The 140,868-nt window shown below is 46.6% G+C and overlaps 9 protein-coding genes across 9 annotated transcripts in view; 5 read left to right on the forward strand and 4 right to left on the reverse strand.

Moving 5' to 3' along the window:
• Positions 1-4,701: 4,701 nt before the first annotated feature.
• Positions 4,702-6,418, reverse strand: ITPRIPL1 (ITPRIP like 1). Its single transcript, XM_084235045.1, has one exon. The coding sequence runs from the start codon at positions 6,402-6,404 to the stop codon at positions 4,764-4,766; it is 1,641 nt and encodes a 546-aa protein (XP_084091171.1). The 5' UTR covers positions 6,405-6,418; the 3' UTR covers positions 4,702-4,763.
• A 17,967-nt stretch (positions 6,419-24,385) lies between these two features.
• Positions 24,386-28,744, reverse strand: LOC311171509 (large ribosomal subunit protein eL39). Its single transcript, XM_084234434.1, has 2 exons — positions 28,690-28,744; positions 24,386-24,593 (listed from the first exon to the last, which is right to left on the reverse strand). The coding sequence occupies exon 2, from the start codon at positions 24,565-24,567 to the stop codon at positions 24,412-24,414; it is 156 nt and encodes a 51-aa protein (XP_084090560.1). The 5' UTR covers positions 24,568-24,593; positions 28,690-28,744; the 3' UTR covers positions 24,386-24,411.
• Positions 28,745-29,096: 352 nt separating this feature from the next.
• Positions 29,097-55,967, forward strand: SNRNP200 (small nuclear ribonucleoprotein U5 subunit 200; the record flags this gene model as incomplete). Its single annotated transcript, XM_084235448.1, has 45 exons — positions 29,097-29,141; positions 29,882-30,045; positions 31,106-31,277; positions 32,289-32,481; positions 32,883-32,938; positions 33,943-34,041; positions 34,653-34,805; positions 34,913-35,012; positions 35,512-35,648; positions 36,242-36,325; positions 36,414-36,587; positions 36,873-37,010; positions 37,248-37,403; positions 37,969-38,139; positions 38,918-39,111; positions 39,306-39,429; positions 42,093-42,242; positions 42,466-42,576; positions 43,363-43,494; positions 43,638-43,826; positions 44,144-44,341; positions 44,743-44,895; positions 44,997-45,077; positions 45,359-45,442; positions 46,066-46,172; positions 46,507-46,625; positions 46,901-47,055; positions 47,160-47,349; positions 47,548-47,721; positions 48,631-48,791; positions 49,108-49,335; positions 49,684-49,875; positions 49,968-50,146; positions 50,329-50,480; positions 51,324-51,432; positions 52,212-52,320; positions 53,031-53,220; positions 53,308-53,472; positions 53,673-53,794; positions 54,056-54,199; positions 54,295-54,471; positions 54,766-54,926; positions 55,041-55,122; positions 55,635-55,727; positions 55,824-55,967. The coding sequence occupies 45 exons, from the start codon at positions 29,097-29,099 to the stop codon at positions 55,965-55,967; spliced, it is 6,411 nt and encodes a 2,136-aa protein (XP_084091574.1).
• On the reverse strand, positions 40,157-41,680 carry LOC311172015 (26S proteasome regulatory subunit 10B-like). Its single transcript, XM_084235118.1, has 2 exons — positions 40,727-41,680; positions 40,157-40,389 (listed from the first exon to the last, which is right to left on the reverse strand). Exons 1-2 carry the CDS (start codon positions 41,666-41,668, stop codon positions 40,162-40,164), a joined length of 1,170 nt encoding a protein of 389 aa, XP_084091244.1. The 5' UTR covers positions 41,669-41,680; the 3' UTR covers positions 40,157-40,161.
• Positions 55,968-59,158: 3,191 nt separating the features above from the next.
• On the reverse strand, positions 59,159-63,277 carry CIAO1 (cytosolic iron-sulfur assembly component 1; the record flags this gene model as incomplete). The annotated part of the gene is made up of 7 exons (XM_084235762.1): positions 59,159-59,399; positions 60,507-60,594; positions 61,547-61,748; positions 61,975-62,063; positions 62,171-62,282; positions 62,415-62,563; positions 63,139-63,277. 7 exons carry the CDS (start codon positions 63,275-63,277, stop codon positions 59,159-59,161), a joined length of 1,020 nt encoding a protein of 339 aa, XP_084091888.1.
• A 975-nt stretch (positions 63,278-64,252) lies between these two features.
• TMEM127 (transmembrane protein 127) lies at positions 64,253-74,391 on the forward strand (the record flags this gene model as incomplete). The annotated part of the gene is made up of 3 exons (XM_084234541.1): positions 64,253-64,496; positions 73,189-73,353; positions 74,084-74,391. The coding sequence occupies 3 exons, from the start codon at positions 64,253-64,255 to the stop codon at positions 74,389-74,391; spliced, it is 717 nt and encodes a 238-aa protein (XP_084090667.1).
• Positions 74,392-86,084: 11,693 nt separating this feature from the next.
• On the forward strand, positions 86,085-103,643 carry STARD7 (StAR related lipid transfer domain containing 7; the record flags this gene model as incomplete). The annotated part of the gene is made up of 8 exons (XM_084235046.1): positions 86,085-86,407; positions 95,544-95,752; positions 96,016-96,065; positions 99,873-99,983; positions 100,065-100,147; positions 100,600-100,699; positions 102,534-102,618; positions 103,459-103,643. The coding sequence occupies 8 exons, from the start codon at positions 86,085-86,087 to the stop codon at positions 103,641-103,643; spliced, it is 1,146 nt and encodes a 381-aa protein (XP_084091172.1).
• Positions 103,644-133,538: 29,895 nt separating this feature from the next.
• On the forward strand, positions 133,539-135,155 carry DUSP2 (dual specificity phosphatase 2; the record flags this gene model as incomplete). The annotated part of the gene is made up of 4 exons (XM_084235525.1): positions 133,539-133,926; positions 134,061-134,185; positions 134,609-134,828; positions 134,941-135,155. 4 exons carry the CDS (start codon positions 133,539-133,541, stop codon positions 135,153-135,155), a joined length of 948 nt encoding a protein of 315 aa, XP_084091651.1.
• Positions 135,156-139,929: 4,774 nt separating this feature from the next.
• ASTL (astacin like metalloendopeptidase) overlaps positions 139,930-140,868 on the forward strand; it is a gene marked incomplete at both ends in the record, with an annotated part of 9,376 nt that continues 8,437 nt past the window's right edge. The window contains 4 exon segments of the mRNA XM_084234805.1: positions 139,930-139,979; position 139,981; positions 140,668-140,775; positions 140,778-140,793. Coding sequence (XP_084090931.1) covers positions 139,930-139,979; position 139,981; positions 140,668-140,775; positions 140,778-140,793 — 175 coding nt within the window.

Genomic DNA, 140,868 nt, shown 5'->3' on the forward strand with positions numbered 1-140,868 from the left:
GCACTCTTTAAAGGGACTTATGAATACTACACACACACAAAAGGTTAATAAAAGGTTTATTTACAAGAGAAAAGGAAATAAGGAAAATGTACAACTCAGGGAAAAAATAGGGAAATAAAGTCTTTAATGCGTCCTACCCGATCCGACGACCTGGAAACCCAAAGTCACTCTCGCGAGCTGGCCGGGCGCTGTGAGCGGGCGGAGAGCCAAAATGGGGGATCCCCAAAGCCCACGTGTCTGCCTTTTGTATCCACCTGGCTGCTTAACCCCACCCTCAGGTCCCAGCCACCTTCCCTTTGGAGGTGATGGGATTTGGAGTTCCCAGTGTCTTTGGCTTTGTCCTGGGGTGGGGGTGGAGTCCACAAAGCCTATATGGAATTAGCTTTGGGACATCCTTTTTCCCCTAACAATACCACCCTTTCTTTTTGCTTTTTAAAAGTACTTTACCTCCTACCTCTTGGTTTATTCCCAATATCACCCTGGAAGGTTGCTAAGACAAGTTCTTTCTTCCAGACTTTCTCCTGAGGGTGCCATTGGCATTGAGGGTGAAAACAATGCCTAACCTATGTGATTCTTGGCCTTTTCGCAGGACTGTTCAGCAACCCTGACACCATTTGCCCACTAAATGCCATGAGTGTCCCTTGATCATTTTGACAGACGAACAGTACAATCCTTTGTTGAAAAGCACTTTCAAAGCGTATTTGGGGGGCCTCCCCGGTGGCGCCGCGGTTGAGCGCTGGGTTGCGAAGCTGCCCGCGGCCTCTGCGGCGCCGGTTTGATCCCCGGCTGCTCCCCGGCCACCGGAGGAGGGTCCCACATGGCGCACAGACCTCTCCTGCCGCCCGGCTGCTCCCCCCAGCAGTGCACTTGGGTCCCTCTGCCTGCTCTGCTCCCCGCCCTGGCTCTGGTGAATTCTCTCACCCTCCCGCGCTTCTGACTGTACCCAGTGCATGTATAAACAAACAAACAAATAAATAAATAAACATGCCTCTATTTAAAAAAAAAAGAAAAAAAGCGTGTTTGGTTTTTGCACAAACTTGTTCTCCCAGTGACTACCTTCAAATCTTTAGTGTAAAGCAGCACATGATAGAGAAAACAAATTTAGAGTATTTTTCATCTCAGTGGAATGAATGACAGCTCTGGCCACGGTGGAAATCATTTCAGGGCCCAGGAACCATCCTGGATGCCTCACTCTCCACACACAATTTATTGTTGAGCTCTTTTTACTTCCTGGAACTCTTCAATCCTTCACCTCTCCTTTTTTTTTCACGTTACCTTTCTGCTGGTCTGAAGGATCCCACACCTGCTCTGACCCGGTTTCTCTTGGCCCCAGGACAGTGTTTGCTAAGTACAAATCTCACCTGCCATTTCCTCCTCAAAGGCTAAAACCATTCAAACGTTCCCATTTGTAAGAGAGTGATGTTAATACCCCCTCTGTATGGGACTTTATGGGGAATAAATAGGTAATAGATTACCTCTTGGGAACATATAGGTTCAGTATATGCTAGGGTCCCTGTTGTCTCACTTACTTGCTCTCTTGTGCTGAATTCACTTGAGGAGAGTGGGAACAGGTGATCCTCTGGATATCATGTGTGCACCAACTTAAGAAAGTGGTGGTTGAAAGATTGGTCAGTGATACCGAATCAGGAGTACACAAGCAATCCTTTGGCTTGAAATTCCTGGTAGAAAAGGGCTACTAGGTGATCCTTAGGTGAGATATGTGGCTGTTTTTTTATAAAGGAGCTTCTTGAGCTGATTGCTTGGCACACTTTGTGCAGGAAGGCAGAGCCAGCTCTACTTGCTAAGTCTCCATGGGCCGGGCCTGCCAGGTGCAGGCAAGTCTTTCACCTACCACTCTGAATGCCGTCTTTGTTTTAGGTTAGGACTAGAGAGGGTGCCAAAAGATTGAAAGATTTATCAGTAGTATCAGTGGTAAGTAAAGCTTAATCCTCCTCTGCACAAAAGTAAAAGTGGAGCCCCTACCCCATTCTTCATTGGCGAGAAAAGCATACTGGAGTCAGTCCTCTTCCCCATTTTCATCCTTCCTGAGATTCCACTTCCCCAAAATGATGAGCAAACAGCCTCAGTTTAGGTGAGAAACTAGTGATCAGATGGCTATCCGATCAATCGTTTGGCTTCAAATTTGCTCTAACTGTACAGCCTGCAGCTTATATCATAATGTAATTCGTGGTAGAAACCATCAAGTCACTGGGGCACACTGGTCAGGCAATTGAAATGGCTTTGCATTCATTTTGGCCTCTGATCAAATGCCTTTAATTTTTGTATGAAATTCCTGACCTCCTGAAGACTGGGCTAAGAACCAACAATTTCCATCTTTTAGAATTTCCAAATATATCTGCTTTTTAAAAGTACTTTACCTCCTACCTCTTGTTTTATTCCCAAGATCACCCTGGAAGGTTGCTAAGACAAGTTCTTTCTTCCAGACTCTACCACTTACTACCTGTGTGACCTTGGTTGTGTACCCTTTTTGTGCTTCAGCTTCCTCACAGGTAAAATAGGAATAAGTGCCCATTTCATGGGTTTATGGTGTGAAGATTAAATGAGTTAACAGACATGAAGCAAAACAGTGCCTGGACCACTGGCAATGCTCAATGAGAGCTAAGAATTATCATTGCTAGAACTGCTGTCATATCCTGGGTGCCAGCCAGGTATTGTTTTAGAATAAAACTCAGCTTCCTAAATATCTGGAGAAGTTTCCCCTTTCATTGTAAAAGTATTTACAGAGCACTACAGCTCTGCTCTTTCCATTACTACTTGTTTTTCTCTATACACTTTCTTACACCCTCTGCCCCACCCAAGCTTTGTGACTATTCCCTTCGTAATCTGTCCGCTCATTTTCTTTCTTGTCTCTTACTAGACTAAACCTTACATGGTCCTAGAACATCACACCATTCTTATTCTACCTGAGAGAGGTAAGCCTACTAGAGAGTATGCATGTTCTTTGTAGCCACGCAAATTTTTTAATTTGGCTGATATTTTGGTTGGGCACTATGGAAATGAATAACCTTGATGTTCCTTAACATTCTGAATTACTCTTTCCTGGCCACTGGCCAGGCCAGTGGGAAACCACAGGGCAGACTGGTTCAGGGTGCATTGAGAAATACCAGGGTGTACTGGATGAAGCTACTAGGGGGAATGTGAACTTCTTGGTAACAGGCATGTCAGAATATTGATCTAATGTGTGTTTTATTGCACAGATTGCAATTTATACAGAAAATAGCCTCCTTTATTGATTTGAAACTAAAAATCAGCAAATTATTTTCTAAACAAAAAGCATATGGATGTTTTCAAAACACCAAAATCCCACCAACACAAAACCAACCATCATTGCATCTTAACTTGAAAGGACTACCTGGCAGATACCAGCAGGGAATCTGAGCACCTGGCATCTGTTGTAAAACAGGAACCCCAAATATCGACTGGCATCAGCTTCTGGGACACTTGCAATTTATTTTTTCCCAGGGGAAGGGTGTGGATACTACAACCAAAGCCCATAAAGACCAGTATCTGATCTTCACTGAGGTGAAGTTAAATATGGGGCCAGGTTCTCCTCCCCAGCAGATCTTCCTGCAGTGCTGGGTAGCAGCATCTTATTTCCAAAACAACCACACCCACAATTATATTCACATTTCTTAATATTACTCTTCAGGATGCCCAGGGTTTTGAAAGAAGGGAGAAATTTACCAATCATATCACTCTGTTAGAGTTGGTCTGCTTCACAGTCCCTCCCTGTCCAGTTCTAGCACTGGGCCTGGATTGTGATGACCCTGCTTGCAAAACCACCAACATAGTTAAAGTAATACCTTTGTTATCTTCAAAAAAATAATACAAAGGCATTAACAGATTGAGAAAAAGCACAGCTACATATGGAAGCTAAACTGTCTTTCCAATTAACAAAACAGATGGGTCCCCTCAGAAAGAGTAATTGTTCACATTAGAGGGCCCCAAAAGGATGTCTTCATTAAGGATTTTATAACGCTGCTTCCAAACACTGAACACTTCATCAGATGTTGGCTATTGCCTTATAGTAAATGCATTATCTCCATTATGATACAGGTCACTATTGACATGTCTGAGAACAAATGCTAACAAATTATCCCGGTGATATTGGAGTTGTTTTGTTGTTTTTTTTTTTCAGATGTATCAAAAGCAGCTAGATTGTCATGAAAATAGAGTACATTAAGAAAATGGCAAATGAACATCTTGATTATATCTTCAAATAGTGTAGGCCCTAAAAACCATATCCTAAATACAATAAGTTGTCATCACAGTACATTGGATAAAATGGAGAGCCATTAGCTTAGATGTGAATTAAGCTAACAGCTCAACAAGGAAGCCAGTTTCCAGAAATGTGCTGGGAGTCATTCATAAAAAGGAATAAGCTAGAATGGAGGTATTCTTTGGATCTCTATCGCTTCCAGGTTTGATACAAACCATAACTTCATAGTCCCCATCTCAACTCTTCAGCAGCAAAATCTTCTGTAACATCTATTTCCCTGGGCTGTTTGGGTCCCAGTGAAAGTTAAGCCAAGAGAAGAAAACCTGAGATGATCCACTCTAGATTAGGCCCTGCAGGCAAGACCCCTTCCTCATGACCACTTCATGCACCCCTTAAAGTGTCTTAATCTATCATAGCAAGGAAGGTGAAGGTCACCTATATACCATTACTGTATCCCAAGAATAAACTCTTTTGCAGCCTGAGGAACCAGAAATACCTTCTCCCTTTTTTAATGATCTTTACATTAGTGTGCCCCAGCCAATGGGGCACAGGGCAGAGTTTTCACCTGGGTTAGAAGGTTGTGGAACTCTTCCACTGCCTGTGAATGTGCCATGGGGTTTAGCACCAGGTGTTGGAAGAGATTGACAGGTTCGGCATTCCGAAATGTCTTAGGGATCGGGATGGTCAGGGGCAGGAAGCTGTTACCAATGAGGAAATGATGGAGGGACCTTTGCTGGAGGCCACGGCCCAAGAACCAGAGGATGTCCTGGAGCCGCTGGGAGAGCATGTCCTGGTGCCAGTCTGTTAGGGGCAGCCTTAACAACAGGTGCATGAGGGCTGTTTTGAAGTGGTAAGAGGTAAGGATGGGACGGGACGCTCCTTGGGGTAAGTTTTGCACATCCCGGAGACTTAATATGATCTGGAGGCACTTAAGGTGACACGTGTTCTCTGGAGCAAACCGCCCCACCAGTTTCAGGAACAAGTGCTCACAGGCTGCAAAGGACTCAGGCCAGTCTACACTGGTGAGCTGTTCCTGATCAGGAGCCTGACTCACCAAGTAAACCAAAGTGTCTTCCCGTTGCACCCCCAGGACCAAGTGGATTGAGAGAAAGCGGCCTGAGCGGTAGTCCAGCCTGAGCTTGCAGGAGGTGGAGGATGGAGGGAGGCTGAGCTTAAAGTCATATTTGTGGGCCACAAGCGCCCAGGCATTGCCCACCATGTTCCGGAACCATTGTATGGTCTTGTACACATCCAGGTGGGAGCCAGTGCAGAGCGCTGCCTTGATAGAGCTGCTACACTTGCCCAAGGGGACCGAATGGTCCCTGTGGTGGTGCACCAGGCATAGCACATCCCCCAGAAGTTTTTCACGCTTGCATACACATTCCGATTCCACCAGCACAGAGCCATGGCGGTGGCTGAGGGCTGGCTCTCTCATCTCCAACACAAACATTGTTCCCTGGGGAGGGGCAATGGGCACCAGGATATCAAACTTCTGGGTCTCATGGAGGGTTCCCCACTTCTCAAAAGCAGCCCCGATGCCCAGGCAGTCCTCCAACTGTGGGTGAGCCTCCCGGCGGCTAAGCACGCGACAGGCCTCAATGAGGTCGTCCACAAAGCTCTCTACAAACTCACAGGTGCAGGGCAGGTCACGAATGACATTGTGGACATGGTGTTTATAAAAGGACTCCAAGACTTCCCGGGAGGGGAAGTCTGTGAGCCAGTTATTAGTGGTGACGGGCACAACCCGGACTTCCTCCTCCTCATCATCACTGCTGGAATCAAAGGCCTCGTGCTGCATGTTCTGTCGGAGAAGCTCAAAGATGAGAAAAAGGCAGAAGAGGCCAGTATTCCACAGGTTTCCCAGGATCCAACCCAGAGGCCCCTGCTGGCCATCAGTCTGGAATGGCCACCCCATGTCTTTCTTCCCCAGCACTAACTGGTCTTCCGATGTGTCTCCTCTCCAGAATTTCTCTGCCTTCTGCTTCTGTTCAGCTGCTCGCTTCCTCTCTTCAAACTCTATCTCTAACTGGCGCATCTCCTCACTCATCCGCTTCTCCAGCTGCCGACTTCTGGCTAATGTGTCCAGGTCCATCCGGTCACTGACCATCAAGGGGTGGTGAACAACATACATCACTGCCAAGAACAGAAGGCTTATCACAGCCATGGAGGCCTCTGCATCTGGAGAATTAGGAAGGTGGAAGTCAGTGGTGATCTTCTGGACTCATCTGCTCTCCAGTGCATATTCCCCAGAGCCCTGGAACCCCAATTCCTGGAAGTCAACCACTCAGGAGGAAGAGAAAACTCATATAGCTGGGGTTGGAGAGAGCAAGAGGATCTGTCTGGTAGGAGGTTTGGGAGAAAGGGATCAGCAGGATGTGCCACTCAGTCTCTCTACTGCTTTCCTTCCACATGGCATGGGTGGTATTAGGCTTCCAGAGTGTGGACATGGGGCTGTTTTCATTCCTGTGTAGTATGGGGATGGGGGGCCCTTGTGGTAGGGTGGCCTCACCCAACTCATCAGTCCACCATGGGCATGAGGTGCACCCTGCTGATCCTAGAAGCTCCCTTCCATGGGCAGAAAACACTGGTATGCCTGAACATCTTTCCTCTTGCCAGGCAGCCAGCCCCAACCCCCAGCTATAGCATCCCACTTCCTCTGTGACTTCATAATCCTCATTCTGCTCACCTTGTGTCATCAAACCACTCAGCCTTTCCTCCTCCCAGTGGGCCTGCTCCAGTGGGTACCAGGAAGGCAGTGCCACCTGCCACCTCTCCCCTGTGGTGGGTTGCTGGATGCCCCATTAGTGGGCTGGGCCCATCACAGCTGAACCTCTCTACCCGGGAAACTTCATGCCCAAGGCCAACTGACACTGGCAGGAGTGGGTTCCTCTGCCTCCCCACCACCACAGAGGCCTGAAGTTTCTTGCATTCACCCCACCGGTTCACAAGCTTCTGGGCTTACCTATATCCAAGAAGGTCTAAGCTGCGTGTGCGCTGAAGGCAGGTGGGAGACTCTCCTCCCTTGGTACGTTGGCCTTGCTTATTTCCACCGCCCTCTCCAGGATCCCTGTTAAAATTTACACGGTACTCGGGGACTTTGGCTCAATGCACGGTGCCCCCATTCAGAACTTCCCCAAATTCCACGCCGAGAGATCCGAACTCTCAGCCGCCTAACCAGACCGCGCCTCCCATGGGTTTCCCCCGGGACGTGGGGCCAGGTTACTCAGTGGTCTCGGCAGGAACACCGTCTTAAAGAGACAGCGCGGCCTGACTGTGCCCGTCTTCTTGCCGGCGGGGTGGCAGCTCCCGATACCTCTCTGGGTCCAATCGCGGGAGGGGCTCCGCACCCCTCTCCCAGGGAAAATACCATGTTTATCCGAAAGTCCGTTTGTCTGTGCGTGGCGGGTCCCCGCGACCCCACCGTCCCGCGCGCTGCTCCGAGGGCGCCAGTCCAGCACCGCGGCTCCCGCCGTCCAGGCTCCGCCTAACCCGCCCAGCCCTGCCCAGTCTCCTCCCCCCGGCTCCCGCCCCCTCTAGTGCAGTGGGAGCCCCACCCCCGGGCCCGGTGACCCTCAATGTGCGCTCACTGCCCCTGTGCGCCGCCCTGCTCCCTCGCGGGCAGAGCGGAGGAGCTGCGGCCGCGACTCGGGGTGCCCAGGCCCCGCAGCTCGGCCTCCGTGGGGTGGCGCAGCGGGGCACAGCCGCGCTGGCTGTCAGCTTCGCTGAGCTCAGTTCAGTGGAAAATATTCCTACTGGGTATTTAAATAGGTGTGAGGATGATGGTGACATAGCTAAGAATTGATGGGGGTGGCGAAGGGTGAGCTGCTGGCCCTGCGGGAAAATGGTACAGGAGGTGAGGGGCGTCGTCAGCATCCTAATGCCCGTCTCTCCCGGCCCACGCCCAGACTCAGGCGTCTCTCCCCAACCCCTTTCTCCTCTCAAAGTGGCTCTCAGGAAAGAAGCAGCACCCAAAGACTAGCTTGAAGCCTACTCACCATTCACCAGCCACGTGGAAGTAAGAATCCTAATGCTACAGGGCAGCTCTGCTGATGAGATGGGAGTATAAAAGGGAACTTCATAAAGTGTGGAGGCTAGATAAATCACAGGAAACACAAATCTTCAGAGTACCAGAAACGGCCCTTCTTATCATCCTGTGTCTGCTATCCGACAAGAAAAGGAAGTGATGGTCTCTTGATATTTACTAGCGAAAGTTCTGCTAAAAGACAAGCAAGTTTCAGGTCTCCTTACTCAGTGACAATGCAGGGAAGGCCCTAAACAACTTGGACAGTATTTCTAAAAATACTGACTTTTCAATTGTGGAGGAGGAAAGACTGTGTCTGACTACAATGACTGAAGTTCCAAGGTTACTTTTTATAAACTTGTATGATGAAGAATAGACCAAAGGGTACTACAATATAAGCATTAGTGCATTCAAACAGTAATAATGAAATTCTCTACTATTTTTAAATTTATGACCTGACAATGTCAGCATGAAAAAAAAAAATTTCAAAGTCTGCAAATCGATGGTGTTTACTACCATGTGTTTAAAGATGTGTATTTGTGGTGAAATTTTTGGGTTAGAATACATTTGCTAATTCGTGGTTGCTTTACCAAATTAGAGACTCCGAGCTAGAGAACTGTTTATCCACTTCAAGATCACACTTAATCAACAAAAAGCCTTCAAGAGTAGACATTTTTGGCTGTTTTCTGGTGATTTTTCTTCTTCTGTGAAGTGACTGTTGGCTTAGTCAGTGGGTTTAATAGAAAATCAAGCCATTTCAACACTTTGTCTTTAATGAAAATTGGGATTGTACAGAAATGACATGTGAGGACACTGTGTCAGAGCTCACTCTAACAACCGACCTCCACGGTGGTGGAATTTACCCTTATCAGGTAGGGAATCATGGTGTTTCCCCCCAAAATAAACTTATTTTTATCACTAAGAATATAAGTACAGGGCCTCCCTGGTGGCGCAAGGGGTTAAGCACCATGCTGTGAAGCAGTCCACAGCTTCTGTAGCACAAGTTCAATCCCTGGCCAGCCAGGGAGTAACCCACATGGCACAGCAGACCTCTCCTGACTCACCCGCTGCTCCCCTCAGCAGCATATTTCAGTACATCTGCCTGTTCTGTTCCCCACTGTCTCTGGTGAATCCTCTTAACCCCTGCATCTCTGGCCTGTACCCCAGCTCTTGTATGCATAAATAAATAAATCTTTAAAAAAAAAAAAAGTACAGTTGCATATTTCAATGTTCATTTAACTTTGCAACTAAGGATCTTCAATGTAATCTTCAACAAGAAGTGATTAGTGAGCAAGTGAAATGATACACTAAAAGATAAATATCAAAGACTCTAATTATATAAATAACTTTCAAGCAATTAACATGCTTAATTAAAATCATATGCTTGTGGAATAGTATATCTGTATTTGGCAGTAACTATATGAAAAGAAGCAATATGTATATCTCATTATAGATCAGCATTAACAGATAAACATGTGCAATCAATTTGGATGATAGGAAACACTAATTCTGAACTCTGAATGAGTGACATGTATTTTGAAAATATTTATCTTGTGGAAGAACTGGTGTGTAGTCCAAAAGTGCAAGGGGATGGGAGGATTCACCAGAGACAGAGTGGGAAGCAGAACAGGTGGATTTGCTGAAATACACTGCTAAGGGGAGCAAGACAAGATAGCTTGCTGGCTAGGAATGGAACTCAGGCCACAACACTGACAGCACTGAGATTTAACCTCTAGATCACCAGAGAGGCCCCAGGACATGTATTTAAAAAAAAATCCATTCTTCTCATTAGTAGACTCATATTATGAAAAAATTGCACTCAATTTTTTTTCAAGATTTATTTATTTACAGCAGCACTGGGTACAGTCAGAAGCGCGGGAGGGTGAGAGAATTCACCAGAGCAAGAGTGGGGAACAGAACAGGCAGACTGATGAAACACACTGCTGAGGGGAGCAGTGGGAGAGACAGGAGAGGTCTGCGCGCCATGTGGGACCTTCGCTGGTGGCCGGAGATCGAACTGGCACTGCAGACAGAGGCTGAGGGCAGCCTCACAGCCCAACGCTCAACCGCTGCACCACCAGGAGAGGCCCTGCACTCGATTATTAATGTTATATTTTGAATTTTGTCAATAAAATTTTGTAGACATTTATTTGCTTCTTTCTTGTTAATATCCTTGATTCTGCCTCTTGGCTGGCAAACGCTAAAATATTTACTACCTGGCCTTTACAGAAAAGGAAAATGAGCTTTGCTTTTAAATATCAAAATATGCACATTTCTCCAGAAATTTATTTTGCAAGTTATCTTTTTATAAAAATGATACATTCCCATAGTAAAAATACATACCATATGAAAAGAATAGAAGAGAAACTCTCACACCACACCACCTGAAGATAAAATGTTACGGTTGCATATTTCAAAATTCATTTAACTTTGCAACTGAGGATCTTCCACTTAATCTTCAATTAGACATGATTTGTGTCTGTCAGTATTTTCCCAAAAGGGCCCCTTGAAACTCTAGTTGCTCAAGATGAACCTTAATAAAAAGACATGCATAATCTTTCTTGATAACATTTAAAAACTCAAATACAGGCCTCCCTGGTGGCGCAGCTGTTGAGCGCTGGGCTGCGAATCTGCCCGCAGCCTCTGCAGTGCCTGTTCCATCCCTGGCCACCAGGCGAGGGTCCCACATGGCCTGCGCAGACCTATCCTGCCGTGCTCGCTGCTCCCCTCAACAGTGCACTTCATCGGTCTGCCTGTTCTGCTCCCTGCTCTGGCTCTGGTGAATTCTCTCACCCTCCCACACTTCTGACTGTACCCAGTGCTTGTATAAATAAATAAATAAATCTTTAAAAAAATAAAAACTCAAATACAAAACACAATCAGGGTGAAAATTAGGAAAAAATTTTAATCTTTTTTTTAAACAGTAGCTTTATTTTTTTTAAAAGATTTATCTATCTATGCATATAAGAACTGGGGTACAGACCAGAGGTATGGGGGGTGAGAGGATTCACCAGAGACAAAGTGGGGAACAGAACAGGCAGTCTGACGAAATACACTGCTGAGGGGAGCAGCGGGCAAGTCAGGAGAGGTCTGCTGTGCCATGTGGAGTGCTCCCTGGTCGGGGATAGAACTCGTGCTGCAGTGGCTGTGGATAGCTCCATAGGTTGGGTCTCAACACCCTGCGCCAGAGAGGCCCTGTTCCTTTTTTTTTTTTTTTTTAACACCCTTAATCAGGTGGTATTGTTAGGGGGAAGTGATGTCCTGAGTTAATCCCATACAGGCTTTGTGGACTCCACCCCACTCCAGACTAAAGCCATCAAGACTCTGGGAAAGACAAATCCCATCACCACCAAGGGAGGGTGGCTGGGACCTGAGGGTGGAGTTGGGCAGCCAGGTTGGATATAAAAAACCAAACACGTGGGCCTTGGGCTCGGTGGCTCGCGATCGCTCGCCTCCTGGCTTCACCGCTCCTGGCTGGCGGCCAGCTCTCAGAGCGCCATTTTGGGATTCCTAATCGGCGGATCGGGTAGGACTCATTTAAAACTTTGTCTCCCACTTTTCTCCCAGAGCTGTATATTTCCTCATTTCCCCTTCCCTTTGTAAATAAACCTTTTATTAACCTTTCACGTGTGCCTGCAGTAGAGCATTGATAAATCCTTTCAAGCGCGCGGGTGAGGACCCACAGTCAGGCACCCCGTTTTGTATCGGGGTTGCTCTACAACAGTATCAGCTAGGATCCCTACAAATTTAATGGCATACTCATGCTGGGTAATTGAGAGTCTGATAAAGAGACAAAGTTTGGGGTTTTGCAAGTTTGGTGGAAACTGCAAGGGATGATTATTGTTCCTGGTACTAGTCCAACAGGGAACCCACTGCTGAGAAAGGGTGAGGAAGAAGAGTGGTTTGTTACCAGAACTTGGAGAGGGTAGCTGTGAAGAGAGCATCTGGTAAGAAAAGGTAGTGGTCAGTTGAGAGGACAAAGTCAACCTTCTGAGGCCCCATGATTTGAGAGCTGGATTCTCTCATGCCTTCCATCTCCTTCTGATGCCTCCCATTGTCCAAGATCAATGGGCAGTCAGAGGACAAGGGAATCCCTTGATGCAAACCTCAGGTCAGCGCCTGAGGGCAGAGAGCAGGGAGGAGGAAGGGGAAAGACCTGCAGGGGCAAAAGAAGATGCACAATTCACTGCCAAAGTTACCCATGCTGGTCTCAAGTGCCAGTCGGAATTCACCTTTGGAGACAAGACTGTGCTGCCTCAGTTATATAGAAACACACTGGGACCGCTACTCTTTTTTTTTTTTTTAAGATTTATTTGTTTATACAAGCACTGGGCACAGTCAGAAGCGCGGGAGGGTGAGAGGATTCACCAGAGCCAGAGCGGGGAGCAGAACAGGCAGAAGGACCGAAGTACACTGCTGAGGGGAGCAGCGGGCGGCAGGAGAGGTCTGCGCGCCATGTGGGACCCTCCTCTGGTGGCCGGGGAGCAGCCGGGGATCGAACCGGCGCTGCAGACTCTGCGGGCAGCTTCGCAACCCAGCGCTCAAGCGCTGCGCCACCGGGGAGGCCCGGGACCGCTACTCTTAAGGCCAGATTTGGGCCCACTGTGCTGTTCTCTTCTAAAAAGACTCAACCCCTTAGAGGATGACAGCACAACTTGTCAGGATAGCTAGAGAGCCAGGTGAGCCTAGAACATCTGGATGATGTTAGAGAGTGAGGGAGCCATCATTACACCTGTCTCAGGTAATGCTGGAAAAGAATGCAGAGAGACCACATTGAGAGGACTCCCCCTGCCAGAGGAATAGCAGGTTATGCCTGAAAAAAATAATTATAATCATTGGGATAAGTTGAGCCCATGGATATGTGGAGCTATTTTTTTAAACGATACACTGCTGCACCTCCCCCTGCAGTGACCTTTAGGGCTAATGGCTTTCTCCACAGTCCCTAGGTCCGGCTGGGCAAGGAACCAGCGTGCAGGGGGAGAACAGCAAAACTCCCTGAAGCAGGGGAAGTACAGCAAAGTTCCCTGAAAAGACAGAAGCTTATCAAAAGATAATGACCACCAGGAACCACTACAAGAATGCTAAAAAACCTTATCCCGTCTTTCTAGAACTACAAACTTTAATCACTTATTGTCTTTCTAAACTTCCTTCTTTCTTCTATAAAGGTCATTGCTTGTTAATTAAAAAAATCATATGAAATCCTTAAAACAAGGCTGACTCAAATGAAACATTACTAAACCCTGTAATAATTAAAATATAGTTTAGGTAAAAAAGTAGTTAGTAAAAAATGCGATTATATAGTTTAAAAACAAAACTAATGGTCTATCGGGCCTCCCCAGTGGCGCAGCGGTTGAGCGCTGGGTTGCGAAGCTGCCCACGGCCTCTGCGGCACCGGTTCGATTCCCGGCTGCTCCCCGGCCACCGGAGGAGGGTCCCACATGGCGCGCAGACCTCTCCTGCCGCCCGCTGCTCCCCTCAGCAGTGTACTTCGGTCCTTCTGCCTACTCTGCTCTCTGCTCTGGTGAATTCTCTCACCCTCCCGCGCTTCTGACTGTACCCAGTGCATGTATAAACAAAACAAATAAACAAATAAATAAATCATAAATAAATAAAAATACATGCCTCTTTAAAAAAAATAAAAAACAAAACAAAACAAACAAAAAAAAAAACCTAATGGTCTATCTACTTAGGAATGAGGCTGGGTCCAGATGTAGATCACCGCCCTGTCTGTGATAGGCTGAGCCCATGAGCAAGCTGATTTCGTTGATATTCATTGTTCCTGTGCTTTTGGAAAACATATATATACTGGTCACAAACTCAAAGAAAATTACACTCAGATTTACACTCTCTCTTGAAGTGTGTCTGTTTGTCATTTCTTTCACCGACGCCCTGACCACCCTGCATGTTTCTCTCAACCCTGAGACGGCCTCATTGTCTACTGCTGTGCTGGTCCGCGGCAATACACAAACCATAAAAGATTTTGTAAAAACATTCTTGTGGTGCACCCAAGTTTCCAATATTTTTACCAAAATTAAATCTACGTAAATCTTACATTCACTTTTTTTTTAAAGAAAAGATTTTTTTTTTTAAATTTTTTATACAAGCACTGGGTACAGTCAGAAGCGTGGGAGGGTAAGAGAATTCACCAGAGCCAGAGCGGGGAGCAGAGCAGGCAGAAGGACTGAAGTACACTGCTGAGGGGAGCAGCAGGCGGCAGTAGAGGTCTGCGCGCCATGTGGGACCCTCGCCCAGTGGCCAGGGATCCAACCGGTTTCCGAGGAGGCTGTGGACAGCTGCAGAGGCCGCAGGCAGCTTCGCAGCCCTGTGCTCAACTGCTGCACCACCAGGGGAGGCCCCACGCTCACGTTTTGATCATTACATAATATGCCTAAAAAATACATACTGCATGTATACAAACAGAATCTGCAAAATTACATTAACATAGAAAATAGGCCATAACATATTAAGTGAAAAAAAAAAGTCAGCTTCCAAATCAGCGTGCTATCATTTCATCCCATTATGTGTATCATACACCTAGGGGAAAAGTTTTAAAGGGCGGATTCCAAAATATTTACAACGATAGCTCCTGAGGGTGAAGGGATCGGTGATAAATGACTTTTGTCTTTTTCAACCCCTCTCCCCCAACTATTTAACAATGAGTACATACTATTTTTACGTAAAAATAACATTCGGACAGTACCCAGTTTATGAACGAACGGGCTGTGGACCCAAAGTTCTAGTGCGTCTTAACCGGTGCACAAAATACATTTCCTAAAGAAACAGGCGCACCCATGCTGCTGTTTAACTTAGGACTCGCTTTATTTTTTATTATTTTATTATTATTTAAACATTCTATTTTATATAATTCTTACATCATTTTTCATTTTTGCACAATGTATGCATTTTCATTTTGGTTATATTCCCCATACAATTGCACCCCCCTTTATTTTGACCCTAATCGTTCCTCTCCCCACCGCAACCCCCCTTAGTGTCTCTGGTTTATAGTTGCTTGTTGATTTTGATTTTTACTTTGTATTAATTAGTCTTTTTCCTGGTCCCTTATTTAAGTTTTCTAAATTCCTGCTCTGAGTGAGACCATCCGGTATTTTTCTTTTTCTTTCTGGCTTATTTCGCTGAGCATGATCGCCTCACGGATGGAGCTAGAAGGACTCGCTTTATGTCAGAGTGGCATCCTCCACAAGAAAGGGGCTTCCTCCTGGGAAGCCGGGCTAGCGCCCACTCTTCGCTGCTCTTCCCCCAAGAGTCTCCGCTTTCTTCTCCCACGGATTTCGGGGTCACACCCTCGGTGGCCCCACCGCCCCATCCACCACGCTACATTCATCGTAGCAAGTTTGGTGTTTCAAAGACTGGGGTGCTACCTTCCCGAAAATGGAGAGCATATGAAGATCCCAGCCAACGCTTGATGTCAGCTGCAAGCCGAGTGCATTTTTGTGGTGTGATAGTTCGAGGACTTCCCCGGGAACGCAAGCCTCCCGGGCGCTGCGCACCCCTTCTCCTTGGGATGGTGGGGCCTGCGCCATGACAGGTCAAAACTCTTGTTACCGTGTTAAAAGTTACTTTTGTTATTCATTCTGTTACAGCGCATGTTGATACTGTCTGTGAGGGTCATTTTAACCAATTACCAACTTCATTTTGGGATTGAAAAGGAGGCGTGGGTCCAGGGCAGTGCCTCAGCAGCCTGGCCGCGTCTTTCCTCGCAGGTACCAGTCGCGCAAAACCGAGACCCTCTTTAGGCTAGGTCTCAGGCAAATGCAGGCTCTGGAGGCAAACGCGAACCCAAGGGAGAACAGCAGGCAGAATGCGGGAATGTGGAGTGGGGAACTTTGGGCGCCCCTCTCAGACCGGGGACCGTACTCTGGCTGCCCTTTTGTCTGAAGCGCATCGCGTCCCCTTGCTCTTTCTTGAGAGTGTAGAAAGCTCTGCATGATTCATACCCCACGATCAAAGCGATTCTTCCTTCCCCTTGCAAGCATTTTGGTTTGGGGTGGGGGGGGGGAGAGCGGGAGGAGGGGCGGGGTGAGGGCCTGAGAAAGAATTTCGCAACTTCTCTGAGCTTCAGCTTCCTCATTTGATAAATAGCACAATAAAGGGTCTTCCTTTTAAGGTTGGTGTGCAGATTATTTAGACCTCTATATATTTAGAGCGTCTGGCTCAAGGATTAGTCACCCACCTTTCTTGGGCTCCATGTCTTTCATCTTTGTTGACATTACAAAACTTACCACATAAAACAGCATCCCTGTCAGTTGGTTATCTGTTGGTTTCTCTAATGAAATTCTGAGAACCGTAAGGGCAAGATCAAAATTAGAACTAGCTCAATTCCTGTTGTGCAACAGCTAAATGATTTTGAATGAGAGAATAAATGAATGAATGACAGGGTGGTCCAGCCATTAAACAAAAAATGTGTTTGGGTGGGATAGGACTGTACCTTCCTTGTTTGTATAAACTGTTTGGAAGTTTGGGATGATTTATAGGAAGCAAGTCCAGGCTCCACACAGAATTCCTACCAAGAGGATGCAGAGATTGTGTCTATGGCCAGGAATCAGATAAGCAAATAAATATTTAGATCTTAAATAAAATATTTGGATTTGTGGCTAGAGGCAAAAGATCAGGTTAACCAAACAAAAGAACTGTGATACAATAAATACATGAGAAATCTTTTCTCTGAACCACAAATTTTAAAACATATTTTTTTTTCACCACTGCAAGATTTTCACGGAGCACATTTCTTATTATCTCAAAAACTTATCTTGCTTTGATGACAAACATTTTGTGAGACTTGGCGTGCAAAGAAGGCCTATGTGGACAGACTTACATGTTGCTGGTGTTCTGAATGCAAAGGAAAGTAGAAGTTGCTGCCTTGTTTTTAGTCAGTCCAGGAATGCAATGTAAAGGGTAATTTTTGATAGGAAACTTGCTGTTACTCATGCATAGGATAGAGTACTCTTGCTTAATAAATCTGAATAGCATGTCAATGCATATTATTTACTTCTGGTACAATTCTTCAGAAAGACAATCAATATTCTCTTTTTTCTCAGACATAGCATGTGTCCTGTTGGGAGCACAACATATTGATGCTCATGATTAAGTAGGGATTTAACAGATCAAGCAGATTTTGTCCAATGTCTGTCATGATGAGTTCATTTAGTCCATAATTATTTGAGCATGTTTTAAAAAATAACTATAGAAGGTATATTTGGATGTGATACGATGAGAGATGTAAGAGCAGAATGAAAATTCTTGGCAGGGTTCTCAGCTGTATACACCAGATTAGTTTTGCTCATTGTCCTTTCATTATAACTTTGATGAGAGAAAAAAAATCCTTTCCCAGGAGAGCCAATGTCATTCTCCCCAGGTACTCTGATTTCCTTCCACATCCCAAAGATGTGCACATGAGGTTCATTGGCTTGTTTCAATTGTTCTAGTCTGAATCTGCGTGTGTGTGTGTGTGTGTGTGTGTGTGTGATGTGCCCTGCGATGGAAAGGTGTCCAGGCCAGAGTTAGTTCTTTCCTGTATCCTGAGCTCCTGGGATAGGGTCTGGTCACCTTCAACCCTGAACATGTTGGGTGGGGAAATGAATGAATAGAAATGATTGCTGACTATTAGAAGTGTTTTGGGTCTTTATTTGGAAGTTTGACGTTTTTGTGACCAGAAATATGCCATTTGAACTTATATTAGTTACCCAATGGCAAAATTGGTTTTTATTATGAGTCATTTCTCTTATAGTCAGTTTCTAAGACCCTATTGACATTAAGTGAGCATTTACTGTACATATATTTCCCATTTGTTCTCTCCTGTTCTCTCTCTCCCTAATGTTCTAGTCTTCATCATTAAGGAGTTTTCTTCCCACAATCTGGTCTATTTGCTTTGTCTTCTTTTCCATTAGCATTTATTAAAGCTTTTAGCATTTTTATAGATTTTCAACTGTTTATACATTTCTTAAATGTTTAAGCTTTTAGGGCCTCCCCTGGTAGCGCAGCGGTTAAGAACTGGACTGCGAAGCTGATGCAGCCACTGCAGTGCCGGTTTGATCCCTGGCCACCGGCAAGGGTCCCACATGGCACGCAGACCTCTCCTGCCATGCCTGCTGCTCTCCTCAGCTGTGTGTTCTGTCAGTCTGCCTGTTCTGTTCCCCGCTCTGGCTCTGGTGGATTCTCTCACCCTCCCATGCTTCTGACTGTGCCAGTGTTTGTATAAATAAATAAATAAATCTTTAAAAAAATGTATAAGGGCCTCCCCTGGTGTCGCAGCGGTTGAGAGCTGGGCTGCGAGGCTGCCCGCAGCCTCTGCAGCGCCGGTTCATTCCCCGGCCACTGGCGAGGGTACCACGAAAAAAAAAAAAAGTTTAAGTTTTTAAATAAAATAAACATTGAAAAATGCAGAGAATGCACCGCCATGTCCAAGGAGAGAGGGTGAGGTGGATGAGCTCTGGCCTGAGGTGCCTGGGCACCCCAAAGGTGAGGATGTCAGCTTCTTTCTTCCATGCCACTGTCCAGGTGGTGAGCAAGAAGAAGCTGCCGCCCACCCCGGGTGCCCCTCATTCTGACACCTTCAGCAGTAAGATAAAGGTGTCCAGTGAGATATGACAGGATAAAGCAACAGATAAGCCTGATCACATAGGTGTGAAAATTGGTCTCCCACCAGGAGTTGTAATGAGCTTTCTATACTCTGGAATATACGAAGACAAAAGGAGATTCTGGTGATGTTAAAGATGGAGTCAGAGTGCTCATTGAAAAGAAAGCAGAACTAATACTTTTAGGAACAGAAATAGACTATGTTGAAGACAAATTATCCAGTAAATTTGTGTTCAGTAACCCAAACATCAAAGGAACGTGCAGCTGTGGACAAAGCTTTCATGTTTGATTCCCTGACTACTCTACCTATAGGGCCCAGGTGGAAGCCATGGGACTTACTGAAGAAATCTTGTGACTGTCACATGCTTAAGGTTTATAAAATATGGCTGCTTTATGAGGAAAATAAAGTGGTGCATTTTGAAAAAAATACATAAGCATTTACCAAGCAAGTACATGTTCAGAAATGCATTTGCTATCTCCACAAATTATTAATTACAAAAGGAAGAATAGTCATTTCACAGTGGAGAGATCTCACAGTCACCATCTTAACCAGGAGATCAAAATAACATAACTATCAGATGCTTCTGGGTATGAGGCATTGAGGAGGACACCACATTGCTCATATAATATTCTTGCCAAAAACATGTAGTCTGTATAGCCCATATTGTAGGGAAATGTAAAATAAAATAAAAATATATTTTACAAAATAACCATTGTTATTTTGCAATGTGATAGTGTCAAGAAAGACCTAAAAAGCGGAGAGGAGGAAGAGTAACTTCAGATCTAAATAAATAAGACAATGCAGTGCATAATTTTGCATTGGATTGTGGAAATTGAAACAATGCTATAAAAGACATTATTAAGATAACTGTAAAAACTGGAATATGAAGTAGTGTGGTATTACTGTTAGATAAAAAAAAAGTCCTTATTCTTAAAAAATCACTGTAAAATACTAAGGAGTAAAGGAACATGATATGCACCTTGGAAACATTTCAGAAAAAAACCTTAAAGAGAGAAATACAGAGAATGTATAACAAATGTATTAACAAATTTTTGTTAATACAATAATTTTTTAAAGATTTATTTATGCATACAAGAGCTGGGGTACAGGCAACAGATGCAGGGGGTGAGAGGATTCACCAGAGACAGAATGGGAAACAGAACAGGCACATTGACCGAAGTACACTGATGAGGGGAGCAGCGGGCGAGTCAGGAGAGGTCTGCTGTGTCATGTGGGTTGCTCCCTGGCGGGCTGGGGATCGAACTTGTGCTGGCAGAGACTGCAGATTGCTTGATAGTGCAGTACTTAACCTCTTGCGCCACCAGGGAGGCCCAATACAATAATTGTTAATGTAGATAAAGTATATATATGTTTGGAATTACTTCAAAATAAAATTTTGAAAAAGAAAAATGAATTTTGTCTTTCTGAACACCTTAAAGTACGCTATTACCAATAATTTCAAACTACAGAGTACATCTTAAGAAAGGTAGAGAAATTCTATGCTTAATTTTAAGAAATTGAACATTCTGAAATGAGTCACTTCCTGCCTCACCCATCCGTGTCCACATCCTCCAACTACCAAATGAGGTTCTCTCGTATCACTGGATGCTGCATGTTCATTGGCTAAAGTGACTATTTGCATGGAGGTGAGCCTTAGGAGCACACTGTGACACACTGTGGCAACAGCCAAGGATTTGGCTGAGAATGTGGGCACAGATCAGACACCAGAGTGGTGATGTAACTTAGGAAACAGTAGTGTTGGCATGACAACAATATTGTTAAATAACTGTTGAAGTTTTAGGTATATAAACTAGAGATGTAATATGTGTTTATTGATGAAGTCTTAGCAACTATATGTAAAAAAATGGAAGAAAACAGAAATTATCCACAATTCTCCAACCAAAATAACTGGTGTCAGCATTCTGGAGATGACATAGATCTGGAAGATGCCACACAGAGGTCATTGAGTTGCTGACACTGTAGGTTGTGGGGCCCCAGCTCCACAATCTTCAGTTGTGAGGACTTGGGCAGGCTTTTTAGCCACTTCATATTTTGGTTTCTCCATCTATGAAATGGAGAAATCACTGCTTTCCTCAAAGGGTTGATATGAAGAGTGAGTTAATATTTATAAAGCACCTAGAACAGTGCTGGCATATGGTGAAACACTATGTATGTTACATGAACATTTTTTCTTGTTTTTTTTAAGATTTATTTATTTATGTATACAAGCACTGGGTACAGTCAGAAGCGCGGGAGGGTGAGAGAATTCACCAGAGCCAGAGCGGGGAACAGAAACAGGTAGACTGACGAAATACACTGAGGGGAGCAGCAGGTGGCAGGAGAGGTCTGCGGGCCATGTGGGACCCTCACCCAGCAGCCCGGGATAGAACCCGCACTGCAGAGGCTGCGGGCAGCTTCGCAGCCCAGAGCTGAACCGCTGCGCCACCGGGGAGGCCCACATTTTTTCTTGTTTTTAAACTGAAGTGTTAAATAAACTAATCTATAGGGAAAAAATTAGATCGATGATTGTTCCAGAGGATAGACTGATTAAGAAGGGCATGAGGAAACTTCTTGGGGGACTGATGACATTCCTGAGTAGAGGTTTGAGTTTACACAGATATATAGCCTTTATCAAAACTTGGAAATTTTACACTTAAGTTTCGTATATTCCATTATATGTAAATTTTATTCCAAGAGTAATTGAAATATTGTTAATTATGTTCATGCTCTAGTATTTAGGGGGAAGTAGTGTCTGCAATTTATTTTTTTTAAAAAGATTTATTTTTTATTTATTTATGCATATAAGAACCGAGGTGTGGGCCAGAGGATGGAGGGGTAAGAGGATTCACCAGAGACAGAGTGGGGAGCAGAACAGATGAATTGACTGAAATACACTGCTGAGGGGAGCAGGAAGAGAGACAGGAGAGGTTTGCTGTGCCATGTGGGTTAGCTTACTGGCCGGAGATCATGCACTCACGCCACAGTGGTGGGAGGTAACTTGATGGTGCTGAGTCTTTATCCCATGTGCCACCAGGGAGGCCCTGTGACTTACTTTGAAATGCATCAAAAAATAAGATGGATTAATGAAATGTTAGAGGAATGGACAGATGGATGGATATGTGATAAAGCAAAGTTAGTAAAATGTTAGTTAGAATTGAGATAATGTTCACTATAAAATCCTTCCAATTTTCTTGTGATTAAATTTTTTCTTGATAAAATATAAAATGTGGAAAAAATAATATATAATACCGTAATACCATTTATTTATTTTTTTTTTAAATTATTTTATTTTATTTTAATAGAGGCATGTTTTTTATTTATTTGTTTGTTTGTTTTGTTTATACAAGCATTGGGTACAGTCAGAAGCGCGGGAGGGTGAGAGAATTCACCAGAGCCAGAGCGGGGAGCAGAGCAGGCAGAAGGACCGAAGTACACTGCTGAGGGGAGCAGCGGGCGGCAGGGGAGGTCTTCGCGCCATGTGGGACCCTCCTCCGGTGGCCGGGGAGCAGTCGGGGATCGAACCGGCGCCGCAGAGGCCGCGGGCAGCTTCGCAACCCAGCGCTCAACCGCTGCGCCACCGGAGAGGCCCCGTAATACCATTTAACTTGCTATTTTTACTCTAAAATATTTTATGGTCATCTTATTAGTTTTTCTCTATGCGTGTACTAATTATAAGCATTATAAACAAAAGTAAGCAAACCATTATTACATATTACAATGGATTCTGAATTTGTTACAAAGCAACTATGGTCGGGGCCTCCCTGGTGGTGCAAGGGGTTCGAAGCCTCTGCAGCACAAGTTCTATCCCCAACTAGCCAGGGAGCAACCCAAATGTCGCAGCAGACCTCTCCTGTCTCACCTGCAGCTCCCCTCAGCAGTGTATTTCAGTCAGTCTGCCTGTTCTGTTCCCAACTCTGTCTCTGGTGAATCCTCTCACCCCCTACATCTCTGGCCTGTACCCCAACTCTTTTTTTTTTTTTTAAAGTTTTTTTTTTTTTATAGAGGCATGTTTTTATTTATTTATTTATTATATTTGTTTGTTTGTTTTGTTTATACATGCACTGGGTATAGTCAGAAGCGCGGGAGGGTGAGAGAATTCACCAGAGCCAGAGCGGGGAGCAGAGCAGGCAGAAGGACCGAAGTACACTGCTGAGGGGAGCAGCGGGTGGCAGGAGAGGTCTGCGCACCATGTGGGATCCTCCTCCGCTGGCCGGGGAGCAGCCTGGGATCGAACCAGCACCGCAGAGGCCGCGGGCAGCTTCGCAACCCAGCGCTCAACCGCTGCGCCACCGGGAAGGCCCAGAAGCATAGATTTTTTATGAGAGGTGCACGTGCTAGGTCTGGGAAAGGAATGTTAATTATTCAGGGAAATGAGCAAATCGGTAAGAGGCTTCAGGAATTCTCTTGGCATGGGGAGGGCATTTATCTCAGCTACTGCGGAATCATTCTGTCCAGCTGGTTTCTGTAAAGCAAAGCTCCTTTTCACTGCCTTGGGAACAGAAGTTACAGACCTTAATGTAGCTTGCTGAAGTAAATACAATGCCTTAGTATTTTAATTCTTACGCTGCTCTACGACTCACAAAAACCATGTAAAATTGGAGGCCCTAAGTTATTTATTTTTTTAAAAAGATTTATTTATTTAGTTATTTATTTATTTATTTATTTATTTATTTATACAAGCACTGGGTACAGTCAGAAGCGCCAGAGGGTGAGAAAATTCACCAGAGCCAGAGTGGGGAGCAGAGCAGGCAGAAGGACCGAAGTACACTGCTGAGGGGAGCAGCGGGCGGCAGGAGAGGTCTGCGCGCCATGTGGGACCCTCCTCTGGTGGCTGGGGAGCAGCCGGGGATCCAACTGGCGCTGCAGAGGCCGCGCGCAGCTTTGCAGCCCAGCGCTCAACTGCTGTGCCACCAAGGAGGCCCAGGAGGCCCTAAGTTATTGAGGTGGGCTTGAGAGACACTTGTCAGATCTGGACTTGTAGGACATGGGAGACATGGGGAAGCTGACAATGGCAGCCATTATCTGATTTGTTCTTTGATTTTGTACTTTTTGTCCCAGACTTAAGTGGCCCCTTGCTTCCCCTCCCTGTGGTTCCCTACCTTGAACTTGTGGCAGCTTTTGGGCCTCTGCAGCCACACTCTGGGTCAACCCTGTTTGGTTGGACATTTACCTACAAGGATATGGGTAACTTTCTTCTCTCCTATGCACACTAATCCTATGAAAGTTCATTTACGCTAAGAGTATGTTTTGTCTTTGTGTGCATGAGACCTGGATTCCATACCAAGCAGCCACCTGGGGCTGGGGAAGATGAACAGGCAGTGATTCGGAGCTGCTGAGATGAAAGAGTGCAAAGAGGAAGCAGAGAGAGCATGATACAGTACAGAACGATCTGTTTTTTCCCAAGACCTCACATATTTATTACTGAGTCAATCTACAAGGTGCAGAAGCATACAGACATAGAGAAAAATAACTTTCCAAACATGTCCAAACAGCGACGTGGTGATGCTAGTGATCTTGATGCAGCATGAACACGTGTCATCTCACATGTAACTCTCCTTACAGACCCAGCTTGGTTCTCCGCCAGTGTCTCCTCTTGGAGTTGTATCTGATTTTGTTACCAGTTTTCATTCGAATCCACTGGGGAATGGGACGGTTCTGCTTTTGTTTCTTTGCCAGGAACCGCTTGATTCTGAAAGTCTTGTGAGATGACATGGTGAGAAGAGTCAAGTGCACACAACCTGATGGCAAAGAAAAGGAGAGACTGTTTTTTTTGTTTTAAAACTCGACTGAGACAGAAACTGGAGAGAACGAACAAGGGGGGTCAGGGGGGAGGGGAGGGAGCCTAACAGAAGACTTGGCCTGTCATGAGATTCTGTGCTCCACCTGTGACAGAAGCCAGTCCTTGAAACTCTCCAAGCTAACAGCAGCCTGGCTAGGAATGGATCCACCTCAGAACCAGTGTGAGTCATGCTTGACATGACTACCTTGGAAGGAGTCTACACTTTTATGTCATCGTGCCATTATTTAATTTTAAAACATACTGCAAAGAGTTCTCAGTTCCTGCAAATCAGTCGTTAGGTGGGGGTCCACACATAGTCTACAATGCGGTCATATTTCACATCATTCTGGCATAGCCAGCTGACCTGCAGCCTGTAGTGCTTTTTTTTTTTTTTTGTGGGACCCTCGCCAGCAGCCAGGGAACGAACCGGCTGCTGCTGCGCCACCAGGGGAGGCCCAGCCTGTAGCTTTTAATCACTATATCAAACAGCAAACAGCCTTTTGGTGAAAACAAAAGGATCATCTCCTAAGGTGATGACCTAGAAGGCAACAGTCTACCTAGAAACAGACACCAGACTAATAAATTAGAAAATCAATTTTGTCGCAACATAGTCAACTATTTCATATACCTGCCTATCACATGTATGTTGCTTACTGGTGCACCCCTGAAACCAACAGCATAGTGACTGCCATGATGACTTTTTACTAAACGAACAAGTGAATGAATTAATAAAGCAGTTCAAAGGTGCGGCTTGCTGGGTGAACTCATGTTCAGGCACATAGAAAACTACCATTTATTGACTCCTTTCTCCATGTAGGACATTATGCTTCGCCATGTGGGTTGCTCCCTGGCCGGCCAGGGATCGAACTCGTGCTGCAGAGGCTGCGGATTGCTTCATAGTGTGGTGCTTAATCCCTTGGGCCACCAGGGAGGCCACTTGTAGGGCATTATGTTTACTGAAGTCTTTTGATTTAGCCTCACTCTAATCCTAAGGCATATATTCTATGTATATAGGTCAGGAGGCATTTCACCACCCAATATGCAGATTACCAAGGATGGATGACCCATGACCCAGAACATTTCTTAGTACATGAGTTCAGACAAACAGAGGGGTTCTGGGACTAACCAAAGACATCAAATCTTTTTGTTGCATAGTCATTTCTAATGCTCCATAACCCCTGGCCATAGTGCCTCCACAGGCACACCTAGCCTCATGCTCCACCTCCTGCAACAGCCTTCCAGCAATGCTCCCCATGCCCAGTCCTTCCTAGACGTCCACCGTCCATCTTACCCAATACTGTGAGACTCAGCCTGAAGACTAGAGCTGCGAGGAAGCCCCTGTTCTGAGGGTTTGGAGTGAGATGGCCTGGTTTTAAGGTAGGTGAGGCCAAACAAGTCAATTGTCTTCTTTGGGTCTCCATTTCTTCATTGGTAAAATAGGGAAAATAAATTTATTTCATAGGGCTTTATGGAGATTAGGCAACACATGGTTCAGTGGCACGCTGCAAAAGTTTGTCATGTATGAAAAAGTTTTTGCTAAATCTAAATGTTGGTTCCTCTAATCAAACACCTACTATTAAACTGCAACGAAGAAAGGAAAACCCCAACATGAGAAACCTGGTAGGGTTTCCTATTGTTTTCTGGATAAAGTAAAAACTCTTTACAGTTGCTTTTAATAAAGAGATTACATAACTCTTTATTAAATACATATCTCTAATTATATCACCTTGCCTTATTCCTTACATTTGCTCCATATTCAGCTGCGTTGAACTCCTAACATTTCCAGAGACATGTTCCTGTCTTCCCACCTTCATGCTTTTCCTTTTTTTTGGTATCCCTGAGATCTCCCCTACCTCTACCTGTACAGGAATTCTAGCCAGTCTTTACATCACAAGGCAATGCTTCACTCTCCTAACCCACAAGTGGTTTCTCTGATCTTCTACAACACCCCATTGCGACTACATTTTATTCATTTATTTATGAAAAGATTTATTTATTTATACATACAAGAACTAGGGTACAGGCCAGGACTTCCTAGCAGTTATATCTAGTTGGCTCTGTTTTTCTGATATACTTCCAACATTTGCTTTCAGGCAGACTGACGTAGCAGCTAAGAGCTCTCAGCCCTGGTTCAGATCTTAGTACTTCCACTTAGTGGTAGGTGATCTAGAGTGATCCTTTTAACTTCTCTGTATTTCATTTTCTCATCTGGATTCTCCAGGCCTGAGAATACCACTTAGCTCATGAGATGGCTCATCTCTTCACCTGCATTATCCAGAACGAGAATACTACATGGTTCATAAGATGGCTCTATGAGGACCCAACATGTGCTTGTCAAGTGCTTACAAGAGTGACCGGGCATGTGTTGGCTCTATTTTATTAAGCGTCACTTGTATGAGGAAGTTTAACTCTCCTACTGGTTATTCCCCAGGTATCTTACATGGATAGCATACATGCATCTTGCCCCATGCCCTTTCTTATCCAATTTGAATCCAGTTTCGTGGTTCCTTCTTCTTGGTATCTGGCCTGCCATTAAGAAGCAGGTGTCTACCTGGAGCTGGGGTCCTATGACTCTGGGGCCTCTGGGATTGGTGTTTGGTTAAGACCCTCCCTCCCTGTTCCAGGGCACAAGCTTGCAAAGCCAGCAGTAAATGTCTTTCTTCCACTATAACTTGGATCTGGTCATGTCTGAACCATAAGCTGGCGATCTGAGAAGAGGATGAGTAGTTAGGGAAAGGAGAAAGAACTGGAAGAGGAAAAGTCAAGCCCATAAATATAAGAGTTTATGTCTGAATTCTCAATTCCATTCTATTGATTCATGTTTATATCTTTTAATCTTTTTTTAATTAAGCTTTTTTTTGCATAGTACTGGGGTGTAGGCCAGAGGTGGGGGAGTGTGGTGAGAAGATTTACCAGACAGAGTGGGGAGCAGAACAGGCACCGCACTTTCTTATAGGCCTGTACACTCTAAGGGGAGCAGCAAGCGAGACAGGAGAGGTCTGCTGCGCCATGGGAGTTAGCTCCCTGGCCAGGGACTGAACTCAGGCTGTAGAAGTGTTAGCACTGAAACTTAACCCCTAAGCCAACAGGGAGGCCCTATTTCTTTTAATGTTATAATATACTGGCTCAAGCCTCACACTACATGTTATGAAGAAAAGAACATCTCCCTACCGCCAGGAGTGTGAGAATTCTCAGGGACACATCTCCCCCATTAGCTCTTGTACAAATGCCTTGCTTTCACTAAATTCTTAGTTAGTTCTGGGCCTTATCTTCTACTACCTACCCCATTCCCTCCCAACTTCCCCTGGTCACCATCTCCATTCCTTCATCTTCTTGAGAACCAAAAGCACCAACAGTGTGTAAATGATTTGAATAAATGAGTGGAGAACCCTGCAAAGTTCACATGGGCAGCAACTTAAAAAAAAAAAACAAAAACAATTTAAACATCACTACCTAAAAGCATGAGCCGGGACCGCCCTGGTGGCAGAAGGGGTTAAGCGTCAACACTATGGCCTGTACCCCAGCTCTTGTATGCAAAAATAAGTCTTTTAAAAAAAAATAAAAGTATGAGCCACTCTCTGTGAAGGAAAATTTTTCTTTGCTTATGGCTCTTTTGGTCCTGGCTGATTGTCATCTCCCGGGGTTTCCTGGATACCTTTCTCTTCCCCTCCCTACATACCAACCCCTATTTTCACTCCTCTTTCCTTCTGTACTTTAAAGATTCCCTCCTGAATTGCCAGTCATCATGAGACCCCCCCCGGCCTCACTCTTTTCAACAAGAAGGTCGATGAAGTCTCCCCCAGCAAAACAACACCCATCTCTGGGTAAAAGCTGTCCCTTTCCTCGAGGGGGGACACACAGCTGCCGCTGTCATTTTGTTTCCTAAACTGCAACGTTTCCCTTCCTATACACACCATCAGTCTGACAATTCCCCCTGGGCCGCAGCCTTCTCAGGCGGGACGCTGTCTCTGTCTCTCATACAAATCCACAGACTAAACTCTGTCTCTGGGACGGGGCCGGGCACACACGCACAGACACACGGTTAAATAACTGACCTTACCAGCAGCAGCGCGCAGAAAGCGCCGGGAACGGCGGGTAAGCAAGCGGCCTTCTCGTTACGAGGTGAGGAATCTGCGGTGCCGAGGCCGGGGCTAGATGGGCAAGAGGGCGGGCCGCGAACCCCAAGTGAAAGTGGAGCACGACGGACCCTGGACCCGGGACCCACCAGGCGCCCGCCCGCCCAGGCCGCGAAGACCAGGCCGCAGGGACGCAATGCGCGCTCCCGGGAGACGCTACCCGCCCGACTTCCGGTCCGCGACCCGGAAGCGGAAGGGGCTCCTTACTTTCTGCTTCCTGCGCGTCGGCCCTGCGTCGTTCCCGCTGTACTCGGGAGCACCTCCGCGGCCCATCGCAGCGTGCGGGTCCAGCCGCAGAGCGCTGAGGGCCCGGAGCAGCCGCAGCCATGGCGGATGTGACCGCCCGTAGCCTGCAGTACGAGTACAAGGCGGTGCGTGTGGGCTGGGGAGAACTCCGGTCTGGGGAGCCTGGGGGTGGGCCGGAGGCTCAGGGGAGCCCCAGAATGAAGGCCTATAGAAGGCGGAAGGGGGCGGGAAATCATCGAGGAGAAGCTGGGGGTACCCGATCTGTGACTAACTCCAAGGGGGCCTGGGGCAAGCTGGATGGGCAAAGAGCTCGGATAGGAGGGTTTGTTCCCCGCCCCCCTTAGCGCTGTACCGGTGAGGGATTAGATCTTGACGCAGAGATAAGCACCCGGGCACTGGGAGACATAACAGGAGGGTTAAGAACTGGGACCCCCCAAGGACTTGGAACCCCTACCCCTGGGAGACATAACAAGAGAAAAAAGTCAACAAGAAGCTCATGACGTTATCACCAGTTAATCTGTGTTCTACCACCATCTGTGGTAGAACACAGTTAATCTGTGTTCTCCACCCATCCCCGACCCTCCCCCACCCCCACCTTTTCCCAGGTGAGCTTTTGGGCATGTTAGGACCTAGGATTGTTTAGCTGTTTTAACTGGCTATAGGAGTTAATTCTGCTCTTTGCTCTTTGTGTAGAAATCGCCCAATGCTGTTTCTTCTTAAGGAAAATATCTTTTTATTTGGACAAATGATGACTAGCACTTAGTTACTCTGATTCTTACTTCCTTTTTCACCATTACTTGGTTTCTGTGTTAGAGGACTTTGCCCTGTTTATGCCAGAGCTTCCATAATTTTGTAATCTCTTCAGAACTCGAATCTTGTCCTCCAAGCTGACCGCTCTCTCATTGACCGAACCCGCCGAGATGAACCCACTGGAGAGGTGTTATCCCTGGTTGGGAAACTGGAGGGCACCCGAATGGGAGATAAAGCTCAACGGACCAAACCACAGTTGCAGGAGGAAAGAAGAGCAAAGTAAGTAAAAGGGGAAAATGATGTATCTTCAGATTCAAAGTTCATTTTCCTCTTAGCATTTTAGCAGCATTTTTGATGAAATGTATGGTGCAAGATGATACATCAGTGGCATAGGAAAATTTAGTGTGGTAAAAGCAATGAGAGTTAAAACGTTCTTTAGTCTTAACAAGAGTATTAGAAGTAGGAAACCACATTTAGACCATTTTCTAACATATGTGTATCTGGTAGATTGGTAGCAAAATCTTAAATTTTTTCATGGTTTTTTTTAGATTCTCGTTATGCCCTTGTTTCAGTAACTTTTTTTTCATCCTTCTGTTACTAACTTTCCACTTCTTATGCTATTGCCCACTTCGTACTCATTTTGTTGTTACACCCAAGCATTTAGGTATCCATACTATGAAAGACAGAGATTTTTTTGGTTAGCTGGCTTTTTACTTTTGGGGAGATGTATTTTAGAACTTTAAAAAAAAAAAATCATTGAACTTTATCTCACCATTATTTTTTAACCCATCTCTGTTCTTCCTTCCATGATGAAGTCTCAATTATTTATAGGCCCAGATATGATTAAAGTAGTTATATTTGAAATCAATTAATATATTATTGGACTACACATTGCAGCATAGGAACTTCTTCTCTAGTTTTTCTACAATTTGTTGGAAATCAATGACAGTGAATTCCTTTGGAGCTTCAAAGTGTCCAGGTGCCCCAAAGGAGCTTTCTGTGGCTTAAAAAGGAAAGTGTGTCTGAGAGGTGAAAAACTAGTCAGTATCTGATTGTGCAATATTGTCATTCAAAGTAAAAAAGGTTGCTTTTTTTAAATGAATGAAGGGGACGTCTCATAATGTTTTAATGCATCTAGTGAGAGGATCTGTTACTGTATCCCCATAAAGACTACTGCTAATGATGATGCCAGGTAGGAAATATTTGCTTAGGTTAATATATTCATGTTTTTACATATTACATGTGTGCCATGAAGCTGAGAAGGAGATAGATGGGCTTGATTTAGTCTTGCCTTCGGGAGGGAAGGCTCTGCTGTTCAACATTACATTCTGTCTATTAGGCGAAGAAAGCGTGATGAGGACCGGCATGATATCAACAAGATGAAGGGTTATACTCTCCTGTCAGAGGGCATTGATGAGATGGTGGGCATCATCTATAAGCCAAAAACTAAAGAGACCCGGGAGACCTATGAGGTGCTGCTCAGCTTCATCCAGGCTGCACTTGGGGACCAGGTGAGGCAGCCAGAGGGTGAGACTCTGTTTTTGGAGAGGATGGGGTCACACCTAGGAGGCACCAGAAGAACCTCATCCCTAAGTTTTCCTGTGTAGGCTGTACCACTTTGCAGAAGTGGCTGCTGTTTGCTGAACACTTACTTTATGTAGAATAGCATTTACATGTCTCTTTCAAGTCTCACAAGCACTAACTCTGTGAGTAGGTGCTACTAATACTTTTCATTTTACTGAAGAGAGATTTTAAGCACAGAATAGTTATTTTCCCAAGTCATAGAAGTATTTACATGAGCCAGATATTAACAGGGTGGTCTTATGTCTAGAATCTGTGCCCTTGACCAGTATACAAGTGTGATCTCTATGAGTCTCTAAGACTTTTTAGTGAAGTAGGTGCTAGAGGAGGTGAGAACAAAAAAATGACAGAAGTTTGCAGGCTTGAGGAGGACTGCCGGGTGCTCTGTCACTTGAGACTTGGCACGCTTTGTGAAAGCCGTGTCTTCCTGCTTCCCGAGACCACCTACCTAAACTTTTTAAAACCAGATGAGTCTTCATTCGATTGTGTAACTGTTGGTGGCTTTTTTATTAACGCTAATGAGAGTGGTCAGAACCTGGTATGATTCCTGTTAACATCCTGTTGTCATGTAAAGCTGGTCAGTGAGAATTCTGTGCATTCTTGTTCTTTTTTTTTTTTTTTAAATATGATTGACTTTTTAAAAAAAATTATTTATTTTTTATTTATTAATACAAGAACTGGGTACAGTCAGAAGCGCAGGAGGGTGAGAGAATTCATCAGAGCCAGAGTGGGGAACAGAACAGGCAGACTGAGGAGATACACTGCTGAGGGGAGCAGTGGGCGTGGCAGGAGAGGTCTGTCACGCCATGTGGGACCCTCGCCGGCGCTGCAGAGGCTGCGGGCAGCTTCGCAGCCCAGCTCTCAACCGCTGTGCCACCAGGGGAGGCCCCTGTGCATTATTTTTCTAAATGTGGTTTTTCTGCTTTTGTTTTTGCCACCAGCCTCGTGATATCCTTTGTGGGGCAGCTGATGAAGTTCTAGCTGTCCTAAAGAATGAAAAGCTTCGGGACAAGGAAAGACGAAAGGAGATTGACCTACTGCTGGGTCAAACAGATGATACCAGATACCATGTGTTAGTGAACTTGGGCAAAAAGATCACAGACTATGGTGGAGACAAGGAAATTCAGAATATGGGTAAATGAATTCTTTATGTTCTTTTGACTCCTAAACTTGATCTAGCATCAGTCGTTAAGATGTTTGAAGTCTCAGTTCCTACACCCTGTTTGGTATTTACTGGAGTCATGTTGATGGACTCCAGAAACCCTAGATTCCAGCAGCCATTTCTCACTGAGACCCTTTTATTGTCTAAAATATGTGGGAAAACTTGGACAGAGTTGGGAGTGGGAGCATGTGGCTCAAGTGGTTGAGCAACGAGAGCAAGGCCGTATCCAAGATTATAGGTTGTGTGTCGTTAGACTATAGATCAGTCCCGAGGGGAGACAAGTCAGACATTTGGGAATGAAATGAGCTCCAAATGAGTGCCTTATTACACTGATCAGTCATTGTCTTCTTTTTCTGGTCTCTTATCATTACAGATGATAATATTGATGAGACATATGGTGTGAATGTACAGTTTGAGTCTGATGAGGAGGTGAGTGATAAAGCAGGTGAACCTAGTTTATTGATTTTGGGAATTGTTTAGGTGAGGGGACCATTCGAGGGTAAAGAAGGTCCCTAACAAGCCAAATAAATTTTACGGTGTTGTATGTGTTAAATTTGGGGCATAACTATTACTCTACCTAAAAATGTTTATGATTCTTTTTAGGTTTTATAAAATAAGTTTAAATTAATAAACATAAGTTAATATAATTAATTTTTTTAAAAAAGATTTATTTTTATTTATGCATACAAGAGCTGGGGTACAGGCCAGAGATGCAGGGGGTGAGAGGATTCACCAGAGACAGACTGGGGAACAGAACAGGCAGCATGACTGAAATACACTGCTGAGGGGAGCAGCGGGCTAGACAGGAGAGTTCTGTTGCGCCATGTGGGTTTCTCTCTGGCTGGCCGGGGATCGAACTTGTGTTGCAGAGGCTGTGGATTGCTTCATAGTGTGTGATGCTTAACCTCTTGTGCCACCAGGGAGGCCCAAGCTAATATAATTTAAAATATACCCAGTGGGGGTATATTTTACAATATACCTAATTTACAAATTACTTTTTTTTCATAGGTATGTATGTGGGGAAAAACAGCATATGTAGGTTTATTATTACCCACAGTTTCAGGCATCCACTGGGGATCATGGTCTGTATCTTCCATGGTTAGACTTAAAGTCTCAAAATTTCCCACTTCCCAGTACCAGGTGCTACTGCCAGTTTGAAAAGAATGTACATTTGCCCAAAAGCACAGACATACTTTGTACATGGTTGTTTAATTAACAGTTGAGGCAGACACTGAGGTTAATGTTCCCCATCTAATCAGAAATTCCTGAATAGTACTAAATAGGGTTGACCCTGGTTCCAATAAACTGTTGATTTCAACCCAGAGCCATTGGTCTACCCATGTAACTAATTTTAAGTGACTAAAGAGAGCAGTTTTGTGGTGATACCAGGTCTAGCTGCAGATCATGAGTTGGGGTTTGGGTCATTTCCACAGGAAGGTGATGAAGATGTTTATGGGGAGGTACGAGAAGAGGCATCTGATGATGACATGGAAGGGGATGAGGCTGTTGTGCGCTGTACGCTCTCAGCTAATGTAAGTACAGTTTGCTCTTTCCTGTTGCTGCAAGGCCAGATTTATTTCTTGCCTAGGTCCTGTTACATATTTATTGAGCCACATTTATTGGTGAACCATAATAAATCAGTGTCTTAATTTGCTTAAGATTTCAGTCAGTCATCCTCTTTTGCAAAGGCTTGTATTGGTGAAACCCTAATTTTTTTTTTTTTTTTAAGATTTATTTTTATTTGTACAAGAGCCGGGGTACAGTCCAGATGCGCGGGAGGGTGAGAGGATTCACCAGAGACACAGCAGAGAACAGAACAGGCAGACTGACGAAATACACTGCTGAGGGGAGCAGCGGGTGAGACAGGAGAGGTCTGCTCGCCCTGTGGGTTGCTCTGAGGCTAGTGGGGATCGAACCGGCACTGCAGAGGCTGCAGACAGCTTCAAAGCGCTGTGCTCAATCACCTGCACCACTAGGAAGGCCCAAACCCTAATTTTGTGTGCTCCAAACTCAGGGAAACAGAATTATTTTTCCCTTCTGGAAAATTTCAAAAGGAGGGTCACCAGTAGTACTTAGTTACAGGATGAGGAGGAAGCAGTTATGGCAGAGACATGGTGAGCTCAGTGCTTGGTTGCTTTTGTAGCTTGTAGCATCTGGTGAACTGATGAGTTCTAAGAAGAAGGATTTGCACCCTCGGGATATTGATGCATTTTGGCTACAGCGACAGCTCAGTCGCTTCTATGATGATGCCATCGTGTCACAGAAGAAGGCAGATGAAGTGTTGGAAATTTTGAAGGTATGGCCAAGATGATACCCCTGTGGTCAGCGTGTCTCTCAGCAGATGGGACAGTGTATGTAGCAGATGGCTGTGTCCTTAATTGAGGTGTTAACTTCTCTCTGTAGACGGCCAGTGATGATCGAGAGTGTGAGAACCAGCTGGTTCTGCTCCTTGGTTTCAACACTTTTGATTTCATTAAAGTGTTGCGGCAGCACCGAATGATGAGTGAGTACATCGTGTGCCCTCTGTGGCATGTGACATGTCCGAGACTTGCTCTCATCGCTTTAGCAATGGTTTCATTTTTCTTTCTACTCCGTGGTTGAAGGTTTTTTTTTTTTTTTTTAATTTTGTGTTTTCTTATTGTGGTAACGTTAGTTTATAACACTGTGTAGGTTCCAAGATTACATTTTCTCACTGTACCCACCGCAAAATGTCCAGTCACCATCTCCCACATCTGTTGCTCCTTGCGCCTTCCCTCCCCATTTCTTTCCTGTAACTACCATTCTGTTGCCAGTATCTAATAGTTTGTGTTTGTTTTTATTTTCTTTTTATTCTACAAATGCATGAAATCTTATTTTTGAATTTGCCTTTCTCCTTATTTCACTTAGCATAATCCCCTCAAGGTCCATCCATGTTGTCACAGATGGCAAAATTTCTTTGATTGTTGATTTTTATTTCACTCCTCCCCGTCTCATCTTTCCTTTCTTTCTTTTGCTGTTGGCAGTTTTATACTGTACCTTACTGGCCAGTGCACAGAGTGTGGGTGAAAAGGAAAGGATCATGGGAAAAATGGAAGCTGATCCAGAGCTTTCCAAGTTCCTCTACCAGCTCCAGGAAACTGAGAAGGAGGATCTGATCCGGGTAAGGATGGGTTGGTTTATCTGTTCGATTGCTGAGCCCTAGAGTGTTTTCTTCAGAAACGAGATATTGGCTGCAAGATGACCGCAGGGAACTAAATTCCTATTAAAAGGAAGTTGAAGAAGCAAAGTATTTTCTCTGAATTCTTTGAGGTTTGTTAGTGGATGTGGATTAGAATCAATACATGCCCAATGGTGTGGTCGAGACGCTGCTCACCTGATGCTCTCTCCATCAGCACCATGGGGCCCTGTGGTGTTTATTTATACAATAAATCATGGCATTTGTTGAATGCCATGGCAAGGAAAATCCAGGTATGGAACACATACTTGGTGACAAAGAACCCACAGCTCAGGCATACCCCTTGGTACCAAATTGTTGAATGTCTACTTTTGACGTTCCTGCACTCTGCATCATCCCTTTAAATCCGTTTGCTTGCTTACATCATTCTGCTGGTCCCTGTGATAAGTGCGAGAATGTAAATGGCTGTCTTTCTGTTTTAGGGTTTACTTGTCAGCTCCTGTGAGTTAAGCTCAGCTAAGCAAAGACTGAAGAGGACAGGAATACATTACTATTCATTTTATCTTTTCCCTTTACAGGAGGAAAGGATCCGGAGAGAGCGAGTCCGTCAGTCCCGAATGGACACGGATCTGGAAACCATGGATCTAGACCAGGGTGGAGAGGTGGGTGTCAGGGCTATTGCCAAGGCTGTGGTGGATGGAGAAATAATATGCTCAGCTTGCTAACTTTGTGTTTTTGTCACACTTCCAGGCATTAGCTCCCCGGCAGGTTCTGGACTTGGAGGACTTGGTTTTTACTCAAGGGAGCCACTTCATGGCCAATAAACGCTGTCAACTTCCTGATGGTTCTTTCCGTCGCCAACGCAAGGGTTATGAAGAGGTGCATGTGCCTGCTCTGAAGCCCAAGCCCTTTGGCTCAGAAGAAGTGAGTGAATTGCTTTTCTCAGTTCTCTGCTCAGTTTCCAATTCCCTTCCAGTTTTAAACCATTGACCAAAATGTGTCCTTCTGTCATAGATAGTTTATTCCAGACATGGAAGCTGCTGCAGTTTTCTTGTTTTGATTTTGAGCCCAGGAGACAAGACTGATCTCTCTGTTCTGGAGAGTTACTCAGGGAGGGGCCAGGAAATGCATTCCTGGCAATCTTGCAAAAACGGACAGTCTGCTCGAGGGTATTGCCAATGTGATGTGAATGACATTTCTTCCTTCCAGCAACTGCTTCCAGTGGAGAAACTGCCAAAATATGCCCAGGCTGGATTTGAGGGCTTCAAAACACTGAACCGGATTCAGAGTAAACTCTACCGCGCTGCTTTGGAGACAGATGAGAATCTTCTGTTGTGTGCTCCTACTGTAAGCACTGCCCTGTCTGCTTTTTTACTTGTGGTGTGGAATGAAATGAATGATTTTGGTGGCAAGCTTGTTCTTCATCTTTACTCTCACCTGCCAACCCTTTGTTCTTTGATCTAAGAGACGTTAAGTGGTAGGATAAAATTCCTAGGACATGTGCTATTCTCTGTTTCAATGATAAGCCTCACAACATAACCAGGTAAACATAAATCGGCTTTCTCACCTTTAACCTCTCCTTAGGGTGCTGGTAAGACCAACGTGGCCTTGATGTGTATGCTCCGAGAGATAGGGAAACACATTAACATGGATGGCACTATCAACGTGGATGACTTCAAGATCATCTACATCGCTCCCATGAGGTCTTTGGTGCAGGAGATGGTGGGCAGTTTTGGAAAGGTAAAAGGATAGAACTTTTCCTCCAGAAGATATTGGGTACAGCTGTTAAGTAGTAAGAACAGGCTTGATATATCACTGCTGCTTATGTTATGGCATCACTGCGGTGTCGCATATGTTTTTTTTTTTTCCCCACTCCAAAGATGAACTTGAGCCAGTTTCAGAGTGTTTCCAAAGTAGGAATGTCCTGGAGCTGTCTTGAGCTTTTATAGGGCTTTACCATCTTTCTTTCATCTTTTCCATAGCACTTTCCTGTAATCAGTATCATTTGTATTATTGGTACATTTATGAAACATTCACATGTATGTGGTTGATACGAGGCATAGTAGTGTTATTCTGGGTTCTGTATGAAACTCTCAGAGATTCTTTGCCTCCTTTATTTGCCCGATGTAGACTTGGATTTGTTGTAAAAATATATATTTGTAAGATTGACCTGATTGACTTAATAATTACCTGTGGGTTGATATCTGCTTTCAATACCCTACACGCAAACTTACCAGACAGATAGTGTGGGGTCAGGGCACACCCTTCATGCATTCTTACCTGATTTGCCCTTTCCTTTGCCCAGCGCCTGGCCACATATGGCATCACTGTTGCAGAATTGACTGGTGACCACCAGCTGTGCAAGGAGGAGATCAGTGCCACCCAGATCATTGTCTGTACCCCTGAAAAGTGGGACATCATTACACGGAAGGGTGGGGAGCGCACCTACACCCAGCTGGTGCGACTCATCATTCTGGTGAGCCTGGGGTACTTGTGGGAATGGAGGGACAGTCTTATTGAAGGAGGGTTTGCTTGTTTTAACACTAAATGTTTCTTCAGAACCTTTTCTCTAGTCCCTTCGCTGTCAGTGTTGCTGCTACCTTTCAATGAGAATCTCTGTCTAACTGAAACATTTCACAATAGGTGTTACCATTATTATTCTTTATTTTTTTTTGTATTTGAAATGTTTTTCAAATGAACAGAAAACCAAAAAACTAATTATGTTCTCCTGAATGTTAAAGGACTTTATTAATAAGTAGTCCATTCTCTGAAGAGTAAATAAGGGATCAGGATATTTTATTCCTTATATGCAGAAACACCTGGAGAGGAATGATGGTGAGCCTGAGTATAGTTTAAGTCATCTGGAAAAACAGAAAGGAAATCTCACATGTTGGTTTTCAATGTTGTAGAGCAGGAGTTGATAATCTGAGTACTGGTCTATGTTGTATTGGGAAATAGACATACCCATTTGTTAACGGATCATTTGCAACTGCCTTTGTGCTGCAATAGCAGCTTTGCGTACTTGTAACAAAGCATTGTATTTCACTGAATGTAGCAGAGCAGCTCATAGTCAGCATTTATTTCCTGGGTATTTCTCAGTGATTATTCATCCTTTGGGTTTCTCTGGTTCGGAGTCCCCTTTCTTGTCTTTTTTGTTGGGCATATTTATATGCCTTCAAAATGGGGCTACTCTCAGGAAAAGGGACTACATTTTCCTAGTCCTCCGGGTAATTTTCTGCACACCCTTTTTTTAGGATGAGATCCATCTTCTCCATGATGACAGAGGTCCTGTCTTAGAAGCTTTGGTGGCCAGGGCCATCCGAAACATTGAGATGACCCAAGAGGATGTCCGACTTATAGGTCTTAGCGCCACCCTCCCTAACTATGAAGATGTGGCCACCTTTCTACGGGTCGATCCTGCCAAGGGCCTCTTCTACTTTGACAACAGGTAGTAGAGAAGACTGGAAAGTTTAACAAGGGTGACTTTCCTGCTGCCCATCCCCTTTTTTAGAAGTTGAATTGGGTTTTAAAAGGTCCTTGAGTTTAGATATGTGAATCCAAAAAGAGTATCACTCCCAGAGCAGTTATATTTCCTCAGTATTCTGTGCCAGAAAGCCTTATTTGTCTAACTTGAACTTTTAGCTTCCGCCCAGTGCCTCTGGAACAGACTTATGTGGGCATCACAGAGAAGAAAGCTATCAAGCGTTTCCAGATCATGAATGAAATAGTTTATGAGAAAATCATGGAACATGCTGGAAAAAATCAGGTCTGTCAGTGGTTCTTATTCTTGAACCTTGTTCTTCTGAATTTTTGACTTACTGATAAGTAAGATTGAGGAAAATAAAAAGAAGACAAAATATAAATCTCCAAATAAGGTATTACTGTAGACCCTGTTAATCAAGGTAGAAAAAAAGTAGGGGAAAGTGACAGGATCTATGTTTATTTTTGTATGATAAAAACAGATGAGACATACCTTGTCTTGGCATTAAGTATTTGAAGGACTTCATTTCCTACCAGATGGTACTGCTGTCATACTAATATTTATTTCCTCAGTCCTTTTTTTATTTTTTCATTTATTTATTTATTTATTTATTTTTGAATTAAACAGCTTTTATTCAACTTTTTGGGATGAGGAAAACAAATGATATAAAATAAGTGATAAGAAATGTTGTCTTTTACTACTATCGCAAATCATGTTCTGTGTTTTACAAAATGCTCACATGGCAAATATGAAAACTTCAACATACTCTTATAACTCTGCTGCAGTAAATGCAACATTAACAAACATACAAATTTCTTCTGTACCAATCTAAAAGTAGAATTACTGAAATACTATTTTTAAAATGTTATCCATACATATTTTTATTCTTTGAATGAGATTGCCAATACATACATTATTTTGTATGTATTGCCAATACATACATTATTTTCCTTAACTTTATTTTTACATTAAGCCCGTATCTGTCATGCAGCTATCAAAAACTTTCTGGTAAATTAATTACACAGGTTTGTAGTCCAATTTAGACTCTAGCTTCTTAGAATCAGCCACTTTTCTGACTGCTTTCATGAAGTCTTCCTGTACTACAAAATCATGATCAGCACGAATTGCGAACATACCTGCTTCAGTACAAACATTTCTCAGGTCAGTGCCATTAAAGCCATCTGAAAGCTTCACAATTGCTTCATAATCTATTTCACCAGGCTTTGTAATAGGACCAGCATGTATCTTCAATATATCTAAGTCTTTTTTTTTTTTTTTTTTTAATAGAGGCATGCTTTATTTATTTGTTTGCTGGCTTGTTTGTTTGTTTTGTTTATACATGCACTGGGTACAGTCAGAAGCGCGGGAGGGTGAGAGAATTCACCAGAGCCAGAGCGGGGAGCAGAGCAGGCAGAAGGACTGAAGTACACTGCTGAGGGGAGCAGCGGGCGGCAGGAGAGTTCTGCACGCCATGTGGGACCCTCCTCTGGTGGCCGGGGAGCAGCCAGGGATCGAACCGGCGCTGCAGAGGCCGCGGGCAGCTTCGCAACCCAGCGCTCAACCGCTGCGCCACCGGGGAGGCCCTCAATATATCTAATCTTGCTTGTTCATTTGGTAAATCAATATGTATTTTTCTATCTAATCTTCCCGGATGGAGCAAAGCAGGATCCAGTGTATCTGGTCTGTTTGTAGCCATGATCATTTTAACTCTATGCAGAGTATCAAATCCATCCATTTGATTCAGTAACTCCATTAAAGTTCTCTGAATCTCTCTATCAGCTGAAGTACCCTCAGAAAACCGACGACCACCAATCGCATCTATCTCATCCATAAAAATGATGCATGGCTGATGGTCCCTGGCATAATTAAACATTTCTCTGATCAAACGAGCACTTTCACCAATGTACTTGTCTACAATAGAACTAGATACAACCTTTAAAAAATTGCAGTCCAGCTGGCTAGCCACAGCTCTTGCCAAAAGTGTTTTTCCTGTACCTGGTGGTCCATATAACAAACAGCCTTTGGGAGGTATTATTCCTACGCGCTGGAATAGTTCTGGGTTTGTAAGAGGTAATTCGATCACCTCCCTTAATTCTCGAATCTGTTCTGACAGTCCTCCAATCTCAGAATAAGAAACATTCCCCGGGTCCTCATGAGACATGTTATAGACTAGTGGATCCACCTCTCTTGGCAAGTATCTCATGATAGTTAGTGTAGTCATATCCAAAGCAACTCTTGTTCCTGGCTTCAGCTTACTTTTGTCAAGCTGCCGACGACAACCCACAACATATCTTGGTCCATTAGTAGCTTTAACAATGAATTTTTCTTCAGTTAACTGCTTGAGAACTTCACCCACAATCTGCCCAACACTTTGTAGGGCCTTCAGATCATTTTCAGATTTTTCATACTGCTTGGTAAGTTCTTTTAGTTGTTCTCTTAGCTCCTTTAGACGGCCGTCAATCTCCTTGTGCTCCAGCAGATTCTTGCAATAGTCCTGAAGCGCCTTATCTCTAGGGTCCGCCATGATGAGAAGCCGTCGCTCATCCCTCAGTCCTTTTTTTAAAAGTGCCTATTTCATATAGTATTTTAGCTGTTATTTTGCAGATGCATTCTTCAGATGACTTGGAATTTTGTTAGGCCCTTGAACACAATTTGCTAATTGAAATTCCCGTATCCATATTATATTTCAACTTGCTGTTAAAGATAGGGCACAAAGGATTATTTAGTTTCCCAGCTCCAGGGCTCCAGTTCTATACTTGGTAGGTTTATTTGTTTAGGGTCTTGCTGGTCCTGTTTAGGTTTCTTCTGAGCCAGCACACAGTGCTGCATTGTTCTTCTTCAAGACCTGCATTCTTTTCTTATAAGTAACACAGCTATTGGTATAGCCTCTGCTTTCTGGGCTGTGGGAGTGGCTTTTGGTGCCGTGGCAAATCATGGTTTCTGTTTAGGTGCTTGTGTTTGTCCACTCCCGGAAAGAGACTGGAAAGACTGCCAGGGCCATCCGAGACATGTGCCTGGAGAAGGACACTCTGGGTCTTTTTCTGAGAGAAGGCTCAGCCTCCACAGAGGTCCTTCGGACAGAAGCTGAGCAGTGCAAGGTGAGGGGAGCAGGCCCTGTTCTCTCATTCCTGCATGGTAGCTCAATCTCGGGTCGTCCAGACAATCCTCTGGGACTGCAGTGTGCTACTGTTGTTTCATACAGGTTGAGGTTGATTGTCTGGATGTGGTTGTGTGTAGTAGGTGAGGGGTGAGGTCTCATGAGATTTACTGAGTCTTCCTGAGTAAAGGGAGGCTCCCCTCATCATGTGTTCTTTTTCTCAGAACCTGGAGCTGAAGGATCTGCTGCCCTATGGCTTTGCTATTCATCACGCAGGCATGACCAGAGTTGATCGCACACTTGTGGAGGACCTTTTTGCTGACAAACACATTCAGGTGAGGGTAGGCAAAGCACAGATTGTCAAAGCTTGTGCCAGGTGTTTATGCCTCGTATTGTACTGTTTCTGACTCAGGTAACCCAAGTTGAGGGTTTTGTGTAGGTACAGAAAATATAACTTTGTGCTGCCTCTCCCAACTCCTCATAAATTGCATGAGGGGAAATGAGTGAGATTAGGAAAGTATCTGAGGAGTATAGCAAAGCAGGCACTTTGGTGACTCCAGATACTGCCAGACAAGGTCTCATATAGAGTCTGGACACACTTTTTCTCTTCTGTTCTATCAATTTTATTATTATTATTATTTTTATTTTAACATTTATCATTTTTACATTTTTCAGACAGTATTTGCTTCCTCCCACCCCCTCAGATTGAGCCCCCATAGAATTTCCTTCCCCAAGGCACCCATGCACCATCATCACAGTCCCCTGTGCTCCTCCCTTAGAGTCTGGACACACTTTATTCTCTCAATGGATAGTCTCTGTTTTTAATTGCCTAGTACTTTTAAGTTGGATAATATTGGTCTATACTTTTGCCCCTTAATTGTCTCTAGAACCTTGAAATATTAATGACTAGATTATTCATAATTATGATGAATAGATTATCAATAATGAACAGATTTTGAGTAGATGAAGAACACAAGGACTCCTTTTCTCTTTAGTCTGGTGTCATATAGATAAGTAGGGGACCCACATCATTCATGCTAGAAGCTCTGAGGAAAGTTGCCTGGAGAAGTTGGTGATGTTAATTCTAGTGGTAACATCTGTTTCCGTTATTGCCTCTGTAGGTTTTAGTTTCCACAGCAACTCTGGCTTGGGGTGTGAATCTCCCTGCACACACAGTCATCATCAAAGGCACCCAGGTATACAGTCCAGAGAAGGGGCGCTGGACAGAACTGGGGGCGCTGGACATTCTGCAGGTATCGAGCCTTTGTGTTTATTCTCAATGCGGAAAAGTATGTGCCTGAAATGCAAGGATGTTGGAAAGACAGCCAGTAGAGGGCCAGCTTCTATAAAGTCGAAGAATCTAATTGAAGCCCTTGGCTTACTGTCTCTGATCTAGATGCTGGGACGTGCTGGACGGCCCCAGTATGACACCAAGGGGGAAGGCATCCTCATCACATCTCATGGGGAACTACAGTACTATCTATCCCTCCTCAACCAGCAACTTCCCATTGAGAGCCAGATGGTCTCAAAGCTGCCTGACATGCTCAATGCAGAGATCGTGCTGGGGAATGTCCAGAATGCAAAGGTAAAGAAGGGACCTTTTGCCTTCTCCAGAGGGGCTGAGGTACCAGGAGTGGGATGGTTCCTATGGTGGGCCAGCAGTATTCAGGGTCCTCTGCCCCCATGTCCCATTTCAGTTAAGCAGTCTCTCATAAGCTTCTTGGGTCTCTGGCTGATAGTTCCCCTTGTTACCAAGACCTTAGGAAGGACTGTCTTTAATAATAAAATTTTATAGCCACATAGACAACATAGTACACATCCTGGTAGTTGGGAAGTAATTTATAAATGACCCGTGGGAGCTTTTCATTTGGACATCAGGTCACCATGAGCTCTCTCTCGTAGGACGCGGTGAACTGGCTAGGCTATGCCTACTTGTATATCCGAATGCTTCGATCCCCAACCCTCTATGGCATCTCTCATGATGACCTCAAAGGAGATCCCCTGCTAGACCAGCGTCGACTAGATCTGGTTCACACTGCTGCCTTGATGCTGGATAAGAACAATCTGGTCAAATACGACAAAAAGACAGGCAACTTCCAGGTGAGTGGGGTGAGGGATTGAGGCAAAGGTCTCAGCAGAAGTTGTAGGCCTGAGAGAAATTTTTCCAGTCGCTCTCTTGATTTGAGTACTGCCTAATTACCCATTGCTAGGAACAGTGAAAAAACAGATGGAATTGGAGAGAGCCCCTGAACCTACAAACCTCCAAACTAGTATAATAAAATCTGTCAGTGCTTCCTCCCCATAGCTTGAGTTGATGTGGCTAATTCAGCTCTCTTTCCTCTATGGGCATCAATTCTGTAGGTCAGTTTATTGTGCCATCTTTCCTCATGTGTCTGGGCCAGACAGCTGTGTTCTTTGAGTTCATCCATTGGCTACCTATTGTCCACAATGAGAAGTTGGAGTTTGTTAATGGTCAGCATTGGATTTTTTCTTCTTTGTAGGTGACAGAACTGGGCCGAATAGCCAGTCACTACTACATCACTAATGATACAGTTCAGACCTACAACCAGCTGCTAAAGCCTACGTTGAGTGAGATTGAGCTTTTCAGAGTTTTCTCACTGTCCTCAGAGTTTAAGAACATCACTGTGAGAGAGGTGAGCCTATTAGTGTGTTGGGGTGGGGAGCTGCAGCTCAGCCAGGTTGCAGGATGGGTTCTTTTCTTGGTTTGCCTTGACCTGTGTCCTCCTTGTGGCAGGAAGAGAAGCTGGAGTTGCAGAAATTGCTGGAGCGCGTGCCCATCCCTGTAAAGGAGAGCATTGAGGAGCCCAGCGCGAAGGTGAGCCTGTCTCTCTCAGCATGGGTTGAGGATCAGGCCGTTCTCATAATCATCTCAAAAATGAACTGTGAATTTGGATTTCTGCTTGGAAACCTGCTCAGTACTCCCAGGTTTTGCATCCTACTGATGCAAAGCAATTATTTAAAGTTAACAAAATTATTTAAAGTCTGTAAATCAATAGCTGTAGATCTTACCTGGCGATGCCCAGAGCAAAAATGTGATTCACTCTCTTACCCTGTTTAATGATTGGCCTCTGTCTGGCTGACTTTACTTTTTTCCAGATCAATGTCCTTCTCCAGGCCTTCATCTCACAGCTGAAGTTGGAGGGCTTTGCACTAATGGCTGATATGGTGTATGTTACTCAGGTGAGGGCAGAGTTATGCCACAAGGAGAAGGGTCCTGAACGGTTCCAACCTCTTATATGCTGTATGTCCCAGAGAAAGTAGGCCTAGCACTGGTGAGGTAGAAGGACTGCTGAGTTTTGCTCTAGTTTTCTTCGTTGATTGGTACATGTGTGGGATAGCCATTCTGTTTTACTGGTCTGGGCATATAAGAAAGGTAAGACCTTATAGCAGTAGGCCGGTGCCTCCACAGGGAGATCCACAAGACACAGAATGAATTCCCACTGTGACTGCCAGACTCATTAATGCATCCAGAAATGACACTGGGTTTTCTTAGCCTTCTTATCTTTATCTCTAAGGGTAGATGACTAGTGCCATCTTGCTAGAGCCTTAAACATCCAATGAACCAAAAGCTTTAAAGTCATACCATGAACATTAGGATGAAATGTTGTGTGGTGAGCTCAGGCTGCACTTTTTCTAGTACTTGTGCATTTAGCAAACATCTCCTAGAGGGGGTGGGGCGACAATTAAAAGGGATTTAGAGTTGGTTCTGTGATTGTATGAGGCAATTAATCAGTGTGTAGAAAGGCTTCATTAGGCCTGGGGATAGTGGAGATATACTAGAGGGATGCTTCCTCTTTCTCTAGTCTGCCGGCCGGTTGATGCGTGCCATCTTTGAAATTGTCCTGAATCGAGGTTGGGCACAACTTACAGACAAGACTCTGAACCTCTGCAAGATGATCGACAAACGCATGTGAGGACCCAGTGAGCTGGAGGCCGGTCACCTGAGATGGGGTCTCTGGGCCGAGGGTGTGATGGGAGAACCTTAAGAGTACATATGCTTTCTGGTCTGATGCATGAGCCCCCAAAGAAAATTGAGAAGAGGGGAAGACTCTTTGGAGTGGAGCCAGGGAGTGGGAGAGGGTGTAGCAAATGTTGGCACTCAGGTCTCAACAACTGGCATAGATTGAATGTTCTTTTCTAATGACTGTGTCTCGTGGTTATTGGCAATCTATTGCAAGCCTTGGTGAGGGCATTTGGTTACAGGTCCTGCAAGGGACTTACAGCTTTGTCTCCTTCCTGGATAGGTGGCAATCCATGTGTCCTCTGCGCCAGTTCCGGAAACTCCCTGAGGAGGTAGTGAAGAAGATTGAGAAGAAAAACTTCCCCTTTGAACGTCTGTATGACTTGAATCATAATGAGATAGGTGTGTGGAAAGCTTGTCCTTTCTCAGCCTGTATATTTACCAATTCCTAGACCTTGTGACTTGATATTCTTGTCTTCACTTTTTACATCCCACTGAAGTACAAGACTCGCTGTTGGTCTTGGCACTTTGAGTCCTGTGGACTCACTGATAGTGATGAGGAGAACCTGTGCCGGGAGCAGAATCTGCCAGTTTCCTGTGGTGGCCCTCGGGGTCCAGTTTGCAGCTCCCTCGGGCCCACTGGGCTGCAGCCCCCATACTTTCTCATGTCCTCACAGGGGAGCTTATCCGCATGCCGAAGATGGGGAAGACAATCCACAAGTATGTCCACCTGTTTCCCAAGTTGGAGTTGTCGGTGCATCTACAGCCTATCACGCGCTCCACTCTGAAAGTAGAGCTGACCATTACGCCAGATTTCCAATGGGATGAAAAGGTGAGGTTTTGCTGGATAGAGGGCCTGGTTTCAGAGTGATCTTGAGGAGAGCTGGATTGCAGGGCTGAGTTCCCAGCCTGGTTCATGTTCCCTTTGTTTGGCAGGTCCATGGCTCATCAGAGGCATTCTGGATCCTAGTGGAGGATGTGGACAGCGAAGTGATTCTGCACCATGAGTACTTTCTTCTCAAGGCCAAGTATGCCCAGGACGAGCACCTCATTACATTCTTCGTGCCTGTCTTTGAACCTCTGCCTCCTCAATACTTCATCCGAGTGGTGTCTGACCGCTGGCTCTGTGAGTGTATTTCCTCCTGTGGTCCCCGTGCAACTTGGTCCTCTAAGGCAATTATAGCAATGTTTTGTCCTTGTACTGCTTTGGTTGACTTTGTACATATGCTGCCTTGGGGTTTCCAGTGTGCATGGAGAGGGCTCTGGGGGGTGCCGTTAGGTAGAGAACTACTTACTACTGCTCTTCTTGTTTGTTTTCTGGCAGCTTGTGAGACCCAGCTGCCTGTCTCCTTCCGACACCTGATCCTACCAGAGAAGTACCCACCTCCAACTGAGCTTCTGGACCTGCAGCCCTTGCCCGTGTCTGCTTTGAGAAACAGTGCTTTCGAGAGCCTTTACCAAGATAAATTTCCTTTCTTCAACCCCATCCAGACACAGGGTAGGTTTGTCCATTCTCTGGAAGTCCGTTCCTTGGAACCTTCAAGGTCACTGAGGGGAAGATGTATTCTGTGGCAGGAAAAGAAGAGGGGTGCTTGGGTGCTTAGCAGGACATTGTCCTTTCTCAGAAATCCTTGGTTACTGTTAGACTTGCTCTCTCCTTTGTACCTCTCATTGAGGAGGGTAGTAGAACAAGGTCTTAGCATGGTGCCCTGTCATTTTTTGGACTCAGGAGGCTGCTGCCTGCCCCGATGCTCAAGTATTTAAGTAGAGTGTGTAGTGTTGACTGAGGCTTCCTCCCATCGTTTTAAATAGCAGCCACATCCTCGGAGCACACCATTTTCTAAGTGCTTTTGGCACAGTGCATCATGGGTGATTTCTTCATTCTTCCATTAATCCAGTGAGGCATTTACTATTTGAGAAACTGTTATTCATATTTTATAGATAAGGAAACTCATCATAGAGAGGCACTCCAGTGGAGCCAGCTAAAAAAGAACTTGAACTTTAGAAAAGAAAAAGAACTTGATGCCAGGGCTTAGGCTTTTTCATTTTTCTATAGACTGTGTCTGGAAAACATCAGAGAGGTTTGGCAGGGCAGAGGAAGGTAGCCAGTTTCCATTTGTTCTGCATCCCAGCCCCTTTGGACCAAGGACACTTGGCGACCAAGGACACTTGTCATTCCCCATGTCACCATGAGACCTGCACACTTGATCTTGGTCTCTCCTCCCTTCCTTTCTGTGTGGGAGGGAGAAAATGGGGCGAGAGATGTGGCCAGCCTGACTGCAGTTAGAGCCTATACACCCTCATCACTTTGTTGTTGGAGCTTCACGACTGGCTGGGTTTCCCGTGTTGTTCTTTCTTCTGTCTCTTGCCCACTCAATGTTCATACTGCTGATCCGTGGGTTTTCAGTGTTTAACACCGTGTACAACAGTGATGACAACGTGTTTGTGGGGGCCCCCACTGGCAGCGGGAAGACCATCTGTGCAGAGTTTGCCATCCTGCGAATGCTGCTGCAGAACTCGGAGGGGCGCTGTGTCTACATCACTCCCATGGAGGCGCTGGCAGAGCAGGTATATGACATGCTGTGCACCACGTGTGAGTTTCCCTAGAAGCCGTTTTTACCCGTGAGTCTAGATCAAGGTTTTCTGAGCCTGGAAATTTGCAAGGTCAGCTGGGCAAAGACTATTTGTTTTCTTTTGGTCATTTCCTAATTCTGTATACTCATGAAAAACTCTCCTGCCAGTTAAAGGTTGACATGGGATTTAAAGTAGTTTGAGGTCTCTACAGATCAACAGGTCTTTGTGTGACTGCTCAGGTTTTCCTCAATACACAGTGATACCTGGCATGGCCTCATCATTTTTCTGCTCTTCCTCCCCTGCCTGCCAGGTTTACATGGACTGGTATGAGAAGTTCCAGGACAGGCTCAACAAGAAGGTGGTACTCCTAACTGGGGAGACCAGCACAGACCTGAAGCTCCTGGGCAAAGGCAATATCATTATCAGTACACCTGAAAAGTGGGACATCCTCTCCCGTCGGTGGAAGCAGCGCAAGAATGTCCAGAACATCAACTTATTCGTGGTGGATGAGGTCCACCTTATCGGAGGCGAGAACGGGGTATGCCCTGACTTTATAGCACAGAAGAGCTGTGACTGGCCAAGTGACCTTGGCACTGGGCATTACCTTTGGGTCTAAGGCCCAAGACTCAGAGGGCCTTATCCCAAGATGATCCTACTTGTGATCTTATTCTGGAAGGATGTTATGAAACTTTTTTGTGGTATTATTGGCAAATAGCATGGTGTAATGGAGACTTGCTGCTATGGAGAAGGAGGAACCAAAGATAGGAGAGCCCTAGTTGGAAGGAAGAATTAGATCATTTTGAGGTTGCGGGTATAATACAAATGGTGCCTCAAGGTGGGGGATGGAGCACCTGGGCCTGTACTGACTCCCTCCTCTCTTCCCCAGCCTGTATTAGAAGTGATCTGCTCCCGTATGCGCTACATCTCCTCCCAGATTGAGCGACCTATTCGCATTGTTGCACTTAGCTCCTCGCTCTCAAATGCTAAGGATGTGGCCCACTGGCTGGGGTGCAGTGCCACCTCCACTTTCAATTTCCACCCTAATGTGCGCCCTGTGCCATTGGAGCTGCACATTCAGGTAACACCCGCTTGTCCTAATCCTATAAGGCCTTACATCCAGAGTACCCAGGTCTTGTAACCTCTGTCTCTCCTCTTTTCCTTGACCTCCAGGGATTCAACATTAGCCATACGCAAACTCGCCTGCTTTCCATGGCGAAGCCCGTGTACCATGCCATCACCAAGCACTCCCCCAAGAAACCTGTCATTGTTTTTGTGCCGTCTCGAAAGCAGACCCGCCTCACTGCAATTGACATCCTTACCACGTGTGCAGCAGACATCCAGAGGCAGAGGTGGGATGGGTCTGACTTTTGGGGGTGGGTGTGAGGGGAGTTGGGTCAGGTGAGGTTTGCCCACCCTAAAATGTATTCTTGCTATGGGGGTGGGGTTACCCCACATGGTGAGGGGCTAGGCGACTGCACAGTGGAGGGTTATTGGCTCAGGATTGAGCTGAATGTGTCCTCTTGGTGCTCAGGTTCTTGCACTGCACTGAGAAGGATCTGATCCCTTACCTGGAGAAGCTAAGTGACAGCACGCTCAAGGAAACACTGTTAAACGGGGTGGGCTACCTGCACGAGGGGCTCAGCCCCATGGAGCGACGCCTGGTAGAACAGCTCTTCAGCTCAGGTAAAAAAGTCTTTTAGCTCAGAATGTAATTATATCTCTGGTAAGGTGTCTTAGTCTTTGATGTGGAGGTATTTGTCTAGCACACTTTCAGAAAACCTCTGATTATTTTATCTGTAATTTCACTCATTGTCTCAATTATATTGTAACGGGGGTGGGACAAATACTATCTCTACTTGCTAGATGAGAAAACAGGCACATAGATTGTGTTATTTCAGAATCTGCATCTCTAGACCAGGATTCTGTGCCACTAGACTTAGACTTACTTTTCCATGGATACCAGACACACCTAGGTTGTTAGACCTTAGAGATGGGAGTAAATGGCAAAACTATTGAGTCTCCTGTGAGTGGTCTGTTGCCACTGTCCCTTGTTCACTTGTGTCATTTCCTACAGAGTGTTACTATTTTCACACGGCTTGGTGGAACCACAGTGGAGATGTCCTACCAGAATCATTCACTGTCACTCTTTGATCCTTGATCTGATTTGGGGCAAATTCAAAGAGCTCAATTTTGAGCCAGTCCATGACCCAGTGTTTAGCACTTTCCAGTTAGCAAGGCCAGTATGTCAGGCAGGTGTCTTAAGTTTCGCTCTTCCTGGGCTTTGGATTCTGTTCCAGGATTGCCTTCTTTCCTCTAGAATAGTCCCCCGAGTAGAGAACAGTAGCTTGGAGTTACCTCTTAACGGTACTGCATTAACCTTCTTACTCATGGTAGATCACATCCCCACTAAGCTTTGCACTGAGTTCTGAAACAACACAAGATAAGTCCCTGCCTGCCCAGGAGGCAGTAAACCTACCTCAACCAGGGAGCCCTGTACTCAGTCTTCTTCTCCCCTCTGCTGCTTAGGGGCTATCCAGGTGGTGGTAGCTTCTCGAAGTCTCTGCTGGGGCATGAATGTGGCCGCCCACCTGGTGATCATCATGGACACCCAGTACTACAATGGCAAGATCCATGCGTGAGTCTAGCTGCTCGGTATCAAAGGAATCTCTCTTCTAAAATGAATGTAACTTCTGCAGATCTAGAAATAAGATATTAAGGAGAAGAAGTGTTAAGGATATAAAAAGCTAGCCAAGGTCTCACCACGGCCAGACGTTTGAGAGTTTTAAGTCTCAAGAGCAGGCTGACATTTGCTTTTACAGTCATTTGCCCACTTTTATTTTAGCAAGTTGGAGAGCCAGAAAGTTAGAGCCAGAAGGAACCTTAGACATTATGTAATCTGTTTCTATTGTAGATTAGGAAAAGCGACTTGATCAAAGTCATGCACATTTGTGGTGATGAGAAGAAGTTTTATTTTTTTCTCAGAAAAGCTTGAATAATTAATTTTTTCCCCAAAACATTATTTTGAAATGAGCTTTATTTTTTATGGACCTATCTTTAAATGTCTAAATTTGCTTCAAGATTGCTATTTATGTCAAATGATTCAACAATCTATGAAATATATATAGCTATTTGGTTTGAGAAGGTAGATTTACACACTTGATACTTTAATAGGGAGTTATTTTGTTTTTGGTGTTATACCCTAGGCAACAAAGTCATGACTCTTAGAACCTGAAGACTAAAGTGATATATACATAAGCCAGCGAGCCTAGAGGGTGCCTCAGTGTAAGGACTTATAAACACAGCTTTGCTGTAATTTGCCCATATCTCCCATGTCAGCATTTTGTTCTTTGACATTTGGGGAGTCAGAGCCTCCTGAATGTGTCCTGTCATCTTTTCCCCCTCTTTTGTCTCCAGCTATGTGGATTACCCTATCTATGACGTGCTGCAGATGGTGGGGCATGCCAACCGCCCTTTGCAGGATGATGAGGGGCGCTGTGTTATCATGTGCCAGGGCTCCAAAAAGGTCAGTCCTAGCCTTCCGTACCATCTTGAGATCCTGGGTTCGTTAATCCAGAACAGATTCTTTCATCTTCCTTTGATAGATGTCTGTAGTTACTTTTGTGTATTCTCATTTTCCGCCTCTTTTTATATTCTCATGTTGCTTTTGTAAGGAGCCTCTCAGTCATGTGAAATTTTGTAATCTTTTGGTTTTGCTGCTGCTGAATATGTTGAGTCTTCACTCTCTGACTAGTTCCATTCCTTTCTCCTGCACTGAGCAGTCTGTGTGACTCAGCATATCCCTGCTCACGCTATAAAAGTAACCCGTGATGGACCTCCCTGGTGGTGCAGGGGGTCGAGCACAGCGCTGTGAGGCTGTCTCACCTGCTGCCCCCCTCAGCAGTGTATTTCAGTCAGTCTTCCTGTTCTTTTCCCCGCTCTTTCTCTGGTGAATCCTCTCACCCTCCTGCACATCTGGTCTATACACTGGTTATTGTATAAATAAATAAATCTTTAAAAAAAAAAAAAAGTAACAGGTGATGCCAGTGGAAACAGACATACATGCCCAACGGTCCAGGTCCAGCTCACCTTGTTTGTGCAGCTGGAATCTTCCATGTTTGTATTAACTGTGTCTGTCACACAAGGCCGTCCTCTATTGATTTGCTCTTTGGCCCTTCTCTGTGACTATGTTGTCATTGATTGTTCATTACTGTCTCCTCTTCCCCCAATCCATAGGATTTCTTCAAAAAGTTCTTGTATGAGCCATTGCCAGTAGAGTCTCACCTGGATCATTGTATGCATGACCACTTCAATGCTGAGATTGTCACTAAGACCATCGAGAACAAACAGGATGCTGTGGATTACCTCACTTGGACCTTTCTATACCGCCGCATGACACAGAACCCCAATTATTACAACCTGCAGGGTCAGTGAGCCCCAGGGCACATGTTATCTTTGTGTGGTTTTCAGATGAGTCCCTGATGGCCATCTCCCTTACCTCTCACTTTCACAGGCATCTCCCATCGTCACCTGTCTGACCATTTGTCAGAGCTTGTGGAGCAGACCCTGAGTGACCTGGAGCAGTCCAAGTGCATCAGTATCGAGGATGAGATGGATGTGGCACCTCTGAACCTGGGCATGATCGCAGCCTACTATTACATCAACTATACCACCATCGGTGAGAGCTGGCAGGGGCTAGTGTCTGTGTCTTTGGGGAACCCAAGCTGAAAAAAATCATGTTTGCATCTATAGCCCACTGAGAAAGGTGTTGGGGCTTTGGATGTCCCATGTATTCCAGAGTAGAGCAGGGTGACCCAGGACTCTCTTCCTTCCTCCTTTTCTGCCTCTTTTGACTTCTCCCAAATTTCTTTTTGTTAGAACTCTTCAGCATGTCCTTGAATGCCAAAACCAAGGTCCGAGGGCTTATTGAGATCATCTCCAATGCAGCAGAATATGAGAACATCCCCATCCGGCACCATGAAGACAACCTCCTGAGGCAGGTGAGGACATCTCAGCTCCAGGAGAATGTGTTTGGGGTTGAAAGCATGGCCTGTTGTATACCAGACTCTGTGGTGTCCTGTCACCACAGGAAACCCCAACACACACCCTATGCCTCCAAAAACATCTCTACCCCCTCCTCTCAGACCTTTCTGATATATTTGAAAAGTTGTGAGCCTAGGTCAGGTGGTGCTTTTGGCCTGAGAGTTGGTCTCAGGCACTGTTACCTGTTTGTCACCAGCTATTTTTCTTCCACCTTCCAGTTGGCGCAGAAGGTGCCCCACAAGCTGAATAATCCTAAATTCAATGACCCGCATGTCAAGACCAACCTGCTTCTGCAGGCTCACCTGTCGCGCATGCAGCTGAGTGCAGAGCTGCAGTCAGATACAGAGGAAATCCTTAGCAAGGTATGGTGTGGGTGCAGGGATGATATGGAGGGGGCCCACTGACCTGTGTAGTAGTTGTTCCAACCCTGCCTGCTCTTGTACTCCTATCTATTCAGGCAATCCGGCTCATCCAGGCCTGTGTGGATGTCCTTTCCAGCAATGGGTGGTTGAGCCCTGCCCTGGCAGCCATGGAACTGGCCCAAATGGTCACCCAAGCCATGTGGTCCAAGGATTCATACCTGAAACAGCTGCCACATTTCACATCAGAGCATATCAAACGTTGCACAGACAAGGTGAGGTGGTTCTGGACTTGGAATTTGGGTAGCAGGGGTGAGAGCTGTGTATATTGGCATGGGTTGGGTGGTAGGAGGTGAGTCACAGTAGGGGAGACTTTTGGTTGCAGTTCTTCTGAAGGAAGCAGAGATGCTTGCTTAAGGTGCTCGAAAGCCTGACAGTTGTGGACTATTTCTGAAATTATTTTCTTTAGATTATCTGATAGTGTAGAAAGTAAAATTTGTACCAGATTGGAGCCAGTTTTATTTGCTGTTAGTATGTATTCTTCCCTGACTTCTGAATACCCACGGCAGGGAGTGGAGAGTGTGTTTGACATTATGGAGATGGAGGATGAAGAAAGAAATGCGTTGCTTCAGCTGTCTGATAGCCAGATCGCAGATGTGGCCCGCTTCTGTAACCGCTACCCCAATATTGAGCTGTCTTATGAAGTCGTGGATAAGGACAGCATCCGCAGGTGAGTCAGGGGCCTTGGTCCCTGCCCTGGGGTCCCTGTTGGGCACAGCATGACTGTGTGCTCCATAACCCCACTGCGTGTAGCTGATTGCTGTCTCACTTTTCTCCCCCACAGTGGTGGGCCAGTTGTGGTACTGGTGCAGCTGGAGCGAGAAGAGGAAGTCACAGGCCCTGTGATTGCACCTCTTTTCCCCCAGGTATGTCCTACTTGCTGGATTTACCAGGTGTCTACTTCAGCCTCTCCATGGACTAGAGTACATTGTCACTGGGGAAGGGAAATTTAAAGTAGTAACAGTTAATGAGACTGAGAATTAATCTTAAGACCATTGGTGTTACTTTTGTTTCTCCTTTGAAACAATTTGGATGATTGGTCATTGTTAAAAACATTTGTACAGAATTGTGCCCTCTGTGACTACTATGCATTTGTCTTTGACTAGATCTTTGAGTGGAATCTTGGATTGAGTGGAAAGTGCTAGAAGGAAAGGGTACTTTGAGACAACTGAGTTCATTTACCTACTTAAAAATTTAGTTCATTTGAGGTATCTTTTGACAATTCCAAAATCTTAGTTATGTCAAATTGTTAGTTCAGGAAGAAGTTTTAGAAACTTTTCTATCAGGTTTTTGTTTTCCTGCTTTTGTAACACCATTCTCATGCTCTAATATGACTATCAAGTTTATATGCTGAAATTCTTGGCTTTGGTCACTGCAGAAACGTGAAGAGGGCTGGTGGGTGGTGATCGGAGATGCCAAGTCCAATAGCCTCATCTCCATCAAGAGGCTGACCCTACAACAGAAGGCCAAGGTGAGTGTTCATTGGTCCCCGGATTTGTTCTGAGATGGCCAGAGTGACACTGGTTCTGTGTCCATGCTCACCCTGATTTCTGCCTGCTCTCTCTAGGTGAAACTTGACTTCGTAGCTCCGGCCACTGGGGCCCACAACTATACCCTGTACTTCATGAGTGATGCTTACATGGGATGTGACCAGGAATACAAATTCAGCGTGGATGTGAAAGAAGCTGAGACAGACAGTGATTCAGATTGAGTCTAGAGGTGTTACTCTTGCATAGAGAAGAGTTGAATCTGAATTAGGGCCATGTATAGGTGTATGGGATTTCGGTTGTGGAGACCAGGTCTGTTGCATGAAGTCTGGCTAGTCAGTGCAAGTGCTGTTCCAGCCGTCTCCATTACTTTTTCCTGTTGCTACCTTGCCACGTAAACTTTGGATTTAGTATCTGCAAGTGTCTTCTTGTTGTCAAGCATAAACTGTACAGAATTTTTATGCATGTTCTTTATAGTTCCTCTTGAATCAGACATTATAATAAAAAAACTTGGAGAAACCATTTGTCTTGGCAGTGATTCCAAATTTAAGTTTCCTCTAGCCTAAGGCCTTTGGCCAAAAAGATGGGGATTTTAGCCATTGAAGCCATTATAATGAATACTTTTGAGGACAATCCTGCTCTTTAATTAGGTTGTCACCTATGGTCATTTTACTCAATGCAGAGAAGGGAACAGTGTTAGGGAGCCTCACTTGGTCATCCTTTGGTCACTGCCTCTGTATGTTACCCTGATGGCAGCACCACTGTAGGAACTAACACTGAACTTCAGTAGATGGGGGTGGGGAAGTTTCTTAAAATACAGTGTTCTCTCCCACAAGGAGGACAGAAGGGGGATTTAAAGAATGCCAAGTGGGTGGCACCCAGTCTTGGTTAACTGGTTTTGTGATTCAGATCTATAAACTTCCTTCTTCAAAGTCTTGCTTTTTGTTGTTTTTTAGGAATATATGTGGATAAAACTGGAAGATGATTCTGAGGGGTTATTTCTCTAGGTCAGCAGTTTTGAAATGATTCAATATTAAGTTCCTACCCTAAAAAATGAACCTCAAAGAGCTTTTATTGTCTAGGTTATATACATTGATACTATTTCAGAATTATAATGTGTTTAAAAATAACAGTAAATTATGTTAACTTTTTATGAAAAATAAATTTCAAGACAAACCTAGGGAGAAAACTGTCATCCAACATTTTTGCAAAACTCTAATGTCTGTTTTAATAGAAGACAGTTGGGTTCTTACAGCTGCTTCTACAATCTGTTGTACAGTTTTAGTTGAAGTAAAATGAAGTAAATCTGACTTCAGAGAGAGAAAGTTGGGAGAAAGGGTTTTTAAATAGTCTTCCAGTAACTGACCATTTGATACCCCTGCAAAACTTGACAAGTAGTGGTTTCTTAAAGGCAATCAGAAACCTTATCAATGAGTTTTTTGTATTCAAACCCACTGCTCTATCTTACTTACAAATGACTTTGTAACAACATGCATTAGTTATTTAGAAATGTTCACTGAAAAATACAGATCTACCAAATTTTAATACATTTCATCATACAGATCACCATGTTAATATCACTATCAATCTCAGAAAGTCTAAAATACTGGGACAATATCAAGCTCATAGTGGCAGTACAAGTTCCAAAAATTCTCATTTATGCTTGAAAGCGTTCATTTTATCATTGGCAACACCATCAGCTTCCCTTGAAGGAAAAGGCTCATCTAGTCCTTTTCCAGAAAATGTCAGCCAAATAGCCAAGTTGTAAATACCATAATTTGCTAAAGTAAAAACGGGATGCCATGAAGCACACAGCTAATTCAGCTTGCAGCTCAACTGCTTTTTCTCAAGACAGCCATGCTTCAATGTGCAGAAGTGCTTTATCCATGCTTCCCATTGCATAGGTTATATCAAGGATATTTCTAAGTGAAGTTGGCAAAGCTTTTTACTGTGAAAGCAAGGCAGTGAAGACAATCACTACTAGTATTTGTGCCACTGCCTTGATACCAACCAAGAAACCACCTGTTGACCTCAGACCCACTCTCCATTTACTCCTCCAAGGCTCTGGGAACTTTCAGGTGATAAGCTGATCACATTCTAAAAATCACTGCTCCAGGTACTGCCCCAACTGTGTTTTCGAAATCCTTAAGGTTATGGTTTTTGTGGTGTAAAAAATTTAAGTGAAGGCTTTAATTTAGGGAACAGTCCTCAAGCCAGAATCCACTTGGAAGTGACTGTCAGAGGACAAATGAGTGTAATGGGAATGAAGAAGTGATTGCCTGTGGCAGTGTTTCTCTACCTTTTTTTTCATCCCACTTCCCTAAGGAAGTTAATAGACATCTTTTTCCCATGAATACTTAATACCATAGATAACACTGTGTGTATTTACATACTGTGGTCTTTCAGCAGGCCACAAGTTACTGTCTCCAAGATTTCCACTCCTTACCCTAAGGACCTAATTTTCATCCCACTGAGAATATATTGGGTTGTAGCCAGAAATAACTCCATTTTAGGGTTCACATCCTCCCCTATTTACTTTTTTTGGCATTTTCCTAATTGCCATCACAGCATGTGACACAAGGTACGTAAGAGCTTCTAAGGGAAAGCAGAAGCATGTCTTACTCTAAACCAACCTACATTGAAAGTTTACTTCAGTGCTGACTGAATGTCTTAAATGCAAAGATTTACCCAGCAATCAGGAAATAGGCGGGACCTATTTCAGAAAAGCACTCACGATGGAATTCTTTTAAATTGTGAACATCCTTATAAAATAGGACTTGGGACTCAGATGGAATACTTCTATAAAGCTTTAAGATTTCAGAAAGGTCTTAGATACACCCCTCCTACATATAAAGTGATATAAATATTTAAAGATTTTATTTATTTTTGCATAGAAGAACTGGAGTGTAGGCCAGAGGTAAAGGGTGAGAAGATTCACCAGGGACTGAGTGGGGAACAGAACAGGTGGATCTACTGAAATACACTGCTGAGGGGAGCAGCGCGTGAAACAGGAGAGGTCTGCTGCGCCATGTATGTTAGTTCCCTGGCTAGGGATCAAACTCAGGCCATGGTGTTGGGCCGTCGTGGTGGAAGGACTGAGACTTAACCCCTAGGCCACCAGGGAGGCCCCAATAAGGTGATTATAAATAGTACATACAACCCTCAAAATGTAACACGAGTTAAAGCAAGCAAAATCTGGCATAACGACAATGTGCTGATGGTCTGCAGTTCTTCACCACAGGGCTCCATGTCAAAGGGGGGGAACTGGGTCTGCGGCTCTGCACGTCTACCAAGCCCGAGTGGAAGACAGCCCGGTTAGATGAAGGTCAAGGATGTGCCTTCCAGGTCTTCTCGGGGCTGAAAGTCTTAATGACATTTTCTAGGGAACCATGATTCTGTCCAAAGTCATTGTGGTTCAGAGGCCTTCAGGCCGCTGATATTTCCAGAAGGCCACCTCCCCATCATCACTGCAGGAGGCCAGGAGCCCTCGCTGCTTGGGGTTCCAAGCCACACAGTTGACATCCTGGGAATGGGCCTGAGGCAAGTGGGCTGTCAGGGAGAAGGTAGGCTGCTGTGGATCTGAGCCGGAATCCTCCTCAAACACCCGGATGGCATCGTCCCCACAAGCTGTAGCCAGAGCCCCTGTCAGCTGACACCTGGAAGGAACATAAGTGTCAGCATATAAGCAGGTGGCTCCTCCCTCCCCAGCCCTGCAAATCAGGTAAAAGTAATTAGTTCTATGTCTCTGGCCTGCTCTCTTCCCAAACTTAGGTCTCAGCACAAGTTTCTTATGGAAGAACTTCCCCAACTAACACCTAACCACAAACATCACCCCCCTAAGTCTTCAAGTGCAGCTGTCTAGCTTTCCTTTGATATAATCAGCTTAAAAACACTACATGCAATTCTGAACTGTACTTTCCTCTCTTAGCATAAGCAGTTTCTCTTGTCAGGGAGTAGTCTTAATCATTTTTTAACAGTAATATAATAGGTCATTGGATTTTACCATGCTTTAGTCTATTTTCAAATGTCATTCTCAAATGCTTGTTAATATTAATAAAACATTGATGTACATCAAGATTTTCAGTTTTTAGGATTATTTGCTAGGGATAGATTCTCAGGGTCAGGACTGCCCTCTGATGAATTCTCCTATATGAATGGTGTTACTTTTCTAGACTTCCTAAGGGTAGAGTCAGTGAGACAAATCATAAAAAAACAAAAAGTGGGGTGCAGCTGTGGGGCTGGTTGGGGAGAGCTCAGCCAGTGTCACAGGTCCCAGCAGCACTACTTGCTACCCCCTGGCCAGGCTGACAAGAAGCCAATGCCCTGTCGGTGCTGCCAGTAGCTGATGAACAAGTTTAACCAGGTGGGCCAGAGGGCCGGGGGTGGCAGGTGGTGGGGCACAAAGGCAGTGGGGTCAGAGAGCACCAGAGATGCTGGATAAAGGGGGCGGCCAACTGTGGGGAAAAAAAAAGTCATGAACCCACAATCTCAGTAACAATATTGTTGGATGGTACGATGCTGTGACTCCTAGAGGCTGTAGCTGCCCTCACAGCCTGTGATCTTAACATAGGTGCAGGCCTGGGTCTAAATTTGTTCCCTGCTCCTGTGGACCCCCAGGCCAGTCAGCAATAAGCCAGCATAGTAGTCAGTTTGGCCTGATCTGAACAGGATGGTTTCCCATGCTCTCCCCAAACGTGGTAGAGAGCAGCACAGGGTCTCAACTTCTCTAAATTCTCTCCAGATGGAGGAGATGGAAGTCTTACCAAGCGACGTCGTAAATGGTCCGGGAGTGGAAGCCTGACAATGTGCAGATACATTTCCAGCTGGGGTCAGAGCCGCTGCACGCCACCCCTGCAGACAGACTTCTCTTAAGCCTGAGGTGTGTGTCCTGGGCACCTCTGGGGGGTAAATCCCCACTGCAGAGGAAATCCTAACTTGCCCTCCCTTACCTCCCCCTTCAATCATGAGTCCTTATCTTCATTCCTCTGTCCCCATTCTTACTGATCTATCTTAAACATTATGGCCAGACTGGTATTTTTACAGAATTCTGAGACTAGGAATAGGAAATGTCCTACTCTTTAAAAAAAAACCCTGCCTGCCTTTTAAGGCCACCCACCTGCCAGCCTATTTCTCCCAAAACCCTTTGTACCCTATGCTCCATCTAAATGAATCACTCTTTCTGGAGGAAATCTAGCTTTCCCACCTTCAATGCTTTTGCTCATACTATTCTATTTTATCCACCATTCTCTTTTCATGTAAATCCTATGCAGCCTTTCAAGTTTGGATGAAATGGCTACTCTTCCTGGGCCTCCCCGGTGGCGCAGCGGTTGAGCGCTGGGTTGCGAAGCTGCCCGCGGCCTCTGCAGCGCCGGTTCGATCCCCGGCTGCTCCCCGGCCACCAGAGGAGGGTCCCACATGGCGCGCAGACCTCTCCTGCCGCCCGCTGCTCCCCTCAGCAGTGTACTTCGGTCCTTCTGCCTGCTCTGCTCCCCGCTCTGGCTCTGGTGAATTCTCCCGCCCTCCCGTGCTTCTGACTGTGCCCAGTGCATATATAAACAAAACAAACAAACAAATAAATAAATAAAAAAAAAAGCATGCCTCTATTAAAAAAAAAAAAATTAAAAAGAAAAAAAAATGTCTTTGAAATGGCTACTCTTCCACAAAGCTTTCCCTGATTCTTCCAGACTTTATCTGGAGGCCTCTCATGGCACATCTCACTTTCTATCCTGATTTGCTGCCATTCACCTATGTGTCTTAGTCTCTAGGAGATGAGTCTTATTTAGTTCTCCCATTGGCACCTTACCTTGTTCGTTGCCTGGTAGGTACTGGTGCCAGATGCGCACAGTACGGTCATCACTACAAGATGCCAGGCGCTGGCCGCTGGGGTCAAAGGCCAAGCTCCACACAGTGGATTCATGGCCCTCAAGAGTGGCGCAGCATACCCAGTCATCTTCTTCCTCTCGGTAGAGCTTCACTGAGTCATCATAGCTTGCAGAGGCTAACAGCTGGAGTGGGGTTGGGGGCAGGGAAAACATACTTGTCTGTATGGTACAGGAAGTACCTATGGTTCCAATATGTCTCCCTGCTAGAACAGAGCAGTCCCAGTAATCTGTTTTTTGTAAAATGATTAACATCTCTTGGTCACAGAGATCCCTCTAAGTCAGATTGATGCTGAGAAGTAGAAGAAAGGTGGGCATAACAACCCTTCTCACCAAGACACTGCATTCTTACCTCCTGGTTTGGATGCCAAACCACATGCTTTACATCCTGTGTATGGGAGTTGAGGACACTGACACATTCATACTCATCTTCTTCATCAACTGTGGAAGGAAAACCAAAAACGGCCCATGAGTTGACCCTGTCAGGGACACAGATGGGGATGTCTGTCTAATTGTTCCTAACTGCAACCAGAGGGACCTGGACTCACCTTCCCAGACCCATACACTCTTATCTCGACTGCAGGTGGCAAGGAGGTTCCCGGATGGGGCCCAGGCCACAGACTTGACTTCATTTTCATGGCCTTCCAGAGTGGTTACACACTGAAAAGGGAAAAGAACAGTAGCCAAGACCCTTGCGGTCCTTTTCATGAGTATAGTTAAACTGGCTCAAGTTCCTGAACCAGCCCTGCAATGCAACCAGGCAACAATCCTCTTCCTCCCCAACCTGGCTACCTCAAAGTCATCCTGATTTTTCTTCCAAATGCAAGTGGTCGCATCAAAGCTCGCAGACGCCAGGTAATTCCCACAGGGAGACCAGGCCACCTTCCGCACAGTGCGTTGATGGCCTTCAGAAAGGACAGATTTGCAGATCCAGCTGTCACCTAGAACAGAGAAAAGGTCAAGCTCTGGAGTTGGATGCACAAGAAGGTGCTGAAGCAGTATCAGTGTCATTTGATAATGGGAACTTAGTACTGGAAGCAAGCTGGGAAGCAAAGTTCAACCCATATATTTAACAACAAGCTTTTAGGAAGATGTAGCTGACTCTACTTCTGAGGCAGCCTCCTGATGAGTTGTAAATCCATCCGTGGCTCCCAAATGCCCTCCAGATAAAATTTAAACTTCACCGATCTGTTGCATTACTCTGCAGGCTACTCTCCCAGGCTACTCTCTCATTTTCCTGCCTCAGCAACTATCACAATTCCCTCAACAGTACCAGTTTGTCCACTGACGTTTGTGCTTCTGGAAGTCGCCCACGCCTTTGCCCAAAGTCCTTCTCAGAGCGACCAACGTCCAAGTCAAGTCATTCTGATTCTTCTTCCAAATGCAAGTGGCCTCTATCTCCTCTCCCTGGACCTGTAACCTCGATCCAGGTCGACATGCCCCTTGTGCTGCGATCCCACACTATCTGCACGCTGAACGCTCGGAGCAGGGGTCGCACTGTTAGGCTGAGCCTTACCGTCCAGGCCCCAGATGCGAACTCTACGGTCGCCACCGCACGAGGCCAGCAGCGTCCCAGTAGGGTTCCAGGCCAGGAACCAGCAGCGGGAGTCGGGGTGTGCCGGGACGCGGCCCAGCAGCACCAGCGAGTCCTTCATGGCAGCCCGGCGCAGGAGGAAGAGGAAATGGGCAAATTCTGCCGCGCCGACTGCAGGTCGCACTGCAGAAGTCCCCGCAACCTCGCCGCCACCCTCCAGTGGCCGCCAGGTCAGGCCGCTTCCGCCCGAGGGCCCAGGTCGTCTTGGGAAGTGAAGTGCCCGCTGCGCGGCCGCGTTGCCCTCTGGGAGTTGTAGTAGCCTTCGCACACCTCCGCCCCTCCCATAGAGGAAAGCATCGCGGGAACGCCAGGGACTACCAGTCCCGTGAGGCCCTGCGCAGGGAGCCGGCGGCGCGCCCGGGCTGTGACGCGCGCGGGGGACGGGGAGGGGAGCCGGAGGAGGCGGTGGCAGAGGAGGAGGAAGCCGGAAGTGCATCGGGCCCGGGTCGGTCCGGGCGTTGCGGGCTTGGGGCCTGAGATCTCTCGGCCCGGGGCTGCTGAGGAGCCCGTGACTGGACGGAGCGGCACCATCCCGGCCCTGGGGCTTGCTGACTGGTGAGGAAAAGGGGCAGCCTAGGGAGGTTCCTTTCTGCGCTCAGGTCGCACCCCCAGAGCGCGGTTCCTAGATCCCCAGTCCCTGATGCCCGCGGCCCAGCCGGGCTCTCCGCCCCTCAGCACCCTCTGGCCGCAGCCCCGGGTCTCTCGCTCACCGGCAGCGGATGTCTCCGTGCCCCCCAGCCTACAACTCGGCCCGTCGAGACCCCAACCGTCCCCCAGTCCTTTCCGGTTCTTCATTCTGCACCTCCGCAGCCCTGTTCTAGGAACCCGGTCCCCGCCCCCCAAATTCCCGCAGCCCTCCCGTTTCCCCTCCGCCGCAGGTCCCGCCCCCTGTCCTCGGGTGCCGGCCCCGGAGTCGGCTTCACCTGCGGAGACCCCAGCGACTTGCTCTCTTCCCGGCACAGGCAGGGTCTGCGCGCCCCTCGGAGGTCGGCGGCAACCAGCAGCGACCGCGGAGCGACGGCGGGCGGCCCCGGGCATGTACGCCCCCGGAGGCGCAGGGCTGCCCGGAGGGCGCCGGCGGAGGAGCCCGGGAGGCAGCGCTCTGCCCAAGCAGCCGGAGCGTAGTCTGGCCTCGGCCCTGCCGGGCGCCCTGTCCATCACGGCGCTTTGCACTGCGCTGGCAGAGCCTGCCTGGCTGCACATCCACGGTGGCACCTGTTCCCGCCAGGAGCTGGGGGTCTCCGACGTGCTAGGCTACGTGCACCCGGACCTGCTGAAAGGTGAGAGCGCCGCGCGCCATCCCTGTTCTTTTTGAGCGACCCGGCCGGGCGCTGAATGTGATGGGGGCCGGAACTGAGATAGTCGAGGGCAGGCGATTGAAGCCCCGTTCCTGCCTACCCACCAGGTGGCTCTGTTTGCTCTCCGGCCCCTCATTAATTCTGATGTTGTTCAGCCGAGCACCTACTCCTCAAGCCAATGCTAATCTGGACTGCTGCTATTTTAGGATTCAGCGGGAGGAAGGGCACTGTGTATTGAGAAAAGATAAGGGGCTAGGCATCACAATTAGTCGTCCACTTCTAAGGAGCCAGTGGGAAACAGGAAGGTTTCTTTGGGCATCTTGATTGATGGAGAAAAAGGAACTTTTAATATGTCTAGATTTAAAAAGATATTTTTGTGTTTTATGATAATTGAGAAATTATTGAGAAAAAGAGTCTGTGGCATTTTAGGTAAACAGAAATCAGTTCCATTGCCAGCAAAACAGTTGAAAACTGACTTTTGTAGCCATTATAAGTCTACCCTGAGAAAAGATATGGTCAAGATAAATGAGATATGGTTGCTTTGTCTGTCAACATCCTCCCAAACAGATAAGCAGAGGAATGGAGAGAGGGGCCTGTCCCAGGGAGTCCTGTCTCCAGTAATGAGGGTAAAGGCTGTGGTGTGCAGACCTGCATTGCCTGGCTTTTACCAGAAAATGGTCACAGGACCCCAAACAGCTCTTAGTATCAGCACGGTCTATTATTTCTAAGATCTTTTGAATCATTCTCCCATTCAACTCCCTGGCTGTGATGTTTACTGCCCCATATATTGATGCCCTATGAGGTATTTTCTGCCTCTCTAAGGATTCAGGTTTGGCATTTGGTGAAAAGGTTACGTTCTTTGTGCCTTGGATCCTACCACCACTTCTGCAGGTCTAGACTAAAAAGCCCTGTCCTTGTGGCCTAATGTTGTCTTTTCCTGAAAGTCTTCTTACTGTTTTTGCATCTCTTCGGTTTTTGAAGCTTTAGGATGATTCTGTGGAGGACAGGTTGGGGGCTTCGGTTGGTTTCCAGATTTCACTGTGATGATGGTCTTCGCTGGGTTAGCTTATTCAGACATGATGTAGGCCTTATGACATGCAGCTTTTTCTTTAGCTTGTACCTGATGGCACAAAGGTAATCAGGTTTGAGTTTAATCTGAATGGTTTTTCCCTTGGCTCATTCCCCTGCATTGCCTTCTTTGAAGGACAGCTGCCACCTTTCTCCCACTACATCGGAGGCCTTTGCAGTTGATCCCCTGATGTTTCAGTGTTTCAAGAACTTGGTGTCACCTACAGACTGGGAGAGAGCTCATGATGCTCCTCCTCTTTTAGATGATCCCTGGGAGAGCTCATAAAATTCAGGTGATAGAGGGAGAAGCCCTCTGAACCCGTGTTTTTATTTCAGTGCTTCCAGGACCCAAATTCCAGCTGTGTTACTGAGTGGCAATGGAACTAATTTCTGGCTCAGAGACATGAAGTAGTTTCTCCAGGGTCATACATCTGGGGATGGCATAACTGAGACTATTTCACATCTGTTGGCTCCAGTATTTAAGATGACTGGCTTGCTTCCTTTATTTTATTTCACTGTTTTAAGGGATGATCACGTGATTATTCCACTTTTATGTGCCTTTTTGTCCAAAGCATATAAAAATAAAAATAATATATATATTTTTTTAATGAAATGGTTATTTCATTTTTTTTTTTAAAGGTTTATTTATAAAAGCAGCACTGGGGTACAAGCCAGAGGTGCGGGAGGGTAAGAGACAGGAAAGATCTGCCTTGCCATGTGGGAATCTCCCTGGCCGGCCGGGAATCGAACTGGCACTGCAGGGGTTGCAGACAGCTTCACAGTGCTGCATTCAACCCACTGCACCACCGGGGAGGCCCCAAAATATATTCTTGATGCAGGCTTTCCTTTCTTGTTTACTCTTTTTAAGAAATTAATCAAGGGCCTCCCCGGTGGCGCAGCCGTTGAGCACTGGGTTGCGAAGCTGCCCGCATCCTCTGCAATGCTGGTTCGATCCCCGGCTGCTCCCTGGCCACCAGAGGAGGGTCCCGCATGGCACGCAGACCTCTCCTGCCACCCGCTGCTCCCCTCAGCAGTGTACTTCGGTCCTTCTGCCTGCTCTGCTCCCCGCTCTGGCTCTGGTGAATTCTCTCACCCTCCCGCACTTCTGACTGTACCCAGTGCTTATATAAATAAATAAATAAATAAATAAATAAATCTTTAAAAAAAAAAAAGGAAATTAATCAAGCCAGATTTTGTCTTTTGTAAAGCATTTTGTCTTGATCTTTACATTACATTTCTCATGTGTTTAGGGGTGGGTCTCAATCCATCATAAGTTTCTATCTGCTTGCCAACTCCTTAGCCATTGCAAGTAAGGAACACTTGGGTGTTCAGTAATAGGAGAATTGACATTGGTACCCTATGAGCTATCACAAAAGGTGGGGAGGGATTTTTTTTTTAAAGATTTATTTTATTTATACAAGAATTGGGGTATAGGCCAGATGTGCGGGAGGGTGAGAGGATTCACCAGAGACAGAGTGGGGAACAGAACAGGCAGACTGACGAAATACACTGCTGAGGGGAGCAGCGGGTGAGACAGGAGAGGTCTGCTCGCCATGTGGCTGGCGGGGACTGAACCGGCACTGCTGAGGCTGTGGACAGCTTCACAATGCTGCGCTCAATGCCTGTGCCACCAGGGAGGCCCCAAGGTGGGGAGGGATTAGGGAGCCTCTGATTGTGTCTTTTCTTTCTTTTCTCTGTACCTGTTGGGTTTTGGTACCCAGTGGACCATCGGGCATATAGTATCCTCTACAACTGTGCTGATCTGCAGGTCCTAACATATGTCCTAGCATGGAAGCCTGGGATATTCCCCATCTCAGGAGGGAGCAAAGTACAAGGCACAGACCTAGCGTCTACAGATGTCTCCAGAAGGAGAACACACACTACCAGGTCTCTGTAGGTGATGGAGAGTAGGCAGGGCTGGCAGACTGCAGCATTGCCTTCTTGTTTCTCAGCCCCCTACCTGAGTGTGGGCATTGTGCAAAGCACACTGCATGCTGGTTTTAGTTTCCTCTAAACAACATCTTTATTTGGTAGGTACTGTCATCACCCCCACTTCACAAAGGTCTCAGGGTCAGGGAGATCAGGTAATTTGCTAAGGGGCACACAGCTGATTGGTGTGGCACGGACTCCATTCTTGTTTTTTGTTTTTTTTTGAAGATTTATTTAATTTATTTATACAAGCACTGGGTACAGTCAGAAGTGCAGGAGGGTGAGAGAATTCACCAGAGCAGGGAGCACAGCAGGCAGAAGGACTGAAGTACACTGCTGAGGGGAGCAGCGGGCGGCAGGAGAGGTCTGCGTGCCATGTGGGACCCTCCTCCGGTGGCCGGGGAGCAGCCGGGGATCGAACCGTCGCTGCAGAGGCTGCGGGTAGCTTCGCAACCCAGCACTCAACCGCTGCGCCACCGGGGAGGCCCCAGACTCCATTCTTACCACCACGCTTTAGTGTACTCTATTTCTTTTTTTTTTCCGCCAGAGCTTTCCAAGGGTTATTTCCCCATTCCAGCTGGGTTTTTATCACAGGCCCAGCTAACAGTGTATTTCATCCCTCATCACATCAGTGTTAAGGCTCAAGTTGGTCATTCTGAGGCAGAAGCACTCACCCTCCCACTGTCACTGCAGATCCCCTAAAGGCTTTAGCAAATGCAGTCCAGCTAAAAGATTCCTGGATTCTTTACTCCCTGGGGGTGCCTGCTTCTCATACAGCTCTTCAGTCTGAGCCAGGGGAGCCCCAACCTCTCCCTGCCATTCAAGTGTTGCCTGCAAAGGGCAGCACAACAGCCTTAGGAAAGCAACTTTAGAGAATGAGGAAGTCAGGTGAATCATGGTTGACAGCAAGCCACGGGGAGATCAAGGGCCTTCCAAGGAGGGTGGGTGTGTCTGAGGGGTGGTGACTGAGGCAGCTGGCACTTCCAGGGCCTCAACTTGGCTGGGATTACTAGTATCTGTGGTAGTGACTTGACCAGGCACTAGAGGGCCTTGTTGGAGTCCGGTGCCAGAAACCTGTCTGGGTGCCAAAAAGTCAGTGGGGCAAGGCTTTGCAGGTGGGCTGATGAGTGCTGAGAAGGATTTGAGCCATGGGGAAGTACCTCTAACTCACAGGAACTCTAGTGAGGGGAGAAAGCAGGGAAGGTGGAGTAGAAGACTGGCCAGAAGCCACTTTAACCTTCCTGCCTTACAGCCTGTTTGGGTCAGTAAGGGGGTGTGAGCAATGGGCAGGTAGACAGGAAGAGCCAGGGCCTTCAAAACAAATCTAGCTCAATGACTCACCAAGTGACCTTGGGCAAAGTCAGTTCCTTGGGATCCTGTTACGCAGCAGCTGCCTTCTTCCCTAGTGACTGGACAGACAGTCGAGCAATAGTTACCAAAATAAACAGGCCACAGCACAACTGGAGAATAGGATGTGTTCTCTGCCTTACCAGAGTTTCTGCATCACAGGTTTGAATTTCAAATCAGGACCCTGCCCCATATGCCAGTCATTTCTTTCCACAAATAATACATCCACACATTTGCAGGTCTTGTTCTTTTTAGCAGCCCCCTCATGGGAGCAGATATTTTTGCCCTCCCTGCCATGCCGATGACTGGTTGGAGAGAAGAGAAAGAGACACTGAGATCCTGACCCCAGCAGTGCTGGGGCTGGATAACTGCTGTCCTCTCTCTGCTCCCATAACCTCTGATGAAAGACCACCTGGGATGTGTGGCAAGCTCCTGGGGTGTCTATTAGCATCACTCCAGGGAACATTACATTTGGCTCCTCACTAAACCTGAGCGTTTATGCACAGATTTAAGGTAGAGAAAGGCAGTCACATTGAAAAAAAACCTGTTTGAATTTTGGGTCAAAACCCATTTGGTGAAAGCCCCCCTCTATACCGCATCATACCGGTGGGGCAGAACCTTCGTCTGGGTTCGGTGGGGTCTTTCTCTGCCTCTCACTGCTGTATGTAGACGAGGAAGATTCCATAGAAGGAAAGGCACCCCAGGGGCAGCGCTGCTGTGCCCAGCTGAATCAGCCCAGATTAGCGGGACTGCTTCCATGTAGCAGGTGTTGTGGCTTCGCTTTCATTTGATAAATGAGGGCAGAGGCCAAGGGCAGTCAAGTCATGTGCTGGTGGTATCGCATAGTCTGTGGTGGGTCTAGGATTTGAGGCTAAGACCTCCCCTACAGCTTGCAGGAGCCACAGCGATGGCTGCTGAAGCTTAGGCCACATCAAGCAGGTTTTGGCCAATAATTCCCACTCTGAGCACTTTATTCATTGCTTAATGACCCAAGCCTTTTTTGCTTAGAAGAGATTTCCTGCTTCCAGCTTTCCCTTAGTGAATGCAACTGCTTCTGGTTCTGAGGATGGTTCTGACAGCATTCATATTAACTTTTGACCTTTCATTCAAATTCAGCTCTTTAGAATTTGATTGATTATCTCTGTCTGGGAAAAATAAAATGGCTAACTCTGCTGCTTGGTGATTCCTGGCGTCACAATGTAAGGAACCCTGACGGGGCTTTGGAGTCTAGCTCTGCTCTTTGTGACCAGGAGGAAGTCACTTAACCTTCTGGAGCCTCAGAGTCCTCATCTGAGCTGTGTGGTGAATCCCCCCAGAGTGAAGGGAAGCTAAGCCAAGATAACATTTGACCCATCTGTGCTCACAGGCTCTTCCTGGAGGGCATGCAAGAAACTGCCAATAATGTTTGCCTCTTGGGCAGTTGGACATCTGGAAGGGGAGGGGAGTCCTCTCTGAAGCTTTTTATCATGTCTAGGTCTTCCTTACTAAAACAAGTATATTATGAAACAGAGGACACAGGAGTGTATGTGATAAAAGTGCATTTTTAAGGATGAGAATAAGTGAACATCCTATACTTGCTGTGCAGTGGGAGAAAGTGTCTTTGAAATTCCGGTGTATTGCTTTTTCAGTTAAAACTTGTTAAATAAAACTTAGCCTATTTTTAAGAACCACAATTAAAGCACCCTTCAGAGTGCCAGACCACATTAAGTGATGCTGGTGGCCTCTGACCACAGCCTGCTGCAGAGCGGTGTGTGATGTCAGCCCTTACACCCTGCTGCTCATGGGTTATTCTTGGAAACACTAGAAGAACACTTTCGACTTGCCTTGTCACTGCCATTTGCCATGTGGACCCCAAGGAAAACTATCTCAGTGCACTTGTTTGTTTTTTTTTGTAGAACTGGAGTATAGGCCAGAGGTGCCGGGGGGGGGGGGGGGGACTAGTGAGACAACTCACCAGACACAGAGTGGGGAGCAGAACAGGCAGATTTACACTGCTAAGGGGAAGCAGCAGGTGAGACAGGAGAGGTCTGCTGTGCCATATGTTAGCTCCCTGGCCAGGGATTGAACTCAGGCCCTAGCAGTGATTGCCCTGAAACTTAACCTCTAGGCCACCAGGGACGCCCCCTCAGTGAGCTTTTAATAATCTTCAGAATAAAGGCAGCCCCTATTTCCAAGAGCTTTTCTTTTGATGAGGCCCTCTGGGTTTCTAGACTCTTCCAAGCCCATATGGCTGTCTTAGGCTATGCAGGGCTGGATTAATGAAGGTTGGTCCTGGTTGCTGGCTGAGCTAATGCACAGGCAAGCCTCTTGGCGGTAGGAGATCACCCAGGCTGGGTGATTGGCCAAAAACAGGCGGTCAACTGACAAGAGAGTGACAGATAGCTCTGAGGGCAGCTTAGTGGATGACCTGACACCAGATGGAGGCATATGGGTCTCATGTAGGCCTGAGGCAGGGAATGCATGCTGTCACAAAGGCCCAGAGCCTTTTGATTTCTGTTCTGGTTCTCATATGTGGGAGGCTTGGCCCTCTGCCCAAGACCCCACGATGCCAAATACATGGCTATGAATCTGCTTTGTTGGGTCCTGGTCTTGGACTTTCATTCATCAGTCCAACTTCCTGTCTGACCAGAGTCAGTGCCCCTGTATGGGAATTACCTGAACTGCTTGTTAAAACCCATATTCCTGGACCCTGCCCCAGACCTAGTGTCCAGAATCTCTGGGGCCGGGAACATGCTTTCAGCTCACACCCAGGAATTTTGATGTGCTCTAGAGAGTGATGTCCGTCATCCCTCGGCTCTCAGCCTGTGACCCAGACTCAGGAAAGGAGCCTATAGTCTGAGTCTTGTCTGCCCTTTCCAAGTGTTCCTAAATCACTTCAGGACCAATGGCCTAAATAAAAAGAGAGCTTGCCGATGATTGGGGTAGAGGAGGGAGTAGAAATTAAGACCCATTTCCTATTTTTTATTAAAGCTTAAAATGGCATCTTTTTGGATCAGCCCTTATACTGTCTGTGTGTATCTGGGTGCTATGACAGATTACATAATGTCAAAGGGCACTGACTGTTGTCTAGTTGGGGGGAAAATGTGGTCTAGAAGGAAAAGGTAGAGGCTGTTCTATGTGTCTAATGCACATTGTCATTCTTTGATCTCCTGGAATGTCATCCTCGAATGACCCTGGGGACTCCTTGAATGCTGTATCTCCTGTTTCAGCATCTTCCTTTTCCTTGGTTTACTCCCTCATTTTGGTAGAGCATGCTCCCCTCAATGGCTTTGCTCTCATTTTAGAAGGTATTTGTGCTGTCACAAAAGCTTGCAGCTTTTGTAGTATCAATCCAGTATGTTTTAGCTTTTCCTACTTCTGGCTTACACTTCAGCTTAATCTAGTCTATTATACATCAATTGTAAATCGCTTTACATTCCACTTCCCAGAATTTGTTTTGCTTTTCTCCTCTTTTTATGGGTTTATGCCTTTTTTCTTTTAAAGATTTATTTTATTTATTTATGCATACAGGAACTGGAGTGCAGAAGTGCAGGGGAGGGGTGAGAGGATCCACCAGAGACAGTTTAGGGAGCAGAACAGGTGAATCTATTGAAATATACTGCTGAGGGGAGCAGTGGGCGAGACAGGAGAGGTCTGCTACGCCATGTGTGCTGCAGTGGCTGCGGATAGCTTCATAGTGCTGAGACTTAACCCCCTGTGCCACCAGGGAGGCCCTAAGTTTATGCCTTTTTTAACAATTTTTTTCTTTTGTTTTTCTACAGCTCAGGAAGGGAAGAAAAAATATGTGTGACCATTCAATCTACCATCTTTCCTAATTTATGTGGTACACTCTTGTTTCTTTAAACCACTTCAGTTTTTTCTTTGGGTCAAATAGGGATGAATGTGTGGCTGGATAGAGAATTGACATTCGTTGACCTCTGAGCTTAGCTTCTGTGGCTGTCTCAGCTCAGAATTCCATGGATTTTTCCTGCCCCCCAAAGCATGCTATAGCAGAATGTGTTAACATGTGAGACTAACAACTCAGGGTCTTTCCAACTCATTAGAAGAGTGTGACAAGTACAGCAAAGTGGAGTCCTGCACTTAGACACTTCCTGTCTTGTTGGAAAGGGAAGACAGACAGAGGGACATGGAAGCAGTGACCCAGGGCTCCTGTCTGCTAATAGAAAAATTGTCCCATCTCTTCCCCATGCCAGCTGGGAGCAGGAGCTAAGACCAGGTGTGCCCCTGGCTCTCCAGGACTGTGGCAGAGAGGGGACAAACTCTTACTCTAGGTGTGGACATCCTGCCATAGGGTTGCCTAGGCCCTGAAGATTTGTTTCTCTCCCTACAGATTTCTGCATGAATCCCCAGACAGTGCTGCTCCTGCGGGTCATCGCTGCCTTCTGCTTCCTGGGCATCCTGTGTAGTCTCTCTGCATTCCTTCTGGATGTCTTTGGGCCCAAGCACCCAGCCCTGAAGATTACCCGTCGCTATGCCTTTGCCCACATCCTCACAGGTAACCTGCTCATCATGGGGGAGGATCTGCCATAGGGCTGGGGTATCCTGTCTGGTGTTGCAGGTGGGTCGAAGGTATTCCGTGTGCAGACACCATTCCATATGCTTGTTTCTGCTCTAGCCTTACACAGAGCACTAGGGCGTGATAGCAGCTTGCTTCTGTCATTTGCATGTTTGCCAGGACCACACATCACCGCTGCCCTGCTCTGGGGAGGGTATTGTTAGAATTCCCCAAGAGATCTTACTATTCTCTAAGAACTGGATTAGAAGTTCAACCCAGCTCATGGGGTCTGGAAGCAGCAAGGAAGGGACAAAGTGTCTCTCTGTGTCTCCCCCGGAGTCCGTGTTCTCACCAGTCTCTCCACCCCTTCCTGCTTCCCTGCAGACCAGCCTTCTTTGCTTGCATGCAACTTCGCTCCTCCCCGTGACTGGGCTGCTGTGCTTGGGACTTGTGGTTGTGCTGACTCTAACTTCCAAACTGTTTGACCTTGTCTGTTCCTTTCAAGCACCCAATGACTTCTAGTATCCCAATTCCAAATCTTTAGGACAGGGAAGCTGACTGGCCCAGAGGGGGTCAGGCATCTGTCTCAGATGCAGCCTGAGACTCCCATGACTAGAGAGTTCCTCCTTGCAGGGTCTCTGAGAATGGGGTTTGGGTAGAGAGGCTGCAGTTGGTTGCTCAGGCATCCTGCCTGCTAACCCCACTTCTGTGCTATTTCTCTGTCCCCCAGTCCTGCAGTGTGCCACTGTTATCGGCTTCTCTTACTGGGCCTCCGAACTCATCCTGGCCCAGCAGCAGCAACATAAGAAGTACCATGGTTCCCAGGTTTATGTCACCTTTGCTGTTAGCTTCTACCTGGTGGCAGGAGCTGGTGGAGCCTCAATCCTGGCCACAGCAGCCAACCTCCTGCGCCACTACCCCACGGAGGAAGAGGAGCAAGCACTGGAGCTGCTCTCTGAGATGGAGGAGAACGAGCCCTACCCAGCAGAATATGAGGTCATCAACCAATTCCAGCCACCTCCAGCCTACACACCCTAATGCCACCTCAGGCTTTCTTCCTCAGCAATCCCTCCCCACTCTGCAGCTCCTCTCACACCCAGAGGCGCTCCCTTCCCCAGCAGGCTGCACGGGTAGGATCCTGACCATCTTCACCAAACCTTCCCCAGGAGAGACTCTGCCTTTAGGGTTGTTAGTGTATCCCTGCTCTCAAAACCTGGGGTTCACCAATTTTATATAATGCACTGGTTCCCCTCCTGTCACTTCTTCATGGTCACTAGTCATTACCAACCAGGGAGGGTCATACAAGTGTTCTCTTTCATGGGCCATATCTTTGAGACCGGGACTTTCCTCGGGGAGCTGCTGACAGTGGACAGTCCCAGACAGGAGAAGTGTCAGCAGGGTTCAAGGGAAAGAGGACTGTGCCCTGCAGACTAGCCCCATGAGGGTCAACGTTTGTTCCACAGCTGTAGCTCTGGGCTGACACACACCCCCAACATGTACCCTCCCCACCCCCATTCCTTCTTGGAGTAGTTACTCCCTTGAATTCTCTGCACTTTAGTCTGAGCGTCCCATCAGGTGCGCTCTGGTTTTATGGGGAGAAGGAATTGCTATTGGAAAGCACAGCAGTTGCTCTCCCCGCCCTGCCCTTGCTTGAGTGGCTGGAGCCCCGGCAAGGAGAGCACCACCTGAGGCCTGGGGCCTCCCAGTACCCACAGAGGGTGAGTGAAGGGAACTGTATCTCCCCAGCCCCTTCACCTTTTAAAATGTGGGTGGTTTTAAAAGAAGAAACAACCAAGACACAGAAACAAATTCTCTTTTTAAACTAGGGACAAGACTTGTTTTTTTTTTTTCTTCAGATATTTATCCACTTCCTCTTGGCTATGTGTTGTTTTAAGCCATAGCTCCTTCCAGCCCGTGGTCATTCCTTCCTGAATCTCCCCTAGCAGAATGCAGCCCTCTTTCCTTGCTCTCTTCTCAGTGACCCCAGCTCCCTGGGGCCTTCCTGTGGAACCTGGAACCCCATCCCCAGAGGGGCTGAGGACTGTGGCCTGGCTGGCTGGCCAGCGTGGTGCTCCTCAGGACTGTGGCACTGAGATGTAACCTGGCCTCCTTGCAGGAACAGGGGCCACAGTAGGGCGGGAAGCCCACCACTCTCCACATAGGAACCACACCCAGTGGGGTCCCATCGCGTGAGGTGTCAAACTAACGGATCTGGTTGTGTCCTTCAGATTCAGTGCATCCTCTAGACTGTGACTTGGGGCAACAGCTTGCTGCATGCCTCTCTCCCCTTCCTGAATGTACTCTGGCCTTGCAGTGTGCTACTGGCTCTTTCTTGCCTAACTATCACTCCACACATAGCTCTGGTTGGGGCTGAATTTTCTGCCCTGAGATCTGGGGCACAAAGTGGGAGAAACTTAGGGGCCTTCAGTGTGGATCCAGTTGGCCAAGCTTCTTTGGAGTCAGGGTCCAGTGCCGAACTGAAAAACAGATGGATTCCCCCACCTCCTCCCACAGGCAATAGAGCAAGACTAGAGAATGGACACCACTGTTGAGTTGTGGCTAGAAAGGGAGTGTCATGTCCCTCATCCTTCTTCCGCCAGACTGCCTGGGGATGTCTGGACAGATGCAGTGTGAGTGGTGAGGGCCATGTCCACACACGAAGGAGTACTGCCTGGAGTTCACTGTGATGCCAAAGTGTGACCCATGGTGACTCACACTCTTCCAGACTCTTCTCTAAGGCAAGAAAGACTGCCTTGTGATACCTGAGCACAAAGCCAAGGAGCTGATTAAATCGAGTCTTGTCTTTCTGTGAAGTTCACGTTTACCTTCGGCAGATTTCTAGAGTGTGACCAACTCTGACTGTGGGTGGATGTCTGAGTGGGCAGACCAAGAGACCGGATACTGAACACGCATGCCAAAGTGTCCGGTCATCTCATGAGGACCTGGACATGACCCTGTGGGCAGTTCCATGCAATTCGGAATCCACTTTTTATTAGCTTCTTATGTCTCTGGCCTTTCTTTCTCTTTTCCCCTGCCATCCTGTCACTAATAGTTCATCATATCAATTCCCCTGGTTGTGTTTTTTTTTTCTAGAAAAAAAAATTAAAAAGCAAAACAGCAAAAAATCAGAAACCACAATAAGAATGTAAATACCAAAGGCTCCCTGTCATTTTTTAGTCAGTTTCCCTGATTTTCACTTATTTCCTTCCTCTTAGAGAAACAAGAACAATCAAAGTAATTTAAAAAAATTAGAAGGGATGTGCATGTGGCTACTCTGCAAGATATTTTCACCTACATGACCCTCCCCTGGCCCTGACAACTTCCACACCAGCCCAGGGTCAGGAGCACTAGATGCCCCCTGCCCCAGTTCTCGGCTTCAGATCCTGAGCTCTTCTCTTGCACACCTTGGTTAGCTGCAGATGAGAGGGCAGCTTCTGAACTCTAACAATTGTGTGGGGGGAACTAGTCTTCTCGGGACCTGGCAGAAGAAATTATCTTTTGAAACCATAGGCTTAAGGGACAAGGTATGTGAGTGGGAACAGTTCTGGGAGTTTAACTTGCAGAACTCTTCAGGGCCAATGCCAGGCCTCGAATGGATACCTACATTCTATTCATTCATTTATTTATTCATACAGTCAGCCAATACAGCCCACATCGCTATCATGGTAAAAGCTTAGGCTCCCTCTGTAGAGCAACCTTCCTAGGTCTTTTATTCTGAGGAAAAATACAAGTCTTTCTCTGGAACTAGGAATGTGTCTCATTTAGACACTTATGAAAGGCCCTGTGTTGCGTACACCTGAGAGAAGGGACCACCAGGGGGCTTGTCTCCCAGGGATTTTATATGCTTAGTTTAAGGTAGACTTGTGCATGAAAAGGCAGCATGGAGTGAGTTGTCTGATGGGCCGCTGGGGAAAGTGCTGTGCTCTCGGGAGAAGGGAGACCTGTTCTGACCAGCGGAGGCAGCTTGAGCCAGGCTTTTTGGGAGAGTATTTGGAGATGGGGTGGGGAGCATTCCCACTGAGGATGATGAACACAAGCACAATTTGTGGCCAGGATGTGATACACATTTAGGTTTTTCTGCTTTTTGGCTATTTTTTTTAAGATTGATTTATGCATACAAGGGCTGGGGTGTAGGCCAGAGGTACGAGGGATAAGAGGACTCACCAGAGACAAAGTGGGGGACAGAACAGGCGGGTTTACTGAAATACACTGCTGAGGGGAGCAGCAGGCGAGACAGGAGAGGTCTGCTGCGCTATGTGGGTCACCTCCCTGGTCGGGGTTCAAACTCATGCTGCAGTAGCTGCAGATTGCTTCATAATGCTGATGCTTAACCCCTTGACCACCAGGGAGACCCCTGCTTTTTGGCTATTATGAACACTTGTACACAAGTTTTGTGTTAATACATGTTCTCAATTTTTTTTGGTATATACCTAGAAGTGGAATTGCTGCATCATGATGATTATTTAACAGTTTGAGGAACTGCCACTAATTTTGAGTAGCTGCAACATTTTACATTCCCGCCAGCAACACGAGTATTCCAATTTCTCAACAATCTCACCGAAAGGACATTATCCTTTTTATATATACCTTCTTTGGAGAAACACCAACATCTATTGAAATTCTTTGCCCATTTTCAGATTGGGTTATTTACATTTTTATTGTTTAGCTGTAAGAGTTTTTTATATATCCTGGATACTATATCAAGGTAACATAGACTGTGGCAAGGGCCTACAGTCACAGGTAAATTTATGCCCAGTAGAAAGACATTTAAACATTTTGCAGAAATGGAAAAATATGAATTATCTTTCCATTGCAACAGGATTTGTTTGTTTAAACAAATAGAACTTTAGATACCCTCATGAAGCCTCATGACTAAGAAAACATGCTGAAACCTTTTCTGATCTTACCTAAGGGTGTATTAACCTGTATACTTTTAGTTACAAAACAAGTAAAATTGGTTATGCAAGAAAGAACTTTCTTGGCTTAGTACCAGTAAAGTCAAACAATGCAATGAATTCAGGTGCTCCAAGGGCGCTATCTAAATGCCCACTTTGGGTGCTGCCTCCACTTCCTAGCCATGCCTTTCCCTAGTAGTGGTAAGGGGACTGCTCAGCTTCATACTTTCTTCAGAGCACTAAGTCCAACAGAAAACAAGGTAAGCCTGTTCCTTGAAGTTTACAAATGTCCCAGTATTCAATATGATTTGACCAACTTGGGATAGATCTCATTGCTGAATGAGTCCCTGTGGCCAGGAAGATTCAGTGCCCTGATTGGCCAGGCCTACTGTCTCTTGTTTACCCTAATGTTGGGAATAGAATCAGGCTAGGAAAGCCTGAAGCTTAGCAGGAAGAGTGGTTCCATTAAATGGAAATTAAAGTACTTTTTCGCAAAAGAAGGGCAATGGATGCTTAGCAGCTGAAACAAATATTTCTCAGAAATGGAAGGATGTGACACTGGGTTGGTGGAGCTGCACACATCCTAAGCTCTCTCTTGCTTTGTTCATTGGTGCTCTGGACAGAACCTTGTCTGCAACCCCGGTTAACACACTCATCACATGGTGTTATCATTGTTTCCATGTCTGTCTCTTCAAGTTAGTCCCTTGATCTTTGTCTACTGGCTGACCACTGGAGCATTTTCTTGTGATTTTCTCAACTAGCAAGGGAAGGAAATAAGGTAGTTACCCGAATAATCAAAAGTCATACTAGAGATATCCCCAAAATGCCATGGGAATTCAAACATCAGCAAGATTGAGGGGTCAGGAAAGCTTTTCTAGAGTCTCTTTGAGGGCCCTGAGAATACAGAAGTGATAGATAAAGGCCAAGATATCCCCTTTATTACTGACAGAGAGGCTAGGTTGGAAGACAGACTGAGGTGTGCCAGCTAAGTGAAGTGGTAATACCAGTGCCATAAGGAGGCTCACTAACCCAATTGTGGCAGCACTAGATCAGAGAAAGCCTCCCCCTGACCCTGTCTGCTGTAGGGATAGGGTCCTCCTCAGCAAGAGCAGTAGGATTCAATAGCTGCAGGTAGGAAAAAGGGGTGGAGTTGGCCTTTGCATGACGAGTTTTCCCCTTCCCTACCTACCACAGTCACCTTTTACTTTGAGACAAAGTAAATAGAGGAGAGGAATATTACCCCAAGTAAAATACCCTGCACATGGAAGGAAACAGGTTAAGATTTCAAAGATTTATGGAGATGACATTTAAAACGGGTTTACCTAGGGGGCCCCTCTGGTGGTGTAAGGAGTTAAGTCTCAGCACTATGAAGCTATCAACAGCCACTGCAGTGCGAGTTCAATCCTCAGTCAGGGAGCTGACCTACATGGCACGGCAGACCTCTCCTGTTTCGCCTGCTGCTCCCCTCAGCAGTGTATTTCAGTCAATCTGCCTGTTCTGCTCCCCACTCTGTCTCTGGTGAATCCTCTCACCCCCAGCATCTCTGGCCTGTACTCCAGTTCTTGTACGCATAAATTAATAAATCTTTTAAAAAAATAGGTCTACCTAGGTCCTAAGCAGGAAGAACTGAAGAAGTTTCAGGCCAACACACTTAAAGGCCGATCCTTGTCATTCCCTCTGGAATGCGGTCCACTCTTGTCCCGGGGCTTATCTGCTATCCTCTTTGCCTCCTGGCTATAGCCCCTTAGGACTTGGATTTTTACTTGCTTGTGCATCCTTGTGTATCTTTTACCTAAGATAGTCTCCAAGCTAGGGTTGGTTCCTCTGCACCTGCCTCACTGCAACAAAGCAGCTCTATTTCCAGGTGCAGCAGCTCTTCCCATTGTGAACTGGGCCAGGCTGAAAATAACCTAAGCTGAGCCAGAAGAGCACTGACTATAGGAAGGAAAGAGGCAGTAGTCATCATGTGCTCCATTTCACTTCCTGGGTTCCAGGCCCACTGTCCTGGTGGGATAATGAGGATAATTCTTGCCTACATGAGACAGGGAAGTCTTGCTGCAGAGGATTTGTGGAGGCTGCTGAAAGCTGATTCTCACCAGAGATTCTGATCTGGTTCAGAGAAGACTTGACCTGAATTGTCTTTGGCCTTGCAGTTCCATCCCTATATAGGCCCATCCTTGATGACAAAAACAGGTGTGTTTTTTTAGATTATGAATTAGGGGCAAATTGCCTGCTATAGAGATTAATCATACTAATGAGTAATTGAATAGCATTCATTTTTTGAAGGAAAGACAATCATTGCTGCTTTTCACCTAAAAGATGGAGCAAGAGGCTGCATCAGAATCAAACAACTTACTTTCCAAGTACTTGGGGAAAGGGACCAAGGCAAAGGCATTAAAGCTAATGCTAATTAACTTCGATTGGGTCCATTTTACCCTCTGGGGCATGCCTATCTTCATGTGTAATGCCTGAGAAATGATTTCTATACATGCTACACCTAAGACAATAAATAGTGCTTTGTCTCTGCCAGATCCCCAAACTGGGGAGATTATGTCCAGTCTGGGACCTGAAACCAGTGGGCAAGAAGGAAGGGCAGGGCAGAAAGCAAGGGCATGTGCAGTGCCCTCTCTGGCAGAGGGCCCGTGACCTAGCTCCCAATACCAATTCTCTGGACAGAAATACTCCACTGAACTCAATGCAGAGTCTGTTTCAGGGCAGGTCCCCCAGTTGGCAGATGTTGAGGTGGAAATTAGCATGCTGTGGGATTGGAGGCACTCAGGTTCAACACCTGTGGGGGAAGGAAGGAAGCAGCTTGGTCAGAAGGAGAAGATGGGTGCAAAGTAGGCTCAATAAAGGCTTCAGCTGATCCCATAGAGAAATTTGCAGCTGGGATGGTCTTTTGAGTTGTTCTGAGCTGGGTGAAGGGACCAGACATTTATACTCCAGCTTCAGTCATTGGGTACTTCCTCTCCACAGAGAAGGGGATGTGACCTTGGGTAGGGAGCTCCACTCCCTGGGGGGCAATTTCTCAACAGAGCTGATAACTGAAGGCTATTAGCTAGCAATTCTCCCAGCAGCCAGGGGCAGAAGCCCTTCAGACATGACAAAGGTGGACAAAGGTGGACCTGTGTAGCATATCCGTGTCCATGCTTCCTCAAGCCACTCACAACTATTTCTCTGTATAGATTCTGGGAGCAGCTTTTCTGGGAGCAGATGGTTAGTGCGAAGAACCACAGTCCCCACCATTGCAGCTGACCCAGGAGGCCCCGAATAATACTCATTATCTTTCTCTGCTATCCATTTTAGATTTTCCTCACCCTTAGGAATCACCTCCATTGAGCCTCTGGTCCCCAGACAAGCTCCATGTCTTTTGCCATTAAAATTGGGCAAAGGTGTTCAAAGAGACACCCAGTTGGGTCATTTGGTTGACAAACATATTCCTTTTTGCCTCAACTGCTTAACAAAAGCCTTGGCTCTTCCTGATGATCAGAGTCAATTACTGCTGCCAAGAAGGTGTCTCCTGTTTCTCGCCTGCTGGTCCCTTGGCTTGAGTAGCTCAAAGTGCCTAGTGGCAGTTGTGTATTAAAGTTCAATGGATTTTTGCTACATCCCCTGATGGAAACATTTCCTCTTGAGAACCAGAACCTCAGAACCCTCAAAGCTCAGAATTATTGTGACAGAAATGCCACGAGATCACTGGGGATAATGGTAAGTAGAGTCACTTCTTTCTACTCTCTGGCTTCTAGACCTATCCTTTGATGTAGTGACATACTGGTTGTGACAAAGTATATATTGTGTCCTGGAAGATGGTACTTCTTCCACAATTGGTTGCATCTCCACACTGGCACTGCAACTCTGCCTTAACAGTCATTCCTTCTCTCTTGTTGAGGCTGGCATCTTCTGGGTGGTATAGAACATGAAAGGGTCGGTGGATCCTATGGTCATGTGCCACTGTCAAGCCTCTTTTGCTGTTCATTTAGTCCTTTAGGCTGATGCAACACTATATGAGATCCTAAATCAACAGTTAGACACTCAGTAAACACTCAGTGATGCTACCTGAAGCCCTGCAGGCAGAACAGGGAAACCATACCCATAATGTATCAATTCTAATCAAAATAAATTGCTGCCACTTCCAAGATGTCAATGCAGTCAACTTGTCATCAAATGGCTAGTTGTTCTCCTTGAGGGACGTGCCATTTTGGGAGCTCAGCACTGAATTAATTGCTGGAAGACTGGACATTCACAAAGGGCCCCACCTCCTTTGCAGTCATAGGCGAGAACTCAGGGAGAGGCAATGGTGGACAAGTGGTACCAGCAGTGGCAGTAGCTATCCAAGCCTCTGAGTGGGAGACCATGTTCTTGGGTTCGTGTATTGCTCCCATCTGTCACCGTGGCTACTGTAGTCACATGCTCACTGTGCCATATCATGTACTCAGCATCAACTGACTGAGTCATGCTGTCTCCTTGTTTGTTCAATGCCTCTTTCACAGATGTTCTCTGGTGGGCATCTGCATACATCTTGCCCATTTACCTATTTCATCGACATGTCCCTATCCCAGAGCTCCTTGCCCTTATCTTTTTTAAAAAAATGTATTTATTTATGCATATAAGAGCTGGGGTACAGGCCAGAGGTGTGGGGGATGAAAGGATTCACCAGAGACAGAGTGGGGAACAGAACAGGCAGATTGACCAAAGTACATTGCTGAGGGGAGCAGTGGGCAAGCCAGGAGAGGTCTGCTACTCCTCCTTGCCCTTATCTTCTAATCTTTTTCCTCAGGCTCCTTGTCAACCAGCCAAGTCAACTGCTAGTGCCAGGAGTCATATATATATTTCAACCTCGGCTACATATCTACCCACACAGAGCGAATGACTAGGTGCAGCATTGAGAAGACTTTATCCATTGGTGAGGGAATTCCCCTCACCACCTTCATTCAAGATCACCCAAGGGCAGAGCTATATTAGTGCAGTCGCAGTTCCTTTCCAGCTTGCACCTATGTACCATTCGGTCCTATCTGCAAATCAGGCTTTGTTTTTTTTCCCCTGCTCTACCAGTTGGTTATAAAGAGATCACACCTCCTTTGCAATCATAGGTGTGAACGGAGGGAGAGGCAATGGTACACAAATGGGGTAACTACCTAAGTGACATGAATGTCTAAGTCATCAGCTTTACTTGTGCTCCTGGCCCTGCTCATACTAATTCTGGATGTACCACTTTCATTTTACTATGGGTTATCACTGGGTCTACTCAATTTTGGATTTTGGTACGTTTGACAGGAACAGGTAGAAGCCAACATATAAGACAAGCTCTTGATGAAGAATTTCATATCAATTTAAAATATGCAAAGGAAATAAAGTTTTTAAACATTATTTTATGGGTACACAAGCGAAAAAAATTTGTGGCTAACCGGCTGGAAGGGAGAGAAGGTTAGAGAGTACTAGGGTTTGAAGGAAACGACAGAGAGAATGGTGGGGCAGAAATTTTTAAAAAAAATTTAAAGAGCAAGAATTGATAGGCATAGAAATGTAGATAGCAAGCATATTTATTCTTTAAAAAACAAAATTGTATCCACAGACAGAGAAGGGGTGGAAAGAGGAAGAGATTTTTTTCTCCCAAAGCATTGTTGAAGATGGGTTTGATTATGTTTATGTACTGAGGGGAAAAAGACAGTAGAGCCAGAGAGAAATGGCCAGATCAGTGTGTTCTTGAAACTGATTTTTTTGTGTGTGTGTGTGGGACCCTCGCCAGCGGCGGCGAAACGAACCGGGCTGCAGAGACTGCGGGCAGCCTCGCAGCCCAGCGCTCAACCGCTGCGCCACCAGGGGAGGCGCTTGAAACTGATTTTTGATAAACAAAGCAAAAACCATAAAAAACAAGCAAAGTACTCTTTTTCATCAAGGGATGCAGGACACTAGGAAAGTTCAACCTCTTCTTTCTTTTTTTTTTTTTTTTTTTATAGAGGCATGCTTTTATTTATTTGTTTGCTGGTTTGTTTGTTTTTACATGCACTGGGTACAGTCAGAAGCACGGGAGGGTGAGAGAATTCACCAGAGCCAGAGCGGGGAGCAGAGCAGGCAGAAGGTCCGAAGTACACTGCTGAGGGGAGCAGCGGGCGGCAGGAGAGGTCTGCACGCCATGTGGGACCCTCCTCTGGTGGCCGGGGAGCAGCCGGGGATCGAGCAGTTTGCAACCCAGCGCTCAACCGCTGCGCCACCGGGGAGGCCCCTCAACCTCTTCTTTCAGTCCCTGCCTGGCTGGCCCTCCTACCATCACTGAGAAATGCATGGTTTACCAAAGCAGCAAATTATTTTGTTATATACAACAGAGATTTCAAGGGAATATAACTACCAATACCAGAGTCAAAATTAATCTGCATAGGCTAGAGCTAAATTTCAGCTTTCAGTAAAGCACAGTTTTTTCCCCTCTCTCTTTGGAGAAACATCTTTTATCTAAAATTGCTGCAATAGCTACAGTAAGAGTGAAATTTCTGAATGTATTGCCTTGCAAAGAATAAAACCCCTTTCACACCAAGAAATCCTTTTAGAATTTTTGTCAATAAGGTACTTAACATTGTCCTAAAAAAAAAATAATGTAAGGTTTTCCTACTGGACATCCAGCAGTTTCGTTTTAGTGAGGTTTGGTCCAGCATAGTAATTTAATGCTCCAGGTTTTCAGGAATGGTGCAAGCTAAGTTTTAGGAAAGCTGTTTACCTGCCACGCTGTCACCTTTGGGTTAACGGGGGGGAAAGCCAGCTATTAAGAAACCTCACTCTGCTGCTCTTTCACCTATGGGTTTTTGCATTTCCAGACTGCAACGGGCCACCTGCCCCCATAGCTCTAAGGAAAGTGTCCCGGGCTATAAGGACATCACACTCTCGCGTCCCGGGGTACTCCGAAGACGAGTGTCCAGACTCCCGACTTTCCGGGGCCATTTCCGCGGCCCAGACATTCAGGGAAGAGCCCGCCAGGGAGACCTAGGAGGGTTTTGAGGGTAGCTGCCTTCTGGCCTCAGCAGGATCTCCACTCATCAAAGGGTCTACACTCAATCAAAGGCGTCTCCATCTCCCTCCCCCGACTGGAACGCCCCCAGGGCCCAGCGGAGACTCCACCCCACCCTCGACTAGTCAATGAGGCGACGGGCCCCAGCCTCTCAGAACGACCGAGCACCGTGCAGGACCGTAACAGGCACCCAGCCGCGCCCTCAGCGGGGTGGGGGCGGGAAGATGGCGGCGGGGTCCGACGGTCACTCTCCGGGGCGCCCTTGACTAGCGCGAGTCGTTGCGCCACCTACCTTGCTACCCGCGCGCCACGCGGAGGGCGGGAGCAAGGGATGACGAGCATTTGGCTGTGCCAATCAGCACCGAGGAGTCCCGGCCACGCCCAATCAGGACCCGGGCGGCTGAGAGGAGGGTAGGTTGCAGGCAGGCGGCGCATGTGGAGGACGCGGAACAGCTAAGCTCTCGCCTGCTCGCCGCGCGGAGCCGCTCGCCCGAAGGCTTCCCGCGTGCTCTGCACCACGGGCTCTGGCGCCGGCTGGAGGACGCCGGGGAGGGAGGCGGCCGCGAGGACTGACCGACGCCTGCCCGTCCGGCCCGCGGCGGCCGCGGGACCACCCCCTGGACGGACTCTCCTGGGCGGCTGCTGTGGCGAGTGATGAGGCGCCTGCTAGGCTGTGAGACGACTTTGGAGGCGGACGATTAGGGAGAGTTGGTGAAGGCCGCCCGCGCCTTCTTCCCCGGGCTCGTGCCGCTGGCCCCGGGAAAGAGGCCTCCGTCGCTTCCGGGCGCGCGGCCGGCTCAGGGGGCACCGCGGGGTTCCGAGGGGCGCGCGGGGGCAGCATGTTCCCTCGGAGGCCGCCGGCCTCCCTGGCCGCCTGGCTGGCGGGCGCCGTGGCGGCGGGGGGCGCGGGGGCGCGCGGCGGGGGCCTGCTGGCCCTGCTGGCCAATCAGTGCCGCTTCGTGACGGGCCTGCGCGTGCGGCGCGCGCAGCAGATCGCGCTGCTCTACGGCCGCCTCTACTCCGAGAGCTCCCGCCGGGTGCTGCTCGGCCGCCTGTGGCGCCGGCTGCGGGGCCGTCCTGGCCATGCCCCCGCTCTGATGGCGGCCCTCGCAGGTGTCTTCGTGTGGGACGAGGAGAGGATCCAAGAGGAGGAGCTGCAGAGGTAGGTCGGGCGGCGACGTCGTCCCTGTCCCCGGGGGTGATGGCCGGTCGTGCTGGGGGGTTGGGGCATTGGATCCTGGGGCCTGCCTGCCCTTGCGGAGTGTCCCCTTCGCCCGGGATACTGTAAAAGGTTAGCCAGTGGCTTGATCCAGTTTTAGCAAGCCGCGGTTTTTGTTGCCTCTGTTAATTTGGTTTGTTGCATGAGGAATAATTGGGAGAGTAGGTTAGTGTAGGAGATTTTGGGTGGGAAGCGTGACGCTGTTGAAATAACATTGTAAAAATTAGAGACTGAAGGCGTGTAGGCCGTGGTTCAGGCATTCTTTAATGCACTTAGAAAGGTGCACATTCAAAACAGGTTTTGATCTCACCCTAAGGGTGTAGTTATGTAATTTAAAAATTGCCTTATGTCCATACGGGGCTTCGTGAGAAATACCAGGAGAGCTCTCTTGTCGTTTTGACTTTTGTGGCAGAATTGTGGGACTGAGGGCACTTTGTATCCCTGGACAAACCAGTAGTCCAGAACCTGTAAGAATTAGGTCAGTTTTTGGGCTACTTTTACCTGGAACTTTGGGAGTACTGTTCCGAAGTCACGCTGCCATCAAAACTCCTGTGTGAAAAGTGCCATCTGTACCAGTGATTGAATTCGTTAATCTCCGCTTCTAAATCTGAGACCTTCTCACTATCAAGGCCATAACCTTGCTTTCACTCTTGCTGTGCATTGTCTCTGGGGGTGTTTTTAATAGTTATTCCTAAACTGTGCCTCTCCCCCTCCCTGCACCCCATCCACTCTAAAACTGATTTCAGGAACCTAACACAGTTCCCTCCCCTAATAGAGCCCATACAAGTCTCTTTGTTCTAGATATTTATTATGTTCCATATTTTTTGCTAGTTTAAAAATGGAAATTATCTCTATAAAGTTAACTGACCTGTTTGGAAATGTAGTACCTAGATGTCAGCCATCTGTTCATGCAAAACTGATTTTATCTTAAGAACTGACAGTACTTTCCCTAGCACAAAAATTGACAATTTTGTAAACGCAACTTAAAGTCATGACCATAAAGTAAATAACCTTACAAAAGCTAAGATAGCAAAGCATGAGAGGGAGTTTTGCCTAGTTTGTTAGTGTTTTGTGATTTCCCATTTGTTCTAATGACACAGTCTCAGATGTGAGAAATAAAATAATTTATGGGAAGGAAACTATTTTTAAAGATTTTATTTATGCATAAAAGAACTGGGGAGGGCCTCCCTGGTGGTGCAGCGGTTGAGCGCTGGGTTGCGAAGCTGCCCCGCGGCGCCGGTTCGATCCCCGGCTGCTCCCCTCAGCAGTGTACTTCGGTCCTTCTGCCTGCTCTGCTCCCCGCTCTGGCTCTGGTGAATTCTCACCCTCCCTCGCTTCTGACTGTACCCAGTGCATGTATAAACAAAACAAACAAACAAATAAATAAAATAAAACATGCCTCTATTAAAAAAAAAAAACTAAAAAAAAAAAAAGAACTGGGTCGGGAACAGAACAGGTGGATTGACTGAAATACACTGCTGAGGAGAGCAGCTCGTGAGACAGGAGAGGTCTGCTGTGCCATGTGGGTTAGCGTCCTGGCCAGGCATTGAACTCAGTGCTGCTGCAGTGGCTGCTGATAGCTTCATAGTGCTGTGTCTTAACCCCTTATGCCACCAGGGAGGCCTGGGAAAAAAAACTTTTAAACTGAGAAATTATCAAGTAATTGCTTGAGTTTTCATTTTGTCTTTGATTGGGAAATGCCATGTTCCACAGTGGTGAAGTTTGAGGGGGGCAGAGGGGAGTTCCCAATTGGATTTATTTGGGAAGAGGAGAAAGACCAGAAATGGGCTACTGGTGCAAAAGAAAGGGAAGGTGTTTTGGGGGTGGGAATTGAAGAGTATTGGGACCTGGGTGGTAGATGGCAATTTGTGTTTACTTCATGTGTTTTTATGGATGCTGTGTTCTTGGAGCCTCTGTTTAACAGTTGCAGAAGCTAGCCGGGAGAAGATAGGAAATGAATGTGATTAACATTTGAGTCAGTGGTCACTACTCACTGGCAGAAAGAGATCAGACCAGTTTATGTCCAAGCCCAGTATTCATTCTGTTTCCCTTTCTTGGAACTGTGTCTGAAACCAGGGGACACTGGAAACCCTGATTCTGATCCAACTCCTAAGGAGGTATTGATCTGGATTTAACATCTTTGCCATTTCAGAAACTTAGGCAAAGCTCAGTCAGACTACTTAAGGTGCCTTTTCTAACTCTCTCCAGGGCCATACACTTCATTGTTCTTCATGCTTGGATTCAGTCATAATACTTAAATTTGATCAAGTTGGCCATTTGGGGATTGATTTTTTTTTTTTTTTATTTAGTGTGTTAGCTTGATAGGTTTGCAAATAAATAAATAAATAAAATGCAGTTCAACTAAACCTTGGTAGTACAGTATTTCCATAGGTTTTAGTTCTGATAGGTTGTCATGTTTGTGTTTTATTGACTAAAATATTCTGAGTAGAGGTTAACTTTTTGTTTTTTAACTTGGTGTTTCTCTGATTTTAAAGGAGGCTTTGCTGAGGTTGTCAAAGCTAGTTTAGAATATCTTAGGTTTAGGGCCTCCCCGGCGGTGCAGCAGTTGAGCGCTGGGTTGCGAAGTTGCAGGCACCGGAGGAGGGTCCCACATGGCATGCAGACCTCTCCTGTCGCCCGCTGCTCCCTTCAGCAGTGTACTTCGGTCCTTCTGCCTGCTCTGCTCCCTGCTCTGGCTCTGGTGAATTCTCTCACCCTCCCACGCTTCTGACTGTATAAATAAATAAATAAATAAATAACCAAACATGCCTCTATTAAAAAAAAAGAATATCTTAGGTTTAATTTGTTCTATTTAGAGGATTTTGGGCAACTTTCATAATGGAGCATAGTTGAGTGTGTTCTCAGGATAAGTACATTTCTTTCATTGTTGATGTTTGTCCCATGGTCCTTAAATCATAGCTTTTGGCTTTCCTGTGCTGTCTGTACCAATTTTTCCTGGTACAAACTAATTCTGGTATTGCTGTCTTGGTAAAACAGTGATGGCAGTGCAGCATATATCTCTTTGAATGTGTGTGTTTTAAAGTGGCATATGCTTTTTCCTATGCTATTTGAGTTTCTAAAAAAAAAAATTGCTTTCTATTCTGTTGTGCTTTAGAATATCTTAACAAATAGGATTGCCTTAATCTAGCAACAGCAAGAAAATATGAGAAAAGAAGCAATTTGTTCAAAGTGATTTTGTGTCACTGATGGAGCTGGTGTAGAAATCACTTCTTTTTTTATTTTAAAGATTTATTTATTTATTTATGCATATAAGAGCTGGGATACAGGCCAGAGATGAGGGCATGAGAGGATTCACCAGAGACAGAGTGGGGAGCAGAACAGGCAGACTGACTGAAATACACTGCTGAGGGGAGCAGCAGGCAAGGCAGGAGAGGTCTGCTGTGCCATGTGGGTTGCTCCCTGGTTGGCTGGGGATCAAACTCATGCTGCAGAGGCTGCAGATTGCTTCATAGTGTGGTGTCACCAGGGAGGCCCCGAAATCACTTCTTTGGTGATTAGTCTAGCTTGGTCTAGCATTCTTACCCAATTGGCTTCAGTTAAACAAACACAACTTTCAATCATTATTTCTGATGTTAGCTAGCATTCTGTGAGCCCAGGAAAAATGTTATGGAAAAGTACAGTAATTTTTGATTGTTTTGGAACATTTTTTAAAAATTCAGGAACAAAAAGAGGAAGTTAAATATATAGGCTAAGAGAAAATGTTTCATTTACCTCCCCTCTTTTTAAAGTTCATTGCTCTAGAAATTTGAGTAAATAATTGCTGGTAAAGTTTCATAAGGAAAATTGGCCTTTCCCCCATTTCTGTCTTGTGGGGGCATATAAAATACTATGTTATTAACTAGATAAATGAACAATAAAAAGGTCTTTTGGCTTAAAGGAACTTTTTTGTTGACTTTACTACAGAGTATTTTTCTGACATCTTTTTTTTTTTAGATCAGAACTACATAAAAACTGTCTGGAATTTTTTTTTTAAGATTTATTTATTTATGCATACAAGAACTGGGGTACAGGCCAGAGGTGTGGGAGGTGAGAGGATTTCACCAGAGACAGAGCAGGGAACAGAACAGGCAGATAGACTTACGTATACTGCTGAGGGGAGCAGTGGGCGAGTCAGGAGAGGTCTGCTGTACCATGTGGGTAGCTCTCTGGCTGGGGCTCAAAACCGCGCTGCAGAGGCTGCAGACAGCCTCACAGCGCTGCGCTCAACCCCTTGCGCCACCATGGACGCTCTGTCTTGAACTTTTTTGAACTTGTCTTCATCATTTTACCATTAACTGGCTGACAGATACTTTCATTGAGCTACTTGTCCTTTATTTCTAGGTGTGTCTCTTAGCATTGTACTTGAAATCTCTGTCTTTGACAAAAAGTTGGCATTTGAGGAGGGATTGTGTGAGCTAGGCAGTTGTCTTACTGAAATTACTAATTACAGGGGTGACTTTATTTGAATCATTTTGGAGCCTTACATATAGCAAGTTCTGTACTGAAGACAGGCTATACTTTGTTTTTGAGTTCCTGTAACTTTAATTCCATTCTTTCTCAAATAATTGAAGTGACTTTAGTTTTGAGAGGGAAGTATTGATTGGTTTTCCTCGATACTCTTTCTAATCTGCTGGTTCTGTTACTATTTTGGAAAATCTCTTTTTACCTTCTTTTCTCTCTTACTGCTGTTTAAGTCTCTTAGATAACAAGGTATAGACACCCATCTCATCCCAACAAGATTTGTTACAGCAGGCCAAAGAGATGCATGGGGAGAGGTTTTTCCTTGCTCTGTATGTATGATAGTGATGTCATTTTTTGGAGTCAGTGGGTTTGGAGTGAAGGGTCCTTGGGTTCACTCTGGGAAGTGTTTCCACCAGAGCTCCCGTTTCAGTGGCAAATGGCGAGTTTCCCATAGGAGTTTCTCCATGAGACAGAAACAGTAGTTATATTTGAAGAGCAGGTTATTAGAGAAAGGGACAGAAGACTAAAAGACACTTGCATAGACACAAGCGGGCAGGAAGAACTGCCCTGAAAGGAACAGATTAGCTAAGAGAGGCCTGCATGGTTGCAGGTGGCGGGCTTTGAGGAGAGCTGCCTCTGCTGAAGAGAAGTCTCGGTATATATAGTACAGGTCATGGGCAGGCAGGAAACCGCTGCCCTGTGGAGGGAGAAAGTTGGTAAAAGGAAGCACCTGCATAGTCACAGGTGGGCAGAAAGACTGCTGCCGCGTTGTGGGGGCAGCGTTAGGTTTTATCATCTTCAGGGAGGGGCTCATCTTTGTGGGTGGATGGTTTGTGCTCCTGACACTCCTTAGAGTAGTCTGATAGTTTCTGGGTATTGTGCCTCCTGATTTGGGCGTTGATGCCTAAGGGTCTTGGTTTCTATGACTGGGTTATGGCTTATGCTGATCCCTTCTTCCCCTACTTCTTTGAGTGGGTTAGGTTCTTGACCTTGCATCTCCTGTCCTCCATCAATAGTAAGGGACGTTGTGCATCTATGTTAATTAATGTCTGTCATGTGAGGATTCAGAGATTCTTGAACCTGGGTATATAACAATCATTTATTTTTTTATTTAAAGATTTATTTATTTATGCATACAAGAATTGGGGTATGTGTGGGGTGTGAGAGGATTCAGAGTGGGGAACAGAACAGGCAGATGTACTAAAATATACTGCTGAGGGGAGCAGCGGGTGAGACAGGAGAGGTCTGCTGTGCCATGTGGGAGCTCCCTGGCTGGGGATCAAACTCATGTTGCAGTGGCTGCGGATAACTTCATAGCTTGTGTCTTAACCCCTTGTGCCACCAGGGAGGCCCAGTCATTTAAATTTTTATGGTCAGTATTTCTCCAGCAATCCTACTGTGCTATTCAATGTCATGCCTTCACAAGACATTTCTATCCCCTGTTAGGAACTTAGTCTCATAATTTTAATCAAGGCCACCTAGTGATCTTTTATTATAGGAGAGTCTAATTAAGCAATGAATCAGAAGCTCTGTACCTCTCAAGTCTTAGGTCATTAAAGTTGTATGATGGTAATCATATAGTTTAATTTTCTTAAAACCTAATTATTATGAAATTCTTTTATGATCCCCTAATGTTTAATAAGACAATCTTTCCCTCTTCATTATGTGATAAAAATGACATTCAAGAGTGGTGCTTAATTTTTATTCATATATTCTCTACTGTCCTGAAAAGTGCCATAATTGCTGCCACCTGATGCCTGAAATGTACTCTGAATAAGCCTTTCCTGTGGTTTTGCTTTTGCTTTCTCCTCTGTAAGATCTTACTATCTACACTAAAGTTTTTCCCTATTCTAGTCTTTGGGGTGGTAACAGTCAATCTTGTTTTGTAACTTTCCAGACAAAAACTTTTTAAAAATGGGGCCTCCCCGGTGGCGCAGCGGTTGAGCGCTGGGTTGCGAGGTTGAGCGCTGGGTTGCGAGGTTGAGCGCTGGGTTGCGAAGCTGCCCGCGGCCTCTGCGGCGCCGGCTCGATCCCCGGCCACCGGAGGAGGGTCCCACATGGCGCGCAGACCTCTCCTGCCGCCCGCTGCTCCCCTCAGCAGTGTACTTCGGTCCTTCTGCCTGCTCTGCTCTCCGCTCTGGCTCTGGTGAGTTCTCTCACCCTCCCGCGCTTCTGACTGTACCCAGACTCAGTGCATGTATAAACAAAAACAAAGAAAGAAAGAAAACATGCCTCTATATAAAAAAAAAAAAAAAAACTTTTTAAAAATGGTTACCTTTTTCATCAGGCATCAGTATAAATTAACGGGTTTGGGTTCTTGGTACATGCAAAGAAACTGATATTGCTTAGCTCGAGCTGAAGAGGAACCAATCAGGAAGATGTTAGTTGGATCACTCAGTATTGACATGAAAATCAGATCAAAATAGCAGCCAAGACTTGCTGCAAAACCTAGCTGTGTCCATGGCCATTTGTTTCAGCAAGGTGCCAAGATAATTGACGCTGCGATAACTGCATTTGCACATGCAGAATAATAAATTTAGACATTTCTCATGCCATACACAAAAATTTAATGGATAAATGTCAGAGTGGATTAGAGATCTAAATGTAAGCTAAAACTAAATCTCCTAGAAGAAAATATAGGCGTATGTCCTTGTGAACTTGGGTTAGGCAGTGGTTTCTTAGATCTGACACCAAAAACAGATTAATTGGACTTCATCAAAACTTTTATACATCAAATATACTATCAAGAAAATGAACAGACAACCCACAGGATGGGAAAAAATATTTATAAATGATATATCTGATAGGGGACTGGTATCCAGAACACAAAGAACTCTGGCAGCTCAGCGATAAAATGAGAACTCAGTTGAAAAATAGACAAGGGGTTCTGTAGACACACAAATAGCCAATAAGCACGTGCAGATATGCCCAACACCATTAATCATTAGGGAAGTCCAAATCTGAAGACCTTAGTGGAATAGTACTTCACGCCCATGGGATTGATGGAATTAAAAAGATGGACAATGACAACTGTTGACAAGAATGTAAGCAGTTGGAAGCCTCGGACATTGTTGGTGTGAATATAAAATGGTGTAGCTTCTTTGGAAAATAATTTGGCACTTCCTCAAAAAGTTAGACAGTTACTACCACCCAACAAGTCCCAAGAAAATGGAAAAACCTATGTTTACACAAAAACTTTCACACATTATTCATAAGTATGTCAAAAGAAGATACGATATGATATGACCATTACCTGATGAATAAATGAAATGTGGTATATATCCACACAGCAGGATGTTTTTCAACTGTAAAGATGAATAAAGTATGGCATGAATGACCTTGACAACATGCTAAGTGAGAAAAGCCAGACTCAATAAACTGTATCTTACATTATTCTGTTTAAATGAGATGTCCACAGGTGGCATGTCCATAGAGATAAAAAGAAGGTTAGTACTTAGTAGGTATTGGGGGGAGGCAGGAATGGGAAGTGACTGCTGATCTAGCATAGGTGATGATTGCACAACCTGTGGCTATATTTAAAAATACTGAATTGGGCCTCCCTAGTGGCGCAAGGGGTTAAGCACCGCCCTATGAAGCAATCCGCAGCCTCTGCAGCACGAGTTCAATCTCCACCCGGCCAAGGAGCTACCCAAATGGCGCAGCAGACCTCTCCTGGCTCACCCGCTGCTCCCCTCAGCAGTGTATTTAAGTCAGCCTGCCTGTTCTGTTCCCCACTCTGTCTCTGGTGAATCCTCTAACCCCCCGCATTTCTGGCCTGTACTCCAGCTCTTGTATGCATAAATAAATAAATCTTTAAAAAAATAAAAATACTGAATTGTATACTGTAAAAGGGTGATTCTTATGGTATGTGACTTAAAAGAGAGAAGGAAAATATGTACCTACTCTCACAATGTAGTAGGAAGACAAACAACCCAATAAAAATGGGTGAAAGATACCAAATGCCATTTCAGTCTTCATTCTTAATAGTTAGCATCTGAGGGCTGAATATGTACCAAATACAAAGTACTTTATATATAAATTTATCTGATTTTTACAGTCAGCCTTTGAGGTAGATTATGAAATAGGGCTGGTTAGGTAATTTAATATTCTTTTTTTTTTTTATAATTTTTTTTTAAATAGAGGCATGTTTTTATTTATTTAGTTATTTAGTTTTTTTTTTGTTTGTTTGTTTATACATGCACTGGGTACAGTCAGAAGCGCGGGAGGGTGAAAGAATTCACCAGAGCCAGAGCGGGGAGCAGAGCAGGCAGAAGGACCGAGGTACACTGCTGAGGGGAGCAGCGGGCGGCAGGAGAGGTCTGCGCGCCATGTGGGACCCTCCTCTGGTGCCCGGGGAGCAGCCGGGGAACAAACCGGCGCCGCAGAGGCCGCGGGCAGCTTCGCAACCCAGCGCTCAACCGCTGCGCCACCGGGGAGCCCCGTAATTTAATATTCTGTCGGACTGAAATTCAGACTCAGGAACTTGGTTTTTTATTCCCTATATTTTATAGTGTTTAAACCTACACCATTCTTACACAGGTCTTGTATGTGCACATTTTCTTTCCTATGCCTGACCCCAACCAATGTGCACTATACTTGTTGTTTTTCTCCTTTCCAGATCAATTGATGAGATGAAACGGTTGGAAGAAATGTCATATATGTTTCAGAACTCTGGAGTTAGATGCCACTCTCCAGATCCAAAACCCCAGACAGAAGGGAATGAAGATTCAGGGGACAGAGAGCAACCCTGGGAAATGGTGATGGAGAAGAAGCACTTTAAGCTGTGGCGGCGCCCAATTATAGGCACACACCTTTACCAGTACAGAGGTGAGCCCAGCCTGACTGTCTTGTGTGTAACATGGTTGCCCAGGTGTGCAGAACTTCTGTTCCTCATATTTCTCTAAACTGATACATTCTATTTGTTTCTTAGAAAAGTTGCCATGGTTTTTGTTTTGCTGCCTGAATATGACTTCTAGTTCGTGAATCTGCCTTTAAGATCCGTTAGTACTTTATAACTGAAATACAGTTTAGTACTAAGAATAAGGTGGTGTTGAAAGTTTAGCAAACATTTTTCTTTCCTGTCATTCTAGTTTTTGGAACCTACACAGATGTGACACCCCGGCAGTTCTTCAACGTTCAGGTGAGTAAATTTTTCTTCCCAAATTTGGAACCTTGAAGCCTAGAACCCAGTTTCAGCTGTTCACATGAATAATTTCTTTGATTCAGATGACGTAGACTTCAATACATCCATCTGTTGTACCCTCTTTTTTTTTAAAGATGTATTTATGTATGCATGCAAGAGCTGGGGTATAGGCCAGAAGTGTGGAGCATGGCAGGATTTCACCAGATGCATTGGGGAGCAGAACAGGAAGACTGACTGAAATACACTGCTGAGGGGAGCAATGGGCAAAACAGGAGAGGTCTGCTGCGCCATGTGGGTCAGCTCCCTGGCTGGGGATCTACCTTGTGCTTCAGTGGCTGCCACAGTGCTGAGACTTAACCCCTTGCGCCACCATGGAGGCCCCTGTCTGTACCCCTTGTCTCACAGTCCACACAGTAGCTGGCAAACATTTGACTTACAATGGAGGATGGAGATGAGACTGATTCTACCCCCTTACAGGACTGCTGGGAAGATCAGATCAAGGAGTAGATTTGTATACTTCAATGTATTTTTTTTTTTTTAAGAGGAGAAGTCTTAGAACTTTTTTTTTTTTAATTTAAATTTTATTTTTATATTTCCCATACAATTACAACCCCTTTATTTTTACCCCAAGCCCTCCTTTCCTCGCCCCCACCCCCCATAGAGTGTCTCTTGTTTACAGTTATTTGTTGATTTTGATATTTTCTTATAGTTATTCTTTTTCCTGGTCCCTTATTTAAGTTTTCTAGATTCCTGCTATGAGTGAGACCATCCGGTATTTTTCTTTTTCTTTCTGGCTTATTTCGCTGAGCATGATCCTTTCCAGCGCCATCCATGTTGCTGCAAATTGCATGTGTTTATCTTTTTTGAATGCTGAGTAATATTCCATGGTGTATATGTACCACATCTTCTTGATCCAGTCATCTATTTTGGGGCATTTGGGTCGTTTCCAGGTTTTCCCTGTTGTAAATAGTGTTGTAATAAACATAGGGGTACAGGTATTCTTTTGAATCAATGTTTTTGTGTCCTTTGGGTAGGTCCCTAGGAGTGGAATTGCCAGGTCATATGGTAGCTCCATTTTTAGTAGACCGAGGAACCTCCAGACAGCTTTCCATAGTGACTGGACCAGTTTGCACACCCACCAGCAATGTAGGAGAGTTCCTTTATAATACATCCTCACCAGCATTTGTTGTTGCTGTTTTTTTTTTTTTTTTTTTATATGTTCCATTCTTAACTGGTGTAAGGTGGTATCTCATTGTGGTTTTGATTTGCATTTCCTTGATTATAAGGTATGTTGAACATTTTTTCATATGTCTGTTGGCCATTTGCATTTCCTCTTTAGAGAAGTGTCTTTCAAGTTCTGCCCATTTCTTGACTGGATTGTTTACTTCATTTTTGTAGAGATCTTTGTGATCAGTCCCTTATCAGTTGGATAGAGTGCAAAGATTTTTTCCCAATCAGTGGGATGTCTCTTTGTTTTGGTTAATGTCTCTTGCTGTACAGAAGCTTTTCAGTTTGATGTAACCCCAGGTGTTTATCTTTTCCTTCACTTTCTTTCCTTTGGGTGATGAGTCTTTAAAGATGTTACTAAGATGTATGTCTTATATTTTCTGTATTTTCTTCTATATATTTTATGGTTTCAGGTCTTATGTCCAGATCTTTTATCCATTTTGAGTTGATTTTTGTGCATGGTGAGAGGTAGTGGTCTAGTTTCATTCTTTTGCATGTGGTGGTCCAGTTTTCCCAACACCATTTATTGAACAAACTGTCCTTGTTCCATTGCATATTCTTTGCTCCTTTGTCAAAGATTAGTTGTCCATTTATATATGTGGCTTTATTTCTGAGCTTTCTATTTGATTCCATTGGTCTGTGTATCTGTTTTTGTTCCAGTACCACACTGTTTTAATTATTATGGCTTTGTAGTATAGTTTGAAGTTTGAAAGTGTGATACCTCCATTCTCCTTTGTTTTCGTTAGCAGGGCTTTGGCTATTCGTGGTTTTTTATGGTTCTATATGAATTTCATCAGCATCTGTTCTATTTCTTTGAAGAATGTCATTGAGATTTTTATTGGAATAGCGTTGAACCTGTAAATTGCTTTGTTAAGATGGCCATTTTATTTATTTATTTATTAAAAATTTATTTATATACAAGCACTGGGTACAGTCAGAAGTGCGGGAGGGCGAGAGAATTCACCAGAGCGGGTAGCAGAGCAGGCAGAAGGACCGAAGTACACTGCTGAGGGGAGCAGCAGGAGGCAGGAGAGGTCTGCGCGCCATGTGGGACCCTCCTCCAGTGGCCGGGGAGAACCGGTGCTGCAGAGGCTGCGGGCAGCTTCGCAACCCAGCGCTCTACCGTTGCACCACCTGGAAGGCCCAAGATGGCCATTTTAATGTTAATTCTTCTAATCCATGAGCAGGGGATGTCTTTACATTTATTTGTGTCTTCTATTTCTTTTAATAGTGTTTTATAATTTTCTTTGTATAGGTCCTTCACCTCTTGTTAGGTTTATTTCCAAATATTTCATTTTTTTTCAGACACATTCTCTTAACTAACCATGGCACTATTATCAAAGTCAGTAAACTTAACAGTGATGCAATACTCACATAATCTTCTGTTTGTATTTCAGTATACTCTGTTGATTTAGTGTTGCCCTTTATAGCGTTCTCCCCTTCAGTAAAGATCCAGGCAGGGAGGCTCCCAGGTGGCGCAGCGGTTGAGTGCTGGGTTGCGAATCTGCCCACAGCCTCTGCAGCGCCCGTTCGATCTCCAGCTGCTGGTGAGAGTCCTACATGGCGCTCAGACCTCTCCTGCAGCGCCCGCTGCTCCCATCAGCAGTGCATTTCATCAGTCTGCCTGTTCTGTTCCCCGCTGTGTCTCTGGTGAATCCTCTCACCCTCCCGCACATCTGGTCTGTACCCTGGTTGTTGTATAAATAAATAAATAAATCTTTGCGGGGGGGGGGGGGGGAGATCCAGGCAGGATTTAGTAATCTGAAACATTTCCACAGTGAAGGTATTTAGGGAGTAAAGGTGAAGAGGATCAGTCCAAAGACTGCTTTTCTCGTTGGGGGTTGGGGATGTATGAAAATGGGAGGTCGGATTCTACAAAAACATTTATGTTTTCATTTGTTTTGCTGGTCATTCATGAACTAGTTTGAAGATTATAACACCCACTGATAATACTCAAGTGTCAAGTGGTGCTGAATTTTTGTTGGTTTGAATGTATATTTCTTATTTTGAAATTCATTAGTTATTAGTGATGCTACTTGCATTTTTCATAATTTTTAATTGTAGTGGCATAGTATTATAACATACAGGTTTCAGGTGTGCACCATCATGCATCATCATCTGTGTCTACTACGTTAACTCCCCCGCTAAAGTCTGCTTCTTTCCTTCACCATACATTTCCTTCACCATACTTTTTACCTGTTTATCCACCATCTTTCGCCTGCTACTTGCATTTCTTTGTGTGAGGTATGTTTACATTTTTGGCTTCTTTTGGCTTCTTGTCTGGTTAAAACGTTTTGGAATTATTTCGCCCTTAACACATGTATGTCATTTTTTTCCCAGACACATTTTGCATTACAATATTTTTTTCCTTAGGTTTTTTATCATTAAGATTCACTTTCACTGTAAGGGTATTGCCCTATGAGAAGGGATTTTGAAAGGCTTCTCTGTATGTGCACTGGCAAGTCTTTTATACTTTTGACTCTTTCTCTTAGGTTAGATCACTGTTTCAAAATAAGGTCCTTGGGTCAGAGGCATCCTAAGCATTTGGAGTATTCATGATGTTGTTTTTTCCCACAGCTGGATACAGAGTATAGAAAAAAGTGGGATGCCCTGGTAATCAAGCTGGAAGTAATTGAGAGGGATGTGGTTAGTGGTTCTGAGGTTCTTCACTGGGTAACCCATTTTCCTGTAAGTATTTTTACTTCTGTTTGATACTTTTACCATGTCCATGTGAGATGTATCACTAATCTTGCTCCTCCATTTCTTTAGTATCCAATGTACTCACGGGATTATGTTTATGTTCGGCGGTATAGTGTGGATCAAGAAAACAACGTGATGGTGTTGGTGTCACGGTATGTGTGATTGGTTGCCTGTGGTGTTGTACCTTTAGCAATGTCCTTCATTCATATATATTTTGTGTGGGGGGCTAATGTATTCTTAGTGCCCTTATGAGTCTCCCACAGAGTTCCCTGCAGCAGGTCCTCATCTGTCCCACCTGAAACATTAGTGGGCTGTGACTGGTGATATCTAGGAAAATGGAAGGGATATAAACTTTTAATAGACCATTTTTTTAGTTCTTTAGTGTTGGTTATTAAAAAAAAAAAAGTAATGTCTTCAACACAAAGTGAGGCAAGAAGCACCAAAGAAGCCACTTTGTTTTTAGAACTTAATTCACATTCATTCATCCTAGTGACTCCTGTTGTATTTTTAAAATTAGAACCAACATTTTAGATTTTCCTCGTAACTTTAACTCTCATACCATTTGTAGACATTACTAAGTTTCCTTAATTTTTCCCTTTACCAGTGCTGTGGAGCACCCTAGTGTGCCAGAGTCTCCGGAATTTGTAAGGGTCAGATCATATGAATCCCAAATGGTTATCCGTCCCCACAAATCATTTGATGAGGTGAGTTTTACATCATCCAAGATGTGATTTATAGTGGTTTTGGAATTTTCTCAAGGAATGTCTTTTATCTGAACTGGGGAGTGTACGGGTTGCTGTCGGGCAGTGATTCTCAAACTTGGCATGTATCAGAGGCACTGGAGCTTGTTAAAAGGTATTGCGTGGGATGTGGCCCAAGAATTGCATTTTTAGGAAGTTCCCAGGTAAAGGTGATACAATTAGCCTGGAAGTCACCTTTTGGGAACCCTCGCTATTGGGGTGATATATAGGAAGATTTCCCAAAACACAATGGTAATGACCATTGACTCCATTTATCTGAGAGACACTTGTGAGAAGATAGCACTAACTCAGTCACTCTGTCCTTAGCAGCAGCATTCTTTAGGAACTAGAGTGAGTGCCTTTCCATCAAAATTTTACCACAATGGGCAGAACATTCGAACCTTTCTGGACTTCCGTTTCCTTGTCCAAAAAATGAAAGGGTTAGATTAATGCACTCTGTCTTCCTTAAAATTATATGACCTTTCTTTGAGAGTATTTTCTTCACTTAGTGGGGTGTTTTGTTTTGTTTTGTTTTGTTTTAACCAAATCTCTGTTGTACACACTGATAGCAGTGCTTGCTGTTTTCAGTGCAATTTCACTTTATAATGGCTTTGTTTCTCCCTCTCACTAATCCTTGCTTCAGAGCTATATGAATTGTGTTTTTAAGTATGATTTTCTTGTTTTCATTGAGATGTTTTATTTATACCAACGAAACTGAGACTTTATGACTAAGAAGCAGTGGTTCATCTCAGTCAGTGTGGTGTTTGATTCTTTGCTAGAAGAGCTATTTATTGCTGCACTATTTTTAGAATAGTATTCAAACTGGATTGCTACCCATTAATGGAAGACAAAATTAATTTAGTTCATTATGACCGGCTTAAAAAAATAGAACAGAAGAGAACTAAACATATTTCATGAGACTTGTTTAGTTACATAAATATGTATGACTGTGAGAGGCTGAGAGAGAGAGCTGGGTTGCAGTGAAAAAGAAGTTATTTACAGTGTGTTGTACTTTAAAATGTTTGAAAGTCCTTGCTTTAGAAAAAGATAGGAAACAGAAAAGACTGCATTCAATGGCTGGTTGCCTTAAGAAAGGGAAGTCTGGGTTAGGATCAGAGACAGTATAGGAGGCTGACTATAAACTATAATCATTGGGGTTATGTGTGGGATTCTCAAGACTGCTCACACATTCAGTGATGTGCTAGACTCACAGGACTCAGCATATAGTACTCGTGGCTAAGATTTATTACAATGACATAGTAAGGATACATCCCCAGATTTAAGGGAAAACATAGGCAGAGTCTGAGGAGCCCACACAAAGACTTCCTTGTGCTCTCTCCCGTGAGGAGTCACGCAGCACACTCCTCCCCCAACAATGAAAATGCAGCAATATGTGTGTGATATTTCTCCCCAGAGAAGCCCATATAGAGTCTTGGTACCCTATAGTTCTATTGGGACTGGTCACATAGGCCCATCCATTCAGACCCCTGGCGTGAAAGCCAGGTGTTCAGCACAAACCACATTGTTTGTACAAACAGAGGAAGCCCAGGGAGTCACCCTCAGCAGTAACTGTTGACAGGGAACACTCTGGGAGCCAAGTTCCAGACTCTAGCTGAAGGCCAACCTTGCAAACAGATCTTTTAATGGATATCAAGTCTTCAGTGTTAGCTCTTTTTTGTACAGGGTGAAAAAATGGTACTCTGTGCCCCAGAATTAGATCATGGTTATTGTGTAGTTCTGGAGATAGGGGTTTTGGTGGGTAATTGAAGTACCTTTATATTGCTGTTTTCCTTTCCAGAATGGCTTTGACTATTTGTTGACATACAGTGACAATCCCCAGACTGTGTTTCCTCGATACTGCGTTAGCTGGATGGTTTCCAGTGGTAAGTGAGCACTTTATTATAGTTACTGCAACCTGGGCTGGGCATTTGTTTTCTCTAGTTTCTTAATAGCAGCAATAAGATTAGTATTTCTCTTGTCGGAATCCTGTTGGGGAAATTAAACCTCTTTCGGTTGTCATTCTTGAATACTATGAAGATATCAAAACCTCCAGCTGAGATTTGGAGGAATGAGAATTCTAGAGTTTTGGAAAGAAAACTTGGTTCCCAGAGGGAAGGTTTAAAAAGAATGTTTGCTTAAGGCCTTAAATAAGTACTTTATATACATTAGCAGTTAGAATTTTTCTTGTTCTTGGTGTTTGCGGTTATAAGAGCTGGTGTAGAAATACATTTGTAGACAGTTATTTAGAGCAAGGGACTGCCACCTGTTCTAATAAAAGATGCACATCATGACTGAAACTGCACCTTTCTCTCCTAGTTCCCTGCTTTGAAAACCATCATCATGTGATTTTCTTGCTTTCTGGTTCTCTATAGATAACTTCAAATACCTGGGGGGAGGATGGAGAGATTAGGTTTTCCTGTTTGACATTTGCCTAAGTAAAATTGGCAGGTATTTATGCTGTGCCATTGATATGTGATATTTTAATCACCCAAAGGAGAGTCTTTTGGGGCTTAACATGGCCTGATCAGTACGCTACCCTTTTTCAAAGGATTGGAGGCCATGGGTTATTTTTACTTTTAGGAGGCAGCTGTCACTTCCAAGTTGTCAATCAAGGTGTTAACTCTACTGCGAAGAATTATTCTCTCTCCTCAAAGAAATTGGGCCTTCTGACTTTGTGCTTGCTGTTTGTATATACCTACCCCAATTTTTCTTTCTTCTGACAGGTATGCCGGATTTCCTGGAGAAGCTGCACATGGCCACTCTGAAAGCCAAGAACATGGAGATCAAAGTAAAGGACTATATTTCAGCTAAACCTCTAGATATGGGCAGTGAAGCCAAGACCACCTCTCCATCTTCTGAGCGGAAGAATGAGGGTAGTTGTGGCCCTGCCCGCATCGAGTATGCTTGAAGGGCTTTGGGATGAGAAGAGACAGGCTTCTTGTAGTCCTGTCTTGATCCCTTATCACTCTGCTGCAGAATGGGGACATGTATTAGAAGGCGTCTGCTGTAACTACCAGTGCAAGATGATTCACTAACTGGTGTCCAATGTCATTCAGAGCCCTTAATTGCTCTTTATCAAAACAGAGAGAAGGAGGTGTCCTTGGGGACTTTGTGATATTCTTAGGCCAAGCATTCTGAATTTCAGTATTTCATGGGCTAATCTGGAACAAGCCTTTCACCTCAGGCCAGACGGGGATGACTTCTGTTTGGTTCTTCTGAGTGGTTTCCTCTGCCAACATTCCAGTTCCTACCAGTGGTTCTGCTGCAATCTTGGATGTCCCTCAGCTCTGAAGGTCCAACTGGAAAGTGCAGTTGGCTCATTGAGTCTTTCAGTGAGGGATCATGGGAGTGCTCTTGGTAACAATTCTAGTGTTGAATGGATGTGAACTATTGCTTGGCAGTACAAGTGCCTTGTCTTCACTTTGTTTCTCACTTTAGGGGCATAAAGAATGTACCAAGAAGTTTCTCTTTCAACCTCTCACTGCCACCCCTTTGACTCACCCTGCCCTAGCAGTTTCCTTTGAATTGGCCATTTTCTATGTCTCTGCACTGTATTCATTTGGATCACTGTCTCCGTCTAAACCTTAGTGCATTTACCAAGAGCACTGGGAAATGAGTCTTTTTAGACTGTAATTTTCTGTATCGTCAGTGTGTTCATAGAGTCGGTGGAGATACTCAAAATACCACACTTAAATTTAGTTCAGTTTTTTCTTTTTTTAATCTCTGTTTCAAAAAGTAGGAATTGGGGAGTTGAGTGAGATTTTTCCATAGTCACACTGTATAGGAAACACTATTTTGGTTCAGGCATTATTTTTCACACTTCAGGTTTGACTTGAAGCTGAGGTCTTGTCCATCTTGGAAGGCAGAGGAATGGGGCTTGGGCCACTCCTGTGGAGCTCTCAGAGCTGTAGAAAAGCTGTGTGAATGAATAGATGTACTCTTACCCCAAATACTAACATAATGGGGTTGTGGTTTATATCTTATTCATTTGAATTTTTTCCCTGCGTTTCTTCAAAGCTAGTGTAAAAGCCTACTTACTGATTGAAGTCACAGTCAGATGGTATCAGTTTGGCCTTGCTGGTTTGGCTTATGGTCATGCTACAATCTGTCAGGGGAACAGGGATCAAATTTTAAATCCTCCTCTCTCCTTTTTTCTTAGAGTTTAAATGACCAGATTTTTCCCTTTTTCTCTGCTAGAATCCCTTTTGTGTTGTTGAAAAGGGATCTAAATCTGAGACTAATTTAAACTTGGCCTTTTTGCTGCCTGTTAAGTTTTGTGCCAAGGAAATAACTGCCCCATTGTTTCATGTCTTTCCTTTGAATGGTTGGCAGAGCAGAAAGATGCATCAAGCTGTTCCAGCTTCTTTTCATTGATTATTTCTCTCTTCTCATCCCCAGGACCTGACAGAAGGCAGGAAAGAATCCCTGGGTTATGTCTGAACTTGTTGGTGCATGGAAGGGTGTGAGTGAGTGAGTGTGAGTGTGTAGATATTAAGGAACTGTGTGTTGTTCATGTTTTGATTTTTGGCAATTTGACTGCACTTGGGGTCAGTCTGTATAGTTGCTTATGTCATTGTAATGATTTCACTACTAACTGTGACATTTCTATCAAATGTGTGAATAAATAAATAAAGATTGGTACAAAAGTGTTTGTGTCTTGACAGACTAGTGGGAAGCAAGAGCTTATTAGGGTTATTGTTTCTTCCTTATTATTATAAAGTTGAAGAAAGAGTGTTTCTCCTAATAAAGGTGGCACATGGAAGTAGCAGGACTCGTTCTTTATTGATAGTGGTTTACCACTTCTTTAGACCTTGACCCCTTTCCAGGTGATAATGGCAACTGAAAATAAACCGCCTATTTCCACTTTCTTGTCTTATCTACTAATCCATATCCTTTGCCTTTAAAGAAGGATCAGTGTAAAGGAAACAAAGTTAGAGCTTAGCTGATAGTAACTGGGGAGAAGGAAGGGGACTCAAGGAAGCACCAGGTCTAGATCTGGGGGGGAGCAATTTGGTACTCTGATTGAAGAGAAGGTAAAATTCCTAAGCTCAGAGCCACTTAGCACAGTGGGTAAGAGGGTCACACAGGCAGTTGTAGAATGTAGGTTTGTTTCAAGGGAAGTGAGATGAGAACACACTGAGCATAACCTGAGTTTATGTCTGATTTTTGCCTGTGAGGAACACTAGGTGAACGCAAAAGCACACCCAATTACAATTTTTCCTTCAGGTAGTGTTATGATAATCACTAGAAAGATCTCTATTTACAGGCTTTTTTTTTTTTTTTTTTTAAAGATTTACTTATTTATTCATACAAGCACTGGGTACAGTCAGAAGCGCGGGAGGGTGCGAGAATTCACCAGAGCCAGAGTGGGAAACAGAACAGGCAGACCGATGAAATACATTGCTGAGGGGAGCAGCGGGCGCAGCGGGAGAGGCCTGTCAACGCCATGTGGGACCCTCTCCGATGGCTGGGGACCGAACTGGCACTGCAGAGGCCACAGGCAGCTTTGCAGCCCAGCGCTCAACCACTGCGCCACCAGGGGAGGCCCTACTTACAGACTTTTTACCAGAGGTGGTATGCTTGTGAGGACACCCGTCTGTGTAATCTTAAATTTGGAAGTTCCAGCTTTTGCCCTGCTGGAGGCCCCTGCATCGAATTCCTCATGTTCTCCAGACTCTGCGTGAACACCTCTCACTGAGTAGCAACATTGCCTTGTGGTTCAGCTCTGGCTTTCAGGACGCTCTATATATTGAGACCAAGTGTGCTTTCTCTGACTCGCTGTCTACCAGGGGGTCAGAGCTCTGTCCTTGGAGCAGCACAGGGAAAAGGCTTCCATGGGCTCATGTTTCACATTCTAGAAGACTGTTCATGTGGCCCTCAACTTTTCTCAACTTCCATGTCACCAATAGTTTCATATGTGAAAAGAAATCTTTCAAATTTATTTTGAAAATTTTCATGTATGTTGAAAAGTTGAAAGAAAAAATAATACGGCCTTGTACCCTTTCCCTACCTTTGCTGGTTAACATCTTGCTATAGCAAGTACTTTATCATTTTTTCTATACACGCTTTGCTATGGACAGAACTGTGTCCCCCTAAAACGCATATGCTGAACCCCAATGTTAGGGTATTTGGAGACAAGGCTGTTGGTAGATTAAGCTTAAATGAGGTGAGGGTGGGACCCCACGATGGGATTGAGAGACTAGCGGCTTGCTCCTCTTCACTGTGGTGACGCAGGAGGCAACTGTCTGAGGCTAGGGAGAGCTCTCTCCAAGACAGTATCTGCTGACACCTTGATCTTGGCCTTAATAGCCTTCAGAACTGTTATTTAAATCACTCAGTCCATGGTATTTTGTAATGGCAGCCTAAGTGGACTGACACTTTTCACGGCTATTTAAAGTAGATGCAAATATGACAATATGACACACTTGAGTGTGCTTTTTAGTAATAAATGTTCTGTGTGGTCATAATGCCATTAGCAGCACATAATGTCATATTGAATTTCAGTTCATACATACATAACCCCAATCACCCTCCTAAATGACTTATTAGAGTTCCCCTCTGGCCAGCAAGGCAAAGATCAGATAAGTATTGTGCTATATTTATTTCCCTAGTCAATAACTAAGTAGCTAAGTCAAAAGTAGCTGCCCTTACTGAGTTTTAGAGCAGCATCGCCACAGTGGGGCAGCTTTGGCTTTCTAGAAGTTCTTTATATTGAGACCAAGCATACCCCCTCATCATGTCTACATTACGAAAGAAGCTGCACCTGGGAACTTTAAAAATTCCCATGCCTGGATGCCACCCAAGGCCAGTAACTTCAGTACTGCCCGGTGAAAGTGGTCACTGTTTATGTAGTCCAAAGGATGAAAAAATAGGCAGCAATCTTCCTTGATCTGCATACTACTAGTACAAGTTAAGCTGTCCGTATTGTCACCAGTTTTGTCACTGTTGGCTTATGTTGGCTCAGGATCAACTAATTGCTGTCGTTACTGAGCACTGGCTGTGCTGGACACTGCTTCATGCTTTCGTGCAGTCTTATCTAGTCCTACCACAACCCCTGTTTCATGGGTGAAGAAATGACATCAGAGCTTGAGTAATTTTCTTGCTTAAGGTCCCACAGGAAGTGACAGAACAGATGCACAGCTAGCTTTGACCTCTCCCAGGATGACTCCAGCAGTATGCCTTCAGACTTAGCTTTGTTGACTTTGGAACTTGGATCACAGGCTTTCTTTTTTATCCATCTGTGTTTAATGTGGCTTAAACTGGCCTTCCTGGTGGCGCAAGGGGTTAAGCACAGCACTGTGAAGCTATCCATGGCCTCTGCAGCGCGAGTTCGAACCCGGAGTTCGATCCCCGGCCAGCCAGGGAGCAACCCACGTGACACAGCAGACCTCTCCTGTCTCGCCCACTGCTCCCCTTAGCAGTGTATCTCAGTCTCTTTCCTGTTCTGTTCCCCACTCTGTCTCTGGTGAATCCTCTCACCCCCCCACACACACCTCTGGCCTGTACCCCAGCTCTTGTATGCATAAATAAATAAATCTTTAAAAAAAAAATGTGGTTTAAACTTTCCCAACCTCCTAGTTGCGTCATTCAGTTACCAATTGTTGGATGGTTATGAGTGGCTGGATGCATAAGTAACATTCCTGAAAACTTTAGGATGTACACCACTGCCCTTTGAGTCAATATAAAGGGGTGGGGCAGTACTCTTGGCGACATCTTTGAGGTGACACTCTAAAAATGTTTAATTATAAGGTAACCAGTTTCTGTACCCAGCATGGTAGAACAGGAATCTGGAAATTATTTTCAAAATGAAAATGCCCTTAGGTGAAAGCTGAGAACTCTGATTTCTAATAAAATTGAAAGCATCTGAAAAATTAAACTACAGCCTGCAGAAGTGATCTTAATGTAAAATATGCTCCTTCCTACAAAGTGGTCACTTGGAGAGTCATTCCAAAAGAATCCCCAGGGCTCCTACAGCCACAGTTTCTTTAATAATCCCATGGTGGTTTCTGGTCTACAAAGGCAGTAAAAATTTTTTCAAACAGATAACATAAACTACTTAACTTTGTTGTCTACTTTTAAAGAGCCCAACCACACCTAAAAAGGTAATGAATATTTTGAAATAGTGATATTTGGGTGTTATGGGTAATGCAACTTACCATATGTTAACTGATGAGTTAGGATTATGTTCAGTCTTGAGGGACAGACGCTCACAATATGGTTGGCACAAGACTAGTGTCCTCTTGTGAATGTAACTAGTGCATGGTAACTCGTCCCCCCACACGAAGGCTCCTGCGGTTTTGTCACACCTGTATCACATGGGTGGAATCACAGTGGCGGCAGAATTCCTGGGGTGAGACCCAAGCATTGTGTTTTCCCAGGGGTCCTAATGTACAGTAACGGGTGGTGAAGTGATTGAAAGTATGGGCTCAGAAGCTAGAGTTGAGTGTAACCTTGAACCAGACTATATTTTTAAGATTTATTTATGCATACAAGAGCTGGGGTACAGGCCAGAGATGTGGGAGGGTGAGAGGATTCACCAGAGACAGAGTGCGAAACAAAACAGGCAGACTGACTGAAACACACTGCTGAGGGGAGCAGCGGGCGGGACAGGAAAGGTCTGCCTCGCCATGTGGGTTTCTCCCTGGCTGGCCAGGGATTGAATTCATGCTGCAGAAGCTGTGGATTGCTTCATAGTGCGGTGCCTAACCCCTTGCGCCACCAGGGAGGCCCTGAACCAGACTTTCAATGGTGAACTGAACCTGTGTATCTTTCCCGTAGAAGAGAGATTTGAATACTTACCAATAGAGTTGTGAAGATTAACTAAAAATAATACATGTAAATTACTTGGAATGCTGCCTGGGACATAGCACTTAATATACACAAATCACTTAATTTTAGTGATTTTGCTTTTTCCTGGTTATTTCTGAATTTAGTATGTCAATGTCCTTCCTAAAATGTGGAGTCCTGGACACAGCTCTGTTGCCTGGCAGGTGAGTCCTAGAACTGGGACTGTCTGCTCAGTGCCAAGTGCTCAGCCTGGCAGGCCTGTTCTGCCTCCAGCCATCATGTCTGTGTTCCACCGGTGGGAAGGAGCAAAGGAGAGAAGAGAACATCTTTACCTTTGGGGACACTCCCAGGATGGCACTCCGTGTCTGCTTCTAGCCCAATAGCTAGAGATTTGTCAAAAGACCATACCCAGCTGCTGTGAAATCCTCTGTACTTCGAGCAGTCGTCTGTCCAGTGAAAATTCAGAGGTAATTTTGCTTAGGAAGAAGAGAATAGGAATGGGGGAAACTGGCAGGCTTTGTCAAATTCTAGATAAGACATACCTACAATTTTGAGTGTATCAATTTAAAGACTCTGGATCAGTTAAAAAGGAAAAAAAAAAAATGCCAGAGATTTTCTAGTTTACTGGGGCGATGGTAACAAAGTACCACAAACCGTGTGCTTAAGCAACAGAAATTTGTTGCCTCTTGTTTCCGGAGTCTGGGAGTCTGAGATCAAGGTGTCAGCAGGGCTGGTTCCTTCGGAAGACTGGGGGAATCCGACCAAGTCTCTGTCCTTTTTTTTAAAGATTTATTTATTTGGGCCTTCCCTGGTGGCGCAGGCGGTTGAGCGCAGCTCTATGAAGCTGTACGCAGCCTCTGCAGTGCTGGTTCGATCCCCGGCTGCCGGTGAGTGTCCCACATGGCGCTGCAGACCTCTCCTGTCGCGCCTGCTGCTCCCCTCAGCAGTGTATTTCAGTCTGTCTGCCTGTTCTGTTCCCCACTCTGTCTCTGGTGAATCCTCTCACCCTCCCACACATCTGGCCTGTACCCCTGTTCTTGTATAAATAAAATAAATAAATGTTTTTAAAAATTAAAAAAAAAGATTTATTTATACAAGAACGGGGTACAGGCCGGATGTGTGGGCGGGTGAGAGGACTCACCCTGCAGAGACAGAGCAGGGTACAGAACAGGCAGACTGACTGAAATACACTGCTGAGGGGAGTACCAGGTGCGACAGGAGAGGTCTGCAGCACCATGTGGGTATCTCACCGGCTGGGATTGAACCTGCACTGCAGAGGCTGAGGACAGCTTCACAGCGCAGCGCTCAACTGCCTGGGCCACCAGCCGAGTCTCTTTCTTAACTTCTGGTGGCTGGTAGCCATCTCGGACATTCCTTGACTTGTAGAGGCATCACCCTGATCTCCGCTTTTGTCGTCACATCTCCCTGTGCATATGTGTAGGGTAAATGTTTTTTCAGGCTTTTCTGCCCTCCCACCATCGGGATTGCCCTGCCTGATGGGGCACCTGTAGTTGTTACATTGCAAACTATCTTATTTATGGTGGGCCGCGGGAGGAGTATTGAGAGATAGTCACAGAGAGAAGCAGAAGCAGGAGAGAAAGAAGGGGAGAAAGGATGCCAGAGAAGCCCAGAGTGAAGACTTGCAGGGGACCTGGAGGCCTGCTGGCCTCCTAGCCCCCTGGCACCCCTGCCTGCCGTGTACCTGGTTGCTGCTCTACATGTTAACAACTCAATAAAAGCCTGAGAAAGCCACTGAGAGCTCCAAGACTCCCCTTTACCCATCGCCAGATCATAGAAACCTGCTCAGTGCCCATCCTGCCCCTACAGCATGTCTTTGTCCAAAATGCCCCCTTTTGGTTAGGGCAGCCATCATATTGGCTTAGAAATTAACCCTACTCTAGTGTGAACTCATTTTACCCAAACTTTGCGTTTACAATGGCACTATTTACAAATAAGATCAGGTCACATTTCCAAATAAGATGAGGTACTTGGGGGGTTAGGACGTCAACATATGAATTTTGAGGGTACAACTCAAGCCATAACCAGGGCAGACCCACAGATAACTCAAGAATGAGTCCAGAAAGGGCTGGCTGCCTCCTCACCTGTCCTGCATCTTCAGTGTGGCAGCAGCAGGGGGCAGGGCTGCACTGCCTGCCAGAAGCCTCCTCTTGGTTGCTGGGAGGATTTACAGTGAATAAAACCCGGTAGTTCTTGGTGCATTCATTTGGGCACCACCCGCCTCCCGTCAAAGCCTTGACTGGCATGAAGACCTATGAATGAATGAGAGGAAGTGGTTCAGACGGCCACAATCTGTGTGGGCGTCTCTAGTAGGTTGGTGTGGGAAGAGGGGGCTGAGGGCTAGTGGCAAATTCATGGGCTCCCAGCTGGACAACCCCGGGTGTGTGCGTGGGGGGGGGGGGGAGTGAGGGGGGAACAGTTTTGATTTGCTGCTTCCTTCCTCGCAGTCTACTCCTAGCGGCCAATCCAGTTCCCAATCTGGGGAGGTGGGTCCCTTCTCCAAATCCATCCAAGGCTGGCTAGGCCAAGTGGAGGACCCAGCTGTGTGATGTTTCAGTCCTCTCTTCTAAGTCCCCCATTTCCAGCTATCAGTCATGTTTGTTTGCTGTATTTTCAGTGCCTAGGACAGAAGGGGAAACATGGCGACTGATACGCTGCAGGGAATTACTGCCTGCCTGCTATGTGCCTGAGGACTTTCCAAAAAATTATGAAGCAGTTAAGGAGCTGGCACAGAAATAGACAGAATTAAGCACTCCCCACTGAGGGCCAGTGGAGTGCCAGCTCTGAGTGGTGAAGTTAAGGACAGGTGGTAAGAGGTGGGGCCCCATTCAAAGGAACAACCACAATAACAGTCTGGAACCTACTTCACCTAGGGCGGTGCAGATTCTTCACTGAGGACATTCTTGACACTCCTTTGGATTTTACCTTCATATTCTTTTGTTTTTCAAAGTAGTAATTATGTGATTAAAAAGGTAAAGCATTTATTTCATACATTATTTAATACATAAAAAATAAAGGAAAAAATCTGTAATTGTTACAAGCCACAGAATCAGTGTCTTTTTCAATACTTATATTTGTACATAACATTTTTTCATTTTTGTAGTTTAAGCATTCACGCACACCACTTACAAAGCCAAGTCGTTCATGTAGTTTGGTGTGAAACCCTCTCTCCTACCATTTTGCCTCCTCAGGGATAACCAATTTCACTTCCCAGAGGGCATTATTTTGGTATTTGCCTCCAGGTCTCTAAATAATATACATAGACAAATACACATTGACTTTTCACTGGAGGCATTATATGAAGATTCCTCCTCCATTTCTCCATTCTTTCATCTTCCCAAAGTATTAATAGTTATATGAGATTTTCTTTTATTTTTAAAGATGTATTAATCTATGCATACAAGAACTGGGGTACAGGCAGGGGGATTGAACTTGTGCTGCAGTGGCTGCGGATAGCTTCATAGTGCTGTGTCTTAACCCCCTGCACCACCAGGGACACCCTAGTTACATGAAATTTTAGTTAGAGCATTGTGTAGCATCTGTTATTGCAAGCTTGGTAATGTTACCGGCGAGAGGACACTATGACGACCTTTCCTGCACACCTTTTCCTAGAGCCAAGACATGGTTGCTGCATTTTGTTCTAATCACAAATCCAATTCCGTCCTCCTGATAATTCTGCAGCAACAGGTAGTCAAGCAACATCTCTCCTTCCTGAGGGGGTGTGGGCAGCTGCTGCTGCGCCATCTGCATTCTACTTCTGCCTGGAATTCCTTCCAGGTCAGTCCGTGACCTGCATAGCCCATTCTTCGTCTTCCCTGGTTTATTTCCTCTTTGGTTGTCAAAGAAGAAATGGTACATGGGGAGGTAAAAAATTTTAGATCCTCACATGTTGGATGATTCAGCCAAGTACAGAAATAAAGATTAGAAATAGTTTTCCTTTAGAATTTTCAAGTAATTCTGAAGGTGTTTTGATTCCTATCTTTTATCTGTAATGTGTAACACCTACCCCCTGCCCCCCCCACCCTGTGGCACCCCCTCCCTCTCCAGCCCAAGTGAGTGAGACCTCTTTGTTCCTGGTATTCCCTCTGAGTTGTTTTTATCTATTGTGCTACCATTGGGTTCTCCTTTGTAAATTCTCATCTTCTAGCTCTAGGGAATTTTCTTGAATTGTTTCATTTTTCCTCTTCTCTCTTTTATTTTTAAAAATTATTTATTTATTTATGCATTCAAGAGCTGGGGCACAGGCCAGAGGCGAGGAGGGTGAGAGGATTCACCAGAGACAGAGCGGGGAACAGAACAGGCAGACTGACTGAAATACACTGCTGAGGGGAGCAGCGGGTGAGTCAGGAGAGGTCTGCTGCGCCATGTGGGTTGATCCCTGGCCAGGGATCGAACTCATGCTGCAGAGGCTGCAGATTGCTTCATAGTGCTGAGACTTAACCCCTTGCGCCACCAGGGAGGTCCTCCTCTTCTCTCTTTTAAACTTTCTGTTATTCAGATGGTCAACCACCTGAATGTGTCCTCTCACTTTCTGATCTTTTTCCCTCCTGTTTGCCAACCTCTTACCTTTTGGCTCTACTTTCTGGAAAGATATTTGAACCCTGTTATTGAGTATTTACTTTCTGCTTTCTTATTTTTAATACATAAAATATCTGTTTTTGGAATGTTCCCTTTTATGATAACTCCCCTTGCTTTATGGGTATAGTACCTTCTCCTGCTAAGGATGTTAGTGATTTTTGTTACTGTTTTCTTCTTCCTGAATAATCTGTTTCATCCAGGTTACTTTCCTGCATGACAGAGGCTTTCCTTGGATGGCCAAAAGCCAATGGTTTTCATTCATACAACAGTTCCTACCGGGGGCTCTGAGGCATGTGAGTGTGGGGGTGTGGGAGGGGGTGGTGCTGGTTATTACCATCACTGTAGGGTGAACAGGCGGCATATTACTCATGCCTTCAACTTGTTCTTATTTTAGCCCATCTGTTTGCTCCACTTGGTGCCCCACTTACCCGGTCTTTTGGCGATTCTGCTATATAAGTTGCATTGGCTCTTGTCCCCGCTGCTGACTAGGAATTTAACTTTGTGTTTCACTTATGGCATTTTATCCCTCTGCTTTCCAGTTTTGAAAGACTTTTTTTTTTCTATTGTTCTTCTCTTTTCTCCTTGTTTGTGTGGGATTTGCCTTAAATTTTGCTTCTTTTACATGTTGGAGTGAGGTTTCAGGAGGAAGCCAAAGTAATCATGTACTCTCAATCTGATATCTTTACCTGGGTTTGTTTTTGTTTGTTTATGTAATTTACCCTCCCAACTTTATCTAGGTGTATAATCAAAATGCAATGGATACACATAGTTAAAATGAATAATCTAATCAATTTTGACACATGTGCACATAGGTAACACAATTCAGATAATGAACATTTCATTAGCTACAAAATTTTCCATGTGCCCCTTTGGAATGCTCCATCAGTCCCATCTCCAGGAGCTTCCTGTGTCCACTTTCTAGGATTTTTTAAATAGATGGAATCATATAGTATGCACTCTTCATTTTCTTTCATTAAGTATGATGATGCTGAGGTTCATCCAAGTTGCATTTATCAACAGTTTATTCATTTATACTGCTAAGCATTATTCCATTGAATGGATTTATTTATTCATTCACTTGCTGAGGGACATTTATATTGTTTCTGTTTGGGGCTGTTACAAATAGAGCTGCTGTGTACAAGTCTTTGTGTATGTTTTTGAGGTTTTTTTTTTTTAGGTAAATATCTAGAAGTGGAATGATTGTGTCATATGGTAAGTGTATATTTAAGTATTTTTAAGTAACCACCCAAATATTATTTTATATTCCCACTAACAGCATATGAGGGTTCTAGTTGTTCCACCTACTTGACAAAAGTTGTTATGGCTAGTCTTCTCATTGTAATATTATTTATTTATTTATTAAAGATTTTTTTTTTTATTTATGTGTATAAGAGCTGGGGTACAGGCCCGAAGTGCAGGGGGTAGGGTGAGAGGATTCACCAGAGATAGAGTGGGGAGCAGAACAGGTGGATTGACTGAAATACACTGCTAAGGGCAGCGGAGGGCAAGACAGGAGAGGTCTGCTATGCCATGTGAGTCATCTCCCTGGCCGGGGTCGAACTCATGCTGCCTTGGCTGCTGATAGCTTCATAGTGCTGAGACTTAACCCCTTGCGCCACCAGGGAGGACCCTCTCATTATAATTTTAATTTGCATTTCCCTAATGACTAATGATGTTTAGTATTCTTTTATGTCATTATTGTCATTCATAAATCTTCTGTGAAGTGTCATTTGAAATCTTTTGCTCATTTTTTATTGGGTTGTTTGTTACACCTATTACATATGAACAAATTTAGTGTTTTTTTTTTAATCTTATTTACAAAGTTTTCCCACTGTCACTGTTATATCTAATTCCAAAAATTTTCATTCTTTTTCCCCCAAAGCCCAGGCCCATTAGCAATCATTCCCCCTCTACCTTTCCTCCCTAGCCCCAGCAACCACTAATTTATGGAACATTTGCTGTAAAGGGCATCTTACAGTACATGGTCTTTTGTGACTAGTTTCTTTCACTTAGCATAATGTTTTCAAGGTTTATTCATGCTCCAGCATGCGTCAGTACTGTTGTCCTTTTCTTTTTTTTATGACTGAGTAATTTCACTATATGGATATGCCACATTTTGTTTACCTACTTATCTGCTGCTGCTGGAAATAGTGTTCCCCCCCCCACACACACACACTTTCTGACTATCAAGTACATTGATGTACAGGTTTTGATATATGTTTATAATTTTAATGAGTATATAGCTAAGAGTGCAGTTGATAGATCATATGGTAATTCTACATTTAACCTTTTGAGGAACTGTCAAACTATTTTCCAAAGTAGCTGTTCCATCTTACATTTGCACTACCAACTCAAGGACTTCAATTTCTGGACATCCCTAACATTTGTTATTGTCTTTTTATTCTAACCATTCTAGTGTGGGTAAAGTGGTATCTCAATGTGGTTTTGACTTCCATTTTCCCAATGACTGATCTTTTCATATGTTCTCATGTCTTTTCATGTATTTATTGGCTCTTAGTATATCTTCTTTGAAAGAATGTCTATTCAAAAGCTTTGCTCATTTTTAATTGATTTTTATTATTTTATTGTTGGGTTGTGTAATTATATATTTCAGATCTAAGTCCTTTGTCTAGCATACGTTTTGGGAATATTTACTTTCTGTCTGTAGTTCGCCTTTTTAATTTATTTATTTTTTATTTTTGTGTAGAAGAACCAGGGTATAGGCCAGAGGTGCGGGGGGTGAGAGTATTCACCAGAGACAGAGTGGGGAGCAGAACAGGTGGATTTACTGAAATATACTGCTAAGGGGAGCATTGGATGAGACAGGAGAGGTCTGCTGCGCCACATGGGCTAGCTCCCTGGCCAGGGATTGAATTTAGGCTGTAGTGATGATAGTGCTGAGACTTAACCCCTAGCACACAAAGGAAGCCCAAACTTGCCTTTTTTAAATTTAAAAATATACATATATCTTTCTCTGTGATTGTCTTGGTTGGGTGTCAAGGTCATCATGAGTCTTGACCTTTGGCTATATTGGGGAAAATGTCACCAACTACTAAAATCTCCAACATGTGCTGGGTAACAGGCATGAGACAGATGTTTTCACCAAGGCAGGGGTGACCATGCTACATTACAGATGGGGAAACAGACCTAGAATGTCCAAATCTCCTACCCAGGTCAGACAACTGCTGTGATGCAGAGTCAGGAGCAAGCCAGGCGGTCTGTCTGGTTCTAGCACTGTGACGTGCTACACCTTGGCCCATAAAATGAGGAAGTGAGTTAGGAAGACAAAAGGGGGAGGTAGGGCTTCCTTTTTGAGCCAGAAAAAAAAAAAAAAACCAACTAGTATCTTTCAAACAATACAAATTTATAATTTTGATGTTCAATTTTTTCTTTTTTTCTTTTATGATTTATGTTTTTGTGTTCTAAAACAAACAAAAACAAGCGGGATTACACCAAACTAAAAAGCTTCTGCACAGTAAATGAAACCATCAACAAAATGAAAGACAATCTACACTATGGGAGAAATTATTTGTAAATCATATCTGATAAAACGTTAAACTATACAAAGTACTCCTACAACTCAGTAGCAAAACATAACATCAATCCAACTAAAAAATGGGTAGAGGATATGAATAAACATTTCCTGAAGTAGACAGACAGATGACTAACAGTCTACAAAAAAATGTTCAGCATTACTAACATCAGGGAAAAGCAAATCAAAACCACAATGAGATATCACCTCACACCTGTTAGAAAGGCTATTATCAAAAGGACAAGAGATAACAAGTACTGGCAAGTAAGTGGAAAAAAGGAATCTTAGTACACTGTTGGTGGGAATGTAAATTAATGCAGCTTGTATAGAAAACAGTATGGAGGTTCCAAAATAATGAAAATAGAGCTACCATATGATCCAGAAATTCCATTTCTGGGTATGTATCTGAAAGAAACAAACACTAACTTGAAAATATGTATACACTCCATGTTCATTGCAGCATTATTTATAATAGCCAAGATATGGAAATAACCTAAGTGTCCATCGATGGATGAATGGATGAAGAAAGTTTCTCTCTCTCTCTCGCTTGCTCGCTCTCTTCTCTCTCTCTCTCTCTCTCTCTCTCTCTCTCTCTCTCTCTCTCTCTCACACACACACACACAGAGAAATGTAATTTAGTTATAAAAAGAAGAAAACCTGCCATTTGCAACAATGTGGATGGACCTTGAGGACATTATACTAAGCAAGATAAGTCAGAGAAACTCAAATACCATCCCCTCTCACTTATGTGTGGGATCTAAAAAAAGAAAAAGAAAAAAGAACTCATAGAAAACAGATTGGAGGTACCAGAGGCAGGGAGTCAGGGATGAATGAAAGGGGTGAAAGGGGACAAGAGGTACTACAAAAAAAAAATAGCAGAGACAAGGAGATTTTGCTAACGTGGAGGCAACCAGTCTACTTCTTTGACTCAATATTGATTTCCATATTGATTTCCTTACATTTTTTTCCAACATTCGCTATTATGTGACTTTGATTTTCTGATTTTGATTTATTTTTTTGCCAATCTGGGTGATGTAAGGGATATCTCATAGTTTTAGCTTTGATTTCTTTTATTGCTAGGGAGTTGAAATATTTCCACACGTACTTGTTAACCACTCAGAAGTCCCTTATATAAATTGTTTATTATGGCTATTTCCATTTTTCTATTGCTATCTTTCTGTAACTCCCCTATTCTTCTATTTGCAAAAATGATTGTATAAGCTAAGTGAAAATTCCTTAGTAGTTTATTTATAAAATTAATATATAATATAATATAACATACCTACAAAATCTCTGTCTGTTTTAGACATTACAAACATTTCCTTCTAATCTATCACCAGTCTACTAACTCTGTCTATGGTATGTTCATTGAATAGCGATCTTTAATTCTTATGGTTGAATCCATCACTCTTTCAACTGTAATCTGAACTTTTAAAACCTTTACTCCCTCAAGGTGAAAAAGATATCATCCTCCGCGCTTACCTTTTCCTTATAGTTTTACCATTTACCTTTAGATATTTACCCCATTATGAGGTAGGGCTCCAACATTACCCCATTGTGAGGTAGGGCTCCAACATTATTGTTTTCCATGCTGGTATATAGCACTTTGTAGTAAACATAGATAGCACAGTAGCTAGGCAACCAAGGCATGGGGGGGCAAGCATTTAGCCACTAGGGTTGAGAGCTGGATTGACCCAGGATTAGGGTTTTTTCCAAGGTGTCAGTGTTAGGAGGGCAAGGAGAGAAGGATGTTCAGGATTTGGCAATGGGGTGTAGACGTGGTCAGTCATAAGGCATTGCGGACAAAGGAAAAGTTTTCGTCCCTGTAGGTGGGTGCTTGAGACATGGGGGCATGCTTAAATGACAATGAATGAAAATAGAACCCGGAAACCAAGTGTGGGGGCAGTAACACAGAGTCCAACTCTGAGGAGGGGTTTCCCCTGCCTCCTCCGCACTTCTTGGAGTGGGCACAGATCCGGGTGGACTGAATGCAGTGGAGGGTCTGGGTGCAGTCAGCTGGGCCCAGTGGCAGCCACTCTGCCCATGGGAAAGGTTGGGTTGTCCTGAAGGTGCTGGCCTTGAGACCAGGTAGGGGAGGCCCCCTGCCCCCTCACTGTCCAGGGTGAATGGACTGCACAAAAACCACCATCTGAGGACTGAGGAGAAGCTCAGGATGGGGATGGTGGTAGATGGCAGCAAGCAGAGGGATTTGAGAGTAAGATGAGAGATAGGACTTGGGAGCCAGGGGAGCAGGCTGGCTGTGCAGGTTGGGATGGCTGAGCGAGGGTGCCCAAGGGCCCCACCAGGCCCATCACTTAACAGTTAACAAAGGCCCAAGGCAGTTGTACTTCCCCACCAACAAGGCAGAGGATGGGAGCCAGACTGGAAACCCCACAGGGTTTTTAGGGCCTCAGCTGAAAGTGACATTTCATTGGCTGCAATGTGTGACATGGTTCCCCTGCCCCCCTGAAAGGAGGCTGCCTCTTGCCTCTGTGCGCCACCAGTCATGTCCACCACAGATGTGCTACACTGTGTCCCCACTCAGGCCTGGCCTCCTCTGATCTGCTTCCCGTTGGACCTCTGGGCTTGCCCCGGGCGGGGAGGGTGGGGGGTTGGAGACCACAGGGGCCCAGGGGGCTGCCCTTTCCTGAGGTGGAAGGAGAGGAGGAAAAGGGGTAGAGTCCTCTGGACTGTGTACACACCCAGGGCTCCCCTGGTCTGTGCTAACAGCAGGCTTTTGTTTTCAGTAATGGATTTCCCTTCCTGCCCTTCAGTACTAAGGGTATTGCAAAGGGCTCACACATAGGGAGGAAGGGACTCCAAAAATGAACCCATGTGGGTTACTGGCAATGCTTTCTGTCTTCTCTCTTCTCTGATTCTTCCAAGTTTTCTACAGTGTGGGTGTATTTGTGGGCTAGCTAGGGAAAATAACAGATGTTGTATCATGAGTGAGTGCAGGTCAGGTGTGGCAGACTAGGCTCTGAGCCCTGACTTGTCGCAAGGGACTCTGGCCCTTGTTGCTGGCTGTCCCCTGTGAGGCCACTTTCTAAGATGCTCCCTTGGTAGCCAAGGAAAGTGGGGTCAGATCACTTAAGGGTGTGTTGGTGGGGAACCAGGCTGGGAGCCCAGTCTCCTGACATGACCTGACCCTTCCCTTCGCTCCTTCCCCTCAACCATCTCTACCCGGCCAAACTACATTTAACATATTTTAAGACTGTCCCTCCAGGATAGCAGACTCTAGTGTAAATTCCTTCAAGCCCCTAAGAGTAAAAAAAAAAAAAAAATAAGAGAGAGAGAGAGAGAACAAAAGGTCTGTGCCTCTAGAGCACCCCAGGAAAGGTGATGTGAAAACCCAGGAGGCGGGGGTGGGGGCCCAGGGTTGGGGCCCAGGGTGTCAGAGAGGTGGAAACAGGATGTGAGGAGAGAGGGGGCTGTGAGAAGCAAGGTGACTCCCAGCAAGGCAGCCACCTGGTACAGCTTGTTCTGAGCCACGGAAAAAGACCCAGGGCTGTGTGGGAGTCAGCACATCCTGCTCCCAGACAGCCCCCGCCCCCCTGCAACTCCCCCCTCCCCCAGCTTCTGGCAGAACCTGACCCCTGGGCCAGGTGGTAGGTGAGAGAAGGACAGAAATGTTGCCTTTTGGAGATATGGGGATTGAATCTTAACAAGGACTCCCAGATGCTGGGAGGGCCTGGTACCCAAGGGCAAAACCAAACATGAAGGAGAAACAGGGCAAGCAGCTCATTCATTTGTCCATCTACTTATACTGATGGAGGACTTGCTTGGGTCAGGCCTGAGCCAAGAGAATGAAACAGGCAAGGCCCACTTAGCTCCCTGACTTGAGAGAGGCTCAAGCATTAGGAGGGCCCCAAGATGAGGTTTGTGAAGGGTAGAGGTGGGAGGCCCTTGGGAGGCCCTTGATTCATCCTTAGGATCTGGGAAGGCTCCCTGGAAGAAGTGAGGTCCAAGGTGAGCCTTGAAGGAATGGGCAGGTGAAGGGTGTGGAAAGTCATCCCAGGTAGGGTCAGTCAGCATGGGGTGTTGAGGGGACACCAGGCCTGAGGTATGTGGGTCATGGTCACTAGGGTGGGGGGGCTCTCTCCACCTATCGGGTCAGAGCCCACCCCTTTGGCCTGAAATCACCCCTCTGTCCTGGCCTCATGCCAGGATTAATACTCTTTTTTTTTTTTTTTTTTTAAGATTTATTTATTTATACCAGCACTGGGTACAGTCAGAAGCGCAGGAGGGCGAGAGAATTCACCAGAGCCAGAGCGGGGAACAGAACAGGCAGACCGACGAAATACACTGCTGAGGGGAGCAGCGGGCGGCAGGAGAGGTCTGCGCGCCATGTGGGACCCTCGCCTGGTGGCTGGGGATCCAATCGGCGCTGCAGAGGCTGCGGGCAGCTTCGCGGCCCAGTGCTCAACCGCTGCGCCACCAGGGGAGGCCCAGGATTAATACTCTTTAAGAAAACCAATTTACAGGAGCTCCCCGGTGGCGCAGCGGTTGAGCGCTGGGTTGCGAAGCTGCCCGCAGCCTCGGCAGCGCCTGTTCGATCCCCGGCTGCTCCCCGGCCACCAGAGGAGGGTCCCACATGGCGCGCAGACCTCTCCTGCTGCCCGCTGCTCCCCTCAGCAGTGTACTTCGGTCCTTCTGCCTGCTCTGCTCCCTGCTCTGGCTCTGGTGAATTCTCTCACCCTTCCGCGCTTCTGACTATACCCAGTGCTTGCATAAATAAATAAACAAATAAATCTTTAAAAAAAAAAAAAGAAAACCAATTTACATCCAAAAGGCACAAAATTACTCCTTACCTGCCCCTCCCAGTATACTGAGTGTTTGCCAACCTGATGGGCAAGTGATGCCATTGCATAGACCTGGAATTAGTGGACATTCATACTTATTGGCCTGGAAATTCCAAATTGCTCTTCTTTGACGCTCTGCCTATTATGCCGCTTGATTTTTTTTTTTCTTACTAATATTTGGAGGGCCTTGCATCTTTACTTGCTTTCCCCACACCCCCTTTTCTCTTTCCCTGTCTTGTTTTTCTCCATAAGCACCATCTGGCAGACTATATGTTCATCTCTTTATTGCCTGTCCCTCCCGGCCCCAGTGGCTCTGCCCAATGCTCTGTGACTAGGACGGCCTCCAGTCTAGCGGAGAGACAGGCGTCCCTGCCTCAGGTCATGCTTACCCCAAAGAAATAAACGTATTTTGGCATGTGATTAATATGATTTCTCTAATATTTGTCTGTTTTGGTCTGATTTTATTTTATTTATTTATTTATTAAAGATTTATTTATTTATTTATTTATTTATTTATTTATTTATTTGTTTGTTTATTTATTTATACATGCACTGGGTACAGTCAGAAGCGCGGGAGGGTGAGAGAATTCACCAGAGCCAGAGCGGGGAGCAGAGCAGGCAGAAGGACCGAAGTACACTGCTGAGGGGAGCAGCGGGCGGCAGGAGGGGTCTGCGCGCCATGTGGGACCCTCCTCTGGTGGCCGGGGAGCAGCTGGGGATCGAACTGGCGCTGTAGAGGCTGCGGGCAGCTTCGCAACCCAGCACTCAACCGCTGCGCCACTGGGGAGGCCCTGGTCTGATTTTAAATGCTCTAACCCACATGGAATGCATTTTTGTGAATGATGTAAGATAATGGATTAAAATTTTAAAAAACTTCGCCGGCTGTACAAGTGTTATATATTGAGGAGTCTAATCTTTGTTGGTTTTAAACACCGCATTCATCTCTAGCAGTTTTTTTTTTTTTTTTGATTTTCCAAGTGGCTCCGTTGATCCACTAGTCTATTACAATGCCAGAACTAGACTTTTACATCAAGTGGGACAAGTCCCTATGCTTTGTTCTGTGTATTTTTGTACATTTTCTATTTCAGATAAATATGAAAACCAGTGTGTCAGGTCCTATTAAAATATCTTGTGAGGGCCTCCCCGGTGGCGCAGCGGTTGAGCGCTGGGTTGCGAAGCTGCCCGCAGCCTCTGCAGCGCCGGTTCAATCCCCGGCTGCTCCCCGGCCACCGGAGGAGGGTCCCACATGGCGCGCAGACCTCTCCTGCCTCCCGCTGCTCCCCTCAGCAGTGTACTTCGGTCCTTCTGCCTGCTCTGTTCCCTGCTCTGGCTCTGGTGAATTCTCTCACCCTCCCGCGCTTCTGACTGTACCCAGTGCTTGTATAAATAAATTAAATAAATCTTTAAAAAAAAAAAGAAAATATCTTGTGATACTGATTGGGTTGTGAGGCATTTACATATCAAGTCAGGCAGAGATCATCTTTATGTCAAATATTCCCGCGACTGGGCCTGACATGATGTCGTCCTTCAACCAAATCTTAGTGTTATCTTCACATAGGTCCCACACACTCCGTTTAGCCTTAATTATTATTTTTTTTAAATATATACTGTGAATGGCAAATTTCAATTATAATTTCTCACTGGCTTTTCTGGTGCGCAGACACAGCAATACTTGTCAGATGTTGATTTTGTATCTGCTTATCTTGCTGATTTCAATTCTTAGTTCTAATATTTGTCAGATGGCTCTCTTAGATTTTCCTGGCAAGCAGTCATATTTCCTGCAACTAATGATGGTTTATTCTCTTCTCCTACGTCTTTCTCCCCTCCCACCAGAGGGCTGGGCCAGGTCACGACACGGCGGCAGTTCTCATGGGCTTGCTTGTCTGACTCCTTTAAGGAGTTGCTCGAGTTTAAAAGGCTTCTATTTTTCTATTTTAGTGTCCTAAGATTTCTGCTTGTCCGTTATCTTGAATGATTATTCAACATGATATCAGATTTTTGGACAAGCTTGCTTGCTGTGGGATTTTATTGGGGCACACGGCTGCCCAGAATAATGAGGTGTGGCTCTTTTTGGCTACACCTCCAATAAAAACTCTCTTTCATCCAACCAAAAGTTTCCCCAGGAGGGACTGGCACACACCAGAGGGACCAACCAGCCTAGGACGAGGCTGCCCTGAGTGTTCTGGCTGCTTACAGCAGAGGTGACTGTGCAGCTTCCTGCAAGTGCCCTTAAGTTCTTTAGGGGACATGTTTTTACCCTTTCCTCCTTTCTGCCCTTCCCTCCACAGCTGACTGGCATGTTGATTGAAAGCAGGAGCTGGAGCGCCAGCTTGAACTCTAAGGTGACCTTGGAAATGGAGGCCGTAGAAGCAGAGCGACAAGCCGCCAGGACCCAGATCCCTGGGTGCTTAGAGGAATGAGCTCCATGCCAGCCCTGAGCTCCTGCAGCGGCTTGAATCTGAGCCACTGCTCTCAGTCCCCATTGAATTTCTACCGACAGATACTCGAACGCCACTGGGGGATGACAAGGTCAACCTTGTATTTTAGAAAGTTCACTCTGGCTACAGGGAGGAGGGAAAAGGCAGGAACAAGGGGGCGGGGTGTGTCTGTCCATGTCCTCCGCCAAAGACCACCAGAACACACCGGTAGTGGAAAGAGGTGGCTTATTTGCAGCAAGGGAGAACACATCACAGGAAACCATGGGGGTGTCTCAATAAGAGGATGTCAGAGAGAAGCTGTTTTGGGATCTGGTCTGTCCTTGTGTCTTATTATGACAAAGTGTGGAGAAATAGACTCCACCCCTTGATGGGACAGCAGCAAAATTTTGTGGTTATTTTTGACTGTTACAAAGCTGTTCCTCCTTTTTGAGCTGGAGGAAGGAGAGGCCAGATCAGAGCCCTCTGAGCTGTGTCTTACGGGAGTTGTGGTCACAGAAAGGCCTGGCTGCTGCCCAAACCTTAGTGTCATGGCAGGGGGTGGGATGGGGAGCCCCCGATTACTCTTTCCCCTTTTCCTTCGCCTTTGCTGTCCCTGGATGCTCTGGGAGAGTGTGTGTCCACACAGATCAGCCCTGTGGGCCCAGAGCAAGGAGGGCAAGGGACCTGGGATGAGGGAGGGGCACACGGACCACCACACATTTTGCAAGCCCACGGTAGTGCTGGGGCAGAAAGGTTCCCCCACAAGCAGGGCTTGGATGAATGGAGCCCACGGCAGCCTCATCCCTCGGTGGCCCCTCTCGTGTGTGCTGTGGGTCTGTGAGCTCCTCTGGGGAAACTTTAGGTTGCATGAAAGAGTTTTTATTGGCAGTGCAAGATGCTAAAACAGAGTGGGCCACCCCCACAGCATCCAAAGGAGAGGATTAAGGGATCAGGAGAGTGAGGGGATATCAACAGAAGGAATGTCCTGGGGATATTTTGTCCTTGACTGGGAGAAGTGTAGCCACAGAAGACCTACAGAGGACCCCAAAGGCAGTCCTGTGCCTGGGGAGGGGGTTAGTGGGGGGTGGAAAAAGGCCTTTCCAGGGGTCTCCATATAGGTGGGTGCTGCCCCACAGCCTAGGAGGCCTCCCCCTTTAACTATGCTCATGAGTCTGTTGTTCCCTAATTATTGACATTATTTCACATGGACAGCTCTTCATAGTTTCCAAAATGACTTCTCGGATGGCAGCTCATTCAGTTCCCAACAGAGCAGGCGAGGCGGTGCTGCCGTGGCCCGTGTGAAACGTTGTGACGTGACTCACCGCCACCCATACAGAGGCTGCCCAGCAGGGCCGGCTGGGAAGGGGAAGGCACCCTGTTGCTTGTACGCAAGCAGTTTCTGTTTCCCTTAGTTGACTGAGGGTGCGGGGAGGAGGGGGCTGGGGGTGCTCTCCCCTGCTGGGACCTCCATCTCCTGGGCCCAGGGGAGCTGCCCCAGCCTCCTGCCTGCTCTTGCCAGTGCCTCTCCACACAGATCCATATAGTTACCCCACTGCTTCTGGCTGCTGCATAAGACCAGAGCTCCTTGGGCACTGCCCTCCTTCCCTGGTGCGGGCCCTCCTGTGGGGTCTCAGCAAGGGCAGCGTCCCCTTCTGGCCCTCCGGTGTCTCTGGTGTTCTTCCCTCATCCTCAGTACCCAGGTCTGCCGCAGACACGATCCAGCTGCCTAATGTCTACGGTCTTTGGAACTGCGTCCTGGGCCAGTGGCCTGGTTCTGGCCTCCTTCACTTGGGCCCACTCCTGGGTGATCTCACAGCAGCAGCCCCGTAATGCAGAAACCCTGAGCATCTGGACATGCCTGGCCCCTGTAGATCCTGGGAAATGGGTGTAGGTCACTGCTGCCCCTACCTGGTCTAGCCTGGGAAGACACTGGTGGTCACTGAGCACCACCTCTCTCGGGGCCTTTATTGTCTCTCACTGAATCTGAAGGCTCTCTGGCCCTGGGGAGACTGAGGCAGGGAGGGCCTGCCTGTCTGTGGACTGATCCCTGGGGCCACGGGCTCGGAGGCACTGCCCAGTGGAAGGGGTTCTGCGGGTGGTCCTGGAGCCGGGAGCCTCATCCCAGAGTCCATGAGAGGGTGGAGAAGATGCTTTGGTTTGATGTGTGTGACATGGGTGTGCAGGAAACCTGTGTGAGTATGAGGTGTGATGTCCAGAGGTGGCACTATGAGCAGGGACAGTTTCAGCAATTTCAGGAGCCTTCATCTTCAAGGGAAGCAGAATCCGATTTGGCACCCTAGCCCTGCCCTGTCCTCTCCAGGCACTTCCTCTCTGGTCTCTACCCCAGCCATGTGCTGCCATCCCAGCTGCAGCCCCCAGTGCCTCTCTGCCTGTGGTTGGGCAGCCTCTCTTCTCTGCCCGTTTCCACATGTGTGTTGAGTAAGTGCCTGTAGGGTGAATGAAGATTGCTCAGGCTTTTTGTGCCTTTAGCTTTTGTGACTATCACCTGTGGCCTTGAATGCTGGAGGCGCTTGGGACCGTGGGCTCAGGGCATGCGTGCCTGATGGTGGACGCCTGGAGTATGGCGTGGGCATGCGTAAGTGGGCACACCTGAGCCTGCGGGTCAGGGCTATAAGGGCGACGACACTCAGAGATGGGTGCGGTGGAGAATGGCTACAAGAGAATGAGCGACGGCTGTGAGAAGCAGCAACCACGAGAGAAGGCCAGAGGCAGCCCAGAGGAAAAAGTGTATAGAGATTTGCAGGGGGCCCACCTCGCTGTCTCCCTGCTGCCTTGTTTCCCCTGAGTACTATTAAAAAACCTGATGCCAAGAGCTCCAAGTTTCTGTCTCTCTCTCTCTCTCTCTCTCCTCTCTCTCTTTTAAAGATTTTATTTATTTATACAAGCACTTGGGTACAGGCCAGAGGCACGGGAGGGTGAGAGAATTCACCAGAGACAGAGCAGGGCGCAGAACAGGCAGAAGGACTGAAGCACACTGCTGAGGGAAGCAGCAGACGAGGCAGGAGAGGTCTTCCCCACCATGTGGGAATCTCCTTGACCGGCCGGGAATTGAACTGGCGCTGCAGAGGCTGCGAACAGCTTCACAGTGCTGTGCTCAACCCACTGTGCCACCGGGGAAGGCCCTCTCTCTTTTTTTTTAAGACCTGGGGTGCAGGTCAGAGGCACAAGGGATGAGAGGATTCACCAGAGACAGAGTGGGGAACAGCACAGGCAAACTGACTGAAATACACTGTGAGGGGAGCAGTGGGCGAACCAGGAGAGGTCTGCTGTGCTATGTGGGTAGCTCCTTGGCTGACTGGGGATCGAACTCGTGCTGCAGAGGCTGTGGACTGCTTCATAGTGCTGTGCTCAATCCCCTGTGCCACCAGGGAGACCCCTCCTAGTTTCTCTTTTAAGCTGCCTGAACTGACGGTGAGCCTACCGGGCCTGGGATGGTTGGAGAACAATGCCCCTCTTCCAGATGGCAAAACTGAGGCCTGAGGTGGGATGAGCACACGCAGAACCTGGCAAACTTGATGTCCCCTGTCTCCTGTCTTGGGGAGCTGGTGCCCAGGTAGGTTCGGAAGGAGGGAGAAAGACATGGCCCCATCCTTCCGTGAGGAGCCTCCGTGCTTTCTGCCCACAAGTCTTGTCAGCTCTGCCCCCACCTGATTCTGGACCCCCTCCTTCATATTTACTGCCATCCAGGTCAGTCACTGACCCCCCAACCAGCACAGCAGCGCCTGCCGGTGGCCACTCCCGCTCCTGCAGAGTCAGTGCTTCTGCAGTCAGATGCTTCCTTCCTTTATAAAGTCTTCTAGGGCTTCCCATTGTCCTTTCAATCAGATCAGACCCTCAGGGCCCAGCAAGAGCCGGCCTTGCTGCTCTGGGCTCCTCTCTTCACAAACCTGCCCCTCCACCTCCTGTAAGCTGCTTCTCCCTCGGCAGGAAGGTAGCAGAGGAGGGACGAAGAGGTTGCTGACAAGGAGTTGTCACCAGTGGGAATGGCCAGGCAGGAGGTTGAGGGAGTCTCAGAAATGTTGCCACGCTGTGGTCACAGAGTGCGCGACTCAGGGACAGGAGCACACCGTGACTCCTCTGCGGTCAGAGCTGGGTGCAGCGTGAGGGCTGGTGAGGAGCCTTCAGGTCTGAGGAGTCAGAGACTGCTCCCTTCTACCCCACCACCCCTGACGCCTTGGCCACAATCAAAGCCCAGGTGCAGCCACTCCCTTGCAGACCTTTGCTTGTGCAGAGTCTGCTCACCTCCTGAGGGGAGCAGGGCACGAGGCAGGAGAGGCCTGCCTTGCTCAAAGCCCTCTTGTCTCCGAGATAGGCTCTGGCCACACAGGCCACCACCTTGGCATCTGGTTTGCCGCCCTCCCCTGTTCAGTACAAACCCCATGAGGATGCACGATGCACTAGTGTCGCCTCACCTGGGCCTACGCCTGGGCCTCTGGCCGACTGGGTGGAAATGGTACCGGTTTTTACAACCCTGATGGCCACGGGTGTATTGGGTGGGTGTGTCCAAGGGAAGATTCTAGGGAGGGGGCCACAAGCCCAGGTTGCACGCCCAGGCACAGCCCAACTCGGGGCCGGTTGGGACACTGACCAGAGGAGCTGGCTCTCAGCAGGGGGACTGACTCTCCCAGGTTCTCTTCCTTAGGGTCACAGCAGCCCCCCTCCTCTATGCCTCCCTGAATGGGAGACAATGGCCTCCCTGAAGGGTCCCCTGAATGGGGGACTAGACCCCATGGAAGCCCACCGAGCCAAAGCCGGAAGGGGCTGTAGGGCGCGTCTGCACGGCGACCCTGGCATCTCCTACCTCCAGCACACTCTTTACCATCTCTAGATCCCATCTGGCCCATTCAACTTGGTTTTACAAACCTAAAATTTATTTTGAAAGGAAACAATATCATTACGCCAGGCGGATAAGTGGTATCACTTGCCATGGATCCAACATAGTCATAAAAATAAGTATTATTGAAGCCATGAGGTCAGCTCCCTAAGGGTAGTGTTTGTGATTTATTGCTGTATTCCCAGCACCCAGAACAGAACCAGGCACATGACAAAAATATATTTTTGAATAGAGGAGTTGAGTAAGTGCGTAAATGTGGAAAGGACGAGTGACCTGGATACAGACACTTGGGGAAGGCACCCCCAAGTCTCTTTGTGAAAAATGTGGAAAGCAAGTATTCAGGAGGTGTTAAAGCTATACCAGCCCCAAATGGAGACTTTCTTCTCGACACATTCATCGAGTTCAGGAGAGCGTCCCCAGCAGGGCTGCCTATACACATGGGGACAGGCACCAGCCCGCCCCCCAGCCACATGCAGGCGTCTTGCTGAGGGCTGGATGCCCAAAGCGATTCTCTCCCCACCCCCTCCCGGTCTTCCCTGCCGTGCAGGACAGGGCCATCTGCACAGAGCATGGCGTCACCGTCACCGTTGTCGCCTGGCAGGAGCCTGTGGGGGTGGCCGCCGAGGCTGGCTCTTCACAGAGGCCTGGCACAGGAAACCTGACGTCACCCTGACTCACTGCTCAGGCGGAGCTGGGGGTGGCCGACACTTGTCACTCTCACCTTCATACCTGCCCTAGCCTAAGGATCCTTCTGTAGCTACCCCATTCATTTCTTCCCCTCTCCCTGGGGCGTCTGTTCAGGGTGTGGGTTTGGAAGGAGGAGGAAGGAAAACACGATGCTTGATGTTCGGCAGCATCGGTACAGAGCTTGGAAGTTCGAGAATGTGGAAGGGAAACTGCTTTGCATGGGGGCTGGGTGGGCAGAAAAAGGGAATCCCAAAGGCCAGAAGCGAGTCAGAATGGATGATTACAAAGGAGAATGACACAGAAGCATCATTTGTTCCAGTTGGGTATTTTAATTAAAAAAAAAAACCAAAACAAAAAACAAGCCCCACTCTTGCTTGATAGTCAGCTCTATAAGAGTTGAGTATGAAAAAAAAAAAAAAAAGAGTTGAGTATGGCAATATCCCCTCCTCCCCTGCTGTCCTGTTACTCTCTAGTGATAGGAGCAGGGGCCTCCCTCCAGTGTCTGCAGCCCGTGGGGCACCCTGTGTAATCAAGGCCTGTCTCATAGTGCCCCCATCATCGAGTCTGCAGGGGGACGGGGACTGTGCTCTTTGCAGAAGTAACAGAAAGGAAGACGATATCTGGGCTGTGACTCACCAAGGGTCAGGGCTCTTGGTCAGAGCAGAAGTGGGGTGGGATGTGGGTTGTGATCTATTCTCTCTCTCTTCCTGCCCCACTCTCTGCCATTCACTCAGTTATAAGGGTGGGGGTTTCCCCTGTCTGGGATTAGAAGGAGGCAAAGGGCAAAGGGGCGCCCCTCCTTTAGGGCTAAGTTAGACCTCTGTGATCTGTCCCCAGGCTGAAAAGGGGACAGCCCCAAAGTGGCCTTGAGCCGGTGACATACCTGCAGCCACCTTTCAGCAGAAATCACTGGTTCTGGCCAGCGCGCTGGGAGGGACCCCAGACCTTGCCACTAGAGCAAACTGTGGGCAATGCAATGCACTCCCTCGAGGAGCTTCCCAGCACAGTGTCCGCTTTCTCCCCAAGGACAGAAAGAGGCCCAGCCAGTGGAGTTGGGGTCTAGAGCCCCTATTCCCTATCTGCTTTTCACTCCTGAGTCAGGATCCCAGCTGACTGGGTCCTCTCTCCTCCTCCCCCAGGAGCTTGAGGGCCATGGCTCCTAGCATGACAGGTGACGCCAGTCCCACGGGTCAACAAGACTGGACCTGACTATCCTTTTCTGTGCTCTGTAATTTGTCCCTGGAATCAGCCATTAAGTCATTTGCTAGGCTGATGCCAAGGATAAGGGCCCATATCAGCCTCTGGGATCTGTGGCCCAGACTGCCTGGCTCTGTTGTGGGCTTTGCCACATCAGCCTCCAGACTGGTCTGGTAGGAGGGACAGCAATCAGATGTGCAGGCAGTGGTGGAGATAGTCTTGGAAGCAGTGGGGGTGAGCAGCTAGTCTACTATGAACTCCCATTTTACAGGTGGGGACACTGAGGCATGAGAGGGTGATGTAGCCCCAGGAATTGTTGGAGACCTTGGGGCTTCTATCTTTCCCTTTTCCTCATAGCACATTTAGCTACAAGTTCATCTCAAGATCGTGGAACCATATGTAGATTATGCTCCAACAGGCTCAGATACATCAAAACACTGTGAGGAGTCCAGCGTTTTTAAGTTAACTGAAAGGCTGAGGGTTCACACGGGTCCTCACTCTAGCCCTCCAAGACAGTCTTGTCCTAGGTGTCCGCCGGGGAGCTGGAAAGTTCTCACAGGGACACTGCGTGTGTTTCAGACGAGTGGGGGCCTAGGAGGTGAGAGTCTGAAATCCCAAGCAGCTAGGAGTGGAGGTGGGGACAGTTCCGGCTCTAGAACACTGTCCCCACCCACCTGAATTGGTTGCTTCAGAGCTCAACTACTAATATATCTGGCCCCCACCCCTGGGGCCCAGAGCCCTCCTGCACACCTGGGGTTCACCACATCCGGGCTAGCGGCCCTGTGGGGGCGCAGAAGGGATGTGGATTACCAAACTCCCCATTCTTACTGCTCAGGTGCCAGTCCTGGCTCCCCACAGCCCACCAGCCCTGCAGCAGGCTGAGAGCAGCTGAGGGGATGTGGTGGGGGGCAGTGGGGGTGGCCACTCTTGGTAGTTCTTCTGGTGGTGAGGCTCCTAAAATTCCCAGTAGGCCCCTGGGAGAACCCAGCAGCCAGAGTCAGCAGAGTTCCCCTTCAGAGCTGAGCTGTGACTTGGGGAAGTGCTTCACCCTGAGCCCCTGGGGTTTTCCTGGACTCACTGGGCAGAAATCTTGTCGCATTCATAACTGGAAACTGGTCATAGTCCCCTGTCTATCTCTGGATAGGCCCAGGGGTCCTCAGCATACCAATGCCCAGGGTCTGGGGCCCAGAGGGTGAATTTCTCCCTTAGCTTGGCCTGGCCCAGCCACAATCCTCATAGAATGGGGGAGGAGAGGGATAAAGTCCCTCTGTCCACCACGTCTAAGTAGAAGAGAAAAAAGCACCATCTTAGCTGGCTCCCCATCCTCCAGTGTAGAAACCATCCATGGTAGCAGACACATTTCCATTTTTGTTGTAGCGAATTCCTAGGGGGCAAATCCTGGGAGGGAAATGGCAAAGGGAGAAGCAGGGCCCTGGCACCACAGAGCTAAAAAATCTCTAAGGATGGGGACGTGCATCCCAGGGGGCGAGTTCTCAGGGACTGAGCAGCGTGGAGGGGGACAGAGGGTGTGGATGCTCTTCCAGGATGGGACACAAAAAGTTGTGTGTGTGGGGGGGCGTGTGGGCCCCACTGGCTCTGGCAAATCCCTCCTCTCAAGAATTGATCTCCGGTTTCCTCCCTGGCCTCTTCCCGGGTGCGCACCTCCTCCCCACCACCCCCTTCCTGCACCTAGTCCCCGGGCTAGCCCAGCCTGCACCCCACGTGAGGCGGCGGTTGGGGGAGGGGGGAGCCGCGGGGGCGGTGCTGGCGCCTTCCTGCTGTGCCCTTGTATGGTGACCCCGGAGGCCGGCCCCCCCCGTACTTAAGGCCGTGCGCCGCGCCGGGAGCAGACGGCTCGGCTCGGGCGGCGAGGGGAGAGAGGAGGAGCGGACGCCAGAGGGGAAAGGAAAGCTGCTGCAGGTCGGCCGCCATGGGACTGGAGGCGGCGAGCGAGCTGGACTGCGCGGCGCTGGGCGCGCTGCTGCGGGAGCCGCGGGAGGCGGAGCGCACGCTGCTGCTGGACTGCCGGCCCTTCCTGGCCTTCTGCCGGCGCCATGTGCGCGCCGCCCGGCCGGTGCCCTGGAACGCGCTGCTCCGGCGCCGCGCCCGCGGCCCGCCCGCCGCCGCCCTCGCCTGCCTGCTGCCCGACCGCGCGCTGCGGGCGCGCCTGGCTCGCGGGGAGTTGGCGCGGGCGGTCGTGCTGGACGAGGACAGCGCCGCGGTGGCCGAGCTCCCGCCCGACGGCCCCGCTCTGGTGCTGCTGGCGGCGCTGCTGCACGAGACGTGCGCCGGGCCCACGGCCGTGTGCTTCCTCCGAGGTGAGCCCCGGCCCGGCCCGAGACGGCTGCCCGCTGCTCCTGTAACAGGGTGGTCCCCTGTCCTATAACACTCCCTCCCCGACCCCGGCCCGGCCCGGCCCTCCCACTCACCGGTGCCCTTGTCCCACCTGCAGGAGGCTTCCAAACCTTCCAGGCCTGCTGTCCGGATCTGTGCTCTGAGTCCCCCACCCCGGTGATGTCCCCGGCTGGGCTTGAAAACAGCTGCTCCGCTGACGCCAGGGCTCCCTTCTATGACCAGGTGAGTGGAGGTCAGGGATCCTTGGCACTGTTCCCCACTCTCCCCTCGCACCCCCTAGGCAGGAGAGGCGCTCTGAGGAAAGAGCTTGCCATTTGTAGATGCCAGGATTCTGTCCATGTCCAGAGGGGCGAGGGTATGAAAACAGGAGCACATCTCTCTGGGTGTGCCTGGCTGAATTGGTCAGATGAGCCTTTGGGGGTCTGTGTATGTATCTCCAGCGTAGTTTGGGCTTTCGGTGTGTGTCTGTGACTATCTCTGCTTGTCCTCTTGGGTCCTCCTGGCATTTCTGAGCCGGATCCCAGGTCAAGGTTGGCTGAAAGCTCCTCTTGCAGGGGAGCAGCCGGCCATGTCTCTATCCCCGCTGGTGTTTAAGTTCTCTTGCACTGAGAAGACCTCATGGGCCCCTTTCTCCTCTCCCTCCAGGGTGGCCCTGTGGAGATCTTGCCCTACCTGTTCCTGGGCAGCTGCAGCCACTCCTCGGACCTGCAGGGGCTGCAGGCATGTGGCATCACTGCAGTCCTCAACGTCTCTGCCAGCTGCCCTAACCACTTTGAGGGCCTTTTGCGCTATAAGAGCATCCCGGTGGAGGACAACCAGATGGTGGAGATTAGTGCCTGGTTCCAGGAGGCCATAGGCTTCATTGGTAAGAGAGAGCCTCAGCCCTGGGGTGGGGAAAGGCCCCAGAAGGGGGCCCTGGGCATGTCTCTCCTCCCCTGCCTGCTTTCCCATCTGACTGTTCCCCGCTTCCCTTGCAGACTCAGTGAAGAACAGCGGAGGCCGGGTGCTGGTCCACTGCCAGGCAGGCATCTCACGCTCCGCCACCATCTGCCTGGCATACCTGATCCAGAGCCACCGGGTGCGGCTGGATGAGGCTTTCGACTTTGTTAAGCAACGTCGGGGAGTCATCTCCCCCAACTTTAGTTTCATGGGGCAGTTACTGCAATTTGAGACTCAGGTGCTGTGTCACTAAGGCAGGGCCGCACCAGGCTGACCCCCAAAGGCTGAGAGAGGCTGCTTATTCCTGGGGACAGCTGGGCTCCCCTGGGGTCCAGTCTCCCTCATCTCAGGGGGAACTGTACTTCCTCAGAGTTTGAAAAACTCCTAGTGCTCTGGGGGGGCACTAGAAATGCAGGAGTGCTAGATTTCCTTACCTGGTGCTCTTCTGCTAGGGGTTTGAGGGCTGGCCCTCATTCCAGGGTGAGAATGAAGGGCATGTCTGCTTCTCTCCTTCCCCACCCCCTGGCAGAAATGAACTTGACTCTACACTCATGGTCCCACCACCATGTTGAAGCCCTTGGCAGCCTGAGAGCGCCAAGGAACAAGCTGTGACAACCAGGAGCCCTGTCTGGGGTGGTCCACCCTGGGGCCTGGGGCCTGAGCCTGTGCCTGGGGGAGCTGGGGCTCAGGGAAGTGACTTGAACGTCAAGCTGTGGACCGTTTGCTTGCGTGTGTATGTACGTGAGCATCTCATGCTGTGTTGGCGCTGGAAAGTTATTTGTGTTCAACTGACATTTAACACTCCCTCCCCTACTTCCTCCCAGCCCTGTGGGCAGGGGTGGAAACTTAGCACTTTATATTTATACAGAACATTGATGTGTCAATAAAATATTGTTTCATTTTAACAAACAACCTCTCAAGCTTCTGGTCTCAAGTTAATGCCTGGGAAAAGGCTCAAAAGTTGTTTCTTAATCAGACTTCACCTTTCCTGCCAACAGGCTCTTGGAAAAGAATGGAGGCAGGTGTGGGTGGCCCACCCACCCACCCTCGCACCCTGTGCGACACGAATCTGTATCTGGGCTCCCTGGCGTTAGCTCAGGGTCTCTCAGCCGCACCTCATGCTGTGGTACACCTTTCTTACATGCTCAGTCCCCAGGCTCAGCCATACTCCTGGTGTTCACCATCAGGCACGCGTGCCCTGTGCCCAAGTCTCCAAACACCTCCTGCATTCAAGGCGGCAGGTGATATAGCCAGAGGCCAGTGGGAATAAAAGCCTGAGCAATCTTCATTTACCCAATCTTCAATCCACCCCCTCAGGATTTTTCGCCGTACAATCTACAGATAAGTTTCCTTTGGCGAATGTGGAGTGCTGCAGCCATGAACCACAAAAGTAAACAATGCAACTGAACAGCAGGCTACAGCTAAGCCCAGATGGGGCACCAACCTAGGGACAACAAAAGACAAGATGGTTATTGGTGCCAGCAGATAATCCATCAATTCTGCTACCAAACGCACTGCTCATTCATGGGGGGATCCACTATTAATTCACAGAATCTGCTGTCACACACCAGGAGCCAGCAGGCTTCCTGGCCTTCTACTGTGGTCTCAGCCACAAATCATGCACTGTATCCCCCCAGGATGCAGTCACTCAGATTGGCAACACATTCTATAGTCCTTTGGGGGGTAATCACTCAATCCCCAGGGGTACTCACTGCTGACATGACAATACTCGGCTTTCATAGCCACCACGGTGCCAAGCAGACCCCTGCACTAAGGCCGACCCTTTGCACATGCGCACGGGTTGGGGACCTGCGGACGGCAAACTCCACATGTGGCCTCCCTGGTTCTATCTCCAGCTATGGGCTCCACCACAAGCCGTGTTCCCCACCTGTGCCGAGGTCAGGTTCCACAGCACCTCATCCTTATTCAGAAGTGAAGAGGGCATCACCAACAGATGTTTTTAAGAGGCTCCCCTGCCTGCTTTAAATCCTTTGGCTGCTTAGTAACTGCTCAGGACTTCCCAACCTTGGCTCCACATTTTGCCTTATCTAAATTGGCTTTTTGATGTATCTCCTGCCTGGCTGCAAAGAACTAGGCCAGGGCTTCCTCCCTCAGCTGGCCTTGGGCTGCCCTTATACCTGCCACTTCTCCACTCTGGCTGTTGCCTCTCCTGGCTGTGGCTCTGGCAGTGCTGGGCAGCACACAGGCTGCTTTAGGCCACCAAGGCCCACCGGATAGTCCTTGATTATCATCTCCTGGGGTATACAAGTGACCTCTTCCATCCCCAGGGACCCATAGTTATATCAAGCTGCCAGCGTTCCTCAGTCTTCTGGCGGGATTGTGAGTCCAAGCCCATCAGTTTCTTCTTTACGTCAGCACTGGATAAGCTCCAAATGACAAATTGTGGTCTTCTCTCTTCCCCGATGAGTCTGCTGCCTCAAGAGTAGTGGGCTAGTCCTTGCAGGCCGTCCCCTCCACACAAGGTCTTGTCTTGCAGCTCCGGGACCTTGTTCACCTCCTGTGCTCCTGCAGCGTCTTTAGCTCTTCTCACAGCTCCTGGACTTTGATCACCTTCTGTGCTGCCATGGAGTCTCCAGTGTTGTCCGTGACTCCACTGCAGAGCTGTGAGGGAACACTCACCCCCCAGCCCTGCCTCCAAGCAGGACACTCACCATGTCAGTGGGCCCCTTATGGGGAGGTGCCCACACAGAGAGGAGGCCGGCAACCAAGCACTACACGCTTGCAGCCTGCCACCCCTCTCCTCAGCCCCTCCCGAGGTCTTCAGAGAGCTCCATAACTGTCTGCGTCGAATCATCCTACTGACTCCTGCCTCATTGTAGAGGCAGGAAGGCACAGAGCAAGCTCTCTATGGATCCAGGAAGACAGGTAAAGGAGAGTCCTGGAGCCCTCAGTGGCTTTTTCAGGCTTTTAATCATCTTTCTACACCACTTGTAGTGGAGCAACCAGGTGCAGGGCAGGCAGGGCGGCCGGGAGGCTGGCAGACCTCCCAGCTCCCAGAGAATCTTTACTCTCTAGTGGTCTCTCCACCAACCTCTGTCGTACATAGTCCTCTGAAACCGCCTCTTATATGTTCAGGCTCCAGTCTCAGGTGTACCCACTTACGCATGCCCACCCCATACTCTAGGTGTCCACCATCAGGCATGTGTGCCCCCTACCATATTCCCAAGCACCTCCTGCAATCAAGGCTGCAGGTAATAGCCACAGAGGCCAGTGGCGCAAAAGCCTGAGCAATCTTCATTTACCCTACAACCATCTACGCTATTTTTAAGCATCTGGTTCAATAATGTCAAGTGCACTTGTGTCAAATGCAATGACGCTCTAGAACTTCTCCATCCAGCAAAACTGAAACTCTGGACTCATTAAACAGCTCCCCACGCCCCCTTACCCAGCCCCTGGCACCCACCCCTATTCTACTTTCTGTCTCTATCAATTTGACTACTCTAGGTACCTCATATACATGGAATCATACAGTAACACAGTATTGTCTTTTAAGACTGGCTTATTTCATTTGGCAGAATATCATCAGGCAAATGCTTTTATTTCCTTTTAAAAATGATTTTATTTTATTTTTGCATAGAAGAGCTGGGGTGTAGGCCAGAGATGTGTGTGCGTGTGTCGGGGGTAGTGGTGAGAGGATTCACCAGAGACAGAGTGGGGAGCAGAACAGTCCAGATCTACTGAAATACACTGCTGAGGGGAGCAGCAGGCGAGACAGGAGAGGTCTGCTGTGCCATGTGGGTAGCTTCCTGGCCGGGGATTGAACTCAGGCCCTTGCAGTGATAGGTGATAGTGCTGAGACTTAACTCCTAGGCCACCAGGGAGGCCCCAAATGCTTTTCTTAATTAACTGTTCTACCCATGCTCCTTTCCACTCTACCTAATATTTATTATTATTATTATTAATATTATTATTATTTTTCTGAGCACTCATCTGCAGGGCCAGCTGGGCACATTCTTGCTTATGTTCATACTCCCTGGGCAGCAGGAAGGGTGACCTTGTCACCTTCTCCCTGGATTTCGACTCTCTGGAAGTGTGCTGGGTTCCAGGCCTGACAGGGAGCTGAGAGGCTCTCGTGGCCCTGGCTAGTGACCTTGGCTCTGTCGTTTCCTTCACAGTGCATCAGTGGTGGTGTTGGTGTCCCTAATTCCTCCACCTTTGGGAGTTAAATCCAGGGGACGCTTGGTAGTCAACCTCTGAGGATAGGGCCTCTAGAGAGGTCAAGGGGTACAGAGGATGAGGAACATGGGTAAACAGCTTTAATTTCCAAATCTGAAGGGGCTGATTTTGCAGGATTTTTGTGGGGTGACTGGGGTAGTGTCCATGAGAAGGTGTAGGTATCCCAGAGTTTCCCTTTGCCATGTGGCAGGCTTCTTTGGGCTGCTGATTACATGGGGCCTTTGGTTTGTGAACTTTCACTGATATGTCTATTTTTGGTATGTAAACTAAAATAAAATATTTATCATAAAGAAACAAAAGCTTATAAAAAAAATGTAGTGACCTTGTCCCTCTGCCATAGGTAGACTGGGGACTTTTCAGCATTTAAGCACATGTCGCTGGCAGGAAAGGGGTCTCTCCAGGTTGGAGGATGTGGCCCATCCCAGCAGGCCGCCTCAGCTCCTTTCTGCAATGTTTCTCTGCCCCCTGGTGGTGGAGGGGGCCTCAGAAGAGGCACAGGCCCAAGTGGTATCCCTGCACGGTGTTTTGTGCCTGCCCCCTTCGCATCCTCTTGCTCCCTTTGGCTAGGCTAAGAAGGCTCCAAAAAGGACCCAGAGACTCAGGTCCAGACTTAGTGGGGGGCAGGGAGCACAGGTAGGTAGGGCTGCTGGGTGGTGATCCCAGGTGCAATTGGTTGACCCAGGGCTGCAGGTGCTGTTGGAGACAGGGGACTGCAGGTGGTGACTGGTGAAGCTGTTATTTAAGGGAAGGGGGTGGTGCTAAATCTGCAATTAGGTTGCCTAGTAGTGCTTGCTTGCTGGCAGGCCCCACAGGGCCTCACCAAAGACAGCATGGTCATGGGAGGCCTCTGGTCTTGGGTGCTGGGTCTGCTCTCTTTTCCAGGTAAGGGAGCTGCCTTGCCCTCCTCCAGCCTTTAGAGTGCTAGGGAGAGGCTGGAGCCTGCAGGGATCTGAATTGACCAGAACCACTCAGAGAAAGAGCATTCTTCAGGGATGTTTCTAGAAGTTAGTTTCTGGAGGTCCAAGGGAAGGCCTCCTGAATACCCTAGGAGCAGGGTCCTGCCGGGCAGGATATGGGACAGGTCGTACTCCAGATGTCCATTTTCTGGGTGGGGGCAGGAGACTGTAACTACTCTAGCTTAGTCCTGCCAGGTTTCTCCAGGCTGAGCCCATTTTCCAGAAGTCTGGACTAAGAAAGGGGGCCATGGGGTGGGCCTGAGGCTAGCTTGCACCCTGCCATCATCACCGGACCCCGAGGTCTGGTCCTACCATCCCTCTTTCTGCTTTCCTGCTCCCTCTCTTGCCTCATAGACACCCAGGTGCTCAGAGCACTAGGCTGCCTCCTGGAGCCCAGCATTTGTCCTACCAAGGGAGCTGCTTCTAGTGTTGTCTAGGCTTTGACACCAGCTGGGGCTTCAGGGGGAAGGCAGGTGGCTCTCAGGACTCCATGTTGGAGACCTTTGTGAAGAGCCTGGGTCTTGTGGTCTGACACTGCCCTCCCCTTCTTCCCATCATCTCAACTCACCAATGGGAGCACTTTGGGCATCGTGTGTGCCCCTGTCTGGGCAGGTGATCCTAGGAGTGCCCTTAGCCTCCTGCTGCCCAGGAGCCTGTGGGACCAGTTTCCTAGAAGACCTCACTCCTGAGGGGACCCAGACATCCTGGGACAAGGACATCCCCCTGCAATTAATCAAGGTGAGGGCACTATGTCTTCTCTTGGGGTGTAGGGGTATGAAATTGTAGTGGTTTTCATCAAAACCTCACTGAACA

The sequence above is a fragment of the Talpa europaea genome, assembly GCF_964194135.1.
Source record: "Talpa europaea genome assembly, chromosome: 6".
Taxonomy (NCBI): Eukaryota; Metazoa; Chordata; class Mammalia; order Eulipotyphla; family Talpidae; genus Talpa; species Talpa europaea.

Coding starts and splice junctions, on each gene's coding strand:
- LOC311171509 (XM_084234434.1), bottom strand. CDS start 24,567: ATGTCATCTCACAAGACTTTCAGAATCAAGCGGTTCCTGGCAAAGAAA.
- ITPRIPL1 (XM_084235045.1), bottom strand. CDS start 6,404: ATGGCTGTGATAAGCCTTCTGTTCTTGGCAGTGATGTATGTTGTTCAC.
- LOC311172015 (XM_084235118.1), bottom strand. CDS start 41,668: ATGGCGGACCCTAGAGATAAGGCGCTTCAGGACTATTGCAAGAATCTG. Junction 40,390..40,726: donor CAAGATTAGATATATTGAGG/GCCTCCCCGGTG, acceptor GATATATTGAAG/ATACATGCTGGTCCTATTAC.